The 138835-nt window shown below is 42.8% G+C and overlaps 9 protein-coding genes and 1 pseudogene across 10 annotated transcripts; 2 read left to right on the top strand and 8 right to left on the bottom strand.

Annotated features, from left to right (window-relative positions):
- Positions 1-30953: 30953 nt before the first annotated feature.
- On the bottom strand, positions 30954-31443 carry LOC108716545 (histone H2B 1.2-like). The gene has a single exon (XM_018262744.2). The coding sequence runs from the start codon at positions 31387-31389 to the stop codon at positions 31009-31011; it is 381 nt and encodes a 126-aa protein (XP_018118233.1). The 5' UTR covers positions 31390-31443; the 3' UTR covers positions 30954-31008.
- Positions 31444-31706: 263 nt separating this feature from the next.
- On the top strand, positions 31707-32551 carry LOC108716544 (histone H2A type 1-like). The gene has a single exon (XM_018262743.2). The coding sequence runs from the start codon at positions 31770-31772 to the stop codon at positions 32160-32162; it is 393 nt and encodes a 130-aa protein (XP_018118232.1). The 5' UTR covers positions 31707-31769; the 3' UTR covers positions 32163-32551.
- Positions 32552-33196: 645 nt separating this feature from the next.
- LOC121393612 lies at positions 33197-33701 on the bottom strand (annotated as a pseudogene).
- Positions 33702-34658: 957 nt separating this feature from the next.
- On the bottom strand, positions 34659-35153 carry LOC108716540 (histone H3). The gene has a single exon (XM_018262737.2). It carries the CDS (start codon positions 35121-35123, stop codon positions 34713-34715), a length of 411 nt encoding a protein of 136 aa, XP_018118226.1. The 5' UTR covers positions 35124-35153; the 3' UTR covers positions 34659-34712.
- A 1061-nt stretch (positions 35154-36214) lies between these two features.
- On the bottom strand, positions 36215-36973 carry LOC108716538 (histone H1B). The gene has a single exon (XM_018262735.2). It carries the CDS (start codon positions 36926-36928, stop codon positions 36266-36268), a length of 663 nt encoding a protein of 220 aa, XP_018118224.1. The 5' UTR covers positions 36929-36973; the 3' UTR covers positions 36215-36265.
- Positions 36974-47089: 10116 nt separating this feature from the next.
- Positions 47090-47647, bottom strand: LOC108716547 (histone H2B 1.2-like). Its single transcript, XM_018262746.2, has one exon. It carries the CDS (start codon positions 47573-47575, stop codon positions 47195-47197), a length of 381 nt encoding a protein of 126 aa, XP_018118235.1. The 5' UTR covers positions 47576-47647; the 3' UTR covers positions 47090-47194.
- A 254-nt stretch (positions 47648-47901) lies between these two features.
- LOC108716543 (histone H2A type 1-like) lies at positions 47902-48391 on the top strand. Its single transcript, XM_018262742.2, has one exon. It carries the CDS (start codon positions 47953-47955, stop codon positions 48343-48345), a length of 393 nt encoding a protein of 130 aa, XP_018118231.1. The 5' UTR covers positions 47902-47952; the 3' UTR covers positions 48346-48391.
- Positions 48392-51763: 3372 nt separating this feature from the next.
- LOC121393611 (histone H1B-like) lies at positions 51764-52834 on the bottom strand. Its single transcript, XM_041562605.1, has one exon. The coding sequence runs from the start codon at positions 52796-52798 to the stop codon at positions 52148-52150; it is 651 nt and encodes a 216-aa protein (XP_041418539.1). The 5' UTR covers positions 52799-52834; the 3' UTR covers positions 51764-52147.
- An 18410-nt stretch (positions 52835-71244) lies between these two features.
- LOC108716546 (histone H2B 1.1-like) lies at positions 71245-71742 on the bottom strand. Its single transcript, XM_018262745.2, has one exon. The coding sequence runs from the start codon at positions 71677-71679 to the stop codon at positions 71299-71301; it is 381 nt and encodes a 126-aa protein (XP_018118234.1). The 5' UTR covers positions 71680-71742; the 3' UTR covers positions 71245-71298.
- A 3375-nt stretch (positions 71743-75117) lies between these two features.
- Positions 75118-110154, bottom strand: slc29a1.L (solute carrier family 29 member 1 (Augustine blood group) L homeolog). Of its 2 annotated transcripts, NM_001095291.1 has the most exon segments (14): positions 75118-75883; positions 76015-76214; positions 77068-77153; positions 77992-78100; positions 79375-79445; positions 80338-80422; positions 80820-80917; positions 81469-81603; positions 81778-81917; positions 82147-82385; positions 82663-82744; positions 86032-86095; positions 109040-109108; positions 110132-110153. In NM_001095291.1, coding segments are annotated over 12 exon segments (1380 nt in total). In that variant the 5' UTR covers positions 86055-86095; positions 109040-109108; positions 110132-110153; the 3' UTR covers positions 75118-75771.
- Between the last annotated feature and the right edge of the window lie 28681 nt (positions 110155-138835).

Here is a 138835-nt window from a genome sequence, read left to right as displayed (position 1 = left end):
TAACCCTTCAAAGAAAGATTACACTCATTTTTCGAAATCATTTTTGGTTTATTCTAGAATAGATTACTTGTTCATATCTCAGCAATGGTTACATTTGTTTAACAATTCAGAAATAAACCCTGTACTATCTCGGACCATGCCCTGTGTCAGCGAGATTTACGCTTCCCCAAACATCTAATCCAGAATTTACTTGGCGTCTCAATGATTCTTTGCTGCTCTCCGAAAATATCAAGATCCAAATAAAACAGTTGATTTTGCATATAATTCAAACAAATCGGTCTCCCGATATTACGTCCGCTACGCTCTGGGAAACCCTAAAATGTGTCCTGCGGGGTCATCTCATTTCTCTAAGTAGTTCCCTAAAAAAAGAAAGAGAAGCAGATATTAGGATATTATTGAAAGATATTTCTAACTTGGAACAGAATCATAAGGCATCGCTTGATCAAGATATTTTATAAAAACTAGAATACAAGAGAATACAATTAAAAGCTTTACTAGATACTAAAGTGCAAAAGGCATATCTTAGAAGCAAACAAAGATTCTATGAACTTAGCGACAAATGCAATAAACACTTTGCTAAAGTTTTGAAGAGAATCCAACCTAGAACAAACATATCCTCGATTAGAGACAAGAATAATGTTGCCCATTATGACACAGAAGGTATAGCGACCACATTTAAGGAATACTACCAATCTCTTTACAAACTTGATACTAATCGAGGTCCAAAAGATCAGTTAGAGAAGATAGATACCTCCATAGGAGAATCAGGCATTCATGCATTGTCTAAAGAGGACTCCCAATCCTTGGAATCTCCCTTTTCATTAAAAGAAATACAAGATTGTATTGACTCACTTCCCGCGGGTAAAAGTCCGGGTCCGGACGGCTATACAGCCCTCTTTTACAAAGCCTTTAAAGTTGAACTATCCCCCCTTCTCTTAGAATACTTTAATTCTATTTCTAATACTAGCAATTTCCATACACAAGCGCAAGAAGCCCACATCACCATTATACCAAAACCGGGGAAAGACCCGCAACTTTGTCCAAGCTACAGGCCGATTTCGCTAATTAATATTGATTTGAAGGTCTACGCTAAAATTATAGCCAATAGATTAAAGCATTTTTTACCCGATCTGATACATACGGACCAAGCGGGTTTTGTTCCCAGGCGAGAAGGGAAAGATAACACAATCAAAATAATATCATTGATAAGATATGCACAAATTAAAGGAATACCTTCTCTCATCCTGACAACAGATGCAGAGAAAGCCTTTGATAGGGTTTCTTGGGATTACTTAGATAGAACTTTGACAGGTTTTGGAATAGGCCCTATCTTGAAACAAAAAATAATGGCATTATATGACAACCCTTCTGCTAGGATAAGAGTCAATGGCTCGCTATCTCCTAAAGTGCAAATTTTTAATGGTACGAGACAGGGGTGTCCGCTCTCACCAATTCTTTTCATAATGGTTATGGAAACTCTTTTAGCTCATATCAGGAAGAATCCGGACATTTCTGGATTGATTGTAGCAAGTAAAGAATTTAAATGCGCTGCTTTTGCAGATGACCTATTGTTGTTTGTCACAAAACCGATGATATCCCTTCCTAATATAGTGTCTCTGTTGAAATCATTTGGAGAACTCTCTAATTTTAAAGTAAATTACTCAAAATCTGAAATACTGAATGTTAACATTGCCGAATTAACGAGCAGACACTTGCAACAGAACTTCTCTTTTAAATGGGCCCGATCCCACATTAAATATTTAGGTGTTAATATATGGAGTGATCTTGATAAATTGTATCAGAGTAATTATGTCCCTCTTTTATCCTCAATTTAAAAACAGATAAATAACTGGGAGAGGCTCCAACTGTCCTGGTTTGGGAGAGTCCAAGCCATAAAAATGATGATTTTACCAAAGATATTATATATGCTTCAGGTACTTCCGATTTTCCTTCCTCGGGCATTTCTTGTTTCCGTTAAATCACTACTGAGTAGATTTGTCTAGGGTAAGAAACATTCTAGATTGAAACATAGTCTTCTTACTCAACCTAAAAATAGAGGAGGCCTGGGACTTCCAGATATTTCTCTGTATTATGTAGCTACCCACCTAGCGAGAACGCTTGCTTGGTATTCTGGCTTTGAGAAGAAAGATTGGATAATATTAGAACAAAGTTTTGTACCATTTCTGATTCGAAACACATTGTGGTGTAAAGATACCAATGCGTTAATACGCTCTGTTACCCACCCGCTGATCACTGCTACTCTTCGGGTATGGCAAAAAAATAAAGTTTGTTTGAAATTGACCACTTCCCCCTACATTCTTCAACCTTCTTGAACCAAAACCCCGAATTTTTACCCAGTATGGAGAAGAGATCCTTTACTAGGTGGGAAAGATACAACAATAGAAATACTAGAATAAAAGATTTTATTAAAGATAAAAAAATTGTATCTCTAGCTGAGATACAAAGAAGATGGGGAATACACCCTAGAGACCTATGGGGATACAATCAGCTTCACTTCTATATACAAAAACTAAAACCTTCTACTTGGGAACGACAATTGTCTCCTTGGGAACAAATTTTGAATTCTCCTACACCTATACTCAAACCATTTTCAAAGGCATACAAAATGCTACTTAACACTACCGCCCAACAATCCTGGTCCTTCTGCAAAGCGTGGGACGTGGAACTGGGCATAAATGTGTCTGAAAGTCAATGGAGAGAAATCTATAAATATCAATACAAAACTTTCAAGGCCTCCAAAACAAACGAAGCAAACTATAGATTACTCACTAGATGGCACTATACCCCAGCAAAATTGCAGAAAATGTACCCCATTTGCCCTAATCTATGTTGGCGGTGTAACAATGCACACATTTGTGGTTGACTTGCTCTAAAATGAAGCACTATTGGGAAGAGGTTTTAAACATAATAAACAAACTTACATGCTCAAACATTACGATAGATCATCAGGCACAAATACTATTACACTTACCTTTTGGAGAAAAGAAACGATCGGACACCTTAACTCTATTTCTTCTCCAATCTGCGAAGGCTATGGTTCCTAAGAAATGGAAAACAGAGTTAGCACCTACATTAACAGAATGGATTATGAATACTGAAGAGATGAGGCGAATGGAAGAAATAACCCAACTTATTCATAATCAGAGTAATAAATTTTGGAAAATCTGGTCTCCCTGGATAACCTATATTAAATCCCTTTGATTGATGTTATACAAATAGGGACTGTCCGTTCTCAATGGTGCAATACTCAAACAGTTGGCTTTACACCCCATAACTGCGTAAACTGCTATTCAATGTGTAGATAGGTAGATTATAATTGCTGAATTGAGGTATCACCTGCTGTCAGTATTTACCATGCAACGACTATGTATTACGTGTGTTGGAAAATGTTGCCCCCTTCCCCTTCCTTTCTTCTTTCTGTACCCTTTTCATCCCCCCTTTCTGAAAATTCCTAAAATAAAGAATTTGCAAAAAAAAAAAGAAAGTTTCATGCATGTCACTTTTTTGTTTTAAAACTTGACATTACAACTAATTTCAGACGTCAGATATATAACGCTGATTACATGTTGTCAGATGAGTCATCCCAATTTCTGATGGTTAACATAGCTACATTTATTATAGCAAATTATTATGGCTACGATAATCTCTATTAATGCTAAAGGTCTGAATACAATGAGCAAACAATATTTGGTGCTTAAGGAACTTAGGAGTTTGAAAGCAGATATAGCTTTTATCCAAGAAGAGACCCATTTTCAGAGGGACAAACCATACAAACTGCAATCCAGATACTATCCTACTGTGTATTATGCCTCTGGGCCTACCAAAAAAGCAGGGGTGGCTACGCTTATCCATAAAGATTGCCCTCTGGTTGTAGATTGAGCTTATTGTGATTCTAATGGACGTTACATAATCTTGGTGGGGAAATATATGGACACTCCTATAACTTTATGTAATATCTACTCTCCTAATAGACACCAGATCAGATTTCTACATAATATTATCAATAAATGTACAGCTTGCAGCCCTACTTATCAAGTAATAGGGGGTGATTTCAACTTAGTTTTTTCTCAAATAAGAGATTGTGATCGCCCCTCGCCAGACCATTCAGCGCATATTCACTCTCGTGAATTTAGGAGGCTAATTAATCAGTCTGCTCTTTTTGATAGCTGGAGAACTAACCACCCAAGGGATATCCAATTTACATTTTATTCCCCGGTATACAAAACCCATTCACGTATAGATTACTTTCTAATATTGCATGCTTGTCTCCATCTGACATACACCAGTAGGATTCACCCTATAACTTGGTCCGATCATTCTCCCATTTCTTTAATTTTGGATTTGGTGAAATTACCTCAGAAGGAACCACATTGGCGTCTTAATGAAACGATCTTACATGACCCGCATACATTCGAGCGGATAGAAACAGCTCTTAAAAATTATTTTCATTTGAATGAAGGTACAGTACAGAATTTGTCTACATTATGGGAAGCTCATAAGGTGACAATTAGGGGTCATATTATTGCTATAACTTCCCGCAAAAAAAAAACAGTCCCAATCCAGATATATTACTCTACAGAATCCGCTCCTAAATCTCGAAGTGCAGTATGGTAATTCCCGTTCAGAAAGACTTCTAACACAGATTTTAGAGATAAGGCAACAACTCTCACTGCTTAAAATTAAAGATACGGAAAAGGCAATTTTATGGACAAAGCAAAAGTTTTATGAACAGGGGGATAAACAACATACTTTATTAGCTAGGAAACTTAAGGAGCATAAAACTCGAGCTAGAATTCCATCGATTAAACTCCCCTCAGGACAACTCACATATAGCCAAGAAAAAATAGGGGATATGTTCCATGAGTATTACTCACGTCTGTATAACCTAAACCCAGATAATTCTAAGAATGCATCCCTAAACCAAAGCTCAGCCCCTCTAGATGCCAAACTACCTAAATTGTCTGAGGATGATAGCAATCAGCGTTATTTCCCCTGAAGAATTAGCTTACGCCCTTAAAAATATGCCAAACGGAAAATCCCCAGGCCCTGATGGCTTCACTTATAAATATTATAAATTGTATTCACATATAAACAGTCCATATTTACTAAAGCTTTTTAATGAGTTTCTTACAGGATCACCTATCCCATCATCAATGCTGAGATCTCATCTCACACTTATCCCCAAAGAGGGGAAGGATCCAAACCTTTGCTCTAGTTATAGACCTATAGCTCTTCTTAATTCAGACCTCAAACTGTTTTCCAAAATTTTAGCAAATAGATTTGCCCCCCTACTTCCTAGATTAATACATGCAGATCAGGTGGGTTTCATACAAGGGAGGCAGGCAGGGGACAATACGAGACGAGCTATAGATCTAATTGAGATCCTGAACAGAAGATCCACTCCGGCGGTCATTTTAAGCTTGGATGCAGAGAAGGAGCTTGACTGCCTGAACTGGGCCTATTTTCTCTGCTATCCCATCTTAACTTCTCTGGATTCTTTTTAATTGCTATTAAAAATCTATATATCTGCCCAACAACACAATTAAAACTGTCAGGACAAACATCCAAGTACATCAATATAACGAATGGTACCAGGCATGGGTGCCCTTTGTCCCCTCTTCTATAAGCGTTAAGTATTGAACCCCTAGCAGCGATTATAAGAAATTCTCCGGATATCTCAGGAAAAGACCTAAAGGATTCAACTTTTAAGATCTCACTTTTTGCTGATGATGTCTTGCTGACACTGACTAATCCACTGATTTATCTCCCTAATTTGCATAAAATTTTAGAAACCTATAGTGAGCTTTCTTACTATAAAATCAATGTCAGCAAGACAGAAGCTCTCCCTCTAAATGTCTCACACGACTTATTGACGCAGCTACATAATGCCTTTCATTATAGATGGCAAAACATATCCATCTCCTATCTTGGACTACAAATTACATCAAAATATATGGAACTGTTTAAATATAACTATATCCCTCTCATTCAATTAATCAAATCTATGTTAGAAAACTGGTCCAAATATTCCCTATCTTGCTTCGGTAGAATATCAGCTATCAAAATGTCAATCTTACCAAAACTTTTATATTTATTTGAGACTCTCCCTGTCCTAGTTTCACTAAAGACCCTTAAAGACCTTCAAATATTATGTCATAGGTTTATCTGGGGTAATCGAAGACATAGAATCTCAAAAACTGTTCTTACTGCACCCTGTAGATTAGGGGGTCTGGGAGTTCCTTGTTTTCGTAGGTATTACTAAGCAGCTCATATTAGGCAACTTTTAGTTTGGACATGGTGGAATTCAAATATTAGATGGAGCTATATTGAGAACTGCATGAAGAATAAGTACCATTTGAATTATATAATATGGTCAGGGATACGTTATCAATCTGGTAGGCAACTAGACAAAAATACAATCTTATGTCGCCCAGATTGCTTAACACATTTTTTCTTGGTAATCCGGAATTTCAACCGGGAACTTAACTTGATTTCATAAATAAGTGGAAAGACACAGGCCTAAATACAATAGGTGACTTATTGGATCCCTTATCTAAAGAGATTTTAGCTTATAATGATTTTCTTCAAAAAACACCACAGCGAACTTTGAAGCTTTTTGAGTTTTTTCAATTGCGGCATTTTGTCAAATCATACAGTGATAATGCAAAAGTGGCCCCGGGAACATGTTTTGAATTAATTGCCATGAGAGGTCTTCCACAAAAAGGGCTCATTTCTAAAATATATCAACTGCTATCCGAACCGCAGGTAGACCCACCTCCTAGGCATCCTTATATGGCTAAATGGTATATGCAGTTTCCACAGCCCCTCTCGGACCAAGAATGGGCCTCGATTTGGAATAATGCAAAAAGAGTAGTCACATGCTCGAGGCAAAAATAACACATTTATAAAATTCTTATGTTTTGGTACCATACTCCTGCCACACTTCATGCTTTCTTCCCAGGTCACTATCCACTATGTTGGAGGAACTGTGGTGAAATAGGCACTCTACCATATATATTCTGGACATGTCCTATAATACAACCATTATGGTCTGAGGTATTGGGTATCCTGAGTAGAATATTGCAAGAGCCTACACCGGCTGATCTGAGCACTTTTCTGTTAGGTAAACCATTTCCTAAGGTGTGGAAATCTACCCAGGTTTTAATCAATCATATTCTTACTGCTGCTCGATTGTCTATAGCATTTCATTGGAAGTGTGTTATTCCCCCATCCTTAACAGAGTTTAAGAAGAGAGTGGAAACTAACAAAATATTTGAACAATGCATTGCAATATTACACAATCAAGTTCCCAAATCCTTAGCAATATGGTCTCCCTGGGTGTTATTAAATTCTGATGAACTTTAATTGACTGTAACAATGCTTTGTATTTGTTTTTTGTTTTTGTTTGTTTTTTTATTTTGTTTTTTTACATGCCTTTTGTCTTTCTCCCACATGATTGCTTTATTTTCCTTACAATTATTATTGTTACACTTTTTTCTTGATGTATGTATGATTATATTGAATTATGCCCTTGACGTAAACTTTGTGTATCACGCTACACATGTAATAGTATATTTGTATTTTATACTGTCAAGTAACATTGTGATTATTAATAAAAATCTAAGTTACAAAAAAAAAAACTAGTGCAACAAATTAGAATAAATGAAATCTGAATTAACAGTGGTTTATAATTGGTCTAGATTTATTGGACACTGGCACAATACATGTAGGAACTTTCTCTAGCACTACTAGCACTCTGAAACCAGCAGTTATGTAAAATGAACCAACACCTAGTTAGTTTTTCAAATAGGGAATGTGATTCCTCTGGTGGTTGTAGAGAACTGTTGCCTCTTGCCCCTCTTTCACTTTACAGACATCTTGAGAGTTAAGAGGGTTAACATTTTTCAATTTCTCAAAAGGTTATATATTCTCAGCAACTTATCATCTTAAAAAGGACACAGCGGGGTACAATCACCAATTTGATATATATTATTAATTTAAAAAGAGAAAAAAGTAAAACCCCATATGTCTTTCTATTCTAGAATCACTTAAAAGAGTTTACACTGCTGCCAATAATTAATTAAAAACCTCTAAAGTGTCTGTGCTTATCTATATGAAGATCACCAAAGTGCTATGTGCTAAATTATATTAAACGGTCAAATCAATTAGACTGCAATTCATTAAACATTCTAATCCATCAATTGTAATTAATAGTGATACTTTAATTCAATTAATAAGACCAATTTTAAAATTATTACCTATGTGATTAATTTGGTTCTCCTATGGCATGTTATAATACAAGATCATTAAGATAGAGACAAACCTCTAACGTGCGTTAGTGATAATTAATGAACCACCATAATAACCCTCAGGGGATTTAATTAACAAAACAAAAAAAAATTTGAATAAATAAATTTGTACCAATTACCAGTTAATTCTGTGTATAAGTTCCACACTAGCTAAGGTAAAAATTATTGAAAAACACAAGCGCCTTTCACAGGACTTCCTGTGAAGGATAAATTGTATCAACCTTATCAGTTGATTGGCAGAATATACAATGTAACAACAGATTCAAGAATTGTATCACATTCATACGGAAGAGCACTGGGGCCAGCAAAAAAAAAAAAAAATATGGTGAATTATGACTTTTTAAAGTCTGTAATTATTTCCTATTTTAGACAGATTGTATATATTTTACCCTATTGTATATATTTTACCTATTATTTATATTTATAATTGATCTCATGAATTTCTTTGTGTGTATATATCATGATTTGATTCTGTGTGTTTTAATTTTTTATTGTATACTTGATTGGTTATGGAATAAAGGCTGTAAATAAATTATTCTCATTTATACCTGCAGGTTATTGTAATAAAAATACCTGTGCAGTGGGGTCATCCGCCGCGCCATCGCGGGGACGTCCGCCGCATGTTCCAGCCTCCAGCGCCGGCGCCATCTTTTGCAGAATATTACCCCTTTGTATTTACAATTGATGCAATCATTAATGTTGTGATTTCTATCGAATCTGTCTTCAAAGGTGGACTTATGTATCATTTTGTCACACATATTACACTCCCACATGGAAAGCAGCCTTTATGATTGTTTTGTGATGATTGTCTGTTGAAATGGCTTCTGCTTAATAGATCTTTTAAGTTTGGACTTCTTTTGTAGCAGACAGCCACTCTATTTGGTAAAATCTGTCCCAGGGTTTCATCTTCTAATAAGATTCCCCAATGTTTATCCATAATATCTCGAATTTCAGAACTATCAGTGTTGTACATAACCGTTTCATGGTCTGTAATCTTTCTATTTTTGGGTTTGAGTAATTCTGTATGATCAGTGTAAACGGGATGAGTCCACCACTATCTCTTTCTTCCACATATGGGGTTTTACTTTTCTTTTCTCTTTTTAAATCAATAACATTTTTCAATTTCTATTATCTATTTGTCACTGTTTCTCTAATACTGAAGTTTAAAGTTAAATTTTTCAGCTTATGACCCAGTAAATGGTTCTAAATCGATACATTTAGTTGATACATTTCTTATCTTTGGACCTGCTGAGCAGAATCCCTGAGTTTCATTAAAGACAGCTGTTATAATTGATACAATAGTTGCGAATATTCTACAGATGCTGTTAAGAAATGTATCAACTAATGTAGAAAATTGTAACAGAATATGCACCTGGATCACAGAACTGCCAGACTGAAACACCAGAGACAGGAACATTAAACTTCAATTTTGGAAAAATGGTCAAGAATTAAAAATAAAAGGAAAGCAATTGAAAAAAGAAGCCAACAACAAACCCACAAAAATGCACTTTAAAAGGGAGGAGCCAATGTCAGCCCAAAACCAGCCCAAAACTATCCAAAAGCCAGGTCAAAAGAAGCCCAAAAATAGCACATTATGCATAGCGGGAAAAAAAGTCTAAAAAATAGAATATTATAATGTCAAAATGTGCCTTCTCTTAGCCCTCTCAAGTTTGTAAATCATTGCCCATGCCCAGTGCTAGGATCAGGATGACTGGTGTTGACATGCCCTCTGTGCTCAATGCATAAGTTAACAAATCCTACTGGCTCCAGCTTACAGTAAAACATTAAAAAAAGATCAAGATTGCTGCATACCTCCCAAGACTTATAAAAGAGGGGAGGTTAATAAAAACATTTTGTACATACCCATACCCACAAAATACCACACTATGCACTTCATGAAACCACGAAGCCCACACAGTTGCAGCCCAAACCACATTCCCCAAACCAAAGTGTGCTCCACATCTTCTCAGTCTCCAGGCAGCAGTGCTTTATACAGTATACTGCAGGGAATGATCATGCAAGACTTTGACCAAGCTGGCAGGAAACATGGACATCAAAGAGGCAATCATGAACCATCAGCTGGGTGACAAATTCATGTCACTGCAGAAATGGATTCACAATAATGCATTGACCCTGATAGGATAATTATATGGGCATTCTGAACTACACATCTTAGCAGCCCCAAGATATTCTGAGAGTTAGAGCTTAAGAATCAAAAAAGGCACTACTCTCTATACCAGTCAGTGTATGCATGTTGGATATTATAGTTTTCATTAACCTTGGCAGTTGGCAAACTGTTGACAAAAACTACTTTTAAAAACTTTTACATTTTGTTACATCTTTTAAATTTTAAAAAGTTCGCAACATTTGTCACAATCAAGATATGTATATATGTAACTGTTGCAACACTTTTAATGTTACAGTATTTAATGATGGGGACTTTGCTACTAAGAAGATTAATATCGTGTGAATAGATATCTCTGGAATTGTGATTCACTGCACGTTTGCACTGGATTAAGAAGGTTTTCCCTAGCGTTTGGACCAATCGAAGTGGAGGTGATGTCACTAAAAAAGGAGTGGTTTTAGGGTGTGCTTGGGGTTTAAAAAGGTTTCTGTGTCTATTTGTATTTTACACTTGAAAAAGGATCCATGAAGATCCGAAACATGTTGTGCTTAATAAATCTTTTGCAGTAAAAGCTGCTGAATTTGTGTGCTCCATCCTACTTCCATTTTGCATATTACATTGGTCGGACTGGTGTGGCCTAATCAGGAGAGAGAGCAGCAACAGATGGTGGAATTTCGTTAGAACAAACCTGCCTTGTTCACAGTTTTCTACACCAGAGTTCAACGATCCCCTCTGATGGACATGATGTCCTCTGAAAATTATACAGAACCTATGGCAAGTACATTTTCTTATCGCCTGAGGCAGCAGCCCTGATGCCGCCCCCTCCCACTCCACGCTTCTGAGTTCAAGCGGTGGACCAGGTCAAGGAGGGGCCGCATTGCTAGTGCAGTAAGCAATATTGCACTTGCTGCACTAGCAGAGCCTAATTTCCATTTAAAAAAAAACTGAAATTTGTCTCTTGAAGTTACCAGACGCGGCTTTTTGCCACCCCTGATAACTGGCCGCATCATGCCGCATTCTCACCTTGCCGCATGGTTGCAGCGGCCCTGTTCCCAAGAACAAACCAGCCAAAGCTCTAAAAATAGCCCAAAGCTGTACCTTGGCTAGTTTGTAATTTGAAACCCTGTCTGGGCCATAAATGTATAGTGCAATTTAACGGAAAACCCACTAACCTGGCAACCCTGGAGGATACCCAAACAGTAATGAACCTATCTTACAAAAACTTACCACATGAGAAAATAGATTTAGTACTTAAGGGGTTGTCTTTCAGCCCTTCTTGGACCTAAATCTGTTTGGGACAATTGCAGATGCCAAAGGATTCCTTTGAAAAAAGGAAGGACTCCTTTATGTCTACACCTATTGTAACTGAGAATGAGACAAGCTCCAGTACACAGAGACACTCTTTCATAGGGGTCAGTAATTATTTTGATGAATTTTATAACGTCTTCCTTCCTGTATCAGGAACAGTGGTCCTGTGCTTTATATTACCAAAACTTCCATCATTGGCCAACACTACATGTAACCTCCTTAAATGAGAATTCAACCTGTAATAAAAAAAAAACCCTCCCTCCCAGCCTACCTGCCCCCCCCCCCCGGGGCAAATGCCACTAATTTTTTACTCACCCCTCCGTGCAGATTCTGGCCTCTGAGATCACGGCAACCATCTTCTTCTTACCGGTAATCTTAGTGTCTTGATGGTATATTCAGCACATGTGCAGTTGGAGTAAATTTCCGGTCTCGAACAACTGCGCATGCGCTGAAAATCACATCAATTTCCAGTGGTGCGGGCCCGGAAAAATTTCACAGTGGTGCGGGACCGGAATTTTACTCCAACTGCGCATGCGCAGCAACTGCCGAAAAAGACTGAAGAAAGAAGATGGCGCTCGTTAGTATGTTTTGGTAGCCGAGGATGAGTAGAGTATAACAGTGCTTTATTAGCAGGCTCATGCAGGCATTACACAAGAGTAACTTTCACTTTTAAGCTGACAGGAAGTATGCACAGTATAAGTCTGGGCACAGTGACATCTACAGGCCATTTGTATAAACACCACATATTCCCCCTATAGTAGGAAAGCATTTGGGCAAATGTAATAAACAACAACAATGCATCTTAAAGCAATACTATACATTATTCACATCACATAGTCCTGGGTCCATGCAGGTAGTTTTCTGATTCTCTCAGTACGCCTTATAGGTTCACTTTCTTTAGGCCTATTGCAGTTGACATCAGGAGTAGGAAAATGTCTTTCATCGAATGGAGATTCTCCAAAGTCATATCTCACAGGAGCAAGACAACTTGCATTCCATATGAGTCCATCAGACAGTTCATATGTGTATGGTCCTCGCTGGCGTCTCACTTCAAGTGGTGTAGTAAATTTAGATTGTCCTTGTTTCAGTATTCCTGGTTTCTGACGTTTTCTGTCAGTATAAGCCTTGCATTTGACTTGTTGATATTTTACAATGTCAGCAGTATATGATTTTTTAGGCACAGTATTTTGTGGAAGTTTGATGTCTGCAAAATGTAACTTGTTATTACTGTAGCTGATGTTATATGAGAAACAAATGCAATTTCAGTCCATTTACTGTAATAGTCTATCAAGGTTATAGCAAATCTGCAGTCTCTAGGAGCATCTGTAAAAGGACTGACAATATCAATAGCAAGTTTTTCCCATGCTGAATCAGGGAATGGTACTGGTTTTACATCTGGTCTCAACTTACTTTTGTGTACAAGGTTCTTTGCACAACCCAGTGAAGTGTTTCTTTGTGGTGAAATGTTAGACACAGGCTGTGTGGCAGACACTGCTGCTGTAGTAATGAGACCATCAACTAATTGTAGGTTTAATGCAGCAAAGAGATCCCTTCCAAGTATAGCAGTACCCTTATTCACAATTTTAAAGTCAAATTTTGCAGTATTTGATTCAAATTGTACAGTCAATGGCAAGCAACCAAGCACAGGGATTGGATCCTTTAAGTAACTGACCAGTTTCAGGGCAGGTGCAACAAGCGGATCTTTTGCAAAGTATTTCAAGAAAATATCCTTTGGTAGGATAGAAACAGCTGAACCTGTATCAAGCATCAGGTTAATGGAGTGTCCCTTGTCAGCAGAAGCAGTACTGACACTGACAGTGCATATAAAGTTGTATGGAATAAACGTATCAGCTTTATCCACACTTAATACTGTAACATTTGTAGTAGTGACTTCATGAACATCTTTAGCAGAACTACAGCAGATCTTAGCAAAATGTCCTACTTTTGTGCATTTGCGGCACCATTTAGCTTTTGCAGGACATGTAACATGATTTGCAGTGTGTTGTGTTGAAACACAGCGAAAGCAGTATTTTCTATTTGTATTTGCTGCACGGTTTTGCAGTGTAGGAGAATCCCTTTCCTTAGCATTGTATTTTGCCTGTGACTTCAACACTGTGGCCTAATATTGCACATTCTGAACATTCTGAATCTGAACATTCCCAGCAGTTCCCTGACTGAGAGTTTTAGCCTTTACCACTGCTGTTTCAATTTGGCTAACAACTGTAATAGCCTTTGCAAGGGTTAAATTCTGCTCTATGTTTTGGGTAGCCGAGGATGAGTAGCGTATAACAGTGCTTTATTAGCAGGCACATGCAGGCATTACACAACAGTAACTTTCACTTTTAAGCTGACAGGAAGTATGCACAGTATAAGTCTGGACACAGTGACATCTACAGGCCATTTGTATAAGCACCACACTCGTGAACTCAGAGGCCAGAATCTGCCTGGAGGGGTGAGTAAAAAATTAGGGCCTTTTGCCGGGGGGAGGCAGATAGACTTGGGAGAGGAGGGAGGGGGGGTCTACCCAGGGTAGGGGGAGGGGTTTTCTTATTACAGGTTGAATTCTCCTTTAAGCTGTCCATAGTTGTGCAGATAACAAAAAAATTATTTCATACTTACCGTAATTTTTGTTTCCTAGTTACTATGGGCAGCACTCACACCTTTGGGTATTCCCCGCCCCCGCTTTCAATAGGACATAAACTATCAATTAACTAATTAATTAAACTATGCTTATATATACACCCCCTTACCCTCAGACTGGTGTCTTTCAAGTCCGAGCTTTAAGATTTCTTTGGGAGGGTTCAGCGTGAGTGCTGCCCAGGGCCGGAACTAGGGGTATGCAGAGTAGGCATGTGCCTAGGGCGCAAAGCTGGGGGGGCGCCAGGCACGTATCTGCTCTGACGCCTACCCCATTGTCCGGTCTCGTGTCTTCCCGACTGGCACGCACATATTTTTGGAATTGCGCCTTTGCGCATGCGCCCACAAAGTTTTGCGCATGCGCGCCAGAGCGTAGTTTCGCGCATGCGCACCAGAGCACAGTTTCACGCATGCGCACTCAGCCGGTGCCGTACCCGGCCAGGTTGCCTAGGGCGCCTGGCTGGGTTGGCCCAGCTCTGGTGCTGCATATAGTAACCAGGAAACAAAAATTACGGTAAGTATGAAATACATTTTTTGTTTTCCCTGGTTACTATGGCAGCACTCACACCTTTGGGTCAGTACCTTAGCAGTCAGACAGGGTGGGAAACTACATAATACCAACAGCCAAGGCAGAGTATCGGTTTTTATTTTGCAGTTCTTACTGCTTCCAATACTTTTTTACCAAACAAAGAATCATTTGGAGAAAATAAATCAACATGATAATGTTTCAAAAACGTATTAGCTGAAGACCATGATGCAGACTTGCATACTTGCTCCAACGTGATTTCCGCCTGAAAGGCCCAAGAAGAACTCAATGCCCTCGTGGAGTGTGCCTTCACCCCTTTTGGAGCTTTATGACCTACTGCCTCATAGGCCATGTGAATACATTTAACTATCCATCTACTTAATGTAGACACGGAAGCTGCTTTTCCCTTTCTGTTCCCTTCTGGGACTACAAACAACTTGTTAGACTTTCTCCATTCCTTCGATCTCTTCAAATAAGTCGAAATACATCTGACTAAGTCTAGAGTGCTCCATACTTCCTCTTGACTTGAAGTAGGCTCCGAAAAGAAACTTGGTAAGATTGACTCATGATTCAAATGAAAAGTAGAAACCACCTTAGGAAGATATTCTGGAACCGGCCTTAGAACCACTTGATGTGGTTGAATGAGTGTGAAGGGCGGTTCTGCTGATAGTGCTTGTAAATCACTCACTCTCCTTGAAGAGGTTATCGCCGTAAGAAAAAGAGTTTTCAATGTAAGATTTACTTCTGAAATCTCTTCTATAGGTTCAAACGGTTTTGTTGCAAGCAGCGCCGGATTTCAATGACGGGCGCCCCTAGGCCGCGCGGTCCGACCAGGCGGCCGCGCGGTCCGACCAGGCGGCCGCGCAGTCCTAGTGCCCACCTCACCTCCCTTTCCCAGCGCGCCGGTGAAAAAATGCCGACGCAGCTGCTGTGATTGAATGGGGACACACACATCCCCATAATGCGGCTGGGCGGCATGCCGCCCCTATTTTTTTGCCGCCCTAGGCCCGGGCCTATGCGGTCTTGCCGCAAATCCGGGCCTGGTTGTAAGAGCCTGTAAAACTAAAGGCAAATCCCATGTGGCCGACAATACTCTTACTGGAGGTCTTAAATGCATTACTCCCGCCATAAATTTTGTTATACTATCCTCCTTGGACCATTGCACTCCAGTTAAGGCTGAGATTGCTGACACCTGTAGTTTTAGTGTCCTTAAACCCAGCCCCTTATCGAAACCTGCTTGTAAGAAATCCAGGATTTGGGCCGTCGTCAGCTGTTCAGCATCATAACCTTTTGATAATAGCCATTGTGAGAACACTTGCCAGACTCTATCGTAAGTTCTATTTTTGGAGAATTTTCTGGCTGACATCATAGTACTTATCACCAAATCTGAAAATCCCTCTTTACTCAACCTCTTCCTTTCAACCTCCAAGCTTTGAGGCACAATTTTCTTGGGCAAGGATGCCTTAATGGCCCCTGCATCAACAGATCTGCTCTCTGCTGCAGTTGAAAAGGTTTCTCTACTGACATCGACATCAGTAACGGGTACCAAAATCTCCTTGGCCAGTCTGGGATGATGGCTATCACATTTGCCCTGTCCGCTCTGATTTTCCTCAATACTTGAGGAATTAATGGTATGGGAGGAAATATGTATAGGAGATCTTTGCTCCATGACTGTTGGAAAGCATCTGTTGCTACTGCCCGGGGACATCGATACCTGGAAAAGAACTTCTCCACTTTCCGATTGGTTGGACTTGCCATTAAATCCATCATCGGTTTGCCCCATCTCTTCACAACTTGAGAGAAAACTTGTTGATGTAGTTCCCACTCGTGTCTGTCTATCCTCGAGCGGCAGAGGAAGTCCGCTATCACATTCTCTTTCCCAGGGAGATACAGGGCTGTTATATCTTGCAAATTCTCCTCTGCCCAACACATTATGGGGTGTAGCTCTGCCAAGAGACTTTTGCTGTGTGTTCCTCCCTGTCTCTTTATTTAAGCAACAGCTGCCCTGTTGTCTATCTTCACTAACAGCGAAGTTCCCCTTAATAGGTGTTTGCAACTCCGAATCGCTCTCCACACTGCTCTCAATTCTAACACATTGGCAGGCAGTGTCTTCTCTCTGTCCGACCACTGATCTTGTAGATACACACCCTCCACATGCGCCCCCCAGCCCCAAGGGCTGGAGTCTGTGGTTAAATTTTTCCATTCGATTTCTTTTAGCACCTGACCTTGTGCTAACTTCTTTTCGCTTAACCACCACTTCATTTCCTCTCTCACTTGAGTTTGGACCAGTATCTTCTGATTCCAATCTTGTAATCTTGTATTCCACTGGTTCAAAAACATTCTCTGTAGGGGTCTGACATGCCATCTCGCCCATTTCAACATTGGAAAAGTTGAGGTCAGAAGACCCAAAATGCTTGTTATCTCCCTGGCTGAACAGGATGATTTTCTTATTAGATTCCAAAAAGCTGACTTTTTTTCTTTTCTTCTGGAAAAACTACTAATGCCTGGTTCGTCAAAAACCTGGCTCCCAGAAATACCAAATCCTGAGTATTTGTCAACTGTCTTTTTTCTAGATTGAGAATCCAGCCATGTGTCTGTAAATACTGTATGACATAATCTCTCTGCCGTAACATCTCGAGATCCCGAGACTTCATTAGGATATCGTCTAAATAATGGAATATTTGTATTCCCAGTTTTCTGATTTCTGCAATGAGAGATTGTAGAATCTTTGAAAAAACTCGAGGTGAAGGCGCTAACCCAAACGGGAGGCACGTGAATTGATAATGTCTTGTAATAGCTGATGTAAATAATTGTTCATCACCTCTCTCTGTTCCCTTTGACTGGGAATTCTCGACATTACAAAATGATTGTGAATTGGAGTCTTCTCAAATTCTAGATAATATCCTTGTTTTATGACCTGCAACACCCAGTGATCTTTTATTGACTTCGCCCAAACTTCTGCAAATTGATTTAATCTTCTGGGTATTTTTGAGGTTCGGGCTGTCAAATCTTCCAAATTTTCTAGATGGTTTGTAAACTATTCCTCTACCTCTCTGCGCCTTAAATAGAGAGTATTGCCCTCCTCTCCAATGGCTACCTTGTTCACTTCCTCTTGTCGATCTTGATTGAATGTGTTCTCTATTGGAAGTTTTATCTCGAAAGGAAGATCTACTTGATCTAAAATCTGAATGTCTAAAAGATTTATTTTCCTGTGGCAAGAACACGCTCTTTCCCCCGTCACAGATTTTATAATCTTATCCAGTTTTGATCCAAAAAGCATCTGTCCTTCAAAGGGCAAATTACATAAATTCACCTTTGATGCCTTATCTTCATTCCAGGATCTCAGCCATAAAGCCCTTCTTGCGGCCACTGATAAAGCCATAGCCCTAGAAGAGGATCTCACTAAATCCACCGAAGCCTCCGTGACAAAATCTGTTGATAGCTTCAATTCATCCAGTGCATCAATAATACTCCTTCTATCAATGCCTTCTTTTAAAGCTGTCTTGATATTATGTAACCATAATTTCATAGCTCTTGACACCGAAGTCAAAGCAAGAGCTGGTCTACAAGTAGCTCCCAAAGCCAAATGAGTCTTCTTTAATGAGGCTTCCATCTTTTTATCCATCGGATTCATAAATGAAACTACGTCTTCTACTGGTCTTTCTCGATATTCGCGACACAGCCGCATCAACCTTAGGTGGCTTGTTCCAAATTAGTTCTTCTTCTGCTGCAAAAGGATATAATTTCTGTACTTTCTGTGGAATCGGGATTCTTGCATCTGTCTTACTCCATTCTTTCACTATAACTTCTTTAATTACCTCATGAAGAGGAAAAGTCGCTTTGTCTTTCTTCAAAAATTTGAAGGGATTTGAAGAAACTGGCTGTTTTTCTGTCGTTACTGGAAGTTCCAATTGTTCTCTCACTGCTCTTATTAAAGGTTCTACCAGCGTAAACTCAAAAGCTGAACTACTCCCATCTTCCATAAGTTCTTCATCATCTGAATCTATTGGTGATTGGAAGCCTGAAGAAAAGCTTGTAGTTGGCAACTGTGAAGAATGCCCAAAAGTATCTTCTTCTCTAACTCTTCTAGTGGCCAGTTTGACTCCTTCTGTCACAGCCTCTCTAATCCATTTCATTACATCTGCCATATCCGCAGCTGCATCTCCCGCCAACCTTCTGGTACAGCGATCACACAATTTTGAGTGTTTAAGTGCTGGATTTTCGCAAGCCACACAGACTCTGTGCTTCTCTTTAGAAATCGCTTTTCTGGGGATAGGCACACTGAAAGATAACATAATAATTATGTTAATAACCCATAAGCACTCTTTTAAAACCCAAACACTTTCCAAATGGTGGCTCACCTCCTAATATCACTGGCAGCATTTTCTGGGCTACTAGGCACTTGAGGTAAAGAAATAATTTCTAAAAGAAAGAACTAGATTAACTAAGATATAAGCACAAAAAAACAATTCTCGTGCACAATAAAAATCCTTTTAACTACCTGAATAGCTGAAAACTGAAAGATTAAATTTGATCCGCTTTAAGAGGAACTATCTGCACACAGGAAAATCATTCAAAAAGACATTCAAATTTCGCACCAATCTAGCGCCAGCCGCATCCGCGTCGCTAAACAATGACGTCACAGGTGGAAGTGCGCCTTCGCAACTGTGCACATCTAGTTCCCTTCAGAAACGTCACTTCCGTCTCTTGGAACGCAAGCCGAAACTTACACTCACAGAAAGAATACTGCTAGTGCCGCCCAACCTGATCTGGGACACAGGCAATGATTCACACTGAATCCCCGGGCTGCCTAATAACGGGGACTTGGCTGGCTGATCTCCTCTGGGAGGAAACACTCTGCACAGCCCAACCAGGAAGAGAGGCAAAACTTCCCAGGTGAAGGTCCCAAAACTGGGTCCACGTGAGCCACAAAAGAAAAATCCTTATCCCTAAAAAGGGCTCCAAGAAAGCGAGGACAGAAAAAAGACACCAGTCTGAGGTTAAGGGGGTGTATATACAGTATAAGCATAGTTTAATTAATTAGTTGATTGATAGTTTCTGTCCTATTGAAAGCGGGGGAGGGGAATACCCAAAGGTGTGAGTGCTGCCATAGTAACCAGGGAAATATCCTTTTGTCCAAAGAACGATTGGACGTTGCAATCTCCCAACCTACCACTAACCATACAGATTAAAGTAGTAACAAGAACAAATCAAAAAATGTTCTGGCCATTAAATCACAGACAGCAATTGCACAAAAGTTATGTCTGACAAATTGTAGTTACAGCCCCTCTTTGATATTGTCAGATAAGCAATACATGCAGAGATCTTATCAATAGTCAATATAAATCTTTTAACCTGTCCGATTACTGAACGACTGATCGCCCTGACACAAAAAATGTCAGGACACTCATATGACTCTATCTTTGCATTTCATACTTATGCATAGGGCCATCAACAGGATATTCAACTTCATCCCGACAAATACAGTCACTATGAATGTACACTTACAGAATTCATTATGAGAACTTGTGAATTCTTATGGAATGCCTTTTTTTTAACTATTTATAAGTGCAGCATGGCAATGGGGCCAAAACTTGCTCCTGTATTTGTAAATTTATAGATGGGCTGGAGGAGTACAGCATCCCATTAAAAAAAATATTTATATGGCTGCAATATTGATAACAACTTAAAATTGACATTTACTTTTGAGTTGAGAGATGACACTATTCACTACCTTGATGTCCAGATATCAGGGCAGGGAGGATGCATAAATACCCCTTTTTGTTAGAAAGGAAGGTACAGCAACTACCATCTTACACAATTCATCTAATCACCCTCCGCATATTAAAAACAACATACCTTTGGTCAGTTACTCTACTTTAGGCATAGTTGATCTTAAAAAGTTTATTTTGGAATCTTGTATAGTTTAGGAGAGTAATCCCCAACCAGCAACATGTCACTCACCAACCCCTTGGATGTTGCTCCCAGTGGCTTCAAAGTAAGTGCATATTTTTGAATTACTGGTTTGGAGGCAAGTTTGGTTGCATAAAACCCAGGTGTACTGCCAAAAAGAACCTCTTGTAGGCTACCAGTCCACATAGGGGTTACCAAATAACCAATCAGAGCCCTTATTTGGCAGCCCCAGGAACCTTTTTTCATGCTTGTTTTGCTCCCAACTCCTTCTACATCTGAATGTTGCTCATGCCAAAAAAAGTCTGGTCTAGGGGTTTTAATTTGTCATCACTTAAAAAGGCTTTTGAATGTGTCTCTAATATTCCCCATCAGACTCTTCTTGAAAAAAAAAAAGCACAATGATGTTAAACTCCAAATGTCTCCTCCTTCGGGTCATAAAAAGAATAGGGTAATAGCTGACCTTTTCAGGAGTGCCCTTCCTGAATTACAGTCACAAATTAAACACATTCTACAAAACAATAGTGATAGGCGAATTTGCACGTTTCGCTTTGCCGAAACGGAAAAAAACGGACGCTGGATTTTTTCCGTTTAGCGAATTTCACGCGTAATTCGCTAAACGCAAAAAATCCAGCGTCCGTTTTTTTTTTTTTGGCGAAAATGTGCCTGGGTCCAAAAGAACATATATTTTTTACTCAAGCGAATTTTCGCAGCCATTTCACAAAGGCCGCAAATCGTGCATAATTTGCCGCGAATTCGCACCTGGCGAATAAATTCGCCCATCACTACAGAACAATAACTGGTTTTAAGGACAGATACCACTTTAGATAAATGACTGGATAACTGATGCAGGTTCTGTGCATCAGTCTAGAACCCTGTGAATGTACTTTTACCCAGTCCCTTGAACGATGCCGAAAATTCAGAACCCAGGTGGCTATCCGATAAGGGCATGTTTGTGTGTGGGGCAAGGAGGTACATTACATGACTTCACGTTCAATGCTCTACTACTACTGCATCCTCAGCAAATGGAAATTTGTATTCTATAAAACAATACATGTTTGTATATATACAGTATATGTGTGTGTATTTTTTTTATTTATTTAGCACTACTTATGCACGCAACACTGTACATCTGAACAATAAATGAATTGGACAAACAGGGGTCATGACAAAAAACATACAAATAAATACAAAGTACAATAAAAAGATACAAATAAATACAGTTACAGTAAAGATTAAAGGGGTGATTCGCCTTAAATTTATAGTATGTTGTGGAGTTAAATCTAAGAAACTTTTCAGTTGGTCTTTTTGGATTATCTGCCTTCTTCTGACTCTGCAATATAGGTGTAAATGTACATTTTGTATAATGTTTATGTTTTGTTCCCTCACACTTTTGCATTGATTGAATGGCATTGTTGTGTTTACATAAAGTTTCTTTTTCTCCCTTTGATCCCATTGGTTGTTGTGCCTTTATATCCTGTTTCTATTCAGTGTTGTGTAATGCCCTGCTGTATGAAATGCATGAGGCGGACAACTAATCTCTTGATGTTCCATGCAATTAACAAAACATAATATAACTCACAGGCTGACTCTGGAGACTCTTGGCCAGGGCAAGACCAGCAATTCATGGATGAACAATGTTTCCTGAAAGCCTCCAGGGCACCCCCGCAGATGTTGTGGACCCCCTGGACCCCCTCCAGCACATAAAGGCGAGTTTGCAGGAGAGGGGGGGCAGCAGCAAGCTGCCTCAAGCGGTGGAGGGGCTAAGATCACCCCTGGAAGCCTCATTTGTCCTTATGTCTGTCCCTCACCAGCAAACTTATTGTCCATCAATATCCTCACTCTGGCACAAGCAGTTTCTCTGGGTTCCCTGAGCACCAAACCCATCTCACTTTCCTGTTCATCAACATAAGAAGTTTCATGATGGAGTCAAATCAGTCCATAAAGATTGGTTGTCAGTCCATCAGTCTGTCTGGTCTTTTACCTCTCCCAGTCACTGTGGAACATAAGAAATATCTTGGTTTTTCTCAGTCTCGTTATCATGTCTCTTCTGTCTGTTGTCCTCTTCTCAGACCTCTTTAGAGGTGAGCACAAAGTATGTAAAGACGTCCCACCACCACCACCTATCATGTGCAACAAACCTTCTCAGATCCATCTGAAATGAGAGACACACTGAAATGCAAGAGTCATATATGAGACTAACCCACTTACTTCACCTGATCTGACTGGTGTGGGGTTGTCAGAATGTGCTGGTCTGGTGTGTGGCTGCAGTATTTCCTGTTGGCCTTTCTCTTGTGCAAATTATACAAAGCTAAAGGTCAAGATTTGCATGATCCACATTCTGACCTTACTGGTGTGTCTTGGATTAATAAAATGCTCTCAATCCATAATCTACAGTGATATGATGGGCATGCCTGGGGTTAATGTACTTTATTGGTGGGTTTTGGAGGTAAGTGCAAAGCTGGTTCTAATATTAATGCCTGTTCACGCACTATTTATCCCCCCAAATTTGACCCTGATGATTTCAGGAATAGTGTAGAGTTAAAATGGACAAGGGTATACATTTTATATGCCAAATAATAGGGGATATGTATGATGAGTAAACTGGTTGATATGAGCCTTATACTGCAAGGCTTGGCTAAGGCATCTATGAGGATTTTCTCTGAACCCTAAATTTCAGACTTGAATTAGGCCCCTGTTTTGCTGAAATGGATGCTGGAGCCCAGAATAGAATAGCTCAGAAAACATTGATCAGATGCACAGGCACGTTTTCGAAACATCTAAATCAGCAGTGTGATAGGAACAAAGAGTGACATGGGGCAAATGCTGACCTTTATTTATTCTTCTGGACTGTTTAGAGTAATTTTAGTGGATTTTAAAATAAAAGGCTTACCTATCCATTAAAAGAAGAAGCCATGTGCTTAGCCTCTTTGGATCCCACCAGGTGGAAGAGGGGGATGGTACTCAGAGCCTGGGTGGAGGACAAGTAAGCCCAGCAGGTGAAGATGTATATATTGTTATTGGAATGAAAACATTTCTAAAACATACCGGAGGTACTTCTTTAGTAGGGATGTAGCGAACACCGGAAAAAAAGTTCGCGAACATATTCCCGAACTTGCGTCAAAAATGCGAACGGTTCGCGAATGTCGCGAACCCCATAGACTTCAATGGGAAGGCGAATTTTAAAAGCTAGAAAAGACATTTCTGGCCAGAAAAATGATTTTAAAGTTGTTTAAAGGGTGCAACGACCTGGACAGTGGCATGCCAGAGGGGGATCAAGGGCAAAAATGTATCGGAAAAATACATTGTTGACACAGCGCTGCGTTTTGTGCTGTAAAGGGCAGAAATCACACTACATTTCTAAACCTGTGTAATAAAATGCTTTAAAACGTCCGGCGTCTACATGTAAAGGTTACAGCCTGTTCACACGCAAAGACGAAACGCGGCGCTTACTGCAACGCAAAAAAACGCAAAGAGCTTTAATGAATGATACCGTCAAGTGAGCAAATGATAGTTGTTAATTACTAGTTGAGCTTGTCACCTCCAGGATGTTCGTCCTGTTGGTGGCAATATTTCTGTAGTGGTGTGTTTAGCAGTCACCGTGCTTGTGCGCACGTGCACGGTCAGGCAGAGGTAATTCAATGTACAGTGAAGTGAACCAAAAAACACTGATTCTGCAGTGTGGGCCCAGTTTTGGTCTACTTTATTGATCACCTGCGGTGACCATAAAAGATGCGATTTTGCCACTGTTGCAGAACCCTGAAAAATTAGGCATGTGTACTCTCCTGAAAAATTATGTTTTTTTTGTCGCAGCCACTGAACCAGAAGGCCAGAAACAATATGCCATATAAATGCTGAAAATATTAAAAAAATTTTGTCGCAGCCACTGCAGCACAGAGGCCAGGAAAAATATGCCATATAAATGCAAACAATATTAATTTTTTTTTGTCGCAGCCACTGCAGCACAGAGGCCAGAAAAAATATGCCATATAAATGCAAACAATATTAATTTTTTTTTGTCGCAGCCACTGCAGCACAGAGGCCAGGAAAAATATGCCATATAAATGCAAACAATATTAATTTTTTTTTGTCGCAGCCACTGCAGCACAGAGGCCAGAAAAAATATGCCATATAAATGCAAACAATATTAATTTTTTTTTGTCGCAGCCACTGCAGCACAGAGGCCAGAAAAAATATGCCATATAAATGCTGAAAATATTCATTTATTTTTGTCGCAGCCACTGCAGCACAGAGGCCAGGAAAAATATGCCATATAAATGCTGAAAATATTCATTTTTTTTGTCACAGCCACTGAAGCACAGAGGCCAGAAACAATATGCCATATAAATGCTGAAAATATTCATTTTTTTTTGTCACAGCCACTGAAGCACAGAGGCCAGAAAAAATATGCCATATAAATGCTGAAAATATTCATTTATTTTTGTCGCAGCCACTGAAGCACAGAGGCCAGAAACAATATACCATATAAATGCTGAAAATATTCATTTTTTTTTGTCACAGCCACTGCAGCACAGAGGCCAGAAACAATATGCCATATAAATGCTGAAAATATTCATTTTTTTTTGTCGCAGCCACTGAAGCACAGAGGCCAGAAAAACTCAGGATTTACCTGGATTCAAATTAAACCAGTAGGGTTTGCACCCTAGTTTGTAACGGTGGTGGAGGGAGGAGGACGCTAAAGGACAGCTGTGTGTGGAGTCATGAGGCGTGCAGAGAAGGACAGCTGCATGGGGAGTCAGAAACTCAGAACAAGTCTTCCGGCGTGCAGTAACCCTCCGAGATCCACCCCTCATTCATTTTAATAAAGGTCAGGTAATCCACACTTTTGTGACCTAGGCGAGTTCTCTTCTCAGTTATAATCCCTCCTGCTGCACTGAAGGTCCTTTCTGAGAGGACACTTGAGGTGGGGCAAGACAAGAGGTTCATGGCAAATTGTGACAGCTCTGGCCACAGATCAAGCCTGCGCCCCCAGTAGTCCAGGGGTTCATCGCTCCTCAGAGTGTCGATATCTGCAGTTAATGCCAGGTAGTCCGCTACCTGCCGGTTGAGGCGTTCTTTGAGGGTGGATCCAGAAGGGTTCTGGCGCTGCCTTGGACAAAAAAACATTTGCATGTCTGACGTTACAGAGTGGCCAAAGTGCTTTGTCCTTGCAGGTGCGCTCGTGGCAGGATTACTGGCACCTCTGCCCCTGGAATGTTGATGAGTTCCTGAAGTGACATCACCCTTAAAAGCATTGTACAACATGTTTTGCAGGCTGGTTTGTAAATGCAGCATCCTTTCAGACTTGTGGTACGTTGGTAACATTTCTGCCACTTTATGCTTGTACCGAGGGTCTAGTAGAGTCGCGACCCAGTACAGGTCCTTCTCCTTAAGCCTCTTGATACGGGGGTCCTTCAACAGGCATGACAGCATGAAAGACCCCATTCTCACAAGGTTGGATGCAGAGGTATCCATCTCCGCTTCCTCGTTATCAAGGACTGCATCATCCACGGTCTCCTCCCCCCAGCCACGTACAAGACCAGGGGTCCCCAAAAGGTCACCACTAGCCCCCTGTGAAGCCTGCTCCTTTTGGTCCTCCTCCTCCACAAAGCCACCTTCCTCCTCTGACTCCACTTCTGACACCTCTCCCTGCGTTGCAGCAGGTGCCTGGGTTCGTTCTGGTGATTCCGACCAGAAATCGTGTGCTTCCTGCTCCTCGTCACGCTGGTCTACAGCCTCATCTGTCACTCGTCGCACGGCATGCTCCAGGAAGAAAGCAAAGGGTATTAGGTCGCTGATGGTGCCTTCGGTGTGACTGACCATGTTTGTAACCTCTTCAAAAGGGCGCATGAGCCTGCAGGCATCGCGCATAAGCACCCAGTAACGGGGGAAAAAAATCCCCAGCTCTGCAGATCCAGTCCTACCACCCAGTTCAAACAGGTATTCGTTGACGGCTCTTTGTTGTTGCAGCAGACGTTCCAACATGAGGAGCGTTGAATTCCAGCGAGTCTGGCTGTCGCAAATCAAACGCCTGACTGGCATGTTGTACCGCTGCTGAATGTCAGCAAGGCGTGCCATGGCTGTATAGGAACGTCTGAAATGGGCCGACACCTTCCTGGACTGCCTGAGAACGTCCTGGAATCCTGGGTACTTTGAGACAAAACGTTGGACTATTAAATTCAGAACATGTGCCATGCAGGGCACATGTGTTAAATTGCCCAGTCTCAGTGCTGCCAACAGATTGCTTCCATTGTCACACACCACTTTTCCGATCTTCAGTTGGTGTGGGGTCAGCTACAGATCGGCCTGTGACTGCAGAGATGACAGGAGTACAGATCCGGTATGGTTTCTGCTTTCCAGGCACGTCATCCCCAAGACAGCATGACAACGGCGTACCTGGCACGTCGCATAGCCTAGGGGGAGCTGGGGGTGCACAGGTGTGGAGGAGGAGGACCCAGCAGCAGAGGAGGAAGAAGAGGAAGAAGACGAGGTAGAGAGCGAAGGAGGAGTAGAGGTGGTGGCAGAACCGCGTGCAATCCGTGGCGGTGACACCAACTCCACTGTCGTTGTTGAGCCACACATTCCCTGCTTCCCAGCCATTACCAAGTTCACCCAGTGGGCAGTGTAGGTGACATACCTGCCCTGACCATGCTTGGAGGACCATGCGTCAGTAGTCATATGGACCTTTGGCCCAACACTAAGTGACAGAGATGCGGTGACTTGGCTCTGCACATGGTGGTACAGGTGTGGTATTCCCTTTTTTGAAAAAAAATTGCGGCTGGGTACCTTCCACTGCGGTGTCCCAATTGCTACAAATTTGCGGAAGGCCTCAGAGTCCACCAGCTGGTATGGTAAAAGCTGGTGGGCTAAGAGTGCAGACAAGCCAGCTGTCAGACGCCGGGCAAGGGGGTGACTCGCAGACATTGGCTTCTTACGCTCAAACATGGCCCTCACAGAAACTTGGCTGGGGGCAGATGACTGGGAATGGGAACTGGTGGTCAAGGTGGAAGGTGGAGTGGAGGGTGGTTCAGACGGGTCAAGGACAGCAGAGGTAGAGCAGTAAGATGCTGGACCAGAAGGAGGGTGGCTTTTAGTTTGCCTGTTGCCTTTGAGGTGTTGCTCCCAAAGTGCTTTGTGCTTGCCGTTCATGTGCCTTCGCATAGAAGTTGTACCTATGTGGCTGTTGGGCTTCCCAAGACTCAGTTTCTGACTGGCACTCATTGCAAATTACAACGCTTTTGTCAGAGGCACACACATTAAAAAAATCCCACACTGCTGACCTTTTTGAAGCTGGCAATCTGGCGGTAACAGTAGAAGTTGGCGGCATTGGCGGCAATGGCGGGTGCGTTGGCCGGCTGACCACAGGTGCCGATACATGTTGTTGCCCTACTGTTCCCTGCGAGCTGTCCTCCCTGCTTCTTCCAAGTCTTATTCTCCTCCTGCCTCTCTGACTCTCCGTCTCTCCATCTGAACTATCCTCCTCTTGCTCTCTTCTACTGGGCACCCACAAAACATCAATCTCCTCATCATCATTCTCCTCAGATGCATCAATTTCTTCTGACAGCTCACAGAAGGAAGCAGCAGCGGGGACCTCCTCATCACTCATTATGTCCATCTCTGTTGTGTTCTCTGCCAGAATTAAATCTGGTGTAACGTCCTCATCTCCTTCATCTTCTTCTGCCAATAATGGTTGCGCATCACTCAGTTCAAGAAACTCATGTGAAAATAACTCCTCTGACTCCAGTGAAGAAGGGGCGCCGGTGGTGGAGGAAGTGTTACGTGGGGTGGCCATAGCAGTGGAGGATGAGGATGTTGTGGTAAAGTTAGAAACGGTAGAGGATGGGGTGTGCTGTGTAAGCCAGTCAACTACCTCTTCAGCATTTTGGGAGTTCAGGGTCATTGCCTTTTTAAAACTGGGCAATTTCCTAGGGCCACAGGATAGCATAGCAGCACGGCCCCTAGTGCCTCTGCGTGGCGGCCTGCCTTTGCCTGGCATTATTTTTAAAACAAAAACAACAACAACAACTCAGGTGCTGTTTCTGGAGACGGTATTATTATTGATATTTAGACAGAATGTGAACAAGCTCACACAGCTAAGTGGCAGTGGTTTGAAGAACACACTGGGCAAATAATGCCTGCAAGGTCAACGTATACACTACAGCAGTGGTGGATACGGAATATATTATTGCTGCTTGAAAAACGTCACTCAGGTGCTGTTTCTGGAGACGGTATTATTATTGATATTTAGACAGAATGTGAACAAGCTCACACAGCTAAGTGGCAGTGGTTTGAAGAACACACTGGGCAAATAATGCCTGCAAGGTCAACGTATACACTACAGCAGTGGTGGATACGGAATATATTATTGCTGCTTGAAAAACGTCACTCAGGTGCTGTTTCTGGAGACGGTATTATTATTGATATTTAGACAGAATGTGAACAAGCTCACACAGCTAAGTGGCAGTGGTTTGAAGAACACACTGGGCAAATAATGCCTGCAAGGTCAACGTATACACTACAGCAGTGGTGGATACGGAATATATTATTGCTGCTTGAAAAACGTCACTCAGGTGCTGTTTCTGGAGACGGTATTATTATTGATATTTAGACAGAATGTGAACAAGCTCACACAGCTAAGTGGCAGTGGTTTGAAGAACACACTGGGCAAATAATGCCTGCAAGGTCAACGTATACACTACAGAAGTGGTGGATACGGAATATATTATTGCTGCTTGAAAAACGTCACTCAGGTGCTGTTTCTGGAGACGGTATTATTATTGATATTTAGACAGAATGTGAACAAGCTCACACAGCTAAGTGGCAGTGGTTTGAAGAACACACTGGGCAAATAATGCCTGCAAGGTCAACGTATACACTACAGCAGTGGTGGATACGGAATATATTATTGCTGCTTGAAAAACGTCACTCAGGTGCTGTTTCTGGAGACGGTATTATTATTGATATTTAGACAGAATGTGAACAAGCTCACACAGCTAAGTGGCAGTGGTTTGAAGAACACACTGGGCAAATAATGCCTGCAAGGTCAACGTATACACTACAGCAGTGGTGGATACGGAATATATTATTGCTGCTTGAAAAACGTCACTCAGGTGCTGTTTCTGGAGACGGTATTATTATTGATATTTAGACAGAATGTGAACAAGCTTACACAGCTAGATGGCAGTTGTTTGAAAATGAAGAACACACTGGGCAAAAAAAAGCGCCAGGTAAGGCGAACCCAAAATGGCGAACGTCGCGCGACGTTCGCGAACATTCGGCGAGCGCGAACAGTCGATGTTCGCGCGAACAAGTTCGCCGGCGAACAGTCCGCGACATCCCTATTCTTTAGGGGAACTGCACCTCTCACATATAACAGCGGTGGGAAAAGAAAGAAAAGAGGAAAAAAAAAACAAGACAGATACCACTAAAAGTGATGCCCTTTAAATGAGGTTGGATATAGGAAAAGTGAAAGTAATCTCCCATAATTCATCTATATTATCAATATCAACATTACTTCATGTGATAAATATTAAAGAGAAACTAGGGGTGTTCAGCTTGTGCAAGCATGGGGTAGGCAATGCTCCCGATCTATCCATCTTCTGGAGTGGTTTTATTGGCATATCTGGGGATTGGGGGTTTATTTTGTGCAGGTAATATACCCCCCCCATTACCCATAATGCCAATACCCCAGACACCCACATCAGGCTACTGTAGAGCCCCAGCTGAGTGTTACCTATGGTGGTGAGTGTTTGGGGAACTGTAGGAAAGAGGCAAGAGAAGAAGCTTAGACTTATGGGAGAGAAAGCCGGTGAGAACGGGGGCTAAAAAATAAAGAAGAATAAAAAGTTGTAGAAAAGAACCGAGCAGAATAAACAAAGAAACTGAGAACGCGAGTGGCATCTCAAACTATATTGTCTATAGATAACACTGTAGAACCAGGGACTCACACAGCGAGGTTAAAGCTCAAGTATTTATAGAAAGTTAGGGATAAGGTCTCGAACGCCAAAAGCATTTTCTTGTAAAGTCCGAGGAGAGAGACACTATAGAATATGAAGCCCTAAAATATTACTTTTCACTAACGCCTCAGAGAAGTTACAGATCTTCCGGAGAGAAGGTGGCGGGCTCTTAAAAGAGCCTTTGTGTTGCTGGGAGTAGGACAAGGGAAGGAGCAGTTACTTGGCGCTGGTGTATTTGGTGACAGCCTTGGTGCCCTCGGACACGGCGTGTTTGGCCAGTTCCCCAGGCAGCAGCAGGCGGACCGCGGTCTGGATCTCCCGGGAGGTGATGGTGGAGCGTTTGTTATAATGAGCCAGGCGGGAGGCTTCCCCTGCAATGCGCTCAAATATATCGTTGACAAAGGAATTCATAATACCCATGGCCTTGGAGGAAATACCGGTGTCGGGGTGCACTTGCTTCATCACCTTGTACACGTAAATGGCGTAACTCTCCTTCCTGCTCTTTCTGCGCTTCTTCCCATCCTTCTTCTGTACCTTGGTCACCGCTTTTTTGGATCCCTTTTTCGGGGCTGGCGCGGACTTTGCTGGTTCAGGCATTTTCAACAAAACTCAATATTCTTTCTCTATACACTACCCAAACGCTGGCGCTGATCCTTTTTATAGCCCTCCCATGCAAACGAGGCAGCTCTGTCTTTGAGCTTTCTATTGGCCATTTCTGTCACATGAGCTAAACGCCTACTGCAAAGACTACGTCACTGATGAATTTAGGAGGGGTGAAGTATACATCATTATCCAATCAACAAAAGATTAGCCCTGTGATCTTTTGGTTGGTTCATGTTAAAGCACCTCTATCATTGGCTGCATTGAAACTCACCTCACATCGGCCAACCGAGTGCACTCTATAAATAAGCTGTTCAGCGGCTCTTTGTGTATCATTTTAGAATGTATCTAGTCGATAAGAGGTGAATTTTGTTACCATGTCTGGCAGAGGTAAACAAGGAGGAAAAACCCGTGCTAAGGCAAAGACTCGCTCAACTCGTGCTGGGTTGCAATTCCCAGTTGGTCGTGTTCATCGTCTGTTGAGGAAAGGCAACTATGCTGAACGGGTGGGAGCCGGAGCTCCAGTCTATTTGGCTGCAGTGCTCGAGTATCTGACTGCTGAGATCCTGGAATTGGCTGGGAACGCTGCCCGAGATAACAAAAAGACTCGTATTATCCCCAGGCACCTGCAACTCGCTGTGCGCAACGATGAGGAATTGAACAAACTGCTCGGAGGGGTGACTATCGCTCAGGGTGGAGTTCTGCCCAACATCCAGTCCGTGCTGCTGCCCAAGAAAACCGAGAGTTCTAAATCCACAAAGAGCAAGTGAGCTGCCCTGTCCGCAATCTGAACACAAAGGCTTTTTTCAGAGCCACTCACACCTGCTAAAAAAGGAGATTCTCGTTTTTCATATTTAGAGAAACTAAATTTGCTCATTGCGAACGGCTGCTGTTTGTATGAGGCTCGTGGGTATAGAAGAAACAACCATAACGCTCCCCGTAACAATGTATCCCCCGTCCAATCAGTATAATCCATTAGTACTGTATCTTTCTCACTATGCCAAAATTATTTTTTTTAATTGGTTAGATGTGATACATGTAGAATTGCGTTTACGCATAAAATGACACTTTCAATGTTTTTAATCTGGTTTTACTGAACAAAACTTGCAATATTAATCTTAATTTAGGAGTTCTCATGGGGTAAACTTAATAAAATCATTTCTATGGAATTTTGAAAGGCGTATTTATCAATGGGTGAAAGTTCACCCTTTGATAAATACGCCTATAAAAATCCCATAGAAATGAATGGCGGAATTTCACTCTTGGATAAATATACCCCATAGTTTTTCATCTTTAGGGAACCTTCGTTATTTTGGCGGCAATAAACGGTCACTTGCATGGAAATAAGTTATTTAAATTAGCCAATAGCGCGCAAGTATTGCAGTGTGGGCGGGGTAGAGCAACTAATCAGGCATTTCGGATACACCATTTAAATGCAATGGTACATGGATAACTCCCGCCCATAGCCAGTATCAATTTATTTCAAAGAGGCTAATGGGAGATCCATGCTGTTTGTGTCCAGCTCTACTCTGCTGCAGTGAAAGTCTCCAAACAAATTGGCTGTATCATGAGAGATGCCCAGCGACACAATCTATTCTAGGAAGGCAGGGCGCACATTTACTGTACAACGGGCACACTCCACCAGACCACAGTATAAAGTTATAATGGCGCAAGAAGAGAGCGCGCTCCAATCCATAAATAGAAGTGAAGCAAATACAATATAACAATCACCATAACGCAGTTAATGAAAACACAGAAAATAATCTCTCATTCAAAATATCACAACTCTTGATATGAGTGGGTGGGTGGCTCTGAAAAGAGCCTTTGGGTATAAGATTAATGGGCAGTAGAAGATTTAGCCTCCGAAGCCGTAAAGAGTGCGGCCCTGGCGCTTCAGAGCGTACACCACATCCATGGCGGTAACAGTCTTCCTCTTAGCGTGTTCTGTGTAGGTGACAGCGTCTCGAATAACATTCTCTAGGAAAACCTTAAGAACGCCACGAGTCTCCTCGTAGATGAGACCTGAGATGCGCTTGACTCCCCCTCTCCGGGCCAGTCGGCGGATGGCGGGTTTAGTGATACCCTGGATGTTATCCCGCAACACCTTCCTGCCGCTTAGCGCCTCCTTTCCCTAAGCCCTTTCCTCCTTTGCCACGTCCAGACATAATCAGTAATGATGCGTTCCGTACAAACTGCCTAGTCACTCACATAGCTACAACCTTATATAGCACTAAAGTCGACCTGATAGGGAACTGGACAAATTTGGCGGGGCTAATAACGCTTCCGTGTAGTTAGATTTTATTTCTGTTTTCCACTCCCGTCAGCAAATATACATTTAGAATATTTAGAAATCTTCCGCAAAGTGTGTGTCATTTGCTATTTAGGCTTTAACCGAAATAATGAATCTCATCCAATGATAAACACATTGTCATGATGTATCATTGAAAGGTTTGGGGAATCAATGAAGTGCCAATTATATTGTATCTAGTTTTTATTCTCTAACTATATCGCTCATTAACAGATTCTTATGAACCTCAACCAACTGCGAATTTCCAGTGTTACTTGGGGGCGGTACACGATTTAATTCAATTTATAGAATGCCGTAAGAAATTTAGGGAAGCAATATTTACAATTTACAAGATAATGATTTTAAGTTTTAAATTTGCCCTACGGTACACGAATTATGAAAATCCGTCCTATTGGCTACTTTAAATATATTGTTGACATCCTATTGGGCCGTTTGAAGCCCTTGATGTCAGAATCACAATCTTTGTTCCGTGATTCATCGTCACTAACGAGCTTAAACTCTGTAAACAAATCTGCGAGCTTTATTAGTTTGTCCGTGTTTATCACTCTATATTTTTTAGGTGTAATAATCAGTACGATTGACCAAGTGCCCAACCACCACCCGTATCGAATCTCTAATACCACAAAGTTTTTTTTTTTTTATCCGCATGTGACACTAGGTGGCGCTAATAATACATACGGAAGATCTACACAACATAAGACCGGCCTCTGCTCCTTGGTTCGGTTGCTAACATGCCGTTACATTCACTGGAAGGATGTGCGTACAGAAATGTCATTGTACCGATTATACAGCGGGACAGATGGGAGTTTAGCACTGGGGTGGACGACTGTTGCAATGTAAATACATTAGTATTAGTTTGTGTGTCTGGATAAATGAGCGGAAAATTAAGGCAATATTTACCCAATGTTCCCCCGAAAAAACATCAGACAGTGGAGCGTTCAACTCATTTAATTTGGGATTTGGTGGCTCTGAAAAGAGCCTTTGTGTTTAGTAAGAAAAGTCGCAACTGTATCTAAGCTCTCTCGCCTCGGATCCTGCGGGCCAACTGGATGTCCTTGGGCATGATGGTGACCCTCTTGGCATGGATGGCGCACAGATTGGTGTCCTCAAACAAGCCAACCAGATAAGCCTCGCTGGCCTCCTGCAGAGCCATGACGGCCGAGCTCTGGAAACGCAGGTCAGTCTTGAAATCCTGAGCGATCTCACGAACCAGGCGCTGGAAAGGCAATTTGCGAATCAGCAGCTCAGTGGATTTCTGGTAACGTCGGATTTCTCGGAGAGCGACAGTACCTGGGCGGTAACGATGGGGCTTCTTGACACCCCCAGTGGCCGGAGCGCTCTTCCTGGCTGCCTTAGTAGCCAACTGTTTGCGAGGAGCCTTCCCTCCGGTGGACTTGCGGGCGGTCTGTTTAGTACGAGCCATAGCTATACAATGCAACAAAAAATGTTATGAAGCAAATCGCTTCCTGCCTCTTATTTATACACAGGCTCTCGTTTTTCATTGGATACCTAAATTAAGTCATTGACTGAACTCGAATCTTATTGGTTGGGGGGAAGGCTAAAAAAATCGAATTTGATTTGATTTGCTGATCAATAACCAGTCGTTCTGTGACGTAATTATACCCTGGCGGGAAGGCTAGAATTCAAATTTAAAAGAGCCCGCTCTAAATATTCTGCTTTGATTTGCTAATAAGGAACTTGAAGTCATGTAACGTCACAACTCCTTTTGGACCGGTGAAAAAAAAAACCCTGCCATAGCCAGCCCGCCAAAATCTCAGTCTCTATAAGGCACGGTCAGTATTTGCCCCATTCGTATATTCCGTTTATAGATAATAGATTGTATTGTAGCCTGCGCCTTCCCGTGAAGGCATATTAATCTCACGCAGGGGAACATTTCAGTTTAAAACAATTGAACATAAATAGATCATACCTCAATAAACGAACATTGATTGGCACCTTCCAATCATAACGCATGGATTCAATTGTTAAAATAAAAACGTAGGTTTTATTCCATGAAGTCATTAAAACTGTCTAAAATCAGCCGTGGGTACAGCAAGAGAAGGATATAAATGTATCCAGTACAAGTCCCTTCCGTTCATATACAGTTGTATCCAATATTAATAGAGATAAAAAGGGGGAGGGGAGACTGGGATCATTCACATTCCCAGGGTGCTTAATCCCAATCCCCAAAGGAAAGGAGAAATTGTTAAATGTAGTTTTATTACACAGACAAAATCGGCCTATATTAATTTTAGAAAAATCCAGCTGGATTTCACAGTCATCTTTAAAAAGCACAGCAGGAAACCCAAAGCATTTTGCAAAGCATTGGAAGTACTGCAATTTGCCACACGGTGGCAGTGCAAGACTGTAAATTTGCTCAGAGTTGCCTGTGATACAAATGAAATGGTGCAGATATAAAAGTATAATTTGATGGGAGATTCAGGCGATGCCGGAAAGACCCCCTGTGAGATAATTAACCAATTGATACAGTATCGGCTCTTTTAATGGAGGAAGTGGTGGCTCTGAAAAGAGCCTTTGGTGGGATGAGCGGGGGTTGCGGGCACATTACTTCTTAGGCGCAGGCTTCTTGGCTTTAGCCGCTTTGGGTTTGGCGACTTTGGCCTTTGCTGGGCTCTTGGCAGTTTTGGGCTTGGTGGCCTTTTTAGCGGGACTCTTGGCCACCTTCTTGGCTTTAACAGCCTTCGGTTTCTTGGGGCTTTTTGCGGCCTTTGCCAGTTTCTTCACCTTCTTGGGGCTCTTTGCTGCTGCCGAGACCTTCTTGGGCTTTTTAGGGGACTTGGGCGCCTTCTTTGCCCCGGCTGCGGTTTTCTTGGCTTTGGGCGCCGCTGGCTTCTTCTTGGCCGCCTTGTCCTTGGTCTCCAGTTGCTTCTTGTTGAGCTTGAAGGATCCGGAGGCTCCGCTCCCTTTGACTTGGGTCAGAGTCCCCTTAGTGACCAAGGCCTTGAGAGCCAGCTTGAGGCGGCTGTTGTTCTTGTCCACATCGTATCCTCCGGCAGCCAGAGCCTTCTTGAGAGCGGCCAGGGACACCCCGCTGCGCTCCTTGGAGGAGGACACGGCTTTAACGATCAGTTCAGATGCGCTGGGCCCGGAGGGTTTCTTGGCTTTTGCGCCTCCCGCTACTTTCTTAGGCTGCTGCTTCTTTGTCTTCTTGGCAGCGGCTGGTTCTGCCGGGGGAGCGACAGGAGCGGTTTCAGTTGTAGCTGTCATTCTTGATCCAAATTATCTCATACGCGCTAAAATCTAAACTCGATTCTTCCAGATGTCCTTATATTCAGTTTTTCCGGCTCGCTGATTGGTCAACTCTCAGAGTTAAGGTGGCCATAGACGTAACAATTACGATCTTTCTTGGAAAAGATCTTTCCAAGAAAGATCGTTCGTTTCAATACACACGTGTAGAGCTGAATCGGCAGATATACAGGTAGATATACAGGTAGAAACAATAGAATTCTACCTGTATCTGACGATTCAGCACTAACAATGGGCGATGTTTGGGTCCCTTCAAAGGCACCCGATCAAAATTTTCCGTCCAGCCCGATCGACGAGCCGACCGATATCCAAGTCTTCTGCCGATATCGGTCGGCTCTTTTTCCACCATACACGCAACGAATATCGGACGAAAATTCGTTTCGTACGATATTATCTGTGCGTCTATGGCCACCTTTAGACTTTATTTGCTATTGGGTGATTATACAAACCCCGCCCATGTATTGTCGCTGGTGGAAGCTTTGGGACATATATCGGTCTGTGTTTCCAGAGTCTCAAAAATGGGGGGTTTCTCTTCTCTCTAATGATAAATGCGCCCAGTTTGTGTGGGATCCTGTTCCCTAGTATATGCCCGTGCCCACTAAAGGGCTTATTTGGTCGCTGGTTACAGAGATTGGCCGGAACAGCTCCAGTTTATTCAGGATTCTCCATGAAAATATTCTGGTTCTTTCTATGGGCTCATTTCTATCACATTTGTATCATGTTCCATAAATTCTTTCTCTTCCACGGTCCCCCCCAGAGATAGAGGAGCCCCCCGGGTACAATATGGGCAGATGTGGTTGAGAGAGGAGGCAATATGGGGAATGTGTGGGCTCGGGCCTCCCAGACAAGTAACACAGTGCAGGAGGCTTTGCTGTGGGATCTGGAGTGCAGCACTCAGGGGAGGGTCCCACTCACTGCACTGGATTTAATTAGTCCTTACATTATAGATCAGGGATCCCCAACCATTTCTACCTCTGAGCTCTACCTCTGAGCTACATCCAAATGTAATTCGAAGTTGGAGAGCAACACAAGCATGCAAAAAGTTACTTTAGTTGCCAAATATGAGCTTTGATTAACTACTGGTAGCCCCTATGTGAACTGGCAGCCCACAGGAAGCTTATTTTGGCAGTATATCCAGTTTTTTACTCAACCAAAACTTGCCTCCATGCCTGGTATTAAAAATTAAATGCCTGCTGTGAAGCCACTAGGTGCAACATGTAGCTAAAATTATCCCTGGCGGCCTTTGTTTCCAACTTATTTGAGGACATAAATTAGGATTCAGTTCGGGATTCAGCCAGGATCTAGCCTTTTTCAGCAGGATTCAGATTTGGCCGAATCCTTCTGCCCAGCAGAACCGAATCCTGATTTGCATATGCAAATTAGGGGCAGGAGGGAAAATGCGTGACTTTTTGTCAGAAAACAAGGAAGTAAAAGATGTTTTACCCTTCCCACCCCTAATTTTGCATATGCAAATTAGGTTTTTACCCTTCCCGCCCCTAATTTTGCATCAGCCAAATCTATCGTGAAGGATTTGGGGGTTCGCGAAATCCAAAAAAGTGGATTCGGTGCATCCCTATTATAAATTGTATAACCGGTTTGAATTGTTATTTCCAATTGTTCTCTGAAATGTATGTGATAACATACAAAGAGACATCAGGAAACTCAGGATTGAGTTCAGTGGTTTTGAAAACAATAGGAATATAATTCATTTGATAAAAACTAGTATAACAAATTAGAATAAATGAAATCTGAATTAACGGTGGTTTATAATTAGTCTAGATTTAATAGACACCCGCACAATACATGTAGGAACTTTCTCTAGCACTACTAGCACTCCGAAACCAGCAGTTATGAAAAATGAACCAACACCTGTTAGTTTTTCAAATAGGGAATAGGGATGTAGCGAACCGCCGCCGATGTGTTCGCGAACGCCGTTCGCGAACACCGGCATAATTTGCGAACTGTTCGCGAACTGTTCGCGAACTTCGATCATCCGAAAATCGTTCGATTCGAACGATCGAAGGATTTTAATCGTTCGATCGAACGATTTTCGTTCGAATCGAACGAAAATCGTTCGATTTTAGCGATCGAATGGTCGAATGGGCGACCGATTTTGACGCGAACGCCTATTGGCGAACGTCGCGCGACGTTCGCGAACTTGCGGCGGACGCGAACAGTCGAAGTTCGCGCGAACTAGTTCGCCGGCGAACAGTTCGCTACATCCCTAATAGGGAATGGTATTCCTCTGGTGGTTGTAGAGAACGGCTGCCCTCTTTCACTTTACAGACATCCTGAGAGTTAAAAGGGTTAACGTTTTTCAATTTCTATTATCTATTTGTCACTGTTTCTCTAATACTGAAGTTTAAAGTTTAATTTTTCAGCTTATGACCCTGTAAATGGTTCTAAATCGATACATTTAATTGATACACTTCTTATCTTTAGCCCTGCTGAGCAGAATCCCTGAGTTTCATTAAAGACAGCTGTTACAATTGATACAATAGTTGCTAATATTCTACAGATGCGGTTAAGAAATGTATCAACTAATGTAGCAAATTGTAACAGAATCTGCATCTGGATCACAGAACTGCCAGACTAAAACACCAGAGACAAGAACATTAAACTATAAACTTCAATTTTGGAAAAACGGTCAAGAATTAAAAATAAAAGGATAGCAATTTAAGAAAGAAGCCATCAACGAACCCACAAAAATGCACTTTAAAAGGGAGGAGCCAATGTCATCACAAAACCAGCCCAAAACTATCCAAAAGCCACGTCAAAAGAAGCCAAAAAATAGCGCATTATGCACAGCGGGGAAAAAAAGTCTAAAAAATAGAATAATACATGTCAAAATGTGCCTTCTCTTAGCCCTCTCAAGTCTGTAAATCATTGCCCATGCCCAGTGCTAGGATCAGGATGACTGGTGTTGACATGCCCTCGTGCTCAATGCATAAGTTAACAAATCCTACTGACTCCAGCTTACAGTAAAACAATAAAATCCTTCAGCCCTTCTTGGACCTAAATCTGTTTGGGACAGTTGAAGATGCCAAAGGATTTATCCAAAAAAAAAAAAAGAGACTTTATGTCTACACCTATAGTAACTGAGAATGAGACAAGCTCCAGTACACAGACACACTCTTTCATAGGGGTCAGTAATTATTTTGATGAATGTTATCACATCTTCCTTCCTGTATCAGGAACAGTGGTCCTGTGCTTTATATTGACAAACCTTCCATCATTGGCCAACACTACAGGTAACCTCCTTAAATGAGAATTCAACTTCTAATAAAAAAAAAACCCTCCCCCCAGCCTACATGCCCTCCCCCCCGGGGATATGCCCCTAATTTTTACTCACCCCTCCGTGCAGATTCTGGCCTCGGAGTTCACGGCAGCCATCTTCTTATTCTCCGGTAATCTTCGTGTCTTGATGGTATTTTCGCCGCATGCGCAGTTGGAGTAAATTTCCGGTCTTGAACAACTATGCATGCGCTAAAAATCACGTAAATTTCAGACTTTTTTTTTAAATTTTCATGACTTTCTTCGCAATCACAGTGGTGCGGGATCGGAAATTTTACTCCAACTGCGCATGCGCAACAACTGCCGAAAAAGACCGAAGAAAGATGATGGTGCTCGTTAGTATGTTTTGGTAGTCAAGGATGAATAGAGTATAACAGTGCTTTATTAGCAGGCTCATGCAAGCATTACACAAGTGTAACTTTCACTTTTAAGCTGACAGGAAGTATGCACAGTATAAGTCTGGGCACAGTGACATCTACAGGCCATTTGTATAAACACCACATATTCCCCCTATAGTAGGAAAGCATTTGGGCAAATGTAATCAACAACAACAATGCATCTTAAAGCAATAATATACATTATTCACATCACATAGTCCTGTTTCCATGCAGGTCATTTTCTGATTCTCTCAGTACACCTTATAGGTTCACTTTCTTCAGGCCTATTGCAGTTGACATCAGGAGTAGGAAAATGTCTTTCATCAAATGGAAATTCTCCAAAGTCACATCTAACAGGAGCAAGACGACTTGCACTCCATATGCGTCCATCAGAAAGTTCATATGTGTATGGTCCTCGCTGGCGGCTCACTTCAAGTGTTGTAGTACATTTAGATTGTCCTTGTTTCAGTATTCCTGGTTTCTTAATTCTGACTAAAGATCCAGGCTGAAAGTGTACTTCTCTTGCACCACGTTTTCTGTCAGTATAAGCCTTGCATTTGGCTTGTTGACGTTTTACAATATCAGCAGTATATGATTTTGTAGGCACAGTATTTTGTGGAAGTTTGATGTCTGCAAAATGTAACTTGTTATTACTGTAGCTGATGTTATATGAGAAACAAATGCAATTTCAGGCCATTTACTGTAATAGTCTGTCAAGGTTATAGCAAATCTGCAGTCTCTAGGAGCATCTGTAAAAGGACCGACAATATCAATAGCAAGTTTTTCCCATGCTGAATAGGGAAATGGTACTGGTTTTACATCTGGTCTCAACTTAATTTTGTGTACAAGGTTCTTTGCACAACCCAGTGAAGTGTTTCTTTTTGTTGAAATGTTAGACACTGGCTGTGTGGCAGGCACTGCTGCTGTAGTAATAAGACCATCAACTAATTGTAGGTTTAATGCAGCAAAGAGATCCCTTCCAAGTTTAGCATTACCCTTATTCACAATGTAAAAGTCACATTTTGCAGTATTTGATTCAAATTGTACAGTCAATGGCAAGCAACCAAGCACAGGGATTGGATCCTTTAAGTAAATGACCAGTTTCAGGGCAGGTGTTACTAGCGGATCTTTTGCAAAGTATTTCAAGAAAATATCCTTTGGTAGTATAGAAACAGCTGAACCTGTATCAAGAATCAGGTTAATGGAGTGTCCCTTGTCAGCAGAAGCAGTACTGACACTGATAGTGCATATAAAGTTGTCTGAAATAAACGTACCAGCTTTATCCACACTTAATACTGTAACATTTGTAGTAGTGACTTCATGAACATCTTTAGCAGAACTACAGCAGATCTTAGCAAAATGTCCTACTTTTGTGCATTTGCGGCACCGTTTAGCTTTTGCAGGACATGTAACATGATTTGCAGTGTGTTGTGTTGAACCACAGCAAAAGCAGTATTTTCAATTTGTATTTGTTGCACATTTTTTCAGTGTAGGAGAATCCCTTTCCTTAGCACTGTAGTTTGCCTGTGACTGTGAATCCAACAGTGTGGCCTATACATTCCCAGCAGTTCCCTCACTGAGAGTTTTAGCCTCTGCCACTGCTGTTTCAATTTGGCTAGCAACTGTAATAGCCTTTTCAAGGGTTAAATCCTGCTCTAGGAGCAGTCTCTCTCTAATGCAAGGTGAATTTGTTTTTTTCCACTATTTGGTCTCTTAGCATTTCATCTTTTAGATTCCCAAAGCCTCAGGTAACAACCAGCTTTCTTAAAGCCACTAAAAATTGTTCTGTGGATTTGCCATTACGCTGTCCACGTTGGCAGAATTTATATCTTTCAGTAACCACATTTACACTTGACATGAAAAAGTTCTTTATAGCAGTAAGAGCAGATTCATAAGTATCAACAGGTAATGGTAATGTATAGAATATATGCTGTCCCTCTGCTCCCAGGCAGTGAATACGTAAAGCACTCTTTCTAGCAGCAGAAATCTCCCCATGGTCAGCAGCAATAATGTAATTTTCAAACATACGGATCCAAGCAATAAAAGGTATGGTAGGATCACCAGGGTTTGGAAGAAAAGGTGCAGGCTGCTGCAGAGGTAGAAGAGCCATCCTGTCGCCAATCTGTTATGTTTTGGGTAGCCGAGGATGAGTAGCGTATAACAGTGCTTTATTAGCAGGCTCATGCAAGCATTACACAACAGTAACTTTCACTTTTAAGCTGACAGGAAGTATGCACAGTATAAGTCTGGACACATTGATATCTTGCTCCTGCATTTGTTCATTTACAGATGGGCTGGAGGAGTACAGGTCTCTTTATAACAACAGCATCCCATTAAAAAAACATTTATATGGCTGCAATATTGATAACAACTTAAAATTGACATTTACTTTTGAGTTGAGGGATGACACTATTCACTACCTTGATGTCCAGATATCAGGGCAGGGAGGATGCATAAATACCCCCTTTTTGTTAGAAAAGAAGGTACAGCAACTACCATCTTACAAAATTCATCTAATCACCCTCCGCATATTAAAAGAAACATACCTTTGGTCAGTTACTCCACTTTAGGTGTAGTTGATCTTAAAAAGTTTATTTTAGAATCTTGTATAGTTTAGGCAAGTAATCCCCAACCAGCAACATGTCACTCACCAACCCCTTGGATGTTGCTCCCAGTGGCCTCAAAGTAGGTGCTTATTTTTGAATTACTGGTTTGGAGGCAAGTTTGGTTGCATAAAACCCAGGTGTACTGCCAAAAAGAACCTCTTGTAGGCTACCAGTCCACATAGGGTTACCAAATAGCCAATCAGAGCCCTTATTTGGCAGCCCCAGGAACCTTTTTTCATGCTTATTTTGCTCCCAACTCCTTCTACATCTGAATGTTGTTCATGCCAAAAAAAGTCTGGTCTAGGGGTTTTAATTTGTCATCACTTAAAAAGGCTTTTGAACGTTTCTCTAATATTCCCCATCAGACTCTTCTCGAAAAATACAAAAAGCACTTCGAGTCATGAAAAGAAGAGGGTAATAGCTGACCTTTTCAGGAGTGCCCTTCCTGAATTACAGTCATAGATCAAACACATTCTACAGAACAAAAACCGGTTTAAATGACAGATCCCACTTTAGATAAATGACTGGATAACTGATGCAGGTTCCGTGTGGAAAGGTCTAGAACCCTGGGGAATGAACTTTTACCCAGTCCCTTGTAAGATGCCGAAAAATCAGAACCCAGGTGGCTATCCGATGAAGGCATGTTTGGGTGTGGGGCAACGAGGTGCATTACATGCCTTCACGTTCAATGCTCTACTACTACTGCATCCTCAGCTAATGGAAAATTGTATTCTATAAAACAATACATGTTTGTATATATACAGTATATGTGTGTGTGTTTTATTTATTTGGCACTACTAATGCACGCAACACTGTACAGCTGAACAATAAATGCATGGGACAAACAGGGGTTTTAACGAGACATAATATGATTTACAGTCTGACTCTGGAGACTCTTGGACAGGGCAAGACCAGCAATGCATGGATGAATACCATTGTGCAGAAAAGGAATCAAACAATGTTTCCTGGATGCCTCCAGGCAGGGCCGGCCTTAGGCCTATTGGACCAATTGGGCCCAATAGGGCCCCGCACCACAGGGCAGCACAGATAATATTTCCCTCAGCACATGATGCTGCATGGCCTGCCCCCAACTTTGAGAGTCCAGCCCACCCCCAACTCTGATAAGCCAGCCTATCCCCCAACTCCATAGGTCTAGCCTGCCCCCAACTCTCATAGGCCCAGCTTTCCTCCAACCTTGATAGGCCCTGCCTGCCCCCAATCCAACCAAGCCTGCTCCCAAGCTGAATCGGCCCAGCCTGCCCCAAACTAATTGGCCCAGTCCACTCTCCTATTTCCTCCCTCTCTCTCTTACCCTGTGTGCCCCTATTATGTGCCCCTATTTCATCCCTCTCACTCTCTTACCTTGTCTGCCCCTTTCCTTTCAATTTTGTGCCTGTATGCCCTTATTTTCCTAAATGTCAGTAGCCAGCAACACTTTGTCTAGGGGCCCCGCCAACATGGTCCCAATTGGGCCCCACATTTGATAGGATCAGCCCTGCCTCCAGGGCACCCCTGCAGATGTTGTGGACTCCCTGGTCCCCCTCCAGCACATAAAGGCGAGATTGGGGGGAAGCAGCAAGCTGTCTTAGGCGGTGGAGGGGCTAAGATCACCCCTGGAAGCCTCATTTGTCTTATGTCTGTCCCTCACCAGCAAACTTATTGTCCATCAATATCCTCACTCTGGCACAAGCAGTTTCTCTGGGTCCCCTGAGCACCAAACCCATCTCACTTTCCTGTTCATCAACATAAGAAGTTTCATGATGGAGTCAAATCAGTCCATATGATTGGTTGTCAGTCCATCAGTCTGTCTGGTCTTTTACCTCTCCCAGTCACTATGGAACATAAGAAATATCTTGGTTTTTCTCAGTCTCGTTATCATGTCTTTTCTGTCTGTTGCCCTCTTCTCAGACCTCTTTAGAGGTGGGCACAAAGTAAAGTAAAGATGTCCCACCACTACCACCCATCATATGCAACAAACCTGCCATGACTGTTCTCATTCCAGACATCCTGACAGAGAGAACCCATCTGAAATGAGAGACACACTGAAATCCAAGAGTCATATAGAAGACTAACCCCCTTACTTCCCCTGATCTGACTGGTGTGGGGCTTTCAGAATGTGCTGGTCTTGTGTGTGGCTGCAGCATTTCCTATTAGCCTTTCTCTTGTGCAAATTATACAAAGCTAAAGGTCAAGATTTGCGTGATCCACATTCTGACCTTACTGGTGTATCTTGCATTAATAAAATGCTCTCAATCCATAATCTACAGTGATATCATGGGCATGACTGGGGTTACTGTATTTTATTGGTGGGGTTTAGAGGTAAGTGCAAAGCTGGTTCTAGTGTTAATGCCTGTTCACGCACTATTTATCCCCCCAAATTTGACCCTGATAATTTCAGGAATAGTGTAGAGCTAAAATGGACAAGGGTATACGTTTTATATGCCAAATAAATAATAGGTGATATGTATGATGAGTAAACTGGTTAATATGAACCTTATACTGCAAGGCTTGGCTAAAGCCTCTCTGAGGATTTTCCCTGAACCCTAAATTTCAGACTTGCCTTAGGCCCCTGTTTTGTTGTAATGGATGCTGAAGCCCTGAATAGAATAGCTCAGAAAACATTGATCAGATGCACAGGCACGTTTTGAAAAGCTGTTTGGTTAGGGGCTAAAGGCAGAGATGCCTCTGCTGGTGGGTTTCACATCAACAGAGACCAAGTGGGAAATTGGGAACCATGTGGGGGGAGCATCATGGCCAGAGTTTTGCTGCTGGGATAAGTGCAGTTCTATAGGGTACATTTAGTTTTTAATATCCCTGTCTGCCATGGGAAGGAATCTTATATAATATATAAAGTCTATATCAGCAGTGTGATAGGAACAAAGAGTGACATGGAGCAAATGCTGACCTTTATTTATTCTTCTGGACTGTTTAGAGTAATTTTAGTGGATTTTAAAATAAAAGGCTTACCTATACATTAAAAGAAGAAGCCATGTGCTCAGCCTCTTTGGATCCCACCTGGTGGAAGAGGGGGATGGTACTCAAAGCCTGGGTGGAGGACAAGTAGGCCCAGCAGGTGAAGATGTATATATTGTTATTGGGATGAAAACATTTCTAAAACATACCGGAGGTACTGCACCTCATATATAACAGCGGTGGGAAAAAGAACGAAAAAAAAAAAAAGAGAAAAAAAAACAAGACAGATTCCACTAAAAGTGATTCACTTTTCCTATATCCAACCTCATTTAAAAGGCAAGTAATCTCCCATAATTCATCTATATTATCAATATCAACATTACTTCATGTGATAAATATTAAAGAGAAACTAGGGGTGTTCAGCTTGTGCAAGCATGGGGGGAGGCAATGCTCCCAATCTATCCATCTTCTGGAGTGGTTTTATTGGCATATCTGGGGACCTGGGTTTATTTTTTTGTGCAGGTAATATACCCCCCCATTACCCATAATGCCAATACTCCAGACACCCACATCAGGCTACTGTAGAGCCCCAACTGAGCGTTACCTATGGTGGGGAGTGTTTGGGGAACTGTAGGAAACAGAGCAAGCGAGGACTTATGGGAGAAAAAGCCAGTGAGAACGTGGGCCAAGAAAGAAAGAAGAGAAAGTTGTAGAAAAGAACCGAGCAGAATAAACAAGGAAACTGAGAACGCGAGTGACATCTCGTACTATATTGTCTATAGATAACACTGTAGAACCAGGGACTCACACAGCGAGGTTAAAGCTCAAGTATTTACAGAAAGTTAGGGATGTCACGAACGCCAAAAGCATTTTCTTGTAAAGTCCGAGAAGAGACAGACACACTATAGAATATGAAGCCCTAAAATATTACTTTTCATTAGCACGCCTCAGAGAAGTTACAGATCTTCCTAAAATAAGATGTGGGGGCTCTTAAAAGAGCCTTTATGTTGCTGGAAGTAGGACAAGGGAAGGAGCAGTTATTTGGCGCTGGTGTATTTGGTGACAGCCTTGGTGCCCTCGGACACGGCGTGTTTGGCCAGTTCCCCAGGCAGCAGCAGGCGGACCGCGGTCTGGATCTCCCGGGAGGTGATGGTGGAGCGTTTGTTATAATGAGCCAGGCGGGAGGCTTCCCCTGCAATGCGCTCAAATATATCGTTGACAAAGGAATTCATAATACCCATGGCCTTGGAGGAAATACCGGTGTCGGGGTGCACTTGCTTCAGCACCTTGTACACGTAAATGGCGTAACTTTCCTTCCTGCTCTTTCTACGCTTCTTCCCATCTTTCTTTGGGGTTTTAGTCACCGCTTTCTTGGATCCCTTCTTCGGGGCTGGCGCGGACTTTGCTGGTTCCGGCATTTTCAACAAAACTCGCTATTCTGTCTCTATACACTGTACCCAAACTCTATCGCTGATCATTTTTATAGTCCTCCCATGCAAACGAGGCAGCTCTGTCTTTGAGTTTTCTATTGGCCATTTTTGTCACATGAGCTAAACGCCTACTTCAAAGACGTCACTGACGAATTTATGAGGGGGGAGTATACATCATTATCCATTCAACACAAAGATTAGCCCTGTGATCTTTTGGTTGGTTCCTGTTAAAGCACCTCTACCATTGGCTGCATTGAAACTCACCCAATCAACGAACCGAGTACACTCTATAAATAAGCGGTTCAGCGGTTTTTTGCGTATTATTTTAGAATTTATCTAGTCGGTGAGAAAAGAGTTTTGTTAACATGTCTGGCAGAGGCAAACAAGGAGGAAAAACCCGTGCTAAGTCCAAGACTCGCTCATCTCGTGCTGGGCTGCAATTCCCAGTTGGTCGTGTTCATCGTCTGTTGAGAAAAGGCAACTATGCTGAACGGGTGGGAGCCGGAGCTCCGGTCTATTTAGCTGCAGTGCTCGAGTATCTGACTGCTGAGATCCTGGAATTGGCTGGGAACGCTGCCCGAGATAACAAAAAGACCCGTATTATCCCCAGGCACCTGCAACTCGCTGTGCGCAACGATGAGGAATTGAACAAACTGCTCGGAGGGGTGACTATCGCTCAGGGTGGAGTCCTGCCCAACATCCAGTCCGTGCTGCTGCCCAAGAAAACCGAGAGTTCTAAATCCACAAAGAGCAAGTGAGCTGCCCTGTCCGCAATCTGAACACAAAGGCTCTTTTCAGAGCCACCCACACCTGCTAAAAAGGCTGATATTCTTTCATATTTAGAGTAACTAAATTTGCTCATTGCGAGCGACTGGTGTTTGTATGAGGCTCGAAGGTGTAGAAGAAACAACCATAACCCGTAACAATGTATCCCCCGTGCAATCCATTAGGGCAGGGGTAGAGCAACCAATCAATCGGGCATTTCTACCCTGTAAGTACAGTGGTACATGGTTAACTCCAGCCCATAGCAATTCATTTCAAAGAGGCTAATGGGAGATCCATGCGGTTTGTGTCCAGCTCTACTCTGCTGCAGTGAAATTCTCTAAACAAATTGGCTGTATCGGGAGAGATGCCCAGCGACAAAATCTACTCTAGGAAGGCAGGGCGCACAATCCACAGTATAAAGTTATAATGGTGCTAGAAAAGAGTGCGCTCCAATCGAAGTGCAGCAACTACAATAACACTTGGGCACCATAAAGCATTAAATGAAAATCTAGAAGATACCTCGTTCAAAATATCACAACTCTTAATATGAGTGGGTGGGTGGCTCTGAAAAGAGCCTTTGAGTATAAGATTAATGGGCAGTAGAACATTTAGCCTCCGAAGCCGTAGAGAGTGCGGCCCTGGCGCTTGAGCGCGTACACCACATCCATGGCGGTAACTGTCTTCCTCTTGGCGTGTTCTGTGTAGGTGACGGCGTCTCGAATAACATTCTCTAGGAAAACCTTGAGAACGCCACGAGTCTCCTCGTAGATGAGACCTGAGATGCGCTTGACTCCCCCTCTCCGGGCCAGGCGGCGGATGGCGGGTTTAGTGATACCCTGAATGTTATCCCGCAGCACCTTCCTGTGCCGCTTGGCGCCTCCTTTCCCTAAGCCCTTTCCTCCTTTGCCGCGTCCAGACATGATGAGTTAAGATGCGTTCCGTACAAACTGCCTAGTCACCCCCATAGCTACACATTATATAGCACTAAAGTCGACCTGATAGGGAACTGGACATTTGGGCGGGGCTAAAAAGGCTTCCTTCTAGATTTTATTTGTTTTCCACTTCTGTCAGTAAATATACATTTAGAAATCTTCCGCAAAGTGTGTAATTTACTATTTACAACGATGTGTCAATTATATGGTATCTATTTTTTATTCTCTAACTCTATCGCTCATTAACTTATTCTTATGAACCTCAACCAACTGCGAATTTCCAGTGTTTCTTGGAGGCAATACACGATTTAATTTCATTTATAGAATGCCGTTAGAAATTTAGTGAAGCAGTATTTACAATTTACAAGATAATGATTTTAAGTGGTACTCGATAAGGAATTTCTGTCCTATTGGCTACTTTAAAAAAAATTGTTGACCTCCTATTGGCCCATTTGAAGACCTTTGTGATATCAGAATTACAATCTTTGTACCGTGATTCATCGTCACTGACGATCTTAATTCTGTAAACAAATCTGCGAGCTTTATTCGTTTTTCTAATTAATCTATATTTTTAGGTGTAATAATCAGTACGATTGCCCAAGTGCCCAAACACTTTTACACTTTTTTTAATCTGCATGTGATGTGACACTAGATGGCGCTGATAATACATAGATCAATCTACCACAACATCGCTCAGACCGGCCTCTGCTCCTTGGTTCGGTTGCTAATATGATATGTTACATTCACGGGAAGGATGTCCGTACAGAAATGTCACATTCTACCGGTTATACGGCGGGACTGATGGGAGTTTAGCACTGGGGTCGACGACTATTACAATGTAAATATTTCAAAAACGAAGATCCCACCATAAAAGTTGCAGGTCTAGAAGCTAGTTAGATATAACGCAGATGTTCGTATTAGCCCTTATGTTTGTGGATAACTGAGCGGGATATCGTACAAGTTTGAAATGGCTACACATTATATAACCGGGAGATTGCAGAAACAAACAAAAGCATTAACACGGATACCACAGCGGTTGCCGCTGTTAGAGATCGGTTCTACACAAGGATCTCACGGGCTTCCCCGAATGAACAGATATTGGAGCGTTCAACTCATTTAATTTGGGATTTGGTGGCTCTGAAAAGAGCCTTTGTGTTTAGTAAGAAAAGTCGCAACTGTATCTAAGCTCTCTCGCCTCGGATCCTGCGGGCCAACTGGATGTCCTTGGGCATGATGGTGACCCTCTTGGCATGGATGGCGCACAGATTGGTGTCCTCAAACAAGCCAACCAGATAAGCCTCGCTGGCCTCCTGCAGAGCCATGACGGCCGAGCTCTGGAAACGCAGGTCAGTCTTGAAATCCTGAGCGATCTCACGAACCAGGCGCTGGAAAGGCAATTTGCGAATCAGCAGCTCAGTGGATTTCTGGTAACGTCGGATTTCTCGGAGAGCGACAGTACCTGGGCGGTAACGATGGGGCTTCTTGACACCCCCAGTGGCCGGAGCGCTCTTCCTGGCTGCCTTAGTAGCCAACTGTTTGCGAGGAGCCTTCCCTCCGGTGGACTTGCGGGCGGTCTGTTTAGTACGAGCCATAGCTATTTAATGCAACAAAAATGTTATAAAGCGAATCACTTCCTGCCTCTTATTTATACACAGGCTCTCGTTTTTCATTGGATACATACATTAAGTCATTGACTGAACTCGAATCTTATTGGTTGGGGGGAAGGCTAAAACTCGAATTTGAGAGCCCGCTCTAAATACTCCCATTTGATTTGCTGATCAATAACCAGTCGTTCTGTGACGTAATTATACCCTGGCGGGAAGGCTAGAATTCAAATTTAAAAGAGCCCGCTCTAAATATTCTGCTTTGATTTGTTAATAAGAAACTTGAAGTCATGTAACGTCAAAACTCATTTTGGACCAGTGAAAAAACCCTGCCATAGCCAGCCCGCCAAAATAATCTCAGTCTCTATAAGGCACGGTCAGTATTTGCCCCATTCTTATATTCCGTTTCTAGAGAATCAGATTGGATTGTAGCCGGCGCCTTCCCGTAAATTCCCTTTGGGTCTGAACTCGTTCTTTACCCGTGAGACCCACTGCCCTGTTTGTTACTCCGTATTCATCTCATGCAGAGAACAATTTCAGTTTAAAACAATTGAACATAAATAGATCATACCTCAATAAACTAACATTGATTGGCACCTTCCAAATCCAATCATAACGCATGGATTCAATTATCAAAATAAAGACGTAACTTTTATTCCAGGAAGTCATTAAAACTGTCCAAAATCAGCCGTGGGTACAGCAAGAGAAGGATATAAATGTATCCAGTACAAGTCCCTTCCGTTCATATACAGTTGTATCAAATATTAATAGAGATAAAAAGGGGGAGGGGAGACTGGGGTCATTCACATTCCCAGGGTGCTTAAACCCAATCCCCAAAGGAAAGGAGAAATTGAGCACAGTAAGTGGAGTCTAAATTTTTAAATGTACAGCTTTATTAAACAGACAAAATCGGCCTATGTTAATTTTAGAAACATCCAGCTGAAATTCACAATCTTTCAAAGCACAGCAGGAAACCCGAAGCATTTTGGAAAGCATTGGAAGTACTTATGTGAAATACGTGCAATTGGCCACACGGTGGCAGTGTAAGACTGTAAATTTGCGCAGTGAGTTGCGTGTGATACAGATAAGGGGAAAATGGAGCGGAGGTACAAAAGTATAATTTGATGGGAGATTCAGGTGATACTGGAAACCCTTCCCGTGAGATAATTAACCCATTGATACAGTATTAGCTCTTTTAATGGAGGAAGTGGTGGCTCTGAAAAGAGCCTTTGGTGGGATGAGCGGGGGTTGCGGGCACATTACTTCTTTTTAGGCGCAGGCTTCTTGGCTTTAGCCGCTTTGGGTTTGGCGACTTTGGCCTTTGCTGGGCTCTTGGCAGTTTTGGGCTTGGTGGCCTTTTTAGCGGGACTCTTGGCCACCTTCTTGGCTTTAACAGCCTTCGGTTTCTTGGGGCTTTTGGCGGCCTTTGCCGGTTTCTTCACCTTCTTGGGGCTCTTTGCTGCTGCCGAGACCTTCTTGGGCTTTTTCGGGGACTTGGGCGCCTTCTTTGCCCCGGCTGCTGGTTTCTTGGCTTTGGGCGCCGCTGGCTTCTTCTTGGCCGCCTTGTCCTTGGTCTCCAGTTGCTTCTTGTTGAGCTTGAAGGATCCGGAGGCTCCGCTCCCTTTGACTTGGGTCAGAGTCCCCTTAGTGACCAAGGCCTTGAGAGCCAGCTTGAGGCGGCTGTTGTTCTTGTCCACATCGTATCCTCCGGCAGCCAGAGCCTTCTTGAGAGCGGCCAGGGACACCCCGCTGCGCTCCTTAGAGGCGGACACGGCTTTGACGATCAGCTCAGACGCGCTGGGCCCGGAGGGTTTCTTGGCTTTTGCGCCTCCCGCTACTTTCTTAGGCTGCTGCTTCTTTGTCTTCTTGACAGCGGCTGGTTCTGCCGGGGGAGCGGTTGTAGTTGTCATTTTTGATCCAAATTTACTCTCACAAGCTAAAATCTAAACCCTGTTTTTGCCGATGTCCTTATATTCAGGGTTTTCGGGTCGCTAATTGGTCAGCTCCAAGAGTTAGACTTTATTTCCTATTGGGTGATATGTAAAACCCCGCCCATGTATTGTTGTCGCTGGTGGAAGTTTTGGGGCATATGTCGGTCTGTGTTTCCAGAGTCTGAAAAAATGGGGGGTTTCTCTTCTCTCTGATGATAAATGCGCCCAGTTTGTGTGGGATCCTGTTCCCTAGTATATGCCCGTGCCCACTAAAGGGCTTATTTGGTCGCTGGTTACAGAGATTGGCCGGAACAGCTCAGGTTCATTCAGGATTCTCCCTGAAAATATTCCGGTTCTTTCTGTGGGCTCATTTCTAACACATTTGTATCATGTTCCATATATTCTTTCTCTTCCACGGTCCCCCCCAGAGATAGAGGAGCCCCCCGGGTACAATATGGGCAGATGTGGTTGAGAGGGGAGGCAATAAGGGGAATGTGTGGGCTCCGGACTTCCAGACAAGTAACACAGTGCAGGAGGTTTTGCTGTGGGATCTGGAGTGCAGCACTCAGGGGAGGGTCCCACTCACTGCAATGGATTTAATTAGTCCTTACATTATAGATACGGACCCCTTACTAAATGACATTTCTTACGTAGTGTTGTTGCATGATTATGTAAAGATTGTGTATTGTATGTATCACAGCACAGTGTATCATGGTGGGATAAATAACAAGTGCGCTTATTATTATTATTATTATTATTATTATCATTATATTGTAAAAAGTTTTTTTTAGTGGAAGTACTTGTTTCCTTTACTTCTCCTTGCAAGTTGCTCAAAGCCACAATGTGTCACTTCTGCCTCTGGTAAATTGTGTGTGCAAAAACATAAAGTAACCCTAGAATTAACACCTGCCTCAAGGAGCTGTGACTTCCAGCATACCCATAATGCATATTAGAGGTTGATGTTCTGGGAGACACAGGTGACCATGGGCATTTTTGACTATTTCTATTCCACTTTAGAAAGGTTTACATAGTAACATAGTAAGTTAGGTTGAAAAAAGACACACGTCCATCAAGTTCAACGTTTTTGCTTTTTTTTAACCTGCCTATCTGCCAGTTGATCCAGAGGAAGGTAAACATCTGAAGCCTCTCCAATTTGCTTCAGAGGGAAAAAAAATCCTCCAAACTCCAAAATGGCAATCGGACAAGTCCCTGGATCAACTTGTACTATGAGCTAACTTCCATAACCCTGTATTCCTTTACTTGCCATCCAACCCCTTCTTAAAGCTATCTAATGAATCAGCCACTACAACTGGTTCAGGGATAGAATTCCACATCTTCACAGCTCTCACTGTAAAAAAACCCTTCCAAATATTTAGGTGGAACCTCTTTTCTTCTAATGTGCAAACAGCTTCATTAAAGGGATACTGTCAGGGGAAAAAAATTTTTTTTTTTTTAAAACGAATCAGTTAATAGGGCTGCTCCAGCAGAATACTGCACTGAAATCCATTTCTCAAAAGAACAGATTTTTTTATATTCAATTTAGAAATCTGACATGGGGCTAGACATTTTGTCAATTGCCCAGCTGCCCCTGGTCATGTGACTTGTGCCTGCACTTTAGGAGAGAAATGCTTTCTGTCAGGCTGCTGTTTTTCCTTCTCAATATAACTGAATGTGTCTCAGTTAGAGATGTCGCGAACTGTTCGCCGGCGAACTTGTTCGCGCGAACATCGGGTGTTCGCCGGAAGTTCGCGAACGTCGCGCGACGTTCGCCATTTTGGGTTCGCCATTGTTGGCGCTTTTTTTTGCCCTCTCACCCCAGACCAGCAGGTACATGGCAGCCAATCAGGAAGCTCTCCCCTGGACCACTCCCCTTCCCTATAAAAACCGAAGCCCTGCAGCGTTTTTTCACTCTGCCTGTGTGTGCTGAAGAGATAGTGTAGGGAGAGAGCTGCTGCCTGTTAGTGATTTCAGGGACAGTTGAAAGTTTGCTGGCTAGTAATCGTTTTGATACTGCTCTGTTATTGGAGGGACAGAAGTCTGCAGGGGTTTGAGGGACATTTAAGCTTAGGTAGCTTTGCTGGCTAGTAATCTACCTTCTACTGCAGTGCTCTGTATGTAGCTGCAGTGGGCAGCTGTCCTGCTTCTGATCTCATCTGCTGACTGCTGCAATAACAGTAGTCCTTGTAAGGACTGCTTTTATTTATTTTTTTGTTGTTTTACTACTACTACTACTACTACTATAAGAGCCCAGTGCTATTAGTCTAGCAGTGTTGGGGAGTGGGACTGGTGTGCTAATCTGCTGCTCCTAGTAGTTCAGCAGCACCAACTTTAATTTTTTTTTTTTAATATTCATTTTTTTTTATTTTACTTTTTTTTATTTTACTACCGCTGTAGTAGTGTATAAGTTGACCTTTTAGGCATTATTTGCCCTGTAGGCATTATTTGCACAGTGTTTTCTTCAACCCGCCATCTAGCTGTGTGACCTTGTTCACATTCTGTCTAAATATCCATAATATTACCGTCTCCAGAAAAAACACCGGAGTGACTTTTTTCAAGCAGCCATAATATATTTTACGTAATCCGTATCCACCGCTGTAGTAGTGTATACGTTGACCTTGTAGGCATTATTTGCACACTGTTTTCTTCAACCCGCCATCTAGCTGTGTGACCTTGTTCATACTAGCCAGCAAAGCTACCTAAGCTAAAATGTCCCTCAAATCCCTGCAGACTTCTGTCCCTCCAATACAGAGCAGTATCAAGCAGATTACTAGCCAGCAAACTTACTATCATCTGTCCCTGAAATCACTAACAGCTCTCCCCCTACACTATCTCTTCCAAGCACACACAGGCAGATTTTTCAGATACATTTTTGCCCTTGATCCCCCTCTGGCATGCCACTGTCCAGGTCGTTGCACCCTTTAAACAACTTTAAAATCATTTTTCTGGCCAGAAATGTCTTTTCTAGATGTTAAAGTTCGCCTTCCCATTGAAGTCTATGGGGTTCGCGAACCGCTCGCATTTTTGCGCAAGTTCGCGAATATGTTCGCGAACTTTTTTTCCGACGTTCGCTACATCCCTAGTCTCAGTGGGACATGGGTTTTTACTATTGAGTGCTGTTCTTAGATCTACCAGGAAGCTGTTATCTTGTGTTAGGGAGCTGTTATCTGGTTACCTTCACATTATTCTTTTGTTTGGCTTGTGGGGGGGAAAAGGGAGGGGTGATATCACTCCAACTTGCAGTACAGCAGAAAAGAGTGATTGAAGTTTATCAAAGCATAAGTCACATGACTTGGGGCAGCTGGGAAATTGACAATATGTCTAGCCCCATGTCAGATTTCAAAACTGAATATAAAAAATCTGTTTGCTTTTTTGAGAAATGGATTTCAGTGCAGAATTCTGCTGGATGCGCTATGGCAGCAGTGTAACGATCCTACAATCTGAAACGAAACAAGATTTCCAATAGTGCAGCGAGCCTGTACACGGAAAGATATAGACTAGCTACAAAAGCTACTCACAAATTTATAGCGGTATTAATGCCATATAAGGTTTCACAGCCCCATAGCGGAAAGCAGATCTCCTTCCAAATAATACCTAAGGAAAAAGAGAACTCCACATGGTGTAGTAAAATAGGTAAAGTGTTAGGACTGCGTTAAACAGTCCGCGCTTACCCTTTAAACTTGTGACAGTAGCGTAAGTAGGTAGCGATGATCCGGTCGTCGGTCAGGGGCACTGTAGGAAAAAAGCCGGTTGATCCTCTGCTGGATCGGCGGCGATAGTTCAGTGGCGGGTTAGCTTGATGAGGATAGAGTACAGATGTCGGTAATACACCACCGTTAATGGCCGCCTCCTCCTCAAGCGTGGTCTGTCCGCTCCTCTTTTTCTAAATACCGGCTTTTTCTGTGTTAGACATCTAACGGCTTTCTTGATCTTTTGACAGGCTCTGCATTGGTTGTATATTTTCAGATGGAAGAAAAGGACATACGATGCCAACTATTTCGATTAAAACTTTATTTTGACAAATTTATTTTAATTTGATTTAATACAGCCCAACGCGTTTCGTATTGGTAATACTTCCTCAGGGGCAAAGGTCAATTCCCACATTCCCTTGGGGGACATTTATCTGGTCTGTGGGAGGTTCAATCAATTAGCCTCATTAAGTTCAAACGAATTACAATGAATAAAAACAGATATAATTATATTGTTGTAAACGAATAAATATATTAAAATTAAAATTAGTCTGTTAAGAAGCATTTTAAATCAATTTCTATATTTAAACCTCTCGGTGTTAATGTCTTTAATTTATGTATCCACGCCGTTTCTTCTTGTGATATTACTTTAACTATATCACTTCCTCGCCAATGTCTATTTTTCTGGATTATTCCTACAAAGGATAATAGTGATGGATCAGAATTATGTTTGTTTTTAAAATGCGCTGATACGCTGTGTGTTAATACACCTTTCCTAATATTATTGACATGTTCTCTAATCCTTGTTTTGAGTGTTCTTCCTGTCCTGCCAACATATTGTAATTTGCATGGACATTCTAGCAAGTAGATGACATTGGTACTATTACAGGTTATTGTGCTTTTAATATCGAAAATCTCGTTGGTTATTTGTGATTTAAACTGGGAACATTTTTTCACGTTATTTATGCAGGTTTTACAAGCTTTGCATTTCTTACAGGGATAAAATCCCTTTACATTCTGAGAGAGAAATGTTTCAGTAGTTTTTTTCCCGGTTGCTATGCAACTTGGTGCTAAGATCTGTTTTAGAATCTGTGGCTTTTTGTACACAATTTTCGGATTATGTGTTATATGTTTTGATAAATCTTTATCTTTTTTTAGAATATACCAATGTTTCTGTAAAATTTTTTTCGAATTTGTTTTTTGAACTATTATAAGTTGTGATAAACGAGATAGAATCCTCTGTGTTGTATTTACGTTTTGTGGTATTTTTTAACATTTCAATACGGTCTCTCTGATCGCACTTCACCTTTGCTTCTTCAACAAGTTTTTCGCTGTATCCTTTTTCTCCGAATTGTTGCCGGAGTTTTTTACATTCAATTTCATAATCGGATATTTTGCTACAGTTCCTTTTTGCTCTGTTGAACTGACTTAAAGGAATATTATTCAACCATTTCTTATGGTGACAACTGTTCTTTAAAATAAACCCATTAGTGTCCGTTGGTTTTCGATATAGACTAGTTATAAGTCTATTATTTTCCACCGATATGACGAGATCTAGGAAATTGACACTTGTATGACTAATATTACTAGTTAATTTGATATTGAAATCATTTATATTGAGCTTATCTAGGAAAGTAGACAAATCCTCTTCGGAACCCTGCCAGATGAATAAGCAATCATCTATATAGCGTCTCCATGTTAGAAGTCCAGTATTTTGATTGATTGCAGGTTGGATATATTGTTTTTTCCCAAAATCCCATAAAAAGGTTCGCATAACTGGGAGCGAACCGCGTTCCCATGGCGGTCCCCCTCGTTTGTAGGTAATATTCACCTTCAAACCAAAAGTAGTTGTTGTTTAGAATAAATTGAATCCAACAACTACTTTTGGTTTGAAGGTGAATATTACCTACAAACGAGGGGGACCGCCATGGGAACGCGGTTCGCTCCCAGTTATGCGAACCTTTTTATGGGATTTTGGGAAAAACAATATATCCAACCTGCAATCAATCAAAATACTGGACTTCTAACATGGAGACGCTATATAGATGATTGCTTATTCATCTGGCAGGGTTCCGAAGAGGATTTGTCTACTTTCCTAGATAAGCTCAATATAAATGATTTCAATATCAAATTAACTAGTAATATTAGTCATACAAGTGTCAATTTCCTAGATCTCGTCATATCGGTGGAAAATAATAGACTTATAACTAGTCTATATCGAAAACCAACGGACACTAATGGGTTTATTTTAAAGAACAGTTGTCACCATAAGAAATGGTTGAATAATATTCCTTTAAGTCAGTTCAACAGAGCAAAAAGGAACTGTAGCAAAATATCCGATTATGAAATTGAATGTAAAAAACTCCGGCAACAATTCGGAGAAAAAGGATACAGCGAAAAACTTGTTGAAGAAGCAAAGGTGAAGTGCGATCAGAGAGACCGTATTGAAATGTTAAAAAATACCACAAAACGTAAATACAACACAGAGGATTCTATCTCGTTTATCACAACTTATAATAGTTCAAAAAACAAATTCGAAAAAATTTTACAGAAACATTGGTATATTCTAAAAAAAGATAAAGATTTATCAAAACATATAACACATAATCCGAAAATTGTGTACAAAAAGCCACAGATTCTAAAACAGATCTTAGCACCAAGTTGCATAGCAACCGGGAAAAAAACTACTGAAACATTTCTCTCTCAGAATGTAAAGGGATTTTATCCCTGTAAGAAATGCAAAGCTTGTAAAACCTGCATAAATAACGTGAAAAAATGTTCCCAGTTTAAATCACAAATAACCAACGAGATTTTCGATATTAAAAGCACAATAACCTGTAATAGTACCAATGTCATCTACTTGCTAGAATGTCCATGCAAATTACAATATGTTGGCAGGACAGGAAGAACACTCAAAACAAGGATTAGAGAACATGTCAATAATATTAGGAAAGGTGTATTAACACACAGCGTATCAGCGCATTTTAAAAACAAACATAATTCTGATCCATCACTATTATCCTTTGTAGGAATAATCCAGAAAAATAGACATTGGCGAGGAAGTGATATAGTTAAAGTAATATCACAAGAAGAAACGGCGTGGATACATAAATTAAAGACATTAACACCGAGAGGTTTAAATATAGAAATTGATTTAAAATGCTTCTTAACAGACTAATTTTAATTTTAATATATTTATTCGTTTACAACAATATAATTATATCTGTTTTTATTCATTGTAATTCGTTTGAACTTAATGAGGCTAATTGATTGAACCTCCCACAGACCAGATAAATGTCCCCCAAGGGAATGTGGGAATTGACCTTTGCCCCTGAGGAAGTATTACCAATACGAAACGCGTTGGGCTGTATTAAATCAAATTAAAATAAATTTGTCAAAATAAAGTTTTAATCGAAATAGTTGGCATCGTATGTCCTTTTCTTCCATCTGAAAATATACAACCAATGCAGAGCCTGTCAAAAGATCAAGAAAGCCGTTAGATGTCTAACACAGAAAAAGCCGGTATTTAGAAAAAGAGGAGCGGACAGACCACGCTTGAGGAGGAGGCGGCCATTAACGGTGGTGTATTACCGACATCTGTACTCTATCCTCATCAAGCTAACCCGCCACTGAACTATCGCCGCCGATCCAGCAGAGGATCAACCGGCTTTTTTCCTACAGTGCCCCTGACCGACGACCGGATCATCGCTACCTACTTACGCTACTGTCACAAGTTTAAAGGGTAAGCGCGGACTGTTTAACGCAGTCCTAACACTTTACCTATTTTACTACACCATGTGGAGTTCTCTTTTTCCTTAGGTATTATTTGGAAGGAGATCTGCTTTCCGCTATGGGGCTGTGAAACCTTATATGGCATTAATACCGCTATAAATTTGTGAGTAGCTTTTGTAGCTAGTCTATATCTTTCCGTGTACAGGCTCGCTGCACTATTGGAAATCTTGTTTCGTTTCAGATTGTAGGATCGTTACACTGCTGCCATAGCGCACCCTACCTCATTTGAATTCTGAATTTCTAAGTGGACCAGTGGATCCTTATATCAGAGGTGCTGCTTAGATAGCGGTACAAGCGCGGTCACTTCACCTTTACTTACAGAATTCTGCTGGAGCAGCACTATTAACTGATTAAAATTTTTTTCCTATGACAGTATCCCTTTAAGCCCAACAGACCTAAGTTTAGAAAGCAGTCATTTGTGGGGCACGGTATTAGCATATGGGCTAAATAAACCACGCATTCATTATTCACTTTTATCAGAGTGCTACTGGTTTCATTTTACATGGAATGCAAGTACTGAAGGGCAGGCAAAGATCATCCAGTTTGAGCACCTGACACCCCTTTTGGGTGCGTGATTGAGGGTTTGAGCACTCCATAACTGATAAGTTTCAAACTGTTCCATAGACCCTTGACGTCAATATTTATGGTGTTTTCTAGTTGTAAATAAGAAATTGGGTGAGATAAATGCGGGCAATTACAATAATTTTAGGTGATTTTCAGAAATATCGTTAAAACCTCAGCGTTTAGAAAGGCTTTGTAGTTTGGTGTAGAAAGATGTCTTTATCTTTGCTGGATTCGTCAGAATGTGTACTTTCCAAAAATATATGGTTTTGGGGGGTCTTTGTGCTGTTAGGATGGTCTTGTGGCACATAATAAGTAGTTACAGGCCTTTCTTTACAAAAGGCTAATCAGCAGTCAAGAAAATTGATATGTACTATTTTTATTTGGGATCCATACATGCCAGCTGTTTTGGTTTATCCAGGCCTTTCTTCACAAAAGGCGAATCGTCATTCAAGAAAATTCATATGCACTATTTTTATTTGGGATCCGTACTTGCCAGCTGTTTTGGTTTATCTATGCATATTGGGCATCAAACTGTTCTGTAGACCCTTGATGTCAATATTTAGGGTGTTTTCCAGTTGTATGTAAGAAATTGGGTGAGATAAATGCGACCAATTACAATATTTTTAAGCAATTTTTAGAAATGTCGTAAAAAGCTCTATGCTTAGGAAAGCTTTGCAGATTGGTGTAGAAAAAGGAAAATTGTTTCATACTTACCGCAATTTTCTTTTCCTGGTCATCCCTATGGCAGCATAATAATAACCTTTGGGTATGCTCTCTTCCTGTTGGATAAGCAGAAGAAAACAACACGCCTCCCATACCCATAAGTACCTCCTCCTCCAACTCCCCTCGTCTTAGTACTAAGCACAAACAAGCTAGGGTGGGTATGCTGCCATAGGGATGACCAGGAAAAGAAAATTACGGTAAGTATGAAACAATTTTCCTTTTTCCTGGTCATCCCTGGCAGCATAATAATAACCTTTGGGTAATACCAAAGCAATAAAACACAAAGGGAGGGAAAATAACACGCTGAATATGCTTTAATCAACAAAAGCTGCAAGGACAGACTGTCCAACAGACTCTCTGAAAAATAAAATTAATTTATAATGTTTACGAAATTATGAGATCATGTCCAGGTAGCTGCCCTGCAGATTGTCTCTGAAGAGACTTCTGCTTCTGCTGCTCAAAAAGCTGGAACACTCCTGGTAGAATGTGCTTTCAAGCCTGAAGGTGATGGTCTCTCCTGCTCTGTTGGAAATAGCTTTAGTATTCCAGCTTCTCAAGGTTCTTTTAGATGCAGGTTCCCCTTTTCTTGCACCTGTTGGAATAATGAATAGTCTCCTAGAATTCCTAACTTCCTCTGTTCTTTAAATGAAGCTTGGAGACACCTTTTGACATCTAAAGCACTCTCCTCTCTAACTGAAGGCATAGATGGAAGAACAATAGGTTTATTAAGATGAAAATTAGACACCACCCTTGGTAAAAAAAAGACAGGACCAGTTTCAAGACCACCTTCTCCTCATGGAAAACTGTATCGGGCTGATCCACAGACAAAGCTTCCAGCTCTCCAACTCGTCTAGTCGATGTCAAGGTTACAAGTAAAATAGTCTTCAGAGACAATGGGCAAAGGGAATATCAAGACCCAGCTCAAAGGGGGCCTTAAGGACCAGAGGAAGATCCCATGGAGGAGCAATATTTTTCAATGGAGGTCTGATACTTAGAACTGCTTCAAAAAAAAAAAACAACTGATCAGTTAAAGACTCCTCTGCCCATTTCTTGCCTAATATCGCAGATAAGGCTGAAATTTGAACCTTCAAAGAACTGAGACTCAATCCATAATCCAGACCAGACTTAAGAAAAGCCAAGATCTTGGAAGTAGAAGGGTTCAGGGGATACCTGAGCCTCAGACCAGGAAGCAAAATGGTCCCAGATCCTATGATAAGTGGAAAAAGTACCCACTTTCCTGGCCTTCATAAGTGTTTCGACCAAACGATCAGAGCAACCCTGTTGCTTCAGTCAAACTTTTCAATCTCCGAGCCACTATATTGAGGGTTACCGGATCCGGGTGCAGGCATGATCTCTGAATTAATAAATCTTGAACCACTGGCAATTTCAAAGGTGATTGGATCGTCAGACACCTCAGTAGTGGATATCATGGCCTCTGTAGCCAATCTGGAAGGATTACTATGGCACCGATCTGTGAAAAAAAATATGTTCTTTAGGACTCTGGAATTAGTAGACGATTTTCCCAACTCTGTATTAGAGCATCCACTGCTCTTGTAGATGGAAAATGGGAGAAGAAAGTCTAGATCTTGGTCTTGAAATCCGAAGCCATCAGATCTATCTGGGGAGGCCCCAGTGAGCCACAATCCACTGAAATACCTTTGAGTTCAGCTCCCATTCCCCTTTGTCTATAAGTATTGACTTGGAACATCTGCATGATAGTTCAAGACTCGTGGAATTTGGATGGCTGTGATGTCCATTCAATGGGACTGCGCCCAAGCCATGATTGGAATAGTTTCTTTTAAGAGCATGATGCTGTCATGATGCTGCCTGTGCCTCCCTGCTTCCATATATATGACACCGCTGAGGCATTGCCCAACCTGATCTTCACTAACAGACCCATCAGGATTGGCCTGAAAGCAATCAATGCTTTCCGAATCGTTCTCAACTCCAAAATGTTTGATGGCAGGTGTAACAAATCTTTCTTCCAGACACCCTGAGCTTCTGTACTCCTTCTGTATGGGCTCTATAGCTTGTGCCAGATGCATCGGTAAAAACCTTTATCCATTGAGGCTTCACCAGGGGAAAAACCCCTGCAAAAATTCACTGGGTCCTGCTACCACACCAGATGAGAATTGAACTAGAGATATATTTTCTGTGACCAATTTTTGAGATACTGATTCCAGTGAAAGGTCATAGAATGTTTAAATGTTCTTTCCTTGTATGTTCCTGCACACTTGATAAAGGGCTTAGCCGAAAACATGTAGTGATACTCACTTCCCCAATAAAATATTTGCAGTCTAAGACTACTGAAATGGATTTGTCTTGCAGGTCAACTCTTTTTCTGACTGATTCCAGTGAGCCAGCGATCACCTCTGAACAGGCCTCATTCTCCACTTCGCCCACTTCACAAAACTTATGGTAGAAGTTAGAAGACCCAGAAGCTCAGGGAGTTCCCTGGCTTGCAAAGAATTGAGATTCTGGAGACACTTCACCTTGGAGGTAACTTGAGAATTCTCTGCTGGGGTAAAGAACCTATCCCAGCCTGGTGTTGAAGAGAGCCCACAGGAATATAATCATCTGTGTGGATACTGGTTGACTCTGCTTTTCATTCAGAACCCAACCAAAATGTATAAGATTTGACCTCATCAACAGTACCTGGTTCTTGAGCGTCTATGGATGTCTTGCTACAATTAGAAGATAGAAATCAAATTCCTCTTTCCTCAGTTTGGTAATGAGCACCACTTACACCTTGGTGCAGGTTCTTGGCAAGGTAGAAAGGCAGGAATTAAATTGAAAATGAGACCTTCCAAGGCAAATACTAAAAAATGCAGATATTCCTCTGCCACAAGAAGGTGAAGATATGCAACCTTTAAGTTGAGAGAAGCTAACTGTGTGGAATACCAACTTTATTGTGGCAAGTGACTCCATCTTGAATTTCTGAAGTTTTAAAACTTGTTCATACGTCTTAATCTAGAATAGGCCATAATCTCCTGATGTCTTTGTAACTAGGAACAAGGGGAAATAACACCTAGACCCCATTGCTGAGGGGAAACTGGCAAAATTGCCTCCTTTGCAAGTAGTTGAGATATGTAGTCCTGAAAGACTGAATAATTTGCTCCACTGTTGGTTCTCCTTGAAGAAATGAAAAATTTCCTGAGACTTTTGAAAAAAGTAGGGCCAGCCTCATCTCATTGTGGCTTTGGTTGAATTTTAGGGGATCTGGAATTCTTAGCTCTAGAGGCATGAAAAAAAATCACAACTGACCAGAATGCCAGGCAGACTCGTATTCCTTCCCAGGCCTGCAGGATCTAGCCTCCTCTTTGTGCCTGGAAGAACCCATCTTGTCTTCTCTCTTGAAAACACTTAGTTTGGGGCAAAGATTTGGAAATAATATCGCCCGAAGATTTACCAAAAATACTCTTACTCTCGAAAGGAAGTTTACATAAAGTATCTTTTGTATCAGCATTCCAGGAGCGAAGCTCAATGCCCTTGTAGCCGCAGTGGTAAATGAGATATTACAGGCTGCCAATCTTGATAAATCTACTGTTACCTTAGAACAATTCCGCTGCTTACTTCAAATCAGAAATGGCTTCACAGACTGCCTCCTTAGGAGAATTTTCCATCACAGCCTAATCAATGTTCTCTGGCCAAACAGACATTGCTTTAAAAACAGAAATAGCTGCAACTGCAACAACTGCAGCTTACAAGCAGCTCCTGCTAACAGCGCTTTCTTAAATACTGTCTGTCCATTGGATGCTTTAAAGTTAAAATGTTGTCAGTCAGAAGTGCAGTCTTTTTAGACAGACAGGCCACTGGAGCATACACAGTTAGTGGATTTTCCCAGATCTCCAGTTACTCCTAAGAAAAAGATAAAGGTTAGAAATTTTTATTCTCAACAGGAAACTCTTTAGGGCCTTTCGCCCACTCCTGGTCAATTATGTCCTTGATTCCTAACACCTGAATTAGGGAAGGAATAAATTAGCCTCAAACAGTCTGAACTTCCAGTTTCCTCCTCAGAGGAATGGGATTCATAATCCTCTGAAATAAGGAATCTTAAACAACAGAGGTATAACAAACAGGTTCTTTAGGAACCATAGGTTGCCTTAGTGTATCAGCTACAGCGGTCTAGTTCCCCTGCATAATAGATTCCAGATTGAAGGATATAGTAGAAGTGGAAGCAGACTCTCTTTCTTTATCATGCACAGCAATTCCTGAAAGCATGTCTGGCAAGTCTCTTATGCTTTATAGCAGGATTGACACATGCCCTACAGGGTCTGAAATCTGCACTCTCCTCCCTCCTGTGTCATTTTTTAGAAGCAGCAGGGACATAATGAGAATAATAATAAATGAACAGCTCTTTTCGCAGAACCCTAAAATAAAATATAAGTATGCTGGTAGGGCACTCACCCAGTCGATTGTAAGGCAGCCTGATCCATGTTGTAGCACTGTAAGGACTCTGAAGTCACGCTGTTTGAGATCAAAAGACCCACCAGTGACGTCACTTCCGGCATGCGACTGCAGGTGGCACCAGAGCACCAAAAAGGTATGCATACAAGCAAGCCTGCCCCGGCTGCAGGGGCCTCTGCACAGTAATATATCGGCAGAGCTTCGGGTGGAGGGAGCTGTTGAACTGCACCCGGTGATCGGATTACAAGAATCCATGAGTGCCCTACCTGCAACTTCTACTTACCCACAGAAGAAAACAAAGACGAGGAGAGTTGGAGGAAGAGGAGGTACTTATGGGTATGGGAGGCGTGTTGTTTTCTTCTGCTTATCCAACAGGGAGAGAGCATACCCAAAGGTTATTATTATGCTGCCAGGGTTGACCAGGAAAGAGGTTTTTATCTTTGATGGATTCATCAGGATGTGTACTTTCCAAAAATATGTGGTTTTGGGAGGTCTTTGTGCTGTTAGGATGGTCTTGTGGCACATAGAATGTAATCACAGGCCTTTCTTTACAGAAGGTGAATCGGCAGCCGAGAAAATTCATATGCACTATTTTTATTTAGGGTCCGTACATGCCAGCTGCTTTCGTTTATCTATGCATATTAGCCATCAAACTGTTCCGTAGACCCTTGATGTCAATATTTAGGGTGGTTTCCAGTTGTATGTAAGAAATTGGGTGAGATAAATGCGGGCAATTACAATATTTTTAGGCAATTTTCAGAAATGCCATAAAAATTGCTGCCTTTAGCGTATCTTTGCAGTATGGTAGTTTGGAGTAGAAAGACATGCCAGCTGCTTTGGATATCAAACTGGTCCATAGACCTTTGGTGTCAATATTTAGGGTGTTTTACAATTGTATGTAAGAAATGTGGTGAGATAAATGCCACCAATTGCAATATTTTTAGGCGATTTTCACAAATGTAAAAAACGCTGCCTTTATCGCCAAATATAGGAAAGGTTTGCGGTGTGGTGCTTTGGAGTAGAAAGACATGCATACCCAATTTGGATTCGGGGGAATGTGTACTTTCCGAAAATATATGGTTTTCTGGGTGAACGTACTTTTTTACTACCTTTGCCCCCCCCCCCCAAAAAAAAACTTTTTGATTTTGCATTATCTGCAATTACAGAACTGATAGCTCAAATGGGGTGTCTACATTTTGGGGCCCCTATATGCTGCATGCTTAGGTAAACCTATACATATTGGGCATCAAATTGTTCAATGGACTACTAACAATCATATTTACAATGTTTTACATTGGTACCTAATGATGTGTGGGATATGCAGTAGATTGGAAGCTTTGAGGTAATTTCTCATTAAATTCACCAGTTTCTATAAAAAAAATTATAACTTTGGAGTACATGAATATATTTACCCGTTTTTTAATTGACAGAATCTGCTCTTTCTAATAATGCATCGTTTTCTAGGGTAAACATACTGTTAGTGGAGTATTTGGCCTTGAAATCAGAAGTATGCAGTTTTGTGGAGCAGTGCTTTGGAAATTTGGTAGTGTACTGCTTAGAGATTTTGATTCATACAAGTGAGAAATCTAATTTTATTAGACACTTAGAAGCCTATATCTTTTTACAGAAGTGGAGTTGCACCAAACATATTTTGAAAGCTCAGGTTGTCCTGAAAAAATATATATTGTTTTCCTGGCTAAACTAAAGGACACCCCCAGGAAAGGCCCTTAAAGTCTCCTATCACAGCCAAAATCAAACAAATAGTAACAATATGACCAGTACAACATAAACACGTTTAATCAAACTACATATATAGTTTTTTGAAAAAAACTGCAGGTTTTAAAAAATCCCTTACTTTGTCAAATGGGTTCTTTCACTGAGGGAGGCCATACTGAGACTATAACATGCAAATTTCAGGAGCATGTTTAGATTGTAACACTGCTTTGAGTATTCTACACAGAATGCCTTGCTTTAGTAAACTCCTCCACTAGACGTATCAGGAGATTTCCCTATCTTGTCCCCTGCTGGTGATGTTATTATGCAAATGAAGGGCACACACTAACTTCCAGCAGGTAGCAGCACTACTTTACAGCAGCTAACACAGAGGTTTGGCTGATTTGAAAATAGCTTAGAAGGGTTGATAAGCAAGCAAGGAATTTCAACTGAGCATGTGCGAGATTTCAGAGCTGCAGTTGGCTGGGAAGATATAGGTAGGAGGAGCCAGTGACATCCAAGATGGCTGCCTCAGCTAGAACTGCAGTGGAGATAGGGGAGATCTTGCAGAAGGTATAGTGAGCTGATCATTTACATTATACAAACAATTCTGTTTTCTGATTTCTTGAACTTTCACATGGTGTATTTACTTAGGAAATGATTTAAGTGATGATTGGTGCCCTTTAAACAGTACAAAATGTCTAAAAACTGCTTAGCAGTAAATGTTCATATTTAGGACATTACAAACTAGATATTTTATTTAAATCTCAGGCCCAGTTTGGGCAATATATTATTTCATCAGCCATGTCTGTAAATTAAACAGTGAAGCATTTTGATTGTGTTTTATTTCCCTCCCTTATCGACTGCTTGGGTACTACCCATCAGTCAGAATTTTTCCATGTTGATGGGGGATGGTCAAGAAAAGAAAAAAATAATGCATACTTACCAAAATTTTCTTTTCCTGGTCCCCCTCCTGGTCAACATGCCCTATTTTGTGACTTTATAATAGACTGTTGGCAATCAGGAAGGGTTGGGATTTATAGGTTGAAGATTTTACTGTTTCTTCTGTCCAGGCTGGGAACCAGCAGTGGAATACCCATGAGTCAGAATTTTTCATGTTGACCAGGGGGATGGCAAGGAAAATTGACATTTATCCATAGTGTATTGAGTGTTTCTAAAACAATTTTTTATAAACCTGTAATTCAGTCATTATAATAGCCAGTAGCAGAAACCTAATTTTCATCTCTTACCATAACTTTATTCTGTTGCAGCCAATGGAAGGTCATACAAATCGAATACTTATTTCCTGACTATCTAGTCTGCTGCATATATTTCTCACTTTTGGTTTTAATGACCTTGGCCTCCAAATCCAATAACTTTCCCTTCTCAGGAGTTTTTTTTATTATGGTTCTCTTCTTAAAGGGAAACTGTCATGGGAAGAAAAAAAAATTTCAAAATGAATCAGTTAATAGTGCTGCTCCAGCAGAATTCTGCACTGAAATCCATTTCTCAAAAGAGCAAACAGATTTTTTTATATTCAATTTTGAAATCTGACATGGGGCTAAACATATTGTCAATTTCCCAGCTGCCCCATGTCATGTGACTTGTGCCTGCACTGTAGGAGAGAAATGCTTTCTGGCAGGCTGCTGTTTTTCCTTCTCAATGTAACTGAATGTGTCTCAGTGGGACATGGGTTTTTACTATTGAGTGTTGTTCTTAGATCTACCAGGCAGCTGTTATCTTGTGTTAGGGAGCTGTTATCTGGTTACCTTCCCATTGTTCTTTTGTTTGGCTGCTGGGGGAGAAAAGGGAGGAGGGTGATATCACTCCAACTTGCAGTACAGCAGTAAAGAGTGATCGAAGTTTATCAGAGCTCAAGTCACATGATTTGAGGCAGCTGGGAAATTGACAATATGTTTAGCCCCATGTCAGATTTCAAAATTGAGAAATGGATTTCAGCAGTGTAGAATTCTGCTGGAGCAGCACTATTAACTGATTCATTTTGAAAAAAAAAAAAAATTCCCATTACAGTATCCCTTTAAGGCTCATATTTTCTAGGATCTGCCAGCGTAGCTGTGCCACACTATTCGATGAAGTGTGTTGCTACTGGCGTGTGCTTGGTGAGTCTAATGACACTTTTAAGTTCATTGAGTTGATATATTATTCTGCAGCATCCCTGGAGAATTAGAAACTATTGTATCAATTCTAACAGCTGTCTTTATTGAAACCCATGGATTCTGCTGAGCAGAGACAAAGATAAGAAATGTATTAACTAAATGTATCAATTTAGAACAGCTACAGGGTCGGCGACCCCCCCCCCCTCCCAGACAAGCTTTAGAAAATGAAACGTACACTTCAATATTACACTTTATTATAAACAGTCACACATAGAAAATAGAAAGTAATTTGATAAAAATGCAGCATAATGATTCTGCTATACTATATTTCTGTTATATTAGATTTAAATTCCTTGCCAAGAGAAGTGATGTATAAACCCCATTCAATCGCCCTCCTTCGCCAAGGCCATTCTGCCCATTTATTTGTTTTTTTTGCTACAAACTTGAGAAACAGAACGTCGTCTTCCCATTATTTCCAGCACAAGAACTTCTTAGGGGATATTAAATGACTTATGCAACAATGAAACTTTGTTTCCCTTAGCTTAAAGGAGACATTTTGTGTAAAAAATAAGAATGCACCAGTGTTTTATACTAGTTTAGATATAGAAGAATTGCACACAGTAGTGTTTCAGGCTGATTTAGTGAATATTTCTGCAAAAACCCTAATAATCCCTCCCTTCTTTCCACTTCCAGCTCCCTGAATTCCCAGGCTGTGCTGGGGAGCCAGCGGCTCTCAGATCACTGCACTGTATGACAGGAACCAGTAAGCAGCTAGTAGGACCTGATAGGGAACTGAAGCCTGTCTGTGCTTGTGTGACTGTAGGGCTGTGATTGGCTGTCCCCCACCCCTCATTTGAAACACAGGGACCAGAGAGCATATAAAGGGAACTCCAATAAAAGCACCATGTAAAAGCAACACCATATATTACTTATAATTGCCTACAAAATTAGGGGTTTTTTTTCCATTTATCCTATATTTCTCCTTTAACTGTTCCCCATGGTCCCACTGCAGCCTCCCATATACACCAGGAAAGTGCAGAGCGTTGGCGCAAGGGAGAGACGGTGTAACAATATAACCATAAGGGGCAGCACTGAGCTACTAACAGCTCCCAGTCCCGCGCCTTTTCCAGGAGTCCTAAACACCATTTTATGCCTCACTTTCTGTTAAACCACTTCGGAAGGTTTCGGGTATAGAAAGCAATGAGCCGGTCATTCTGCTCTTTAACCGACTCGGACTTCACAAATGGAAATATAAGGCTTCGCCATCTATATAAAGAACTGCGCTGGTCAGGTTGTGATATCAAAAGATCCTACAGCACCAACACCCTTGTTATAGCGCAGCGACTCGGTTCACAGGCAGTTAATTAAATACCCACCCCCCTATTCACAAGAGCCGGTTACAGATATTCCGGAGAGAAAGTGGGGGGCCCTTAAAAGAGCCTTTGTGTTGCTGGGAGTAGGACAAGGGAAGGAGCAGTTACTTGGCGCTGGTGTATTTGGTGACAGCCTTGGTGCCCTCGGACACGGCGTGTTTGGCCAGTTCCCCAGGCAGCAGCAGGCGGACCGCGGTCTGGATCTCCCGGGAGGTGATGGTGGAGCGTTTGTTATAATGAGCCAGGCGGGAGGCTTCCCCTGCAATGCGCTCAAATATATCGTTGACAAAGGAATTCATAATACCCATGGCCTTGGAGGAAATACCGGTGTCGGGGTGCACTTGCTTCAGCACCTTGTACACGTATATGGCGTAACTCTCCTTCCTGCTCTTTCTGCGCTTCTTCCCATCTTTTTTCTGGGTCTTGGTCACCGCTTTCTTAGAGCCCTTCTTCGGTGCTGGAGCGGACTTTGCTGGATCAGGCATATTCGGAAACAATCAAATTCTCCTTGCAGCTAGTAAGTGAATTCTCCTCCCCCGGCTGCCGCTTTTATAGCCCTCCCATGCAAATGAGGCAACTCGATATCCGAGCCTTCTATAGGTCATTTCTCTCACATGAACTAAAATCTACCACTAGGAATCTTTGACAGAGAGATGCTTTGTCGTTTCAAAAGCGCGCATTTGATTGGCCTCCTATGAAATATAGCCAATCATTGAAAAGATTAGCCTTGTGAATCGTTTATTGGTGTTTGGTAAAGCGTATCTGTCATTGGCTGTATTAGCATTCACCCAATCAGAAAAAGAAGCGAATAGTGCGCTTGCTGTAAATGAGTGATCGGGGTTAGAATATTCGTAGAGATATTGAAATACTTATTTTCGATGTGCCCGACCCATAGGCTGTGTTCACCAGTATTTAAGAAAGTATTTATAAACGGATTGACGGATTTGCCAAAAAGCTCAGGGGAATTAACCAATCATAATGAGCGTTTGCTTTATGGAGAGACGCTATTGGTTGCAGTTAAAGCTCAGCAGGAAAAATGAAACGAGAGGACGTGCCGTTCTGGAACAGGGAGATTATTTATTGGCTGCACCTAAATATTAAACTCTATATTGTACGTGTGGTCCTAGGCACGGGCAGAAGGCACTATAGATAAGAATACGAAACAAATAAAGATCACAACTCTTAGTGAGTGAGTGAGTGGGTGGGTGGCTCTGAAAGAGCCTTTGGGTATAAGATTAATGGGCAGTATTTAGCCCCCGAAGCCGTAGAGAGTGCGGCCCTGGCGTTTGAGCGTCTTCCTCTTGGCGTGTTCTGTGTAGGTGACGGCGTCTCGGGTGACATTCTCTAGGAAAACCTTGAGAACGCCACGAGTCTCCTCGTAGATGAGACCTGAGATGCGCTTGACTCCCCCTCTCCGGGCCAGGTGGCGGATGGCGGTTTAGTGATGCCCTGGATGTTATCCCGCAACACCTTCCTGTGCCGCTTGGCGCCTCCTTTCCCTAAGCCCTTTCCTCCTTTGCCGCGTCCAGACATGGTGCGGAGCAATAATAGTTTTACTATAGCTCAGCTCTTGCCGCCAAAGCCGACCTGACAGGGAACTGTCTCAGTGGGCGGGCTTAAGCAAATTATTATACTATTCCGATTGGCCGTTGAACGGATTGACGAAGTTGACGCTGACAGTCTTGGATAATGTGTCGACACAGAAAGCGAGAAAGAGGGCGCTGTGCAGCCTCGCAATAAACTTTCATGGACAAGGCAAATGGAATAAAAATGAGTTTTGGAGGGAACGAAAAATGTTGCTACATTGTATTTAGAACATTTTATTTAAAAAAATAATTTATGAAACCTATCCTCGTTATTTTAAAACTTACTGCTGGAAGACAGAACCATAGCAATTTGTCAATTTGTGAAGAAGAGTGTCAGGTTCCTTTCATCCACAGCCCTCAATTGTCAACATCAACTGCGCAAGTTGCTGGCAACTTCAGAAACCGTCCAACGGTCCATTGGGATATGGTTCATATCAGATCCCTTCAAATGGAATTTATAAATCTGAGTAACAGTTGCAGGAATTCACAGGATCAGATTATTGTATTTCCATGAGATAGGTCAGCGCAAATTTACTGTGGTGATTACCCATAGAATCTCCTAAATCTCCTTTCACCTCACTACAAATGCAAATAAGGTTGGGGAGCTCACCTTGGCAGCCTGGAGTTTGAAAGGCACCTCTCTGAAGTACTACTTCTTTTTGAATTGGTGCACTTGCTCTCATAGGGAGGGAAACCCTATTTCTCAAGAGATTATTGTTGAATCCCTACAATCTAGCCTGAACAAAGGAGTATTTTGCCCTCAAAAGTCAAGTTTAAGGCCCATCAGCCTTATGTGATGTGAGCTGGGCTTCTAAACTGCTGATAATCAGTTTTTGTGTTTTTTTTTTAATTATACTTACTGTGATTTTCCTTTCCTGGACTGGAACATGACAGTGGGTAATAGTTTCTCTGCCCTATTTTGTGGATTGGTGCTAATGCCAGCCAAAACTGGGAGACCATCTGGGGACGGGGAGCTAATTTATTGGTGTAATTTCCTGTCCTTCATTTGTAAAGGGTACTAACCCATTAGTGTCCACTGCCATGTTCCAGTCCAGGAAAGCAAACTCACAGTAAGTATAAGATTTTCCATATTATCCCTCCCTGTCTCCTCCTCTTCCTCCTACCACATGGCTTCTTGTTCTGCTCCAAAGAACCACAGAACACTGGGCTCTTATTCCGGGGGCTGCAAATGTTTCAAATATCACCTGGTCTGGGCTCCTTGTGTTCTTGGGCATCAGAAACCTTTAGCCCCTTCTGTGGTAGACATATTGGAATTCTTATATGCAGGCCTTCAGATAAGTTTATGTCTACTTACCCTTATGGGCCAGGTACTGACAGTTCTAGAGAAGAGATGGTCCAAAGACCTAGTATTAGAGTGCTTTCTTCCAAGCAGTACTTCAGATAAGGCTGCCCACAAAACCTTTTTGCCCGACTCGGAATGTTCCTCACATTCTAAATTCCATTTTTTTTTAAGAACAATGTGAACCTTGCCAACAGATTGCTTTGCAGTTCCTGACATTGAAACTCTCTTCAGTATATCTGCTTCATCTTGACCAATCTGTGAGCTTTGAGCTCTTTAGATGTACCCTCCAGACACTTTCCTCATGAGAAGGAAGAGGTTCTTAGGCCGGTTCTAGGTATTCTTCCAAAAGTACTTTCGAGGTTCCATATTAATGGACCAATCATGTTTCCGCCAGATCATCCTGTACACCAAAAAAACACACAGTACCCCAAAATGTCTAGAAATCAACAGAACAGTGGAAATGAAAAGGGGAAAATTTTGATAATCACATGGGAAAGAGGGAGAATTTTGATAATAACAGCTCATTCGACAAGAGGGTGTCCCCTCCTCCTTAGGGAGCACAATCTTCTGGAATTTTCTGCTGTTTGGCTCCCTCCCCCCAATATGTTTATCCAACACCATAACAAAAGATCTACAATTATTTCTTATTTTATTCCCACTTCTATGTTTTGTTTTAATTGGTTATGACCCATCTGTGGTTTTCCCACATTAACAAGAAGATGGCAGGAAAAAAAATGATTGTAATACTTCTACTTCAGATTCCCCTTTACTAACCACTCTCCCCATCAACATGCCCCCAATATCTATATAAATATTAATTACCCCATTATTTATTAATTCCCTGTTTGCTCATGAGTTCTGTACTCACTCCCTTCCCATCCCCTTAGCCCAGAAAACCATGCTCCCCCCTCTCGGCCCTTGTGTGTGCATGAGACGGAGGCATTCGATTGTAAGCTCTGCTGCTGCAAGGATCACATGGATTCTGATAATTAGAAAAAAATATTGTTTCTATTATAGAAATGGAGCAATACTGGTTAATACAAACAACCCTTTATTAACGTTGCATCAGCGTGAGCTTCTTTCATTGGCTCCCAACCTTGTAAACTGCATATAATGATAATGGGGTGCAAGGGTTATTCTGGAATATCAGTTTCAGATATAAAAATAGTAATGAGTAAATATAAAAGTCAGTAAACACTCAAGGGGTCAGAGCCCCAAGGGGCATATTTGCAGGATCCGCTTTTCTATCCCAACTGATTGGCACAGAAAATCCAGGAGGGTGGGCAAAATGGGCACTGTCCTTGTGGTCACAGGTGATTGTAACTTTGGCATCATACAGGCAAAATGGCACCTGGGGGCCCTGTGCCAGGAAGAAGCAGGATCCCAGTACTGCATGGGGAATGGTACTGCAATGAGCACAATAGGGGCCCCTGTACATAAAGTAATGTTATCCAAACAGCTGCAGGGGCTCAAAGAGCAATGCGTTTCTAGGGGAGGACATTGTCCAATCCCACACTGGGTCTCCAAGCACAAAGAGACAGGAACTGGTAATTAAATGTCACATTATTCTGTTGGAGGTCACTCCGCTTACAAATACTGATCTTTCTGAAGTAATAGAGGTAGCACCAGTAGAGATCAGAGTATTCTACGGGTGATGGCAGAAAAGTGATTTATCTGCCCAGGTCCAATCAGACGAGGATGCGTAAGGGGAATGAAAGTCCAGCTCCAAAGGCCAGGCCGAGGGATAGAAAGAAAGCCATGATAGCTCCAGCCGTCTCTGCCTCATGCACCCTGACTTTCCTGCAATGGAGAGGGAGACATCAGCAATGCAGACAGACAAGGAGATAACAGGTTACAGGGAGCAGCAAGTACTGATACAGAGGGACTGTTGGGAACAGGTTCTCGGCAGAAGGGAACTGGAATTTACTTACTTGGGTCCAAAGCACATGCACAGGCTGGCGAGGTAGCCATTTGACAAAGCAAACACGATCATGATGCAGATGTACCAGGCATCGTGGGCAAGAAGGACAGGTAGGTAGTTACGAGGCGAGACGTTACACAACATAAAGAGAGGCAGAAAAACCAACCGAGCTGCCACCAGCAGAGGGAGTAGTTTACTGTCCTGCCCAGGCTGTGGGGAAAGAAAAAGACGTAATGGATACAGAGCAATATCTTCTGTAACATCCCACACAGTCCGCTATCAGGTCTCTGTATGATGGATACTGGATTTACCTAACCTTCCTGACCATGTGAAAGAGAGCAGTCCAAAAGCAGAAAGCACAGAAAATCAGCACTCTATACCAGGTTAAGTACTGAAGGAGACTGGATTCCCTTACCCGGAGGAGAATCCTGTCTGACCATGGGAAAGAGAACAGACCAACAGCATGAAGTACAGAGTAGAAGGTGATTTTATTCTCCAACTTATCTTTAATACACACAGGGGTCACAGAGGATCAATGGGGAATTCCGAAAAAGGGGTGATTTTTAAAGGGTATGGATTAATCCATTGCGGGCTATTATTCTGAAATGCTGACATGATGAGGGGGATTTTGAAAATCTGTTTTACTTTAAAATGTTACAAATATTTTTAAAAATAAAAAGTAGGTGCTATTGAATAGGTTGGTAAATGCTACTGAGTGGATAGTTAGTTGCTAATGAGGTGGTAAGTGGGTGTTAATGAGCAGGTAGGTGCTACTGAGTTAATAGGCAGGTTTTACTTGGCAGGTAGGTAGGTGGTAAGAAACGGTTAGGAAGGTGCTGATGAGCAAATTGGTTGCTGTTAAGTGGGCTAATGAGTGGGTAAGTAGGTGCTAAAGAGCAGGTAGGTAGGTGCTACTTAAGGTTTTGGAAGGAATTTACATTAACACAAAAAGCAGCTCTTCAAGGCACACTGCTTTTATCTTTAGACGTGAATAATGCAACAGAAAACACTAGGCATCACAGGGGTCCCAAGCGTGTAGCCCTGAATGATCTGAAATACTCACCCACATTGTGAGCACGGTGAGACTCCGCCCAGCCCAGTCAAACAGGTTAAAGAGCAGAAAGCAGGACACAGGAATGAAATAAACACCTGCACACAGGTGGAAATGCAAAAATCAGAATGGCTGATCTTAGACGAGAGGCCGATCTCACTAATTTTGTCCCCTGACAACCATATTCCTTAATTAATTCCTTAATCATTTACCCCCTATCAGTATCTCTCCTTGATTCAATCCCCCCCACCCCCCAGGACATTCCTTATGCAACTAATACAACTGCACATCAGCAATGATCAGAAGGGAAAAACTACCCCCATTACACAAATTAAAGTGATTCTGTCATGATTTTTATGATGTTTTAATTTCAAAATCACTCTGTTTACACTGCAAATAATTTGATGTACCATTTCATTTCTAAATCAGCAAGTGTATTTTTTTTTAGTTGTAATATAGTGTGTAGGCAGCCATCACAGGTCTTTTTGCCTGGTCATGTGCTTTTAGAAAGAGCCAGCACTTTAGGATGGAACTGCTTTCTGGTAGGCTTTTGTTTCTCCTACTCAATGTAACAATGTGCTGCAGTGGGACCTGGATTTTACTATTGAATGCTGTTCTTAGATCTACCAGGCAGTTGTTATCTTGGGAGCTGCTATCTCGTTACTTTCTGTTGTTAGGCTGCTGTTCTGTTGTGAGACTGCTGAGGCGGGAGGGAGAGGGGTGATATCACTCCAACATGCAGTAAAGAGTGACTGAAGTTTATCAGAGCACAAGTCACATGACTGGGGGGCAGCTGGGAAACTGACAATATGTCTTTCTATTTGCTATTTAGCATCTCCAGCCAAGATTCCCTGTGCCAGGAATCTCCAGCCCATTTCCTTGCACACAATGACCCCTCTGGGACGGCTCCGGTCCAAACACCTTGGCCATACTCACCCCACTTACTGTCCCCCGCAATGGTCGATTTCACATCTGCTGTGACTGCTGGGAAAATTCCAATGGTGACAGTAAAGACCAAGCACACGGACAGCGCCAGCACCCACATCTAATGGCACAGAAACAGATGATCAGGAATGTTCACTTTACTTCCCAGGGTGCTTTGCAACGTCAGTAAGGGGTAAATAGGTGGGTGTCCTGAGACATTATAATGAGGGTACAAATCTGAGGAGACCACTTATTGGTGAATGTTGAAGCCGATACAGTAAAGGGAACCCAGGTGTCCCTGATCTTCGGAGAAAGCCCCATAGAAGTGCCTATGTCAGTCTCCTCCCACCTCTACTGTTTCCTCATGTCTAGAATACTGGCACAGGGGGCACAACTGTACTGGGCCCGGTGCTTTAAGGGGGCCATACGGCACTGCACTTCCTGGATTAGCCGGGCCCCCTTGAGTTGAAGAAAGTTGAAAAAGTTTGCAAAAGGAGCCAAAAGCCACCGAAGGCTGCGAAAAGATCAGAAAGCCGCTGATTGGAGCCGAAAGCTACCGAACAGTTCCGAAGAAGAGGAGAAGCTGCTGAAAGTCAGCAAATAGACCAGAAGAAGAAGAGAATAAAGAAGACTTTTAAAAGTTCCACTGAACCTTAAACTCTGGCCACTGTTTTTTTTTTTTTTTTGTTTTGTTTTTTTACTTTTATAGGGGACCCTGGCCACCAATGTTTTTTTTTTAAAAAATGTATTTATTTTTTTAATTTATAGAGGGGGCCCTGGCCACCAATGATTTTTTTTTTTAACATGTAGGGTCTGATCATCAAAGCTTTTTTATATCTTAAAGGTGGGCCCTCACAACCAATGAATTTTTATAACTGTCCACCAATGTTTTTTACAACTTGAAGGGGTCCCAGGCCACCAATATTGTTTTTTAACTTGTAGGGGGCCCTGACCACCAATGGCTTTTTATAATTGTATTGCCGTTTTTTGTGCTGATGTCTGTGTGGCCTTTTTACTTTGGGTGGGAAGGATCTGGGGTTGGGCTTGGGGCCTGGCTGGGATGGGCAGGGACAAGGGGGCCCAGTAAATTTTGTTGTGCGGGGCCTGTGATTTCGGATGGCAGCCCTGCTCCCAAATAATGCAATAGAAACCCACAGAGATCATTTGTCTGCACTCTATAGGCCAGTTCATATCACAGTTACACAGTGACAACAGTAGGGGCTTCTGCTGGAGGAACAGAAACTGCTGGAGAGGAAACATGAGGGCCCTGTCCCACTCAGGTCCTGGCTGGAAATCAGGCAGTTTGTTTCTTTGATTTAATAGGAAGGTTTGAGGGAACCCCCTATCGAGAAAATCCTCATGTACATAAAGGGCAGGGACAGGTTAATAAAAAACCTTCTTTAGGATCTGGATGACAGATTTTCCTCCTTCAGTGTCCTCTGCTCCAGTCTCAGCCACATTGCCCCCTGTGGGATAAAGAGATAACACCGATGATCCAACTGCAGAATCCACGAGAGCCAGGAAGCCCATTACTGGGGTACAAAAGTGGATGGAGTACAAGTGAGGGTTGAGGGCAGAAGTGGGACCAAAATATTGCGTATCAGGACCCCAGCAGAATCCTCTACAGTTCTACCCCCTCTACAGTTCTACCCCCTCGCCATCAGAAATAGCAGGGCCCCATACAACAAAATTTCCTGGGCCCCCTGGGCTGCGCCCACCAAAAGCCCCACCTACAGGTCCAACCCCACCACACAGTAAAAAAAACATTGGTGGCTAGGGTTACCACATGTTAATAAAAAAAATATTGGTCAGGGCCCCTTCATTGAAAAAAACATTTGTGGCCAGCCCCCCCCCCCCCCCCCCCCCCCCCCCCCCCCCCCCCCGTTATAAAAAAATTGGTGGCCAGGGCCCCCATTAAACACCCTCCTCCACCTTCTATCAGTGAGCTGCCAACTACAGAAGAGAGGAGGGGAACACAGATGGCTGCATCTTCTTCCAGTGACAGCATTTTCTTCCCGTATTGGTTACAGAATTTCAAGTCCTGGTAAAGCTGCATGGTGATTGGATGAGCCGGAGGAGAAGTTCAAACCTCAGCTATCCAATCCCTGAGCAGCTCAACTGGGACTTAAACTCAGTGACCAATAAGGGGAAGTATTGGACAGAAGATACCTCTCGCCCTGCCTTCCCGAAGTCAGCAGCTCTCAGAAAGCAGGGGGCCCGGCTAATCAAGTAAGTGTGGCGTGGCCAGGCCCCTCTTACCCTCGGTGCCCCCTACAACTCTCCCCCCCTGTCCCCCCCTGATGGCTGCCCTGCCTGTACGCCTGCCATGGCTGCCCTGGGATGGGGGGAGGTTCTCACCATTTTCCAGCAGGTCTTTCTTTAGCTCCACTTCAGCCGGAGCAGCGGCTGAGACTCTTTCCATGGTGTAATATCTGTAGAACTCCTGCAAGCAAAAGGTTAATAAGCATAAGTCATGAGTGAAGGGGCACTACTCCTAATCTTTCACTGCTTTTCATTCAGTTGGTCCTGGAACCAGCAGATTATAATGGAAGGGGATCAAAGGAACCCTTGGGAGGCGGAGCTCTGGCTGTGTCTGTTACAGGTCAGAAAAGTCTGTGTATCCCTTGTTAAATTAATCTCAACCTATTTAAGGGGGGAGTTGCTTTTTTACACCATTAATATCAACCGCCATGATAAAACAAATGCACCAACGTAGCTGTAGAAATTGTGGCACCCCATTCACTGCTGCACCAAATTAATTGGAAAGGTTGCAAGGTGTCTGCCTCTCTCTGGATATGAGGTATCTGGTGGGGGCAGTTATGTGCCTGCTGGAGACTCACCAGTTTGTTTAGAGCTATGTATGAAAAGAGCGCCAGTAAGATGACAACGCAGGCGGTTATAAAGTAGCCAAATGCACTGTCTTCCAGGGCGGAGCCACCTAAAGGGTAGAATAAAGAAGTTACTGTGGTGCACAAACACTGCTTTCAAACTAGGGTCTCTGCAAATAGAATAACTGAAGGGGTTAAAAAAACTGGAGTTGCTGTTCCATGGTGTAGGAATGCTGTCAGAGCACGGGGAGCTGGGGAGAAATAAAATGTGAAACATAAAGATTCCACTGTGATTTTACTGGGAATTGGCAAGAATGATGAGGCTACCATTGACAGGATTGGTCTGGGCGGGGACCTGTCTTCCAGCCAGAAGGAAGGAAAATTCCGACATGGAATTAACAATAATAGGTCAGAAGAACAGCAGCTAGAATACAGATCCTGACACAGGCTGCATGGTATGGGATGCAAAGGAGTTATAGGGCACAGATAAAGGCAAAAATGAGTATGGGAAAGAAGGAATTCCCGACTGATATGGGTGAAAGGAACACAGTTAAAGGGAAAGTAGACCTATGAGCTGGAAAAAAAGAAGAGGTAATTGGCTGCACAGAATAACAGGATGAAATGAGATGGGATAAAGGAAAGGTGTCGATAGAATACTTACTTGCTATAGCACAGATCATGGATAACGCTGCAAATGCACCCGCCATGCCTTGCCCGCTCATTATGGGAGAAGTGTAACTGGCCGGGAAGCGTGCTGCCAACCCAAACAGACTGCCCTGTAGGATTGCACCAAATGCTGCCGCCAGGGAGAGAAAAACATCAATCAGAGAAACGATAGAGGCCAGGAGGATGGGAGATCAAATTAGTAGTGATGCACACAGTGATACAAACAGGGCTCAGGCGAGAGACCCCCACACAATATAAGACATAAGCTGTGATTGGCATGGGTGGGGGGGGTGGCTTGACTCACAGTTGATGAAGATTATCTTTATCATGGTGACAGTGAAGAAAGAGACCGGGGAGAAGGGAACCTTAACAAAGATGGCTGTGAGGAGGAAGATGAGGAAAATGGCCAATAAGGTTCCACCAACTCGAATATTCTGGGAAATCCTGTAAGAAAGGAAAGTGCTTGTAAGAGACCTCATTTCCTGGTATAGATAAGTGATTAGTGAGCAGTGATTTGTTATGCAGTCACTTAACAGCACAGATTAAACTGCCTCTCACAGCAGCAACCAATCAACATTTAGCTTCAATCGGCCTTACCCAAGTACTATACAAGCTTACTGCTGATTGGTTGCTAAAAAATTACTGCCCCTGTTACAGTAAATGTGCCACTCACCTCTGGTGCAAGAATGAGTTGAGGCAGGTGAATATGAGGAGGGGCAACATTGCGCACAGTGTCATCACATTATTGAATTTGCTCTGGAGGTAAGTCCGAGGTGCTACCACATCCTCTGCACTGGCCCTTGCACTGGTGTTATTTAGGCCGATAGGGAGCACAGTCACAGGGGTGGCCGTTGAAAATTCCGCGCTGCTCTCCCTCAGATCCCCTGGCTCTCCCAGGCGGTTTGTGAAATACTGGGAATAGAGTGGATAAAGGATCAGCCGCTAGTGCATGAAGTGTCAAAATTGGTATCAATATAGGGTCCAGGGTGGGGCCACACAAAACATGTGATAATGGAACGACACGTAAAATAACCAATGGGAGAACATTGATTTCTCTGTCTGAATGGGGAGGGGTCAATGCATAAGTATCTAAAGGCAGCTTTAGTTAAACACCCCATACAGTTAAACTGCAGTCTATAGACATGGCAGTTCCCTATCAGGGAGGTGCCCAGGTGTGTCCCTTTCTTACCATGGTGGCAGTCATGAAAAAATTCCATGGCAACAGAGTGCCCAGGCCCAGGATGAAGAATATAAACCAGACAGCGTTGTACCTGCAGGGGGAGATAGTAAGTGAGTTACTTTAGCTCCGTGTGACACACAAGCGCAACCCACACTTGCCAAACACACTGGCCGTATCAATACTATCTAATGTACATCAGCAGCACAGGGTATATACGCGCAGTTCCAGTAGTGGCCACAAGATGTCCTGTGATGTACACTGTTATGCAATTAAAGGAACAGTAACACCAAAAAATTAAAGTGTTTCAAAGTAATTAAAAAATAATATGCCGTTGTCCTGCACTGGTACAACTGGTGTGTTTGCGTCAGAAACTCTACTAGTTTATATAAAAAAGCTTTTGTAGCCATGGGGGCTGCCATTCAAAGCACAGGTTACATAGCAGAAAACAGATGTACTCTGCAGGATCCCATTGTATGCTATTATAGAGCTTATCTGGTATCTGCTAAGTAGCCTGTAGCCTTTTGTCCCTTTTTTAGCCTAAATGGCTGCCCCCATGGCTACAGCAGTCTATTTAAATAAACTAAAGTTGTGTTTCTAAAGCAAACACAACTTTTTTCAATGCAGGGCAACAGTACATTATATTTTAATTACTTTAAAACGCTTTTATTTTTAGGTGTTACTGTTCATTTAAAGAGAAGTTATTGGGGTAACTGACCCAATATGAGCCAGTGGAAATAACCCTCATGAATCATATGAACTGAAGCAGCCACAGCTACTCTAAAACATCTACTCCAACCTAAATACCAAGGTAACATTTGTATGTTTTGGATAAGTGGCAGAAGCAATAGGTTTTGGGTAAGGGTAACTGTTTCCTGTTTGGTTTCTTAGTAAGTTATTCCCCTTATAACTATATCCTTCCTCACTCCTACTCCCTGCAATGTCTCTGCATTCCCTTTACTGACTCTCCTTCATAGCTGAAGTTCAGGGCCGGCTGTTCCCCCTCTCCCCATTGCACAAGATCAAATTCAAACAGATACCCATAAATTTCCCTACATGAGCACCTCCCAGGCCCAGTCTGACTCTCAAGCCCTAATTACTACCCCCTCCTTTAATTAGAGTTAAAATGTGAAATCCATCAATAGAGAGAATCCAGGCCAGCACCCATCTGAGTGTGGCATTCACTGGTACACAGTGGTTTGCTCCTCCCATTTCCAGTTTGTTGATGCTCTCCTCTCATTGTTTACATGGGAGTGGAGCTGGGTGTGTACACTGGGCTCGCATAGATAGATCCAAAATAGGCCAAGTCCCAATATCCCTATACTACTGTTTGCCCCCCCCCCCCCCCACACCTGTCGTCTCATGTACTATAGGCAACTTTGCTCAATTCTAGGAGCCCAAGGAGCTGTACCTCAAGCACAACCTGGGTGTTGCACTCTGTAAACATAAATACCATGCCCAGAGAGAAAGGTAACAGAAAAACCCAATCAGCCCTCTCCGTTAGAACCAAGATCTGCCTTCTGCATGAACATGCAAAAGAGAGAAGCCCAGGAACAAAAAGTACAGACAGAATCAGAACTCTGTTCATGGGTAAGTATTAGGGGGAGACTGGATTCACTTACCCATAAGGAGGTTCCTGCCTGACCATGGGAAAGAAAGCAGCACAGGAGCAGGAAGTACAGAGAACTAGAGCTCTATACCAGGGTACGGTAAGTATTGCAGAGGAGACTGAGTGAGCTTAATGCCTCATTATTCAGACAGAGTACCCTATATGCAAACAATACACACATGAAAACTCAATGGCAGAAAGTAACAGCAATGTGCAAAAATAAGAATGCCCTGCAACACCCAGCAACTACACAACAGCTTTATATCCACTGTCTCATTGGCCTCTCTATGGAACAGCTTTAATAGTGATTCACTAAAGGAAATCCCCTTCATACAGACGTGGAAGCTGCTATGTGGCAAAGAAAGGCTGGATACAGGAGCAACTTATTGCATGTGTACAGGAGTAACTTATTGTATGCTTCCTTTCTCAGGGTCAGTATGCACAAAATGCTGTACAGCTTCCTACTACCCCTTTCCTGATCTGCCGGTCACTGGACCTTGGAATATTATGGAATTCTGGAAAACATGCTCAATATATATGGGGAACTCCAAAACTGTACCTGATAAAGACCTGTGCAATGCACATAAACACACACAGAGCAATGCACTGCAACACATAATCAGACACCCGTGCACCACATAAGCACAGAAACCCCTGCACTGCATAACATAAGCACAGAGACCCCTGCACTGCATCACATAAGCACAGTGACCCCTGCACTGCACCACATAAGCAGCGACCCATGAACCACATAAGCACAGAGACCCCTGCACCACATAAGCATAGAGACCCCTGCACGACATAAGCACACAGACCCCTGCATTGCACCACATAAGCATAGAGACCCCTGCACTGCACCACATAAGCACAGAAACTCCTGCACCACATAAGCACAGAGACCCCTGCACTGCATCACATAAGCACAGAGATCCCTGCATTGCACCACATAAGCAGAGACCCTTGCACTACACCACATAAGCACAGAGACCCCTGCACTGCACCACATAAGCACAGAGACCCCTGCGCCACATAAGCACAGAGACCCCTGCACCACATAAGCACAGAAACCCCTGCACTTCACCACATAAGCACAGACACCCCTGCACTGCATCACATAAGCACAGAGACCCCTGCACTGCACCACATAAGCACAGAAACCCCTGCATCACATAAGCACAAAGACCCCTGCACTGCATCACATAAGCACAGAGACCCCTACACTGCATCACATAAGCACAGAGACTCCTACACTGCATCACATAAGCACAGAGACCCCTGCAATGCATCACATAAGCACAGAGACCCCTGCAATGCATCACATAAGCACAGAGACCCCTGCACTGCACCACATAAGCACAGAGCCCCTTGCACCACATAAGCACAGAGACCCCTGCACTGCAGCACATAAGCACTGAGACCCCTGCATTGCACAACATAAGCACATAGACCCCCTGCACTGCAACACATAAGACACCCCTACACTGCAACACATAAGCAGATACCCCTGCACTGCACCACATAAGCATAGAAACCCCTGCACCACATAAGCCCAAAGATCCCTGCACTGCACCACATAATCACAGAGACCCCTGCACCACATAAGCACAGAGACTCCTGCACCACTTCAGCACAGAAATCCCTGCACTACACTACATAAAAAGAAAGACTCTTGCATTGCACCACATAAACAAAGACCCCTGCGCTGCACCACATAAGTACAGAGACCCCCGCACTGCAAGACATAAGCACACAAACCCAACAAATACACTTACCGGTCTGTCGGGGCATTGGCCATGGTTTAGCTGGAATCTCGTATGTTCCCAATGGAGCTGATACCTGGCAGGGCAAAGACACAGTTATATTATAGCAGAAGAGTTGTACCTGTCACACACAGAGCCAATGACAAACACACACATAAAATGCGTAAGAGACGTAGTGTCGCATTCTCATCACGATACATCATTGGGTTGTACCATGAAGCCACAACAGGATTTGAAAGTTCTAGGGTAGGGCTACATGGACGTTTTTGGCGCGATCCAACGCGCTGCGACAAAACGCCTATGACAAGGTCGCATGTGACAGAAATAAAGTGAGAGCTAGAAATTTTGGATGAAGTCGCAGCGTTGATCCGACGCGACACGTTGGATCAACGATGCGACTTCATCCAACATTTCTTTCTCTTACCTTATTTCTGTCGCATGCCACTTGTCGCAGGCGGTTTGTCGCATTGCGTCGGATCACGCCGAAAACGTCCATGTAGTCCTACCCTAAAAGAGTTGTGTTATACAAACACCCCAAGCAAGAAATGTTTACCCATCTAACCCACACCGATTAGAGTGCTGCTCAGAAGACCCAAATGTACCTGGAGATTTGTGTAAATTGTCCAAACAGCTGCGTGGCACCAGTATGAGCAGTAAACCAGTAACACTGTGATCAGTTTGGCACCGGGTAATGCACATTTAGGGGAGTACCGAGTTCTCTATCTGCCCAGAAATCCCTAAGAAGCTCTGCATTGTCCCTGGTACTGTGCATGAATTGGTTTCCACCATAAAAGAGAGAAACCCAGCAAGGAACATACACTTCTCAATTTTTTTTGTATGTTCTCTGGTTCTGACACTTGAAACAATGTAGCAGAAGCCAGTTCTCCTCCAGTTCCATTAATCAGCTGGCTTCTGCTACAGATTTAGGAGTCTAACCAACAGTGCAGAGAACAAAATCAGACAGACACAGTTTTCAATAGCATTTGCAATCACATATAACTATGGAGAATGAGGAATTGATCAATACTTTGAAGTTGCACATAATTAGATAATCTGTCATTATGGAACAAAGGTTTTGGATGTAGTACCCTTTAAGGCGGTGAAGGCCCAGTCGCAGGTGAATACACAATCCTTACATGTTTATTCCCAGAGGCGTCCAGCTCTTTATATATATCGACCCCATATGATATCCCAGGTGGCGGCTCTGCAGGACTGGGAGCGTTTAGCCCCTGCGGCACTGAATTAAAGAAACTCCACTTTGGTTCCCATGAGCTTTTTCCTGGTTCTGAACTGTGCATGAATGCGTCAATACCACACAGTAATGTTCTACAGAAACATCCTGTGTTTAACCATTGACCCCACATCTCCCCAGAGAACTGCCCCAGCCTGGAACAGACCATGCACCTGCACTAATACTGGCCCTGGATCTGCTCACTAGTTTATGCAATTGTACCACAAATCATTTCTGGTGGTAACAAGCAGCCCCAGCTTTCTGACCCAAATTATCCGTAGGCAATGGACTTATTTGGGGCAGAGAAGGACAAACACGGAGCATGACAGAGATAGGGTTCTATAACATATCCATTTAACCTTACAGATTACCCAACTCTGACTATGGAACCGCTGCAATGCACCCTAGGAAAATCACATTTCCACCTGCAGCCACTTCTCATATAGGCACCCCTTAGGCAAGTACCACCAAACCTCGCCTAGGCCTAGTCTTCCATAGAGGAGATGTAACTTGGGACCCAGTGCTGCTGAGAATAAAGTTTGAAATATCCCCACCCCTCATGAATATGGTCCCATTGAACACAGGCAGCAGGACGCAGACGTAGGTCTCTGTCCCCCGAAACAAAGTGTAGAAACATGGCAATTCATTAAAGGTGAAAAGTGCTGTAGGCTGAAAGAGTGCAAATAAAATGACAGACTGCACTCACTGGGGCTCATTTATTAACACTGGGAAATTTTGCACCTGGGCAGTAACCCATAGCAGATAATTGCTTTTACTGTTCAATCTGAAGCTGGCTAAAGAAAGCTAATCAATGATTGGTTGCTGTGGGTTACTGCCCAGGTGCAAATTTGCCCAGTGTTTATAAATTAGCACTTTGCACCCTGCTTTCCAGTTTGAAAATGACTCCTAATGTTGCACAGGTCAGTACTATTCTGTTCTGTTCTGTTAATTAGCCAGATTCTTCTACATTGTTTAAGAAGTTACAACCAGCAGTGTCAAGAACAGCAAGAGGAAGACATACACTGCTTAGCCAATTCCTGACTCATGAGCCGATAGTGGCCTCTCCATACTGGGCTCAATAAGTTCCAGATGGAAACAGATTCCTTGTTATTCCCAGTATTATTATCAGCCTCAAAATCTCCACAATCCTAAATTCTGGTAGAATTTCCCAGGCTTCCCAAGGGTAAACACAACAGAGGACACATATAAAGGGGGGGGGCACGGATCCCACAATGTAGCTCTTGCTCTTGTCTGTGCAAGTACAAGACACCCCCGGGCATGGTTTTACACTCACAACACCACCAACCATGGGACTCTTCATAGAACAGCTATGCCACATAAAGGGGGAGAGTGAGAGATGAAATGCCCCTACTGGATAGAGTGCCATGGCCGTTGGCCAGATTAGGACAGTCCTGTAACAATCCCAAGGGCCCAACACCGTACCCTGCACAGTGAGGGGAGTACAAGGAATGAGTTAAGTGCATCTGGGTGCCACATGTTCAGCGCACGGGCCGCATGATGCATGCGATTCTGAGACAGTTGTGGTTTGGCCCTTTCTGTTGCTGCTGCTGATTCATGGAGCCCCCAAATCAGTGGAATGAGATGAAGGAAAAGTACTTAGAAAGTGTCAGTGGCTTTATGGGAAGAACGTGTCTATCTCACATGCACCAGTCCCACACACCCTAGTCCCAAAAGTGCCAGTTGCAAAATAGTCCAATTCCCACAATGCCTTTATGCTTTTTTACAGATTTCTTAATCTGCTATATTCATTTAATAGTCAGATACTACATTTCTTTGTAATTACACAGATAAATAACTATAAAACCAGATTTGTAATGAATGAGTGGAGTTCTGTAATATCTGCTAGAACTTGATGCACTTGTACTGGTGTGACAATTCCCTTTGGTAAGAGTGTCAGAAGGAAGCCATACCACTGCCAGGGCAGGGAAAGAAGCCAATGAAATGGCAGAAATGCATGAAGTTTTCCAAAGATGCCAGATCAGACTGATATCCCAACATTCTGTCTGAAAGTAGAGAGAATCCTGGGATCCAGGGACCCGAGCTCTCCTCCAGACAGCAAACAGTTAACTCTCCTCAGAACGTTCTGTGCACAAAGTATAAATAATCCCACTGCTAAATCTGTCCCATCAACATGGGATACAGCAGGAGCAGGGAGGGGGGTAGTCTTCACTGTCTGCACATACAGGGTCTATGGGGACACCCAGGGAAGGGTAATAATGGCCGAAATATTGCACGACTGAAACAGCAGGATCCATGTAACACAGCATCACCAACATCGCAAACAGCTAAAGCTGCTCAGGGGGGTTGGCAGTCACCTTAACTGGCAGTTTCACTCCTTCTCCTCATCGAAACAGTCTCACACTGGTCCAAATCTGCCCAATGTGTGCAGTGCCAAATGGAGGCCATAGAGTCACCAAATGGTACTGGCATATTCTCCACTGGAAGAAAAGCACCTAGGGTGGCATTAGCCTTATGCAGAGGGCTTATGCATGGACTGATGTGTGGGATTTTGTTTACTAGATTCACCACTTCAAACAGAACAAGGAAGTGCTAAAGTGAAAGTGGTTTAAATTTCCTAACAACAATACAAAAAAAAACTCTTCTGCCAATGAAACCAAAGTGCCCCCCTGACAGTCTCCTTTGTTCAATGTGAGTTGCTAAGGGCTGCGCCCAGGGCCGCCATCAGAAATCGCAGGGCCCCATACGAAAAAATTTCCTGGGCCCCCTGGGCTGCGCCCACCACAAGCCCCGCCTACAGGTCCGCCCTCCCCATCCCACAGGTCCACCCCCCACCACACACTAAAAAAAAAAAAAAAACATTGGTGGTTATGGTTCCCACATGTTAATAAAAAAATATTGGTGGTCAGGGCCCCCCCATTGAAAAAAACATTTGTGGTCAGGCCCCCCCCCATTAAAAAAACATTTGTAGTCAGGACCCCCATTAAAAAAAATTGGTGGCCAGGGCCCCCCCCCCCACGTTATAAGGAAATTGGTGGCCAGGGCCCCCCTTAAACATCCATGTAAAAAAACTTGCCCCCCCCCCCCAGAAGTTTAAAAAAAATTTGGTGCCCAGGGCCCCACCACACAACAGGGACCACAAAGGGTTACCTTTAGGGGGGCCCTATTACACTTACTTCATTAGTGTGGCCCTACTGCGGTCAGTGAGCTGCTAACTACAGAAGGGAGGAGGGGAGCACAGGTAGCTGCATCTTCTTCCAGTGACAGCATTTTCTTCCCCTATTGGTCATAGAATTTCAAGTCCTGGTAAAGCTGCATGGTGATTGGATGAGCTGGAGGGGAAGTTCAAACCTCAGCTATCTAATCCCTGAGCAGCTCAACCGGGACTTAAACTCAGTGACCAATTAGGGGAAGTAATGGACAGAAGATACCTCCCCTTGTGCTCCCGCCCTGCCTTCCCGAAGTCAGCAGCTCTTAGAAAGCAGGGGAGGGGCCCGGCTAATCAAGAAAGTGCGGGTGGCCGGGCCCCCTTACCCTCGGGCCCCCTACAACTCTCCCCCCTGTCCCCCCCCTGCGCCAACTGCAAGGGGATGTTGGCTTGTTCTTGCAGAGCAGATTAGGGGATCATTTTGGGTCTATAAAACAAGTTCTTGCAGAGCAGATTAGGGGATGATTTTGGTTCTATAAAACAAGGCTAATTAGCCTTATGGATAACCTTACTGCCCTCAGCATATATAAGCCCCAGTGACTACTCTTGTGAATGGGGTGAACCAAAACATAATCACAAATGAATTACAAAGAACTGATCAATGAGAATGGCACAGCCATCCTGCCATAGTGTGAGATGATTGTGTCATTATGGCCCTGTGATACTGACATCAGATATCACTGCTCTTTAGTTCTGGGATAGGAAAACTGGGCTTAACCCTTCTACTTCCTTTTGCAGAAATAAAGGTCATGCAGCCAGACTGGCACAGATCAGTTTGGATTGCCATTGGAGGATTCTATTTCATTTTAATGAAGTTGTTGGACATTGGATGGAATGTATGGCTTATAGATTGGGCATTAGCAGGGATGATTAGTTACAGAGTCGGCATTAGCAGGAATGATTAGTTACAGAGTGGGCATTTGGTGGAGTGTTTGGTAGAAGAGAGTGGGCATTAGCAGTAATCATTAGTTACAGAGTGGGCATTTGGTGGAATATTCATTAGGAGGGTGTAGGCATTGGCAGAAAGGATTAGTTACAGAGTGGGCATTTTGTGGAATGTTTTGTAGGAGCGAGTGGGCATTTGGTGGAATGTTTGGTAGGAGAGAGTGGGCATTAGCAGGAATGATTAGTGACAGAGTGGGCATTTGATGGAATGCTTGGTAGGAAAGAGTGGGCATTAGCAGGAATGTTTGGAAGGAGAGAGTGGGCATTAGCAGGAATGATTGGTAGGAGAGAGTGGGCATTAGCAGGAATGATTGGTAGGAGAGAGTGGGCATTAGCAGAAAGGATTAGTTACAGAGTGGGCATTTGGCAGACTATTTGGTAGGAGAGAGTGGGCATTAGCAGGAAGGGTTAGTTACAGAGTGGGCATTTAGCGGAATATTCATTAGGAGAGATTGGGCATTGGCAGCAAGGATAAGTTACAGAGTGGGAATTTGGCAGAATGTTTGGTAGGAGAGAATGGGCATTATCAGCAATCATTAGTTACAGAGTGGGCATTTGGCGGAATTTTCATTAGGAGAGAGTAGGCATTGGCAGAAAGGATAAGTTACAAAGTGGGCATTTGGCAGAATGTTTGGTAGGAGAGAATGGGCATTATCAGCAATCATTAGTTACAGAGTGGGCATTTGTCGGAATATTCATTAGGAGAGATTGGGCCTTGGCAGAAAGGATTAGTTACAGAGTGGGCATTTGGTGGAATGTTTGGTAGGAGGAGAGAGTGGGCATTAGCAGGAATCATTAGTGACAGAGTGGGCATTTGGCGGAATATTCATTAGGAGAGATTGGGCCTTGGCAGAAAGGATAATTTACAAAGTGGGTATTTGGCGGAATGTTCATTAGGAGAGAGTGGGCATTGGCAGAAAGAATGTTACATAGTGGGCATTTGGCAGAATGTTTGGTAGGAGAGAGTGGGCATTAGCAGGAAGGATTAGTTATAGAGTTGGGCATTTGGTGAAATGTTTAGTAGGAGAGTGGGCATTGGCAGCATAGATTCCTTACAGAGTGGGGAACCTCACTCAGTGTCAGTCTATTGGACAGTACAAGGCAGGAACTGATGGCATTTTGGGTATGGGAAGGAGTTATTCAATGGATGCCTATCAGGAGAGAGATACACAATGTGTGCCCATGAGTCAGTGGAAGAGGGTCATCCAATAGGCAGCAATGAGATACTCAAAAAGGAAAGTTACACAGTATGTTCAAGGAGCAAAAGCAATTGTACCGTGTATCAAGGGAACAGTCGTGCAGAATTATACATAATATGACTACATGGGGTGAATGGCTTGTGTGTAAGGTTGCCACCTTTTGTGGAAAAAAATACCGGCCTTTTTCCCTATTAATAACATTGGAATCAACCATCATTTTTACCGGCCAGGCCAGTAAAATACTGGCCAGGTGGCAACCCTACTTGTGTGGCAATAAAGAGTAAATCACTATGCTAAAGTGAGCCAAGGTAGTGAGAAAAGGCCATACAGAGCACATGGGGCAGTGAAGGTAGCCATAAAATGTTTGCCCATAAGATGTCCATGCAGCACTGTGGTTAAGCCATACAATATGTTCCCATGAGGTGCCCATGTGGGAAAGTATTAATGTATGCCCATGTGGTACTGTGGAAGAGTCACACCATTTGCACCCAACAGGGTCTAAGAGGCAGGGAAGACCAAAGGGGAATAATAACATTTATAATAACAGCTATAACATTTACTCTATTTGTTTGACTGAATATTTTAGTAATTTCCTTAGAAACCTCCCATCAATCAAAAACAGCAGTAATTACAAAAACACATTTCCAAGAAATGATCTTGGAGACATAAACATCCCCGGTGCCAGTGCGACAAACCTCGGTTACAGACATTCAACGCCTCCATGCCCACTTCTTGCCCAACTTAGAAAGATAAACAGAGACAGAGCCGGAAATGCAGAACAGACATCAATGGATCCACTGCCCAATTGGCACGGTGCCACTCAGTTTATGTAGAGGCTACTGGGCAGCGTCAAGTGTCGTATAGGTTTACTCATATAAGGGATTAAAGGCAAAGCTAACCCACTGTTTTTACATTGTCTCTCCGTGTAGGTTGAGTACATGAGAATAATTTGTAGGGTGGGGATGGGCTGTATCCTGTTTCAGGGATCACTTTGTCCTGTTCATGGATTAACACCTGCAAGTGACTCAATGCTACTGGGAAGTCATACTCTGCAGCTGCTGTTCTAACACAAACCCCTACATTTACTTGCAGCATTAAATGGACGGTCTATTTGTAATGGAACCAGAGTGTATTTCAGCAGCAAGGCAGACCTGACAGGAAACTGCAGCTTACATTTCCATGTGTGAAGGCCAATCTTTTATTGACATACATCCCATTGAGCTTCTGGGAAACAACCCCTAAGACCACTCACTTTTATCAGGAACACAGACAAAAAGAATGCATCGGGGGCTTCAATTAAAGGGTCCTTCAGCAGAGGCACAGAAGGATGTTGTCAGCCAATCACAGCTTCAGAGCAGTGAATTTTATTTCTCACCAGGGCCGGACTGGGAGTAAAAAGCAGCCCTGGCAAAAAAAATCAAAGCAGCCCACACATAAATGCGTGCTGGTCTTTTACTTACACACACGCACATTTCAAATGTATATATATATATATTATATATTATATAGTGGATAATGTATTCCCTACTGTAAGTTATAAAGATATGTCACCGAGAGTTATGTGACCATATAAAAGAATGAGGATAACTCCGAGGTGACCACTAATATCTTTATAAATTTAAGTAGGGGGTACATTATGAAATATAATCTACAGTTTTTATGTGTCTTAATATGTAAGGAATGGCTTCGCTTATACACTACTAAATGACACTTCAGTGGTGTAACTAGAGTTTGCACCCCCACTGCAAAGGAATTTTCAGGCCCCCCTGTGAACAACTTTGGTGCCTCCCTGCATTTATATTAGTCTATGGCAATACCAATATTAAATATACATTTTTTATTTTTGAAGTATGAATAACAAATGTGGAGTATATGGAAAAGTAAATTAGATAAAGAAAAAACAAATTAAACAAGGGCTGAAGAATTTGATCATTCATATTAATCGAAGAAACATGACAATATACATGATCATTATGGAATTAGCCTATTGCCTGTTGGTACTCCATACTAATAGTAGGCTTGCTATGTAGATAGCTAGGACCCAACGTATTCTACCCATGTGCAGTTGACATAATTAAAGGGGATCCCTGCCGGAGGGAAAGGGAGGGGGCAGAAGGGAAAGGAAAAAAACAGAATGGCTAAAACAAAGAAAAGTTATGAGAATACAAAAAAAAATGATTTTTTAAAAAAAAACTTTTATGGGGGGGGCCCAGGCGCCAATCTTTTTTTAACTTATAAGGGGGCCCTGACCATCAATAGCTTTTTATAACTTGTGGGGGGGAGGTTACTTTTTTAGCGCTGATGTCTGTGTGGTCTTTTAACTGTGATGTGGAGTGGGCGGGGTCTGGGCAGGGCTTGAGCACCAGTGTGGGCGGGGCCCAGGGTAGGGTACCTGTTGGAAGGATATCACCTTTGTGGGGAACCAAGTCCTTAGAATGATATTGCGGTGGCCCCTCCACTGTCTCAGCCTCAGTCTGGTATCGGCACAGGAGGCTCTGGGCTCAGGGAAATATAAGAGAAAGGACTGAACTGCAGTATCTGCACCTGCCACTGGGGGACAGTATTTCTGTCAGTCACTGATCAACTCCCTCACAGAAGTCTAACTACTGACTGTGTGACTGGCTCCTCCCTCTGATGTCAGTCCCTCCCATATGGAGGGAGGAGTAACTCTGTCAGTCACTGAGCAACTCCCTCACTGTGTGACTGGCTCCTCCCTCTGATGTCAGAGGAGTAATTCTGTCAGTCACAGCATGTGTAAAATCGTCAGCATTTAGCTTCCCTTCTGGTAGGCTGTTGCCCAATACAAATATGGCCGTGTTGGCGATGACGTTTCTTCTAGAAGGCCAATCACATGATTATGTTTTTACAATCACGCCCTTTTCTCTCTCACCTATTGCGGCTCAACGTGACATCCCGCCTCCTCCCCAGCTTGTCAGGTTCTACCTAATCGCAGCAGGGGAGCTTCTCCGGAAGTGGCGGTGTCAGCTGGGTAGGAAGGCGGAAGTGAGTGTGAGCTGCCTGCGCATAACACAGGATGGAGCGGTGACCGGTGCCCATGGAAGGGGCGGGGCCTGGAGACACCGGGAACGGAAACGGGGAGCCGGTTTGCACCATGGAGAACAAGCCCATAGTCACGTGTAAGGTTCTGCGCCTGTCAGTGCGTTCTGTGCTGAGATTTGCGGCCCACTAAATGACAGAGTAGAGCGGCCCCTCGGGCATTTGCCCGATAGGACAGATTACCAGTCCGGGCCTGTTTCTCACCATTAGGGCTACACAGGTCAGTTTTAGGCTAGTGTCACACGGGGGCTGAAATTGGCCTGCTGAAATGCACAGGCCAAAAATTACCAAAATAAGTGCATTTTTTTAGTTAATATTGGTGTGTAGGTGCCATCTCAGGTCACTTTGCTTTCTGACTATTGTTTCTCCTACTCAATGTAACTGAAGGTGTCGCAATGGGACCATTTTTTTTAGATTTTTACTATTGAGTGCTGTTTTTAGATCTCCCAGGGAGCTGTTATCTTGTGTTGGAGAGCTGTTATCTGGTTCTGTGGGGGGTGGGGCTGAGGTGAAGGGAGGGGGTGATATCACTCAAATTTAAAGTACAAACTTTATCAGAGCACAATTCACATGACTGGGGGTTTCTGGGAAAAACCTGGGAAACGGAACTGAATGTCTAGCTCAATGTCTGATTTCAAAATTAAATATTAAAAAATCAGTTTGCTGGATTTCAGTGCAGAAGTCTGCTGGAGCAGCACTATTAACATATGCATTTTGGAAAAAAACACGTTTTCCCGGGGGGCGTGGCTAACCTTGATGGCGAACGCACGCTAGACCGAGGAGCTCCGTGAGGAAATTGAGCATACTCTCCCAGAACAACAGCTATCGCTTGCAACTCTTTCTCTCTGGGAGGCAACTATCGGCAGAACACCTAGAGAATCTGGCGATGGGGAAAAAAAGCCTAAAGACCAGCGCATAACTATGTCACCGTACCTGCGTAAGGCCGCGGGTGGGCGCCAGGCACAAGGCCAAGATGGCGGATCACTGACGGAAGCAATGGCGGACTCAAATGTGTCGGCATCATCTCCAGACTCTGTGCGGAGTGAACAGGAGACGACAACACAGCCAGAATCAGGTCAGATGGCCCATGGGGCAAACACTTTATTAGACACAAGCACACCTGATAATGCTCCGATCACGCTACAGACACTCAAAGCTCAATTAACACAGCTACAACATGGCCTCACCAAAACCATCTCTAAAACGGTGTCTGACGCAGTAGCTACTGCGTTCAGAGAGGTTCACATTGAGCTGAGAGAACTGGCTGACCGCACTAAATTAGAATACACAACTGATGATTTAACACAGAGAGTTGTGAATTATGAGGAGGAGAATGTTCTGCTCAGAGATGAGATTATGCAATTTAAGGGCCTATGTGAAGACCTTGAAAATAGGTCACGCCGACAAAACCTACGTATTAGAGGGGTCCCAGAGGATATACTTCAGCAAGATATTGAGCAATACTTGAAAGGTCTTTTTAATAGAATTTGCCCTTCCATTAGCTTAGAACTCTGGAAATTTGATAGAGCACACCGCTCTCTCAGCCCTAGACGCCCGTCAAACAAGCCGCACAGAGACATCATTGTCTGCTTTCATTATTTCGCACATAGGGAGGTGGTTCTGACTCAGACGAGAGCGTTGACTACTCTGGACTATCGTAGTCATAAAATCCAAATCTTTGCAGATCTTTCTCCTATCACCCTGGCCAAACGCAGGGAATTAAGGCCGACTACCCAGGTATTAAGAGAGCATAAAATACCTTATCGCTGGGGTTATCCATTCAAGCTTGTGGTTCAGCATAAAGGCCAAACATTTATACTTCATAATTTGGATAAGCAGCGGGACTTTTTGAAAGCGCTTGGTTTACAGCCTCCACAACGCCCAAGCTCACCGAGAGGCTCATCACTGAGATCCCCGATGCACCCGAACTGGCAACAAGTTGCAAGATCAACAGACAGGCAGCGGCTTGCTTTGAGCTCTTCTTCAGCTTCAGGGTCTCCTGCTTGATGTGGAATTATACGCCTAGATGCTGTTATTTATCCTCGCCTTATCCTGGGACATAGTCCCTTGGTTCTGAAACGTTCTGCGGATTGCTATTGGGAACTCCTCCATCTCCATCTTTCTGGAAGTTCGAGTATTATCATCTCTTTTTTTTTCCATCTTGAGACGGATACTAGGCTTCATCCCCCCCACTGGATGCTATGTGAGCTCCTACGTAGTTCAGTTACTGGCGAACTGAACTTGACTTTGAATTTCCTATGATAATTGGTTATAATTATCCTGACTCTATATTACGAGTATAGGTTGATTTTGCATTTTCTTTTCTCTTTGTTACTTTACATGTTTTTACAGGTTGTTACTTTACATGTTTTTACAGGTTATATTACCATTATTTTTGATGTTGCTGAGATTGTTACATACGGTTAGACTCTACTTATTAATATCTAGACCCAGAATCCCAATGTGTCCTCAGAATGATAGGTCTGTCATGCTTATTGAAATTGTTGCAGTGGTTCAGTCTGCTACATGTGCTAAATTTTATGGAAAATTATTATGGTGGTGATAACCTCTTTAAATTGTAAAGGATTGAATTCTATTACAAAACGTTTCTTGGCATTAAAAGAAATAAGAACTCAGAAAACAGATATAGCTATGGTCCAAGAGACCCACTTTTCTAGCCTTAAGCCTCATAAACTTTATTCTATGTACTATCCCACAGCTTATTACGCTTCCTCTACTGCTAAAAAAGCTGGGGTAGCAATACTCATTCATAAAGATTGTCCGTTACAAGTTACACGGTCCGTCAGTGACCCTCAAGGGCATTATCTGATATTGGAGGGTACCTTGGGGGGCCACTCCTTATTAATAGTAAATATCTATGCCCCCAACAAAGGACAAGTTAAATCTTTTCAAAAGGTTTGTAATAGACTTGCCTCGTTTCAGACTACCTATATCATAATGGGAGGGGACTTTAATGTTCCCCTTATACAACTAGAAGACAGATCACACCCTTCTCCCGATTCCCAATCTCGCTCTCTCTCTAAAGGACTTAGGAAGGTTATAAACCAAGTCCCGTTATACGATATTTGGCGCATTGATCAACCGACTGGGAGGCAATATACATTTTACTCTACAGTTCATAAAGTACATTCCCGGTTGGATTATTTTTTGCTATCTCAGTCGTGCCTGAGAATCCCGTATACAACTGATATTCTCCAGATTACCTGGTCCGATCATGCGCCCATCCGGCTTACGCTGGACTTTTTAGAAGCTCCCAAACGAGAACCTCATTGGAGGCTTAATGAAACATTACTTCACGATAAAATTGCTTTTGGCGCCATAGACCGAGCGTTGAAGGAGTTCTTCCAATTTAATACGGGGTCAGTGCAAAATAAAGCTACACTGTGGGAAGCCCATAAGGCAACCATCAGGGGCAGTATTATAGCCATTACAGCGGCAAAAAAGAAAGCCTGGAGACAGCAATTCTTAACCCTCACCACCAAGCTTAAATTCTATGAGACACAGTATAATCAGACCAACTCTGACGCCTTTTTAGATAAGATTCTGTCTATACGTAAAGACCTCTGTGCTTAGAAACAGGCGGAAGCTGAGAGAGCACTGATATGGACCAGACAGTTATTTTACGAAAAAGGCAATAAGCAACATACCCTGTTAGCCAGACGACTCAGGGAGCAAAAAGCACAAATGGTAATTAAATCTATTAAGGACAGCCTGGGTCATTCTGTTTATAGCCCTGAAGAGATCGCTGACCAGTTTCAGTCATACTATACCGAGTTATATAGCATTAGAACGGGCATGTCGTCATCCCCTTTATCTCTTGAGACTTTCTTCCAACAGGCTAACTTGGAAAAATTTCAAGATGATGATCTTCAGGTCTTAAACGAAGACATCAATTTAAGAGAGGTCCTTAGCACTTTGAAAGACCTTCCAAATGGAAAGGCTCCTGGCCCTGATGGCTATCCCTATCAATACTACAAACTGTATGCTAACATCTTAGCCCCACATCTTGTAGAACTCTTTAATATGTTTATGAGAGGTCTACCTATACCTCCCTCCATGCTTACGTCATACCTATCCCTGATTCCAAAGGAAGGTAAAGATCATACCCTTTGCTCGAATTATAGGCCTATAGCACTGTTAAATTCCGATCTTAAACTATATTCTAAAATACTGGCAAATCAGTTAGCACCTCTACTACATCGGTTGATAAATATGGACCAAGTGGGATTTATTCAGGGGCGACAAGCCGGGTACAGCACGAGACGGCTTATTAATATAATTGATTTGGTGCAGAAAAATGTCAGGAGATGTTAGTATTAAGCTTAGACGCGGAAAAAGCTTTCGACCGTTTAGACTGGTCATATTTGTTTGCTCTACTTACCCATTTGAATCTCTCAGGTCCATATTTAACCGCTTTAAAAGCATTATATACCACGCCTAGCACCCTTTTGAAGTTACCTGCACGGACTAGAAACACGATACAGATCCTGAATGGGACAAGGCAGGGGTGCCCCCTTTCCCCCTTATTGTATGCTTTAAGCATTGAACCCCGAGCAAGACCATACAAGGAATAACCATTGGATCTTTGCAATACAAAATTGCACTTTATGCAGATGATGTAATATTAACATTAGCGTCCCCTCAAACCTCGCTACCAGCGCTTCAAGAATTACTAGACAGCTATGGGAGGCTATCGAGCTATAAATTGAATATATCTAAAACGGAAGCTCTCCCCGTAGGACTACCAGCCCATATGATAGTAGCTTTAGGTGCGCAATATAGATATAACTGGAAGACGGATTATATATCATATTTGGGAACTAAAATCACTCCTACATATGAGGGCCTATTTCGCCCAAATTTTGTTCCATTAGCACAAAAGATAAAATCCACCCTTCTTAAATGGCATACATACCCAATTTCGTGGTTGGGCAAAATTAACTCTGTTAAAATGAACATTTTGCCCAAATTTTTATATTTATTCGAAACCCTACCTGTACCCATTCCACAGAAATTCTTTAAAGAAATACAGACAGCAATTCATAACTTTATCTGGGAAAAAGAAGCATAGAATCAATAGACAGACGTTAATCACATCACCTATACAGGGAGGCCTGGGAGTTCCGCTCCTACACCAATACTATGAAGCAGCCCAACTTCGGCACTTAATAACATGGTCTTCTTGGACCCCAAACTCCCATTGGACCCGGATAGAAAACTCACAGTTCCTCCCTTTCCATCCTAATATTTGGTTTTGGCCCACCCCGAGGATTGTGCTGCCTAAAATTGCGATGTTAAATACTACTACGCTAACATTACATTTATGGAGGAAATTGAAGCTCAAATATAAATTATCCTCAGCCTACTCCCCCATAACTGCAGTGAGAGGTAATCCTTCGTTCCAGCCAGGACTAACATTCTGGGGAAGCCAACCAGACAAGTTAGTGGAGCTATTCAAGATATCTGATTTATTAAATAATTCACAAACGGCCATGCTCACTCTATTGGTTGCTAAAACATCTAGCACTGCTATACCCTGGTATCTCTACTTTCAAATGAGACACTATGCCGATCCATTTATTAGAACACTTAGGGGTGAAGCTCCTACTCAATTTGAAAATTTAGCACTCAAAGGTTTACCGCAGAAAGGCCTGATCTCTAAAATATATAGATTGATTAATGACCCTACTCACCTAGCAGGTTACAAGCATAACTATATGAAAAAATGGGACACTCTGCTTGGTTACAAAATCCCCGAGGGGGATTGGTCGGATATTTGGCTCAACGCTAAAAGTAGCGTTACTTGTGTAAAGCAAAAAGAAAACATATATAAGATACTAATGTGTTGGTACCTCACTCCTTCTAGATTACATAATATATTCCCTGATGTTTCACCATTATGCTGGAGGGGGTGCCTAAATATTGGCACATTATATCATATATTCTGGGAGTGCCCTTGTATACAGCCATTTTGGTTAGAGTTTAAAAAATTGCTAGACGGTTTGATGCATGAAGACATTCCCTTGGAGGCTACTACCTTCTTGTTGGGGAAGCCCTTTGAGAGCCAACCTAAACATACTCAGAAACTGATTAACCATATATTGACAGTGGTACGTATTTCTATATCATCTAAATGGAAATCATCGTCTATTCCCTCCTGGTCGGAAATAAACGATAGGATTGACAGTAACAAAAGGTTTGAGCATACAATTGCTTTGCTACAAAACAAAATCCCTCAGTTTCTAAAAATATGGTCACCCTGGGACCTCCGCCTCCTTTAATTTTAAAGGGCACCTACTACACTATCCTTAGTCCCACTGAGTTAATGGGACCTGAACTATATGGCATTGAGTCTGACCTTAGTTCTGTTTACTTACTCTTTTATGTATTTTTATTCTTTCTCTGATTCTCTCTATTTTTTTTGTTTGTTTCTGATTTACTTTGATCCCATTGTTCTTAGTTGCATAGATTACGATCTGCAATTGCGGTATTATGTGTCTTAGGCTATGCGGTGTAATATACATATATGAAGAGCTGTAATCATCTGTTTCTGTGAACTGCAATGTGAACTGCATGCATCCTTTGAACTTTGCCTTGACTGTAACTGCAATATTTTATTTTTTTTCTTTCTTTTTCTACTCTTTAAGCTAAATAAAATTTAAGTTACTAGAAAAAAAACATGTTTTCCCATAACAGTATACCTTTAAAGGTATTTATCTGCCCTTGTCAGAGTAAACTGTGCCTGCTTTTATCTTTCTTAAGGCTGGGCTATTAGTCAGGCAAGTAAAGGATTAACAGACTGCCAGCTAATTACTAACAGGCTGGTGTTATCTGGTCAAGTGATCTATGACTGGTCAGCAAGGAGAAAGGTAAGTGGCTTGTCCCAATACATAACAACTGCCTAACGAACAAATACATGCAGTTTTAGATAAGGCTTTCCAGTGAAAGTGATTATTATGGTAAATCTGCTACTTATAATTAGTCATGTACTGTGGCTGTGTCTGAGACAATAGTGTCATTGAACTTGGAGCTCTTTGTACGCCACATAATGGCATAACTAGATGTTACTGGGCCCCACAGCAAATTCAATTTGGGGCCCCAAAATATTGGTAAGTTGACTTATTGCACCAAGATATATGAAAGTTGTTTTTTTTTTTGACTTTCTGGGCTCCTTACTTCCTGGCCCCCTTACTTCCTGGCCCCCCTTGCAACCGCAGGGTCTGCTTTCTCTGTAGTTACGCCCCTGGCCCCAAAGTGCCCAAACCTGCCATACACTATCGCACACAATTAGCTCCTGGGGATAAGGATTTACTGTGCAACTCACTACTGTTCTCCCAAGGGAAACATTCTGTGCCCGCCCTCAGACTGGCAAAACCTTTCCACGGAACAGGTGACTGTGCGACTACGATTAACGGAAATGGGTCGGGATGAGATATTTGCATTTCTATTAAGAGCTGTGAGTTGAACAAATCAGGCTGCCTGCCTATAAAATGAGCCCATTCATAGTGGGTACAATGGTGCCTTCCAGGGCAGTACTGAGACCAGTCATTATATGAGTTATTCATTACATTCACATCTTACAAAGTAGCTGCAGCATCAGGGAAACCCACAATGCTTGGAAATACTAGTGCCACCACCCCACCATTCTAGTTTAGGGGACTGCCAATAACAATCTGCGAGGGGCATTATTTTTTAAGGGACAGGCATATAGATAGGGACATGTTAGACAATGTATCACATCCCATCACTGGGGATAAAAAGTGTGATTCCAGCTGGATTCTGCATAAACACGATATTTGCAATAGCCTTATAACTAATAGCAACCAAATAACAGTGACTCCTCCTTTGTGGTTAAAACAATTAGCCCAATTGCAAGGCAAGGGCAAACCCTCATTCATGCACCCTGTTACCTGCAAGCATAGATCTGGGACCAGTGTCAGGGCACAGCAAAGCTGGCATTTCCCCAGCATCCCAGGGAACATACTAATTGTCACAACACCCTCAAAATTGAACATTCCCATTATCGTGGAACATTCAATTCATTATGATTTCCTATAATAATAACATGGAGGCACCGAGGGAGCAAAGTCCTCATGCTCAGAATATTATGCCAGGGCAGCATGCCATTGTTTCCAAACATTACCTCGGGTCATTAAGAGGTAAGAGGGAAATATTATATATTATATGCCAGCTGGTCAGTAAGGTCGGGGCGTGCCTGTGTGCTTTTGTGTGTCTTTGCATGTGCTGAGGGAGTGAAAGGAACATTCTGTGCTTTAGATGCAAGCAAGGCAGCCATATTTGAGCACATTGGTTAATAAAATATTCAGATACAGCTACGTTTTGTTGTATGCCAGTTGCCCTTGTAGTTCAGCTGACACACCCACCCCACAAATGCTTGCTGGCATGGGCAATGACTGGTGCAGTGAGGACTCCCCTTCTACTACTTTGTTTCCTGCCTGAAGGTACAGCAGGGCAAGGAAAGCATTACTGACAAACACTGGCAATGAAGCCACTAAGTTACTATATATACGGAATATAATAAAGGCCCTGTTTCTTCAGCTCCGTCACCATATCATTAATATCCCATCATTATAAGTCTATGGGAGCCACAGCCCATACCCCCAGCTGGGGGAGCTCATGAACCTGTTTAAGACTCCAGGCAACAAGACAGGGATACAGAACTCCAGTGGGAAAAGGTCACTGGAGTGGAAAATACGCTACGCCGAATGGCTGGAGACAGTAACAACAGGGCAAAATTCTTGGCATTCTGTTGGGATGGAGCAGGGGACGGGGTGTAATTGTGCCTAAAAGCCTCCTGCGTAATTATAAGAGCCACATTAGTAACACGTCAAACCCCATTAGGTAATTGTGAAGTCAGTCGAGCCGCAATCCTGGCAGCTAGTTCAAATCTGAATTCTCACAAGGCCTTATATATAAATCTCCTCAGTATCCATGATGGACACATATCAGTCTGGGAATGAAATGTCTCCAAGTAGCCCCTGGGAAAATAACTGCTCCTGGTATAACTAGGGAAAGTTTGTACAGACACATTTAATGAACTATCAGTTAGGGATGCACTGAATCCACTATTTTGGATTCGGCTGAACCCCCGAATCCTTGGCGAAAGATTCAGCCGTTACCGAACCAAATCCGAATCCTAATTTGCGTATGCAAATAAGGGGTTTAACGGGGAAACATTTTTTACTTCCTTGTTTTGTGACAAAAAGTCACGCAATTTCCCTCCCCATCCCTAATTTGCATATGCAAATTAGGATTCGGTTCGGATGGGTAGAAGGATTCGTCCGAATCCGAATCCTACTGAAAAAGCCCGAATCCCGAACCAAATACTGGATTCGGTGCATCCCTACTATCAGTCTGTCTGGCTCCTGCCCAGGGAACTTACTCCCCCATCATCTTGTGACTTGTAGCCCATTCCGATCAGTACAATGAAGATTATTGGGGCCGGCAATTGTGAAGAACTCTCTTCCTGCAAGCCATTGGTAAATACCATGAGTGGTGCTAATGGCACATGGGACATTTTCTTTGCTGCATATATGTACACCTGTGGAGAAAGACCGATCTGTCTACTTCCACTCCCTGAATGTATGTGAGCTGGCACACAGATCCACTGGCTTCTGCTCCCTGAATGTATGTGTGCTAACAGTCACAGGATTAGCCCATCCAGAGCACACACCAAGCAGATATCAGCTTGGAAACACTTGGGGCCTATTCATCGTGCTATGTAAAAAGTGGAGTGAAGCATTACCGGTGATTTTGCTTACCGGATTAGATTTCAAAAGTTAGGAATCAAAAGCAAAGCTCTAATTCATTGCTATGAGCAATATCACAAGTAGTGTTTCACTCCACTTTTTACACAGCGTGATAAATAGACCCCTTAGTATCCACTCTGTGTGAGCACTGTCAGACTGTTAGCTCCAGGACCACCATCAGGGGGGACAAGTGTCCTGGGCCCGGGCCTGAAGTGGGGCCCGGCAGGGCTGCACTTTTCGAAGAGCCGGGCCCCCCTTGACATCTCCGAAGTGGTGCCGCTCGATCGATGTCCCGAACAGCCGAATGCGGAAGTGCTGAACAGACGAAGTCCTGAAGCCGCGGAAAAACCCAAAGTCACGAAAGGACCAGACACTGAAGCGGCGAAAAGACCCAATGTTACGAAAACAGCTATAATTGACACCAATGTGGGTTTTTTGGGTTTTTTTAATCCCCTGGCCACCAATGTTTTATTTTAATACTCTATAGGCCCCTGCTAATTTTTTTTACAAATATTTTATGGGGCCCCAATTTTTTTTTAACTTGTAAGGGGGGGCCTTGGCGCCAACGTTTTTAAAAAAAAATATTTTCTGCGGCCCCAATTATTTTTTTACTTATACGGGGCCCTGACCATCATTAGCTTTTTATAACTCGTGCGTGTGGGGGGGTTTACCTTTTTTAGCGCTGATGTCTGTGTGGTCTTTTAACTGTGGTGTGGAGTGGGTGGGGCCTGGGTGGGCGGGCCTGGGTGGGCGGGGGCGGGCCCCCCCCCCCAAAAATGTTGTTGTACGGGGCCCCGTGATTTCTAATGGTGGCCCTGGTTAGCTCACATATGTTCAGGAATCAGAAGCCAGTGGATCCCATGTGCCATTAGCCTAGCAGTGTCCATTTGTCTGTCCCTCCACCTGCCGTGGAAAGTATATGATTCCTGCAACAGGGATGGGGAGTTCTAAGGATGATGCCACACAGGGCTGAATCAGCCAATCTGCTGGCCTCTGCCCACTTCTATGCCTTCACACACAGGAACTTCAAAGGTGTGGGTGCAGCCACTTGAAAAGGATTTTCTGTGAGTCAGCACCCAGGCCAACTCAGTGCCTGTTCAACCTAAATCCTTTCTGTGTGTCAGCACCCAGGCCAATGCAGGGACTGCTCAACCAAAGTCCTTTCTGTGTGTCAGCACCCAGGCCAATGCAGTGCCTGTTCAACCAAAGTCCTTTCTGTATGCCAGCACCCAGGCCATTGCAGTGCCTGAGAGTGAAGGCACAGGAGTGGGCAGAAGATGGACTGATTCTCAGACTGCAAGCCTCATGTAGCACTAGCTTAATAGCATTGCACTGCATGATGCACAATAGGACTGCTATACTGATTAAACTGATTGGAAGCTACAGATCTGTATGGAATGACCAAGCCTCACAGAAATGTTTTAAAATTGATTCTGAGCCAAGTCAGGAAGCACAATGTATTCAGCTTACAGTGGACAGGACAATTCTTGTGCATTCTGCCCACCTAAAATCCCTCAAACTCCTTGTCATTAGAGGGAACTATGTATAAACGTAACCATTGGCGACATTAACACAAACCTCCAAAACAGGCATTACAGAGCTGGGGTGCTTTCACATAATTCCCTAGAAAATCACGGGGCTTTTAAAGGCGGGGAAGAGAATTGCCTTGTGTGCCATAGTCCTCAGTGCTTTGCCAAAGGGGTGTTTTACTGTCAGTTTCGAAGCTGCCCCTAGTCATGTGATTTGTGCTCTGATGAACCTCAGTCACTCTTTACTGCTGTATTGCAAGTTGGAGTGATATCACCCCCTCCCCAGCACCCTAACAACAGAACAATGGGAAGGTAACCAGATAGAAGCTCCCTAACACAAGATAACAGTAGTGATGTGCAGGTCGAGAATTTCTCGACCCGCACCCGACCCTAACCCGCCCGCTCCCTACCCGCATCCGACCCGAGCCCGCTGCTCCCCTTTATTTATAGACCCGCGCCCGCCCCACAGTGACGTCACAAAAGGGGCGGGGGGAAGTCTATAAATTCCGGCAATACTAGGTCGCAGGCAGGGAGAGCAGGAGAAGAGCTCGACCCACGCATTTTGTCCAGGGGTTGGCCTGAACACCCCGACCCGCGGGTCCCGTGGGCCTCGGGTCGGCCCGCACATCACTAGTAAACAGTGTAATTTAGAAATGAAAATGACATCATAAAAATGATGACAGAAACTTTTTAAGCATCCTTTCACAGCAGAAAAACACTACCTGGACCTGACACCATTCTGCTGAATAGCAAATAGAGCAGGAGGGTAGGCACAACCTCATTACTGCTGCAGAGGGTCCGGCTACAGCGGAACAGACAGTTCTGTGCAGGAAACAAAGTGCAACAATATAACAGAGGAGAAATAATTCAAGGGAACAGACACAACCAGCACCTCCCACGGCCCACTCATCACTCATCGCAGTTCCGCATGATATAGGCAAGGGCATTCCATGACAATGACAGCCTTTTATCTGGTTGCTAGGATCGGTATCTCTAGAAACAAGACCTTGGTTGGATGTCAAAATGATGAAACAATACTGATAGAAAATATTAAATGTTCATTCTCCAAAATTACCCCTGGTTTTACAGCTGTTTCACGACCACAGTGACATGCAAGGCACAGAGATATACTGCACTGTCCCATTCCATATAAACATGGCTGGGTTCACAGTGTGGGAGCTTTCTGGTCACCATGGTCTCTGATCTAAGCAACCAAGTGGCATTTCATGTTGCACTTACAAAAGAGGCAGAAAGGGAATGGTACTTCCATCAGCAGCCGTGGAAGTCTCATTGAATCTCAAAACCCGTATTCTGTACAAAGGGGTGTATTTTCCCTTAAAAAGGGCTCAGAGTGATAATGTTGCAGTGTGGGGGGGAGGCAGCTGCCGCATCTCACTGGGAAATTCACTGAAAACGCATGTCACCCACATTCTAGTGCCAAGATCCCTGGTCAGCAGCTAAAAATGCACCAGTCGTACTACACACTCCATTTGTTTACTGCAAATCCCAGCATGATCTAAGGGCCAAAAGGCTACTTAACTCATGTATATATTGGAAGGGGGGACGGAGATGCACTTTCTGCACTACTGTAAAAACAATCCTGAATGATCTTCTTGACCGGTCAATGGTCAAGATGCCAGGCAACGCAATGCAAACCCACAATGCACAACAGGCAGTCACCCACCCTGCAGCATAATTACATGGAAGGGAGAAGGACCCTTCTGCTGTCATGGGATCTGCTGTATTATAGTTTTGCTACTGTGACTCAGGGTTGCCACAATCCATACTCAGTATTGGCACATTGGATGGCACCAGATGGAATGATGGGAGTTTGGGACCCCAATGTTCTGCTTATTATGGGAGGAAGTAACTCTACATTATTCAACTCTCCCTCACCTTCCCACTGTCTGTATTTGTACAGTGTCATACCTGCAGCGCAAGAGGAAGGTGCCCCCTTTTGCAGAACTACAACTCACAGAACCCCCTGTTATTATCAGCAATTGTAGCCACCCCTCATACAGCACTCCCAAACCACCTCATGTCCCAGCAGATTAGCAGAGGGGCAGGAGGGCAAATCTAACCTGTCAGTCGGTGGAGTTTCTCTTCCCGGTGCTGTGCAGATCTGATCAGATAGAAGAAGGAATCTGGTTCTAAGGGAGAGGAGAGCAGTGAGGCTCAGGCAGATCACGAGCAACAAGGTTTTAACATTGGAATTTAATGGGAGGGAGGATGGAGCAGTAACCTAAGTGACCTGCTTGGCTGCCCCTGCCCTGGGGACCAGGAGGGAGAGAGTGGGGAGTGCAGATGTGAATCCCTGGTACAAGGAGAGAGAGTAAGAGCGAACTGTGAATAATATTAACCCCTACTGTTCTCCCTTACCAGCTAAACTACAACTCCCGGGATCTGATCCAGAGCCCTCAGCCAGTATTTCCTAGTAGATGGAAGCCAGCTGGGAGTTGTCATTAAAAAGCAGATTGTGGTTTTCTGCAGTGAAAAGGAAATTAAAGGGGAAGTTACACTGATACAATTAGCAATGGGGCACAGTGTCCATATACAGCCTGTATAATCTCTTTGCCCTGGCACAGTGCTCATACACAGTCTATATAATATCACTGCCCTGGCAGAGTGCTCATTAACAGTCTATATAATCTCTCTCTGCTCTGGTACAGTGCTCATCATACATAGTCTATATTATCTCTCTGTGCCCTGGCACAGTGCTCATACATAATCTATATAATATTACTGACCTGGCAGAGTGCTCTTTAACAATCTATATAATCGTTATCTGCCCTGGTACAGTGTTCCTAGACATTCTACATAATCTCTCTCTCTGCTCTGGCATAGTACTCTTACACAATCTATATAATCTATTTCTGCCCAGGTACAGTGCTCATACACAGTATAAAGTCTATATAACATCACTGCCCTGACAGAGTTTTTATTAAAAGTCTATATAATCTCTCTCTGCCCTAGTTCATTGCTCATACACAATCTATATAATATTACTGCCCTGGGAGAGTTCTCATTAAAGGACTATATATCTCTCTGCCCTGGCACATGGGGCACCAAACTTATGTATAGTCTATAGAGGGCAGAGAGCGGGCACATAATATAATATTCCGCTAGGAAAAAATACTAGGCATCAGCCCTAAGGCAATGAACAAGCCACTTACCCCCAGAGTACAGATAGATAAGTTCCTGCTCGCGGGATAGATATGTGCTGATTACCACGAGTGAGTATTTTCCCTATTTATTTCCGCCCCTCCCTCTCACTCTCATTGGCTGTCGTCGCCTTCTCCCGCCACCTGTTACTCTTCCTTCTACCCAAGCACGTGGTATAGCTTCCTAATGCCTACACTTACCCCTTGGCTGGGTCCGGATATAACGGTTCCGAGGGGGTAACCCTGAGAGCTGTCTGCCCTCAGAGATCAGTATGGGTTAGTGCCAGGGGAGCGGACAATGGGTGGGGGAATGTCTGTATAAATATACAATGTCAATATATATATATAAATGTCAGTATACATTATACTAATGTCACTGTACTGTGGGGGGATATGTTCCTAAAGGCAGTATATGCAGGAAAGGGGAGAGGTAGGTGCCTAATGTAAGTATAATGGAAAGGGGAGAGGTAGTTGCTTTATGTAAGTATATTAGATGAGAGACAGGTGATTAATGTAAGGTTGTCAAGGGGAGGGAAGAGGTAAGTGCCTAATGCAAGTACAATAGAATGAGGGGAGAGGTAGGTGCCTAATGTAAGTATAATGGAAAGGGGTGAGGTAGTTGCTTTATGTAAGTGTATGAGATGAGAGGTAAGTGATTAATGTAAGGGTATCAAGGGGAGGGAAGAGGTAAGTGCCTAATGTAAGGATATTAGAAGGTGGGGAGAGGTAAGTGCCTAATGTAAGTATATTAGAAGGAGGGGAGAGGTAGGTGCCCAATGTAAGTATATTAAAAGGAGGGGAGAGGTAGGTGCCCAATGTCAGTGTATTAGGGGCAGGTCTGATTATAGCTCAGCTCTTCATTCCATTGCACATGGTAACATAAGGGTCGGTAGGGACATTGTGCTGTGAGGGGAGCAGTGACCTTTCAGGCTGGAATGCCCCGGGGTGTCACACACTGGTATTAGTTACTGTAGCTCGGGGTGACCAACCGGCCGCCGCATGCGGCCCAGGATGGATATGAGTGCGGCCCAGCTTAAACTTCCGCCAATCCAGGAAACACCATGTTGCAATGTCACATACAGAGAGCATTTGTACGCGGTCGCTAATTGTGTGCATGTGTGGTTTAAATTTTACATGGGTTGTGCGGTGTGTGTCTTCCTAGAGCAGGAAAAGCGGTTAACAAGTGAGCGGTTACTTACAAAGGCAGTAGGGTTGCCACTTTTTCCAGAAAAAAATACCGGCCTTCCTATATATTTATCTTTTTTCCCTATTAATAACATTGGGATCAACCATAATTTTTACAGACCAGACCGGCAAAATACCGGCCAGGTGGTAACCCTAAAAGGCAGGTAAGCATTCTTCAGCGGCATCGCCCGCTATGCTAGGGATATATGCAGCACCTACATTTGACTACTTGAATATCGAAATTGATCATGTGCTGTCGACTTCGACCATTCTCCATCTTAAACCTGCTGAATTGCTGTTTTAGCCTATGGGGGACTTCCTAGAACCCATTTGGAGTCATTTGTTGGACTTTAAAAAAAAATCGAAGTTTTTTGGGGCAAATACTTTGATTCGAATTGATAGAATGCGCTAAAACTTAGATTCGAACGATAAGAATACAGCCTATTTACCCGAAGTTAAAAACTTAGTTTTTTTAATAAAATTTGATTGGTTCAAAAAAACTCCAATGACTTCGAAATTCGACCCTTGATAAAGCTGCCCCTAAGAGTAAAATTAGAACAAAAATTATCTGATGAGCACCTTAAGAATTCACTGAGAATTGCAATTACTTCCATTGAACTAGATATTGATACATTCGTTTCTCAAACACAATGTCAAAAATCTCACTAGGTTTATGATACCCTCTTTTCTTTTACTATTACAATAAAATATTAAAGTGTTAGTGTTTGTGTGTATTTCGAGTGTGGCCCCAGAACATTTTTCTTCTGCCAATGTGGCCCAGGGAAGCCCAGCGACACCCCTGCTGTAGATTATTCTCAACACTCACCTTCTGACTGGTGAGTGCATAAATTGCCTGTATCCCTGCTGTGTACAACTGAACTACAAATTCCATCATCCCCCAAGGGAAAGTCAGGGACTGAAAGGCTTTCAGTATCAGATCATTGGAGAAATTCACCTCTTATCTGACTAAGTTGGTCTAAATTTGGGAATGGAGTCTTTCCGCTGTGCTTCTCTGCAAAGTGAAACCTGTGGTTCCTCAGGTCATTGACCCCAGCATCAGCTGGGATATTCTAGGGCAAAGGACAAGAGTTTTTTTTGGTGGTGGTTTGCAACTGAAACAATTATCTGGTTGCTAATGTCCCACTTACCCTAGCAACCAGGCAATGGTTTAAGTGACAGACTAGTGAATAAACATTGGAGGACCTGGATCATGACGGCTCTAAAATGCCCCAAGGACAGATTTTTACTAAGTGACTTGGTGCCACTTCCACCGAGAGAAAATACAAAAACAAATGGAGCCACTCACACTTGGGGAAACCTGGTCAGTTATTTCTCTCCTTTATATAGTGACTGAATATGAGCCCCAGCTCTACAATGATACAGAATTAGATTGTATGGAGGGGCCAGGCTTAATTAATAAAATGGAGGGAATATTTTAGGGGAATAAAAAGAGGGGCACAGACCAAATGTTGTTCATTCAGGTTCAGTACCATTTGTCTGTCCATTCATAAAGAGAGTAAAGTGCCCAGGCAGATAGTAAGTGCTTGTGATAATCCCAAGTGCAGGAGTAAACAGCATGCACCAGGGTACAGACTCATTCTGATAAGGAGCTGCTTATTGGGCGTGCAGGGACCCCTGCGCTGGGGCAGATAAGCCTCAGACGTAATCCCATGCAATCGGCAAAGACTGATATGCCCTATTTGCTCACGTGCAAAGGAGCTTTAACAACTGGGGGGGGGGGAGACATGGCAATGATGTCATCAAATTAAAAAACATTTGTATTGTGAGTTTGGAGAGGGGGTCCTTTGAGAGATTTGGTTTATTTGCCTGCCAAATTAACATTGTTGTTATTATATGGTTAGTATATTTAACCCTTTACTTGCCAGCCAATGTCGTATCTACAGCCAGAGGTACCAGCCAGACAGCGCCATAGATTCTACATTTCCATGTTTTGCTGAACTGCAACATCAGAAATGGAAACGCCAAAATGGATCACAGGACTGATAAACTTTAAATAAAAATTGCTGTTCCATGGGTTTATCTGGCCAGACCTAAAACAAGGAGCTATGTGTAACACAATGTTCTGTATATGGAGGCTGACAATCACGTGTATAGATCCAGGGCAGAGACCCCAAGTCAAGGAATTTACAGTACAGGACACTAAACTACCAATGCAGTTCTGCTATGGGGGCTGCTGTATGTGCTTGCATGAACAATAGTCCTATTTCAAGAAAATTAGAGTCCCTTTAGAATCACTTCTATGCTATATGTTTTCTGCTGGGGTGACCCCTATGTGGAGAGCAGTGCCAGGTCAAATTGGGCACGTGTTGCCATCAGGAAAGATGAAGACCAAGAAGGAGAACTGCTGTACATGCAAAATCCTACATTAACTCCATGTACTGAATTAGAGGGAGCAATGTAACCTTATAATGAACATAATAAGCCCAGGACACAGAGCCTGCACTTAGAGAAAGAATGAGACTAAATAACTGTTGCCTCTCACAATAACTCTGCCTAAGGCAGTTTGGGTACTAAATACAGTAACTGTAAAAGGACCCTTTCATACAGCAAGCAAGATCATTGGAAGAAGGTGTTGCGGTCGTGGAATTTTCACTCCTCAGAGAAAGAGACATTGATGTTGCTTTAAAGGAACAGTAACATCAACAAATTTAAGCATTTGAAAGTAACAAATAAATGCAGTATTGCCCTGCACTGGCATAACTGCTGTGTTTGCTTCAGAAACACCACATTCGTTTATATAAATAAGCTGCTGTTCAAAGGAGAAAAGGTTCAGGTTACACAGCAGATAAGCTCTGTAGAACATAATGGTGTTATCTGTTATCCACTATTTAACCTGTGCCATGTAGCCATTTTTTAATTTCCACCATTGCTACCCAGCAGCTTGTTTATATGAACTATAGTAGTGTTTCTGAAGCAAACAGATTTACCAGTGCAGGGCAACAGTACATTATATTTTCATTACTTCAAACACTTTAATTTTTTGGTGTTACTGTTCCTTTAAGAGAACAGTTTATTGATGATGTGTATGTGTAACAGTGTACACTTCCAATCTGGTTACACCCCCTCGCCCAGGGTACTACACCTGCCTGTTCCATGGTCCAAGGGGTTAATGAAGATGTCATATGACATATTATAACTCAAAGCCCAGTATAGACTTGGCAGGGGGTAACACTGATTTCCCAGACTTACAAGCTATTTTAATTGACCATTTCATAATGGGAATGAATCCAAAGTTAAGAAGTCGTGTTTTTAGTTACTAAAGTTCTATATGAAATGAACTTTAAATGCAATATATGATTACACAAACTAGATGATTCTGGAAAATCCTAATCATTTCTAGGTTGCAGAATTAGCTTTTCACCCCAACCACCATTTACTGCTCTCGTGCATAAATAGATATATTTATGCACAAGTGTGTATTGCCAGGGGGGATTACAAATGTTCTAGAGCTCATGACAAATAATACAAAGTGTTGTTTCCCATTCCTGCACTGGACACTAAACATAACAAGTGTTAAAATAATGCTCTGATTTGTTGGCGACCAACTGTGCTTCCTGGCTGCTGTTGCAAGATAGCTTGGCACATGTTCATCCCCAGCCTGTTTAACTTGGCGTATCTTCTGGTCTGTGCTTATAAACACCACACGTCTGTATCAGGCGTGTGACTGACATTACTGCTTATTTGTAATATCATAAACAATGTATTCCTTGTTAATCCACTAGTTTAAATTGTTTACATTTTTTAAGGATCGTCAACAGTTGCTGGAGTAGCCACCTCCATGTAGTATCATAGCCGAAAAAGTAGGAACTGGAGAACCTTCCAATGTAGTTAGTATTTCTTTATTGAAGCACTACATGTTTCGGACCGCAAATGCACCAGAGGAAGGACATTTGCGGTCTGAAACATGTAGTACTTCAATAAAGAAATACTAACTACATTGGAAGGCTCTCCAGTTCCTACTTATTTGTAATATCACAGGGCAGTGTAATTCCATAATCATGTTTATACTCATGGGCTGAGGGCTACTAATCTAATTATAAGTAGTTTCCCAAATCCACCCCATGATTTTGCCAGTCTGAAACTCATTTGCTCATAGGACTGAATCAATCCTGCTAAAGGGATCTCTACTTCATTCTCCTGGGCTGCTCTCTTTCCCATGGTAAGATAAGTCAAGTTAATACCTCTGGACTGCCTCTGGACCTCAGAAAAAATTATTTCTGGCCCCCTTCTACACGACATGTTTATAGTGAATACTTACTGGGCCCAATATCTCACCACCCCCAAATGCCAGCTGTGGCTTACCCTGTTGTAACACTCTTGCATAGTAAATAAGGATTAGTTGCCCAACAGCATGAGAAGCATCATAGAGGCCTCTTGAGGGGCAACATGGAAATTGCAATTTTTAAATAATTCCAGTATTTAAACCAGGAATTTCTAACCTGCAGCCCTCTGTGGAGGACCTAAAAGCAGTATTTAGAAAATAGCTGGAGGGCTGCAGGTCACACATATATGCCTTATGTAGATTTTACACCCTTTCTGTGGGCCCATCATTCTTGCACTGGCAGGAGACCACAAGAGAGAACGAACAAGTGGTGAGAAAGAAAGCAGATTTTACCATCAGCTTAGGAAGAGTTTATTACCTGTTAGGGTGACTTGAGAAAAACAATGTTTTCTGTGGAAAAAGTATGTTTTACCACCAGTGATTTAGATTATCACTTATGGGGAAGCATTTGGAGAAGGTTAGTTGCTAGCACAAGAGGAGATTTATAGCAGGCAAGTAATTTTGTCATGTGCCATGGCCCTAAAAGGCTTTTCACAATGCCCGCAGGAAATATAAGGAATGTCAGGACAGTAGAGATTGCAGATAAAGACGAAAGCTCCAAAAGAAGAGGATGTCTGTCTATCAAAACAACATAATCCACAGGGTAACAGTCTGGAAAGATGATGGAATGTTCATTAGGGGAGGAATCCAACTGCTGGGATGAGGAATTCACCTTGGAGGGGTTTTGCATTGCTATCGGTCATCAGGATGGTCATTGGTTTAACCCTTATCCAAAGCAATAATGTTTATAATTGTCAGACAGAATGTACTGTAGAAATTGTACCTTTCTTGCTGAAAGACAGAGAATGCGGGCCCCTCCTGCAGAAGTGTCTTTATGTATTGATGGGGGGGGCTCACCATTTTACTGCAGGTAAAAATAAAATATCTGGCAGTAGGGATGGATTTAGATAAGAGGAGAAGCTGTGGAATGCGTGAAGTCAGAGCACACAATTGGAAAGGGGTTATATACATGCATTAAAGCAATCTAAACTATAGGGATCATTTATTATTAGGGAGGCCGTGTGCAAAGAACTGGTGCAATATCACTTTTTGTTTAACTTAGATAACTGTCTTCCTTGATAAAATAATTTGCCCAGGCCTCTGCTCTCCATGTTGCTACTCCCATGCATTTACAAGCACAGTTCAGTATTCATGAGAGGTGGGCAGGAAGAGGCCCTTATGCTGGACTGTGCCCTCATGGCTCTTCAGTTTGCATTTTACGCCAGAATTTGGTAGAGAAAAATTCTCCCTACACCTGACCCTTACCCACTGTGTGCTCCTATTTATATATGAACTTTGGGCCCACAAACTTTCTGCGGAAGTTGACCCGATCCCCAGGTCCTGCAGGCATGGGGTCAGTCCATACATCACTAAGCCAGACTGTAGTAGGAAGTGCTGTCTGAATAAGAACTAAAGGGATGCTTTTTGTGCCCCATACTGCTTTTTCACTACTTCCCTTGGTCTTTTTTTACATTAAAAGGGGGTTCTTTACTGTAAGAGAAGTCAGGTTATGGAATTCCCAACCAAGAGAAGAGGAATGAGTGAGTCATTGCTGGGGTTCAAGAGAGGGAATATGAAATTAAGATATTAGTAGCGATTGTTTCAGGGAGCAATCTTCCCATGGGCAGCTAGCAGCCTTTCCTCTTGCCAGTTCCAGTGATGGTCAATTTGTATTTGTATTTTAATCCAGTAGAGAAAACCACAGCAACCAACCAACATCTGGCTCTGAATGGTCATTGACTACTGGAATCATGATTCTGATTGGTTGCTGTGGGTTCATACTCCCATGTCAGTTGTGCGTTTTTTTTATTCTGCCCCCCTTCAGCTTTTCAATAATTGCCAGTTTGTAAATTGCCTGTAAATGGGCACAAATTGAGACTACGAGGAAAGGGCTGAACTTGAAATTGGTCACAACTAGGGATGTAGCGAACGTCGGAAAAAAAGTTCGCGAACATATTCGCGAACTTGCGCAAAAATGCGAGCGGTTCGCGAACGGTTCGCGAACCCCATAGACTTCAATGGGAAGGCGAACTTTAACATCTAGAAAAGACATTTCTGGCCAGAAAAATGATTTTAAAGTTGTTTAAAGGGTGCAACGACCTGGACAGTGGCATGCCAGAGGGGGATCAAGGGCAAAAATGTATCTGAAAAATCTGCCTGTGTGTGCTTGGAAGAGATAGTGTAGGGGGAGAGCTGTTAGTGATTTCAGGGACAGATGATAGTAAGTTTGCTGGCTAGTAATCTGCTTGATACTGCTCTGTATTGGAGGGACAGAAGTCTGCAGGGATTTGAGGGACATTTTAGCTTAGGTAGCTTTGCTGGCTAGTAATCTACTGTTCTCTTTAAACAACTGCCATACGTTGACCTTGTAGGCATTGTTTGCCCAGTTTTTTTTGGACGCAGCCACTGAAGCACAGTTGCCAGAAAAAATATGCCATATAAATGCTGAAAATAGTCATTTTTCGCCATACGTTGACCTTGTAGACATTGTTTGCCCAGTTTTTTTGGACGCAGCCACTGAAGCACAGTTGCCAGAAAAAATATGCCATATAAATGCTGAAAATAGTAATTTTTCGCCATACGTTGACCTTGTAGACATTGTTTGCCCAGTTTTTTTGGTTGCAGCCACTGAAGCACAGTTGCCAGAAAAAAATATGCCACATAAATGCTGAAAATAGTCATTTTTTGCCATATACGTTGAGTCAACGTATGGCAAAAAATGACTATTTTCAGCATTTATATGGCATATTTTTTCTGGCCTCTGTGCTTCAGTGGCTGTGGCCAAAAAAACTGGGCAAACAATGCCTACAAGGTCAACGTCGTTGACCTTGTAGGCATTGTTTGCCCAGTTTTTTGGCCACAGCCACTGAAGCACAGAGGCCAGAAAAAATATGCCATATAAATGCTGAAAATAGTCATTTTTTTGGTCGCAGCCACTGAAGCACAGTTGCCAGAAAAATTATGCCATATAAATGCTGAAAATATAAATTTTTTTGGTTGCAGCCACTGAAGCACAGAGGCCAGAAAAATTATGCCATATAAATGCAGAAAATATGCATTTTTTTGGTCGCAGCCACTGAAGCACAGTTGACAGAAAAATTATGCCATATAAATGCTGAAAATATAAATTTTTTTGGTTGCAGCCACTGAAGCACAGAGGCCAGAAAAATTATGCCATATAAATGCAGAAAATATGCATTTTTTTGGTCGCAGCCACTGAAGCACAGTTGCCAGAAAAATTATGCCATATAAATGCTGAAAATAGTAATTTTTTTGGTTGCAGCCACTGAAGCACAGAGGCCAGAAAAATTATGCCATATAAATGCAGAAAATATGCATTTTTTTGGTCGCAGCCACTGAAGCACAGTTGACAGAAAAATTATGCCATATAAATGCTGAAAATATAAATTTTTTTGGTTGCAGCCACTGAAGCACAGAGGCCAGAAAAATTATGTCATATAAATGCAGAAAATAGGCATTTTTTTGGTCGCAGCCACTGAAGCACAGAGGCCAGAAAAAATTAAACCAGTAGGGTTTGCACCCTAGTTTGTAACGGTGGCGGAGGGAGGAGGAGGACGCTAAAGGACAGCTGTGTGTGGAGTCATGAGGCTTGAAGAGAAGGACAGCTGCATAGAAGTCAGAACAAGTCTTCCGGCGTGCAGTAACCCTCCGAGATCCACCCCTCATTCATTTTAATAAAGGTCAGGTAATCGACACTTTTGTGACCTAGGCGAGTTCTCTTCTCAGTTACAATCCCTCCTGCTGCACTGAAGGTCCTTTCTGAGAGCACACTTGAGGCTGGGCAAGACAAGAGGTTCATGGCAAATTGTGACAGCTCTGGCCACAGATCAAGCCTGCGCACCCAGTAGTCCAGGGGTTCATCGCTCCTCAGAGTGTCGATATCTGCAGTTAATGCCAGGTAGTCCGCTACCTGCCGGTCGAGGCGTTCTTTGAGGGTGGATCCAGAAGGGTTGTGGCGCTGCCTTGGACAGAAAAACATTTGCATGTCTGACGTTACAGACTGGCCAAAGGGCTTTGTCCTTGCAGGTGTGCTCGTGGCAGGATTACTGGCACCTCTGCCCCTGGAATGTTGATGAGTTCCTGAAGTGACATCACCCTTAAAAGCATTGTACAACATGTTTTGCAGGCTGGTTTGTAAATGCCGCATCTTTTCGGACTTGTGGTATGTTGGTAACATTTCTGACACTTTATGCTTGTACCGAGGGTCTAGTAGCGTTGCGACCCAGTACAGGTCCTTCTCCTTAAGCCTCTTGATACGGGGGTCCTTCAACAGGCATGACAGCATGAAAGACCCCATTCTCACAAGGTTGGATGCAGAGCTATCCATCTCCGCTTCCTCATTATCAAGGACTGCATCATCCACGGTCTCCTCCCCCCAGCCACGTACAAGACCAGGGGTCCCCAAAAGGTCACCACTAGCCCCCTGGGAAGCCTGCTCCTGTTGGTCCTCCTCCTCCTCCTCCACAAAGCCACCTTCCTCCTCTGACTCCACTTCTGGCACCTCTCCCTGCGTTGCAGCATGTGCCTGGGTTCGTTCTGGTGATTCCGACCAGAAATCGTGCGCTTCCAGCTCCTCGTCACGCTGGTCTACAGCCTCATCTGTCACTCGTCGCACGGCACGCTCCAGGAATAAAGCGAAGGGTATTAGGTCGCTGATGGTGCCTTCGGTGCGACTGACCATATTTGTCACCTCTTCAAAAGGTCGCATGAGCCTGCAGGCATCGCGCATAAGCACCCAGTAACGGGGGAAAAAAATCCCCAGCTGTGCAGATCCAGTCCTACCACCCAGTTCAAAAAGGTACTCGTTGACGGCCCTTTGTTGTTGCAGCAGACGTTCCAACATAAGGAGCGTTGAATTCCAGCGAGTCTGGCTGTCAGAAATCAAACGCCTGACTGGCATGTTGTAGCGCTGCTGAATGTCAGCAAGGCGTGCCATGGCTGTGTAGGAACGTCTGAAATGGGCCGACACCTTTCTGGACTGGGTGAGAACGTCCTGGAATCCTGGGTACTTGGAGACAAAACGTTGGACTATTAAATTTAACACATGTGCCATGCAGGGCACATGTGTTAAATTGCCTAGTCTCAACGCTGCCAACAGATTGCTTCCATTGTCACACACCACTTTTCCGATCTGCAGTTGGTGTGGGGTCAGCCACCGATCGGCCTGTGACTGCAGAGATGACAGGAGTACAGATCCGGTATGGTTTTTGCTTTCCAGGCACGTCATCCCCAAGACAGCGTGACAACGGCGTACCTGGCACGTCGAATAGCCTAGGGGGAGCTGGGGGTGCACAGGTGTGGAGGAGGAGAAGGAGGACCCAGCAGCAGAGTAAGAAGAAGAAGAAGACGAGGTAGAGAGCGATGGAGGAGTAGAGGTGGTGGCAGAACCGCGTGCAATCCGTGGCGGTGACACCAACTCCACTGTTGTTGTTGAGCTACCCATTCCCTGCTTCCCAGCCATTACCAAGTTCACCCAGTGGGCAGTGTAGGTGACATACCTGCCCTGACCATGCTTGGAGGACCATGCGTCAGTAGTCATATGGACCTTTGGCCCAACACTAAGTGACAGAGATGCGGTAACTTGGCTCTGCACATGTTGGTACAGGTTGGTATTCCCTTTTTAGAAAAAAAATTGCGGCTGGGTACCTTCCACTGCGGTGTCCCAATTGCTACAAATTTGCGGAAGGCCTCAGAGTCCACCAGCTGGTATGGTAAAAGCTGGCGGGCTAAGAGTGCAGACAAGCCAGCTGTCAGACGCCGGGCAAGGGGTGACAGTCAGACATTGGCTTCTTACGCTCAAACATGGCCTTCACAGAAACTTGGCTGGTGGCAGATGACTGGGAATGGGAACAGGTGGTCAAGGTGGAAGGCGGAGTGGAGGTGGTTCAGACGGTCAAGGAGAGCAGAGGTAGAGCAGTAAGATGCTGGACCAGAAGGAGTGTGGCTTTTAGTTTGCCTGTTGCCTTTGAGGTGTTGCTCCCAAAGTGCTTTGTGCTTGCCGCTCATGTGCCTTCGCATAGAAGTTGTACCTATGTGGCTGTTGGGCTTACCAAGGCTCAGTTTCTGACTGCACTCATTGCAAATTACAATGCTTTTGTCAGAGCACACACATTAAAAAAATCCCACACTGCTGACTTTTTGGAAGTGTGCGATCTGGCGGTAACAGTAGAAGTTGGCGGAGTTGGCGGTATTGGCGGCAATGGCGGGTGCGTTGGCCGGCTGAACACAGGTGCCGATACATGTTGTTGCCCTACTGATCCCTGCGGGCTGTCCTCCCTGCTTCTTCTAAGTCTTATTCTCCTACTGCCTCTCTGACTCTCCGTCTCTCCATCTGAACTACCCTCCTCTTGCTCTCTTCTACTAGGCACCCACAAAACATCAATCTCCTCATCATCATTCTCCTCAGATGCATCAATTTCTTCTGACACATCACAGAAGGAAGCAGCAGCGGGGACCTCCTCCTCATCACTCATTATGTCCATCTCTATCGTGTTCTCTGCCAGAATTAAATCTGGTGTAAGGTCCTCATCTCCTTCATCTTCTTCTGGCAATAATGGTTGCGCATTACTCAGTTCAAGAAACTCATGGAAAATAACTCCTCTGACCCCAGTGAAGAAGGGGCACCGGTGGTGGAGGAAGTGTTACGTGGGTGGCCATAGCAGTGGAGGATGAGGAGGATGTTGTGGTAAAGTTAGAAACGGTAGAGGATGGGGTGTGCTGTGTAAGCCAGTCAACTACCTCTTCAGCATTTTGGGAGTTCAGGTCATTGGCTTTTTAAAACTGGGCAATTTGCTAGGGCCACAGGATTGCATAGCAGCACGGCCCCTAGCACGGCCTCTGCGTGGCGGCCTGCCTTTGCCTGGCATTATTTTTAAAAAACAACAACAACAACAAAAAACTCAGTTGGTTTTTCTGGAAACGATAATACACACAGCTAGATGGCGGGTTGAAGAAAACACTGTGCAAATAATGCCTACAAAGTCAACGTATACACTACTACAGCGGTGGATACGGATTACGTAAAATATATGAATGCTGCTTGAAAAAAGTAACTCAAGTGGTTTTTCTAGAGACGATAATATTATCAATATTTAGACAAAATGTGAACAAGCTCACACAGCTCGATGGCGGGTTGAAGAAAACACTGTGCAAATAATGCCTACAAGGGCAACGTATACACTACTACAGCGGTGGATACGGATTACGTAAAATATATGAATGCTGCTTGAAAAAAAGTAACTCAAGTGTTTTTCTAGAGACGATAATATTATCAATATTTAGACAGAATGTGAACAAGCTCACACAGCTCGATGGCGGGTTGAAAAACACTGTGCAAATAATGCCTACAAGGTCAACGTATACACTACTACAGCGGTGGATACGGATTACGTAAAATATATGAATGCTGCTTGAAAAAAAGTAACTCAAGTGGTTTTTCTAGAGACGATAATATTATCAATATTTAGACAAAATGTGAACAAGGTCACACAGCTCGATGGCGGGTTGAAGAAAACAGTGTGCAAATAATGCCTACAAGGTCAACGTATACACTACTACAGCGGTGGATACGGATTACGTAAAATATATTATGGCTGCTTGAAAAAAGTGACTCCGGTGTTTTTTCTGGAGACGGTAATATTATGGATATTTAGACAGAATGTGAACAAGGTCACACAGCTCGATGGCGGGTTGAAGAAAACAGTGTGCAAATAATGCCTACAAGGCCAACGTATACACTACTACAGCGGTGGATACGGATTACGTAAAATATATTATGGCTGCTTGAAAAAAGTGACTCCGGTGTTTTTTCTGGAGACGGTAATATTATGGATATTTAGACAGAATGGGAACAAGGTCACACAGCTCGATGGCGGGTTGAAGAAAACAGTGTGCAAATAATGCCTACAAGGTCAACGTATACACTACTACAGCGGTGGATACGGATTACGTAAAATATATTATGGCTGCTTGAAAAAAGTGACTCCGGTGTTTTTTCTGGAGACGGTAATATTATGGATATTTAGACAGAATGGGAACAAGGTCACACAGCTCGATGGCGGGTTGAAGAAAACAGTGTGCAAATAATGCCTACAAGGCCAACGTATACACTACTACAGCGGTGGATACGGATTACGTAAAATATATGAATGCTGCTTGAAAAAAGTGACTCCGGTGTTTTTTCTGGAGACGGTAATATTATGGATATTTAGACAGAATGGGAACAAGGTCACACAGCTCGATGGCGGGTTGAAGAAAACAGTGTGCAAATAATGCCTACAGGTCAACGTATACACTACTACAGCGGTGGATACGGATTACGTAAAAATATATTATGGCTGCTTGAAAAAAGTGACTCCGGTGTTTTTCTGGAGACGGTAATATTATGGATATTTAGACAGAATGGGAACAAGGTCACACAGCTCGATGGCGGGTTGAAGAAAACAGTGTGCAAATAATGCCTACAAGGCCAACGTATACACTACTACAACGGTGGATACGGATTACGTAAAATATATGAATGCTGCTTGAAAAAAGTGACTCCGGTGTTTTTTCTGGAGACGGTAATATTATGGATATTTAGACAGAATGGGAACAAGGTCACACAGCTCGATGGCGAGGTTGAAGAAAACAGTGTGCAAATAATGCCTACAAGGCCAACGTATACACTACTACAGCGGTGGATACGGATTACGTAAAATATATGAATGCTGCTTGAAAAAAGTGACTCCGGTGTTTTTTCTGGAGACGGTAATATTATGGATATTTAGACAGAATGGGAACAAGGTCACACAGCTCGATGGCGGGTTGAAGAAAACAGTGTGCAAATAATGCCTACAAGGCCAACGTATCACTACTACAGCGGTGGATACGGATTACGTAAAATATATTATGGCTGCTTGAAAAAAGTGACTCCGGTGTTTTTTCTGGAGACGGTAATATTATGGATATTTAGACAGAATGTGAACAAGGTCACACAGCTCGATGGCGGGTTGAAGAAAACAGTGTGCAAATAATGCCTACAAGGCCAACGTATACACTACTACAGCGGTGGATACGGATTACGTAAAATATATTATGGCTGCTTGAAAAAAGTGACTCCGGTGTTTTTTCTGGAGACGGTAATATTATGGATATTTAGACAGAATGTGAACAAGGTCACACAGCTCGATGGCGGGTTGAAGAAAACAGTGTGCAAATAATGCCTACAGGGCAAATAATGCCTAAAAGGTCAACTTATACACTACTACAGCGGTAGTAAAATAAAAAAAAGTAAAATAAAAAAAAATGAATATTAAAAAAAAAAATTAAGTTGGTGCTGCTGAACTACTAGGAGCAGCAGATTAGCACACCAGTCCCACTCCCCAACACTGCTAGACTAATAGCACTGGGCTCTTATAGTAGTAGTAGTAGTAGTAGTAGTAAAACAACAAAAAATAAATAAAAGCAGTCCTTACAAGGACTACTGTTATTGCAGCAGTCAGCAGATGAGATCAGAAGCAGGACAGCTGCCCACTGCAGCTACATACAGAGCACTGCAGTAGAAGGTAGATTACTAGCCAGCAAAGCTACCTAAGCTTAAATGTCCCTCAAACCCCTGCAGACTTCTGTCCCTCCAATAACAGAGCAGTATCAAAACGATTACTAGCCAGCAAACTTTCAACTGTCCCTGAAATCACTAACAGGCAGCAGCTCTCTCCCTACACTATCTCTTCAGCACACACAGGCAGAGTGAAAAAACGCTGCAGGGCTTCGGTTTTTATAGGGAAGGGAGTGGTCCAGGGGAGAGCTTCCTGATTGGCTGCCATGTACCTGCTGGTCTGGGGTGAGAGGGCAAAAAAAAGCGCCAACAATGGCGAACCCAAAATGGCGAACGTCGCGCGACGTTCGCGAACTTCCGGCGAGCGCGAACACCCGATGTTCGCGCGAACAAGTTCGCCGGCGAACAGTTCGCGACATCTCTAGTCACAACCTTCCTTGCTCAAGGAAAATATGTTAGGTGCAGGGTTCCTTCGCGGCAGAGCATGCTGCACATTGCACTTTATATACCAAGGCAGGTGGAAACAACAAATTGGTATAGATGAGTACAAATAGGTGCAGGGAGATGTTCTCATTTTGATGGCACAATTCTGTGCCCATCATGTTTCCCTATCTCTTTTGCATATTTTACCCTTTCCCTTGGAGCCAGCAGAGCCAGAGTAAGTCCACACTGAGTCCAGAAGTAGTCACTGAATAAGCAGACCAATTAAACAACTGCTTACCCCCAGCTGCATCATGCTATCATAACTTTGCCCCATCCCAAAGCAATATATATGGGTACAGTTTGATTTAGTTGGAACATTTCTTTGTTGATGTAATTATTCTAGAAACTGTAGCAAAGTACTGATATCAAAGGCAGGGGTGCCAGGGGTTGAACCCCAAATATATTAAAACCACTGCACTTATTGGAGTGGAAGCCCTCCCCCCATCCCAGTAATCTAGCTATGGGTGTTAGAGTTACAAGCAGAAAAGAGGGAGTAAATAAGTTGAATGTTGATGGGAGACAAATATATGTGTATAAATAAGTACTCCAAGGGAATAGTTCCTCTGCCGCAAATATGCAGAATATCTTGGCCCCCAGTGCCACTATGTAAGGCAAATTGTTGGGAGGGGCGTAAAGCAGAGAACTGGCCTGTTTCCCTAAAACGGAAACATGACAAATACTGTATGTGGGTGCTTTCTGTCTGGGTGTAACGTGACGAGAGGCACTAGTTCTAACTCTGTGTGTTTTTTATATTTATTGAGGGGGAGCAAGGAAATGATGTGAGAGGGCAGTGCCCATAGAGGCTACACTCTCTGTCCTGTTACCTGCCTTTAACCACAAGACTAGGCCCTTCATATGGTGTTAAAACTACATCACACAGCAATCCTTACCAGGCACAGATTTAGAGAACTGTTGTTTTACAGTTAGTCTCTAACAAGGCATTTGTAGAACTTGTTAGGTGGGCTCACACCAGCCTCTGTATGGCAGCTCCATCTTTGCACCAAATTTGATAAAGAGAGCGCTGCATTGGGCATTTAAATGCAAAACTTCTAGCTTGTGCAATGATGAAAAGTATATGACTCCTGATTTCAGTGTGGCATAAAGAGCATCCTCACCTTTCAATTTCGACTTTATTAAAGCCCCAATATATCCTTTCTGGCTTGAGCCTTCCCCAAAAGCACAGCAGTAGGGCGTGGGTAGCCAATCACAATTCTGCCTTCACATAGGGAAAGATAGACTGCAGTGTCTTCTAAGGCCCATCGACCTGTTGATTAGCTGCCATCCTGTGTGCAAAGTGCCCTTTAAGAATAATAGGGGTCGTACAAAGCACATGTAGCTTTGCAGGGACCCCACTATTGTTGATGTTAGACAAGTGTAAGCAAAGGCCTATACTTAGGTTGTAAGCTCTATTGGGCAGGGACCTCCTTCCTACTGTGTCAGCACTGTACACATAAAGTTATACATACATATATACTGTACTGTGTGAGACTGACCGTCACAGGACTCATGGATCTGATCTGTCTTCAGCTTAAGCTCCGTATGCCCCTTTCAGGTGCCTGCACAAACAAAACTGTGGGTTAACCTGGGCCGCAGGCCTGTGAGAGTCTAGACCAGAGGACACTGTTTGGCAAACACAGCATTTGGGCTGTTGTGTGAGAAGGGAACATATCCCTGTAATTAAATGTTGTGTGGAGTGTGCAGTGGGGGTGTCGGATCATGTTGGGTTTGTTTGGAACTCTGTTTTTAACTGGGGAGTTTCCTTTGCTCTTCTGTACAGAGAGGATGTGGGATTCTTTGGACAGAGAAGATTTCCATCCACAAAAACAAAACATTTCCATTCCCAAGTTTTCCTTCTGCAGCAGCCCAATGATATATGGAAACAGTTCACTGTCAGGTTATCTGCTTGCCCCACCGTTTTTACCTTAGTTTCTTTGTGCCAGATAACCCCCTCCCCATTTCCTCATTTTTAATGTAAGTGTTTAATCCACCCTCTTATGTCTCTATGTATTTGCAGGCTCCTCCACCCAGATTTTTCTCAATATTTATCTTTATGAAAAATATTCTGTTTGTCTCAGACTGGATCTTAAATGAATGGCATGCATCTGTTAGTGTACATGGACACTCAATCCTCCTTGTCTTGTGGTCACAAATCAAGTTCAGGCCTGCACATTAGGGCCATTGCTAGGTTCTGAAAAGAACTGGGGGACAGAAAAAAGAACACACCGACAATTTAAAGGCCTAATAATTTTTCACTCCACATATGACTTACTGGGTATAATTTTGTGCATGATTCATGCTGTCTATACAGATAATTAAACTGTGACCCCCAGCATTGAATGGCACTGTGACTCCCAACATTAAACAAATCACAGCTTCAAATTAAAAAGGGACCCACAACCCCAAATGGCACAGTGACCAACAATAGCAATATCAACAACAATATCAATATCAACAATAGCATCCACCCTGCTTTGAATGGCAAATCGGTCAAATTATTGTGAGTTTAGTGGGAATCAAAACAATCGTGCATCTAACGATTTTTCGTACGACATCTGTCAGAAAATTGATTGGCCAGGTTAAAAAATTTTCATTGTCACAGGGAAATCTATCTGTGTAGCAGGCAGCTACCCTCCTGGCTTCAACTAGACAATATCGCTTGAAATGGTCTGTATCTGTTATACACACTAAGGCGTTTGCTTTTTGTATACATATGTATATATTGTGGAAGGGTTGATTTGGATAGAGTTGAGACTCATTGGGTGGGGCCATACTTGCCTTCTTGCCCCCCACCATACACAACAGGGACCATTTTTCATTTGTGAGAATTGCCTTACAAGGAGGAATTGCAATAGCGTGCCCACACTTCTGAGGTTAATGAGTGGAATGATTGCAGCTGGAACATGTGCAAGCAGCTTTTTTAAAAAGTGAGAGCAGAAATTGGAAACTGCCTCAAGGACTTGGCTTGCTAGGGAACAGGGGCGTGCATGGAAAGAGCCCTCCACTATCTTTGTGGTACCCAATAAAGTCTGAATGTTGGGCTGAGTCTACCGTTTTCTTCTGTTCCTTTCACATCTGCTTTGTGCCATCTCCCCAGTTTCATCCTCAGAGGTCAAATCCTCATCAAACAATAGGCAACAACAACTTAATGGTTGGTTAATAGTCTCCCCTTAATGAAGTTTCCCTCCCAGCAGTTCTCTAGCAGAAATAATCTCAGTTGCTAGAATTTTTATGTTGCATTTAAAATTGTTTACAGCTATATATCCAGTATTAAGAAAGTCTCATCTCCGTTATCCTAGAATTGTATGAATCACTATAGGAATTCTGTGCAGGGACGATCTGAAAGAAGTTTTTATCTTCCCTCCCACCCACTTCTCCCTATGGGAGTTTAAACAGAGGGGATATCCAGATAGGCTATTGGAACAAGCAGGGAGTAATAAGAGAAAACATGAGATAAATAAGAACAACAGGTTAGATGGATTACTTTGTGAGTAGATTTAATGTCTTAAGTTGGGAAATCTCAAACATACTGAGAAAGTTGTGGGGTCTGTTAGCTAGAAATCTACCAGAAAAGAATTCTTTCAGTTCCACACCAGTAATGTCATATACAAGGGCAGACACGATAGGAGGGAAATTAGTAAGAGCCGATTTGGGCCCAGCAGTAAGACATAACCAGATGACTTTAAAACCACAAAAAATGGGAACTTTTCCTTGTTATGGTTGTAGCCATTGTGGCAATGTACTGAAGGGTCACCATGTATTCCATCCTTTGAAAGGCACACAGATCCCAATCAAGGGTTTTTATACTTGTGAATCCTCATATGTAGATTATAGCAGAAAGTGCCCATGTGAGAAAACTTATGAAGGAAAAACTATTTGCAGTGTTAGAAACAGATTAACGGAACATAAATCTGCAATTAGGAATAAGTTGAACCAACCCGTTGCCAGGCATTTTAATGACAGTGGTCACACCATTAGTCAATTACGATTTCAAGTTTTAGACTCGGTATCAAAAATGAGACGTGGGGGAAACTGTGATAAGGAGCTACTGCGGAGAGAAGCACAATGGATACGCAAATTAGGAACTATGTCTCCATATGGTCTCAATCATGAATATGATCTATATCCATTTCTATTTAATTAATGTTTTTAATTTTTATACTGATTTTATGTTTTATAGGTTGGCACAGAAACAATTTATCTGCAAGAATATATGCTAATATCTTTTGGACATGTGGATACCCAGATAAGTGGTTGCTATAACCATGCTATAGAGTTAAATAATGCGCATTATATTATAGTCTCTATTTGATGCCCTGGGATCTAAATGTCAAATACTGTGAACACATATATTGTACGTATTATGCTATATTTAGGGGCAAATTCACTATGTGCCGAAGCACCTAACGCTAGCGTCAATTCGCTAGCATTGGGCATTTTCGTTACTTCGCAAATTCACTAACGGACGCTGGCGTAACTTCGCTAGTGTAACTTCGCACCCTTACGCCTGGCGAATTTGTGCAATGGACGTAACTACGCAAATTCACTAACGCGCGCATTGTTCTGAACGCTACCTTTTACGCTAGACTTCCTTTGCCACCTCAGACCAGGCGAAGCGCAATAGAGTAGAAAGGGATTTCTTCAAAAAAAGTTAAAAAAATTTCTAAATCCCAAAAAACGCTGGCGTTTTTTCAATATTATGGGTGATAGGCTGAAAAAGATCGAAATTTTTTTTGGGGCTTGCCTCCTTCCCCCCTACATTTCCTAACTCATGGCAACTTAACTATACAGTGTGCACATGTGTAGGGCAAAATAAAAATTTTATATGATGTTTTGAAGGTTTCCCAGCCATTTGTAGTGCTGCTACATATTCCTCCATTGAAATTTGAATTTGGCGCCGTATGCAAATTAACCATCGCTAACGTAACTTCACTTAGCGAATCAACGCTAGCACAACTTCGCAACCTTACGCTACCCCTGAGCGCAACTTTGGATTTTAGTGAATTTGCGGAGCGCTGGCGAAACTACGCCTGGCGAAGTGCGGCGAAGTTACGCCTGGCACAACTACGAATCTTAGTGAATGTCCCACTTGGACTTTAAATTGTACAAAATTGAATAATACAACCTTTGATGACAGCTAGGGGTCAGTATTCCCCATGCTATATAAGGTCATGTGCCTCATTATGCTTGATAAAGAGTGGAGTGCCACTCGAAACGTTGCATGCATATGCTGCCCCAAGATGAAATAAATAAAGGCGAATTTTAATTAAGAATTTGGAGTGCTGTCTGTAAAGAGAAACATAACAATAGCGTGCCCATACACTTCTGAGGTTAATGAGTGGAATGATTGCAGCTGGAACATGTGCAAGCAGCTTTTTTAAAAAGTGAGAGCAGAAATTGGAACTGCCTCAAGGACTTGGCTTGCTAGGGAACAGGGGCGTGCATGGAAAGAGCCCTCCACTATCTTTGTGGTACCCAATTAAGTCTGAATGTTGGGCTGAGTTCCTTTCACATCTGCTTTGTGCCATCTCCCCAGTTTCCTCATCCTCAGAGGTCAAATCCTCATCAACCAACAGGCAACAACAACTTAATGGTTGGTTAATAGTCTCCCCTTAATGAAGTTTCCCTCCCAGCAGTTCTCTAGCAGAAATAATCTCAGGTGCTAGAATTTTTATAATGCATTTAAAATTGTTTACAGCTATATTTCCAGTATTAAGAACGTCTCATCTCCGTTATCTTAGAATTGTATGAATCACTATAGGAATTCTGTGCAGGGGCAATCTGAAAGAAGGTTTTATCTTCCCTCCCACCCACTTCTCCCTATGGGGCAAATTTACTAAAGGGCGAAGTGACTAACGCGGGCGAAAATTCGTCAGCGTGACGTCATTTCGGTACTTCGCCGATTTACTAACGTTCGCCAGCATAACTTTGCTAGTGAAGGAGATAGACTCTATTGGTACTTCGCTCCCTAACACCTGGCAAATTTGCGCTCTGGCGAATGGATGTAACTATGCAAATTCCCTAAAATGCAGATTTTACTGAGCGTTACCTCTTGCGCCAGACTTGCCTTCGCCACCTTAGACAAGGCAAAGTGCAATAGAGTAGATAGGTCTTCCTAAAAAAATAGCTGAAAATGTTTCTAAGTCCCAAAAAACGCTAGCATCTTTAGCATAAATTTTTTTGGGTGTAATGGGCTTCCCCCCTACATTTCCTAACATATGGCATATAAACTATACACTGGGCTCATATGTAGGGCAATATAACAACTTTATTTTCTTTTATTAAGGTTTCCCGGGCTTGTGTAGTGTAATGTATTTGCTGCAACATATACGTCCACTGAACTTTAACTTCCCGCCGTATGCAAATTAGGCAACGCTAGCGCAATTTCGCTTTGCTTGGCGCAGTAGCAATAGCTCCCTAACTAGGTGTTATTGCAGTTATTCTGATATGTGAACACCAATTTTTTAAAAGTGCCAAATTTTTTGAGCAGCCAAGATAATTAGGAAATTAGAGGGAGTCTCGGTGCCCCCGCACATGCGCTCATTACCTTGTGGGGGGTGAGTGCTGATAAATTGCGGTTTGTCAATGTCACTTTCACAACTTGACCTAGCACTGGATTATTCTGCCCCCCAATGACCCAGCTAATAAGATCACGTCCTAAAGAGACACATTTACATGCTGGTTCCTTGCTTAACATCATTACCAAACTAAAGGCAGAAATATTTTTGAGTGCTGAATATTTTTGGCCAGTGCTGAAAGCTGTAGTTCATGGGGGCAGGTGCCTCTTATTAGTTCAACAAATAAAGGTATCCACATATAGGGGGTCAGTTTCATGAATAGCCAGTAAATGCATCAGTGTGTTTTTTGGCTTTTTGACTCTCTGCATTGCACTCTTGGTTTGTGAATGTGATTGGGGCCTTTTTTGTAAACTCCACTGGTTCAAGTGGGGATGTGATGGGGACCTTAGATTATAAACTCACTGGGGCAGGGACTGATGACAATGCGGTAGCCGGGACCTAAGACTGTAAGCTCACTGGGGCAATTTGTTAATTAATGACCCAGAGATGGGCACTGTAAATACTGTCTCTACTTTTGTTGATGATACTAAATTGTGCAAAACTTTAAGTTCCATGCAAGATTCTGCCACTTTTCAGAAAGATTTGACTAAACTGGAAAATTGTTGATAAACAATGTTGATATGCACTGGGGTAGAAATAATATAAATGTGAGTTATGCACTAAATGTTAGTGCAATGGGGGTATCCTTAACTGAGAAAGATTTGGGAATTTTTGTGGATAAGTTGTCTAACAATAGCCGCATAGAGGGTTCTTCATAGTGAGGGCAGAAAGATTCTACTAATGCTTTTAAAAGGGACTTGGATGATTAATTGGACAAGCATAATAACCAAGGCTATTGTCGTCTCAAGATCTACAGTAAAACTATCGCTATACAGTATATATAGTTTTATATATGAGTGTATAAAGTGATATTTTTTTACATATATATATATATATATGCACTAGGGTTCATTTGGGAGGATTGAATTTGATGGACTTTGGTCTTTTTTCTTTCTATGTAACTAAGGGACCCTTAGTACAGCCCCCTGGATCCCTGGATGTACCCAATAATCCTAGCTAGAGTTAATAATCAGTTCATGGGTGAGAGGCAGCTGCAAGTTATTTTAGCATCAGATGAAAGCCCAATTTCTGGATAAACAGGACACTTCTTCCTCTGAACTGACCCCCTGCTGAGATGGATCAGTTGTTCCTTCTGAACGCAGTTACAATTGGACTCCCGGCTGTTCCTGAGATTGTCCAAAAGGGTGAGAATTCCGGGAAGCTTAGACCCACAGGGAATAGTAACAACAGAGCTGGGAGAATTCAGGGAATTTGTTGGATTCCAAAAATTACATTTCCGCTCAAAATGTAATGAAGCATTCGAGGAAACGTGAAATCTCTAGCGTTCTCATTTTGACTTCAAAGAATCTCTGAGAAGAGCCGTGAGAGGAGTTTGTTTGTGTCTCTAAGTTCCTGCACAGTGTGAGTCCAAGTGACGCTCCCATTGTGTGCAGTTTGAGATCATTTCTTATATTTATAGAACTGAAATCTGAATGATCTGTGTTTACTGATTCATGAAAGGAAATTTCTCTGTATCAGCCACTTAAATGCCAAGTAAGCTATTAGCTACAGTTAATCCAAACTGCTATTAGCACTTATAGATATACAGAGTATTTATCCCTCCTTATCGTGATGCTGGGCTGCTATCCGTCCACTGTCAAAAATATAGTAAAAATGGGACTGAAATAAGAAACAAAAACAATTTGAGATGGAGACATTAGGGTAAAATAGAGACAGTGGGATAAGATGGAGACAGTAAGACAAGATGGAGACAGTAGGACAATATGGATACAGTAGGGCAAGATGGAGACAGTGAGACAGGATAGTGAGAAGAAGGAGGTGCTGGGAAATTCTAAACATCTGAGATTTCCTAAGGGCTCATGGGAAGAACCCACCCTGCTTCAATACAGGCATTGTTGCAGATTCAGGTGCCAGTGGAAATGCCCAGGACCAAAATAGTCACTTCTAAATAGAAAAAACTGTGTTTTTATTTTTATTTATTCTTTTGTCCACTTTTCCTGTAGTCAGAGAGAGAAAATGAAACAAGAGGCCATTGGGAAAGGGGAACAGCTGCTATGTAATATGGATATTCACTTTTTGGATCAGTGCCACCTACACAGACCCAGCGGTGAGGAGACATTTGCTGAGTGGGCGGATGCCTCAGTCCTGCACAGATTGGCTGCTCAAACTCCAGATAAACACAAGAGATAAAGGGACATACAGAACCCTGACAGCAAGTGCCTATCATTTACATATTGTACTGAATTGCTCTGTATTCTTTTATGGGATGATCTGGCCTTTATCATTCTCTCACTAAATAGACAGACACAATGACAGTTACACATAACTATAAACCCAATGAGAATAAGGAATACATGGCTATTGGAAAGGAGATTAAAATTACATTTTCTTTCATTAGGAAAAATAAATGTGTTTAGGTGACATTTCCCTTTAAACCAATATCTCCCTTTTCTCTCTGGATTAGGACTGGTGGTAGAACTTATTTGATTGGTTCCAGATCCATTAATCTCTAACGGCTGTTCTTGTAATAGAGAGAGGAGGAAGCTGTTTGTAGGGGAGACATTGGCAGCATGGCAGCACCCCCTGAAGTGGGTTGGGGAATACCAGTTGGCATGAAAGAAACGTGACGCGATTTTAGTGCACATTTGCATTTTGCATATGTACCCTTTAAAATATACGTCTAGTGTCTGTTATTCAGATCTTCCCCCAGCTATTTCTTTCCCATGAGCTGTGCTTCTCTGCAAGGCACCCTGGGGCAGGGAGGTGGAAAGCTAAGGATTAGTTGGGTGCAATATGATCTGTATAAGAGCTGTATAAATTCATTCTAAGATGAAGCAGCAACTCCCTCTACTGGCCAGAGAAAGAGCATAAACTGGAGAAAGTTTCAGGGCCTGAGCTTCTTTATATTTGAGAGTTGGTGTATTATACAGTAATTGTCTAATTATATTATCTGCTAAATCACTGCATGTATGAAATAATTTGCCTTCCTACAAACAGAATGGAACTATTGTGCACAAACAGGCTTTCATCCTATCTCACACAGAGTTATTTAGTTATTTATTACAAGGTTTATTTCCCTGTCTGTACTATTAATGCATTATAATTCTATACAGAACTGCCTATGCACATATAGAAAGTAGTACTGTATATATAACCTCCCTGACTGTAGGTAATGCCTTGGCGTGTAACCCATACCCTGTGTAGCCCTGCTGACCCCATCATGGTATTATGGGCATTGCCCTAGTCTATAAAAGTGAAGGGAACTCCTTAGTTCTCCCTGTTTGCTCTCATGAAGTGGGGCAGATACAGTTGTGGAATCTGACATCACAGCTGAAGGGCACCCCATCAGGGCTTAGGGTTGGGAGCACCTTAGTGGAAATCAAGTAATGGGTCTAGCACCTGGTATAAGCGTGAGTCATTAAAAATGGCGTTCAGGAAAATAAGCAGTTATGGGGAATGAAGAGATTGGATTTAGTTCCCCAGGCAGCAACACCAACCAGAGTGGGAACTTCAGTCAGCGTAATGTAGGGGATCAGAGAAATCCTTCTCCTGTTTTTCTGTCTGTGACATCATCCAGTCCAGTTACAGGCTGGAGAGTTGTCCGATAGACTAGACACCCCAGTGCCTCCTTGGGAAAGAGGGAGTGCCCGACTTTGGAGCATTTTGTACAGGGTCTCTGACAGAGTTTACTAGAGGTTGTTTGGTGAAAGATTCAGCCAGAACTAAGTCTTGTCAAACTGTCCAAGCTGTTGAATCTGTGGAAGTACAGAGAGAGCCCATCCTGTTCCCTGCCAAGCTGCTAGAGACTGAAAAGGAGGAAGGTGCCACTGGTGAGAATTATACTGCTGCAGAGCTACCTGTAATCTCCAGTGTGATTGCCTCTGACAGCACCCCGGTGAGTGAGCCACCCAAGGGAGGAAACTGGCAAAGATACAATCGTGGAGCCCCAATTAGATGACAGTGTGTCTTGAGCATTTACCTGCTACGTAGGAGCAGCTGCTAAGTTCAAAAGGGAGAGGTACTTTTGGGAAAGGTAGCGCTACCTGAACTGAACTGTGTGGTTATTAACCGCTTCCAGAGGATTGGGACTTTGATAAAAAAAATGACTGTGTTGGAGAAACAGTCAGGTACCTAGAAGTGAGTTAGGTAGTGTCCAATGTGTCCCCAGTGCAGAAGTGTATTGTGTTTTAGATTGCCCATGTTCTTTCACTACTGTTTAAATAAAGTTTACATCTGTTTCATTTGCAAACTGTGTTTTATTTATCCTAGTGGAAATTCCCTGAGGTGTACTCCTCAGTGTTCCCTAGATGGAGGCACTGTGCTGTAAATCCAAGTTCCAAGTACTTTTCATATGCAAAAGGAACTCAGAGCCCCTGGATTGCCAAGGGTAAATTGTGATTTAAAGAGACAGTGACCAAATTATGGTTACAGGGTAGAGTGCCTGGGAGGCATGACTGGATATCCAGTAAACTGGGGGCTGAAGCCCCTATGGGGACTGAGCTCCTGTTTAGAGCAAAGTTGACTTTTTTTATCTATTGGTACGGTCTGTAGGCTTCTCAGATAAGGGCTGTAGGAGAAATCAGAATGCTGGTTAAGTTAGTGCAGTGATACCCAACCAGTGGCTCATGAGCAAAATGGTGCTTATTAAGCAGGAACTTATCTTTGAATTCCAGGTTTGGAGGTAAGTTTTGATTGAATAAAAAACAAATGTACTGCCAAAGAGGGTCTCTTTTAGACTGCCAATCCACATAGGGGCTACCAAATAGCCAATCACAGCACTTATTTGGCACCCCCAGGAACATTTCTCATGCTTGTGTTGCTCCCCAACTCTTGTTACAAATGATTTTGACTCACGGTTACATGTTGTGCGTTATACTCATGTAGAAGAATCGTGCTTAAAAAAAGTGGTGTTTAAGGCTGATTTATTGAATATATAATCAGCATATATAATCAGCAGCTAGCAGGACCTGATAGGGAACTGTAGCCTGTCTGTGCTTGTGTGACTGCAGGGCTGTGATTGGCTGTCCCCCTCCTACTGTGCTTCTGGCAGGGACTGTTAGGACATGCCCACCCCTCATTTGAAACAGGGACAGGGACCAGTGAACATCTATAGGGAGCTCCAATAAAGGGGCTATTTTTAAAGATAATGTTATTTTTTAGCACCATGTAAAAGCAACACCATATATTACTTATAATTGCCTACAAAATGAGGGTCTTTTTCATTTATCCTATATGTCTCCTTTTAAAAAAAAGTTGGAACCATTCTGTAGGCTGGGCATTAGTCCAGCCATGATAAAAGATTTGTTGGTACTGGAGAATACTAAATCTGACCACTAGATGGCAGTGCAAACATATTTACTATGGAAAAGAAGTCCATTTATTCAGTGCACCTAATTTACATCTGTAAAACCCTAAAAAAATACTCTTTGCTGGGCTTTATCCCTTTTCTACTCACCTCTCATACCACTCAGTTCTCCCTATTTTAACATAGCACTGTCCCAAAGCAGGTGCTTGTTTTTAAATTCCAGGCTTGTACTGCCAAACAGAGTCTCTTTTAGGCTGCCAATCCACTTAGGGGCAACCAAATGGCGAATCAAAGCACTTATTTTATCCTATCCAGAAACATTTTGTATGTTTGTGGTGCTCCCCAGCTCTTTTTACATATTTTTACATACAAAATTGGATGCCACTGTATTAGAGGGCAAAACACCAAAATGTCAAATTTATCTATATAATAGCAATTACTCTCCTGGCTGCATGCAGTTGCTGGGTCTGACAGAGCAAAGAGAACCCGGTCACACATTCTCAAATGGCATCCGGTCTGCAGAGAATTCATGTGCTGACAAGAAGTTGTTTATTTTGTAAATTACAGAAATGTGCTGTGGGGGGGAGACAAATGATATAAAGGAAAGGAAATAATTCTGACTCAGACTCAGTGAGGACATATATGTTTTTGGTTCATATTTATTACAAACTCACCCAGGAGAGCTACAGTTTCACCAAACAAAGAACAGGATTATTTACCCTTTATATAAAAAGTTGATCTACATCGGAAGCACTGCTGGCTGGAGATACATGTGCCTGCTTTGAATATACAAATATATATATACTTTGTTTTAAACTGTTATTTAAAAGTAGCCTTTTGGTTCCCTATAATGGGTTTAGATAAATTAACCATTTAAGCAACACTGACAAAAATTAACCATTTAAGCAACAGCCATGAAAGTTGGTTTGATTGGCAGTCGCTAAATGCTGACGATTACATCACGTCAATCAGACTGTTGTTTTCCCGCCTTATCATGTGTATAAAATGCATTTTCAATATTGAATTGTTACTTTGAGAAAGGCCTGGGACCAGGCCGAAACGTCAGTCTGTAACTTCTATAATAAATCATTTTTTCCTTTTAAGAAGTCCTGAGAGTGTGGACCTTATTGCATTTTGGTTCAAATATATATATAGAGCCGTGGGGTCGGTGCACACAGAGCACAAAATGGATGCCTAGGTGCTGGAA

Source organism: Xenopus laevis, chromosome 5L, assembly GCF_017654675.1.
Source record: "Xenopus laevis strain J_2021 chromosome 5L, Xenopus_laevis_v10.1, whole genome shotgun sequence".
Taxonomy (NCBI): Eukaryota; Metazoa; Chordata; class Amphibia; order Anura; family Pipidae; genus Xenopus; species Xenopus laevis.
Note: the sequence above shows the minus strand (reverse complement) of the source record. Positions and strands in the feature narration are given on the sequence as shown.

Coding starts and splice junctions, on each gene's coding strand:
- LOC108716545 (XM_018262744.2), bottom strand. CDS start 31,389: ATGCCTGAACCAGCAAAGTCCGCGCCAGCCCCGAAAAAGGGATCCAAA.
- LOC108716544 (XM_018262743.2), top strand. CDS start 31,770: ATGTCTGGCAGAGGTAAACAAGGAGGAAAAACCCGTGCTAAGGCAAAG.
- LOC108716540 (XM_018262737.2), bottom strand. CDS start 35,123: ATGGCTCGTACTAAACAGACCGCCCGCAAGTCCACCGGAGGGAAGGCT.
- LOC108716538 (XM_018262735.2), bottom strand. CDS start 36,928: ATGACAGCTACAACTGAAACCGCTCCTGTCGCTCCCCCGGCAGAACCA.
- LOC108716547 (XM_018262746.2), bottom strand. CDS start 47,575: ATGCCGGAACCAGCAAAGTCCGCGCCAGCCCCGAAGAAGGGATCCAAG.
- LOC108716543 (XM_018262742.2), top strand. CDS start 47,953: ATGTCTGGCAGAGGCAAACAAGGAGGAAAAACCCGTGCTAAGTCCAAG.
- LOC121393611 (XM_041562605.1), bottom strand. CDS start 52,798: ATGACAACTACAACCGCTCCCCCGGCAGAACCAGCCGCTGTCAAGAAG.
- LOC108716546 (XM_018262745.2), bottom strand. CDS start 71,679: ATGCCTGATCCAGCAAAGTCCGCTCCAGCACCGAAGAAGGGCTCTAAG.
- slc29a1.L (XM_041562273.1), bottom strand. CDS start 86,054: ATGGCCAATGCCCCGACAGACCG. Junction 76,215..77,067: donor TCACCGTGCTCACAATGTGG/GTGAGTATTTCA, acceptor CTTTCCCCACAG/CCTGGGCAGGACAGTAAACT. Junction 75,884..76,014: donor TGCATGTGCTTTGGACCCAA/GTAAGTAAATTC, acceptor TCTCCATTGCAG/GAAAGTCAGGGTGCATGAGG.